The sequence below is a fragment of the Nelumbo nucifera genome, chromosome 3, assembly GCF_055504915.1.
Source record: "Nelumbo nucifera cultivar China Antique chromosome 3, China Antique-T2T, whole genome shotgun sequence".
In the NCBI taxonomy this organism is placed as follows: domain Eukaryota; kingdom Viridiplantae; phylum Streptophyta; class Magnoliopsida; order Proteales; family Nelumbonaceae; genus Nelumbo; species Nelumbo nucifera.
Window position 1 is genome coordinate 103,917,889 of NC_142651.1, and position 142,019 is coordinate 104,059,907.

The 142,019-nt window shown below is 39.8% G+C and overlaps 6 protein-coding genes across 13 annotated transcripts; 5 read left to right on the forward strand and 1 right to left on the reverse strand.

The window, feature by feature from the left end:
- Positions 1-3,336: 3,336 nt before the first annotated feature.
- On the forward strand, positions 3,337-23,926 carry BCE2 (2-oxoacid dehydrogenases acyltransferase family protein). 2 transcript variants are annotated; one of them, XM_088900673.1, is made up of 9 exons: positions 3,513-3,602; positions 3,693-3,728; positions 6,060-6,206; positions 6,936-7,061; positions 15,289-15,695; positions 17,244-17,491; positions 19,843-19,931; positions 21,597-21,824; positions 23,213-23,926. In XM_088900673.1, the coding sequence occupies exons 2-9, from the start codon at positions 3,711-3,713 to the stop codon at positions 23,324-23,326; spliced, it is 1,377 nt and encodes a 458-aa protein (XP_088756799.1). In that variant the 5' UTR covers positions 3,513-3,602; positions 3,693-3,710; the 3' UTR covers positions 23,327-23,926. The 2 variants fall into 2 exon arrangements, with proteins under 2 accessions (XP_010259493.1, XP_088756799.1); XM_010261191.2 differs by lacking the exon at positions 3,693-3,728 and having other exon boundaries at positions 3,337-3,602.
- A 14,535-nt stretch (positions 23,927-38,461) lies between these two features.
- On the forward strand, positions 38,462-41,517 carry LOC104598903 (large ribosomal subunit protein eL18x). Its single transcript, XM_010261190.3, has 5 exons — positions 38,462-38,618; positions 38,692-38,781; positions 38,873-39,001; positions 39,125-39,307; positions 41,149-41,517. Exons 1-5 carry the CDS (start codon positions 38,616-38,618, stop codon positions 41,305-41,307), a joined length of 564 nt encoding a protein of 187 aa, XP_010259492.1. The 5' UTR covers positions 38,462-38,615; the 3' UTR covers positions 41,308-41,517.
- A 3,798-nt stretch (positions 41,518-45,315) lies between these two features.
- Positions 45,316-103,633, forward strand: GEX2 (gamete expressed 2). 5 transcript variants are annotated; one of them, XM_010261184.3, is made up of 17 exons: positions 45,348-45,794; positions 46,047-46,379; positions 47,494-47,832; positions 52,121-52,447; positions 66,382-66,588; positions 66,680-66,774; positions 66,860-67,001; positions 68,015-68,323; positions 96,500-96,624; positions 96,914-97,131; positions 97,478-97,705; positions 97,898-98,118; positions 99,471-99,709; positions 101,515-101,671; positions 102,251-102,414; positions 102,692-102,786; positions 103,338-103,633. In XM_010261184.3, the coding sequence occupies exons 1-17, from the start codon at positions 45,719-45,721 to the stop codon at positions 103,408-103,410; spliced, it is 3,348 nt and encodes a 1,115-aa protein (XP_010259486.1). In that variant the 5' UTR covers positions 45,348-45,718; the 3' UTR covers positions 103,411-103,633. The 5 variants fall into 5 exon arrangements, with proteins under 5 accessions (XP_088756154.1, XP_010259488.1, XP_010259486.1 ...); XM_019198029.2 differs by having other exon boundaries at positions 45,349-45,803; XM_019198030.2 differs by lacking the exon at positions 68,015-68,323 and having other exon boundaries at positions 45,351-45,803.
- Positions 103,634-106,839: 3,206 nt separating this feature from the next.
- Positions 106,840-112,423, forward strand: LOC104598901 (Fumarylacetoacetate (FAA) hydrolase family). 2 transcript variants are annotated; one of them, XM_010261183.2, is made up of 8 exons: positions 106,840-107,024; positions 107,393-107,558; positions 108,923-108,975; positions 109,933-109,995; positions 110,271-110,321; positions 110,435-110,552; positions 111,687-111,809; positions 111,963-112,423. In XM_010261183.2, the coding sequence occupies exons 1-7, from the start codon at positions 106,863-106,865 to the stop codon at positions 111,800-111,802; spliced, it is 729 nt and encodes a 242-aa protein (XP_010259485.1). In that variant the 5' UTR covers positions 106,840-106,862; the 3' UTR covers positions 111,803-111,809; positions 111,963-112,423. The 2 variants fall into 2 exon arrangements, with proteins under 2 accessions (XP_010259485.1, XP_088756157.1); XM_088900031.1 differs by having other exon boundaries at positions 111,687-112,423.
- A 150-nt stretch (positions 112,424-112,573) lies between these two features.
- On the forward strand, positions 112,574-117,945 carry LOC148801798 (uncharacterized). Of its 2 annotated transcripts, none has more exons than XM_088900029.1 (2): positions 112,574-117,223; positions 117,285-117,945. In XM_088900029.1, the coding sequence occupies exons 1-2, from the start codon at positions 116,858-116,860 to the stop codon at positions 117,795-117,797; spliced, it is 879 nt and encodes a 292-aa protein (XP_088756155.1). In that variant the 5' UTR covers positions 112,574-116,857; the 3' UTR covers positions 117,798-117,945. The 2 variants fall into 2 exon arrangements, with proteins under 2 accessions (XP_088756155.1, XP_088756156.1); XM_088900030.1 differs by having other exon boundaries at positions 117,318-117,945.
- Positions 117,946-126,481: 8,536 nt separating this feature from the next.
- LOC104598899 (uncharacterized) lies at positions 126,482-127,657 on the reverse strand. Its single transcript, XM_010261182.3, has 2 exons — positions 127,320-127,657; positions 126,482-127,200 (listed from the first exon to the last, which is right to left on the reverse strand). Exons 1-2 carry the CDS (start codon positions 127,404-127,406, stop codon positions 126,748-126,750), a joined length of 540 nt encoding a protein of 179 aa, XP_010259484.1. The 5' UTR covers positions 127,407-127,657; the 3' UTR covers positions 126,482-126,747.
- Between the last annotated feature and the right edge of the window lie 14,362 nt (positions 127,658-142,019).

Consider the following 142,019-nt stretch of genomic DNA (forward strand, 5'->3'; position numbering starts at 1 on the left):
CAACCATGTATTGGGAACATCTTCCCATGAATAGCAACATACAAGTGGGGGACTTTAAAAAATAGGGCAAATTTCAAAGACTCCCTATATTGTGGGCTGGGTGGCAATTACTCCTCTTGAACTTTCATTTGCGACAAAGACCCCCTAAACTTTCACTATATGACAAATACCCTATGGTCATTAATTCAAACGATGGAATGTATTAAATTACCAAAAATATCTCCATTTTTTCAAAGCAAAACCATCTAAATTAACAATAATCATTTTACTAATATAGAAAAACAAGTTTCCTTATATTTTTGTTTCATTTCAATGACATAAATGTCTCTTTGCATTTTAAAATGTAAAAACTGTCCACTTCTTTATCCAATTAATCACGAAAAAACAAATAAAACCTTAAATTTATATATATCATAAAGAAAACTCTACCGTTTCATATGAATATTGAATCCAGCCAGAAATCTGTAAGGATCTATTGGAGTAGCTAAGAGGACTTCAATATTATATTTAGAAAATTAATCGAATCATAAATCGTTCAAATAAATAAGAAAAAGAATAATTTGGCGATTTAAAATTTTTAAACAACTAAGTGAGAATCTTTTCTAAAGTTAATTGATGAAACTCTAATGGGGCATTGTGTTGCAAAGTGAAAGTTTAGGGGTAATTGTCATTATCCCCATAGTATCGAGGTCTTTGTAATTTACCCAAAAAAACAGTATACATAATCACTTACCCCTATAATTTTTGACAATGGACAAAATTGTTAAATATTACCGGAAAAGATAAAATGACCATGTTTCCCTTCCATTAACTAAAGAGGTAAAGAATATGAAACACACTGAAAAAAAAAACACTAGAGGTGACTATTGCAATCCTAGTGAGATCTTGATGACCATTACAAATCCCAACAACCATAGGTATTGCGAAATCCTCGAGCTGTGCAATTTAACTGGATAGTGTTAGTGTATATGGTAGAAGATGACTAACCTATTCGATCATGGCTTGAATTCCGATTCTATAATTGTGAACTTCGTAATCTGCCAACTCATCTCCCGACTCGAATGAATAGAATTATGAAGCATCCATCGTTCCCCCTATACCCCACCAAAACCTCTCTCTATGTGTGTGTGTTTCATTTCCAAGAGCTAAGAAAAACACTCGTAAGTCCCTGGAGATAAGACGAGATGGAAGCCCCCCAATGAAGGTTCATGGTTTTTTGCAGAGCAATTTGGTTTGGGGAGGCAAATTTAGGGTTCTAGATGCAAAATGAAGGCAGGACGCCTACTTTAACGCTGGTTCTGCTTTTGCTACTCAAGACCTTCATTGAAGCCGAGGTGGAAGGACGAGGTTGTGCACCGAGGAGATTTGAAAACAAGAAAGAGTAAGAGGCCTAGGGATGAGGTCCCCGTGAAGGCACTATGATGCTCAAGTTAGTAATGGGGTGATGGAGTAAGTCAGGCCAAGTTGAGGAGAACAGTAAGTGAGCAATAGAGGTAGAGTGTTTAGAAAGTTGAAAATCATTTACCTTGAAGGGATATGCCTTTAAATAATTGAGTGTTTGATTTGTACTTGGACATACTCCTTGTGGGGTTATTGGGATGAGGCTGCCCATCGAGGTTTTCAAAGAGATCCACCTTCCTCAGCGATGGCGCTTATCCTTGGGAGGTGGTGCTTATCCTTGTCTATACGGGACTTTGCTTCCATCCGAGGCCTTTAGTGACATAACTATCCACACTTGTAGGTAAGCAGTGTGCTGACTTGGTCTGAGAACATTGGCCATGGAGGTGCCCATGTGGCAGCTTTAACCAGTTAGGACACCGCTCGAACAGGAAGCAATGTTCGTATAGGAAGAAGATTGAAGCTTCTTGTTATGCTCTAGTCTTGAAGAATCATCATCTCGAGAAGATCATTTCTTATAAAAATTAATCCGTGAGAGCCAAAATCTCTCAATAGCAAGAATTCGTAAATCGAAACTTCCTTCACTCCTCTCTTTATTCTTGTCACGATACCTCTCTTTCTGTCACTGCTAGAGCTTCCCTCTATATAAATTACAAACTTCCAATCTTCTTCTCCAATGACGAAACTTCACCCGGTCACAATCGTCCTCGAATTATTGATCGACATTTCTTTTTGTTTATTTTTGCTTGATAAATCTACTTGGTTGTGGTCGTCTTCAACTACAGTGAAGATTAACTCTAATCATCTTTCTCTACATGGTTTGTTGCTTACTTGATTTGCCGCAATTTTTTTTATTTACATTTTTCAAGATTAACTCTAGAACAGATTGTAATGAACGAAGGCTCTACTTATTTAATTAGAGCCAATGACTTTTACGACATGTGTCGATTTTATTTTGAAAATTTAAAGAATAATGAAAATTAACCATAAAAAGGTAATTTTGAAATTAATAAAAATTATTTGTAAGCATGCACCAACGATGAGGGAGGATTTTATCCATTGTCAAAAACTATAAGGATACTTTAAATGATTATGCCAACAATAGGATAAGTTCTTGTTTATTTGCTGAACCATTGGAATAATTTAAGTATTTAACCAAAAAAAGTAAAAAGCTTCCAAATAATAAGTCATCATATTCATAGTGTCTGCCCTACCTCATCGGAACTAATATAACGAATTTACATCTGGCCCCCATAGAATGCGCCCAAAAAACGCCCCACATGCACATGTCAGCGTGCATATGTGCCGTGGGACGTATTTGGAGCGCGCTCTGTGGGGACTGATTTGAACTCTGGTATAACCTAGACTCACATCCGATCAACCGTTTCAGAATCATAGTCAATATTCTCCATCTGTTTGTCATGTGCAAGTGCAAATACACGTCCCAGTCAACCAATTCATATACCCACCGGTGCCACGCGAGTCTGGCCTGTTGTATGTTTGTTTGAGATAGTTTCCTGGTCCTTATCTCGCTCGAAATAAAATAATAATAATGATAATTAAAGAATAGTCCTTATCTGATCTCTAATCCAATTATGAAGAATCACCCAAAATAAGATAAATAAAATTATCGTGCCTTTTGAATCCTGCCTCCTAAGCCGGTGAGCCCATGCAAATACGATATCACATGCTCTAAAGGATCTCCCCTGCCACGTGTACGGTAATTACTCTACGAAAGGATTGAGGAATCTGGATCTTACTACATAATATATCTTTCAGACTCATAGATAAGTCCACGTTTTTATAAAAAAAAAAAAAACGAAATAAAGATAACATCCACGTGTCTTTACAAGCTCTCCGTATCGGAGCAGCCTTTCCCGCGAGAAGGAACTTACCGGTTCTCGTTTTTCTCTCTTTTCTTCGTATAATTCGCATGGACTGTTTTAAAAGTACGTGTTACAAGTAGAACTGCAGAAGAGTGTACAGCAAACAGATCTGTCCTGTCCTCGCTGCGAGCGATGACTTGGAGGCGTAGTTGGCAAAACCAGGCATGGAATTATGGCCGACGGGGGTTGCGCGCCTACGGAGCTAGACGTGCGCCACCGCTGCCCTTGGAGCAGAAGACGCCAGCTCTATTGTCTTCTGCTCGAATGATCCTCTCTCGAAACGCCTTTGCCTCGGTTTCTTCAGCTAAGTTCTTCGAGGTGAATCTTTGCTGATTCTTAAATCAAGCTTAATCAACCCATCCTGATTCCTGATAGTTTGTTTTGTTCTCGACTCTGATTGTAACTTAGGGCTTCATGTAGTTCTAGATGGACATGCAGAGTAAGGTTTGGATTTCTTTCCTTTTAAATTTGGAAGATTGATTAGCGGTGAATCGTTAGCTGTTGAATTTTATTATTTGCTTTGTTTTCCTATATGAGTTAGTTAGAATTGTATACTCTTCATCCGTGTTCTAGTATTACGGAAAGTTTGCTTCGCCACTTAACTTACTATGCTGTTCATTTCGAGTCTTCTTGAATAAATTCAGAACTCTTTACTCTGCAGCGTCTATTGGACTGTAGTGTATTCACTGGACACTGGATTCTCTACCTAATGGGATACACTTTCTCCAGCATTGTGCAACTCCCGTGCGGGAAATTCGAATTTCCCAGATGTTACGATCTCACTCAATGCTCAATGGTAGCTAGAAAAATTAAATGAAAGTAGAAAATAGAATGAGGAGTCCACTTCGAGGGGGACCTCCATTAGAGGCTTAGAGCTACAGATCCTACAATTAACTTCTTATTTTCCCCAAAAAATTCATATGGCATCTAAGTTATGTAAGAGAACTAAGATAATCTAAACCTCAACTTGCCTAACATGATAAGATTTTTACTCTAATAAACTTCCTAAAAAATCTCTAGAATATAGTTAATACCTAAAAAGAAACTATAAAATAGAAAGCAAATATTGTTTAGATAGGGAGTATATCATTCCATGTCCCTTCTAAATGTAATCAACCTTGCCCTCAAGGTTGAAACATATTCTTCTTTGGAGGTTGGTCGCCGGCAAACTTCTTATGCCTTGCAAAAATTGATAGTACTGATCACCTTTTATAGCATAATAAGCCTTTTCTTCACAACTTAGACCAAATTGGATTTGCCAAAAGATATCAATAGAATGACCATATAATTGTAGAGAACTCCTTTGGCATGTCACAATGATATGGATCAGTGTAGGAATATGTCAAAATCTTTAAAAACAGAGTCCACGTGACAAATAGTTGTTAGATCCTTTTACTGAACCAAATTTAGAGCTCTTGCATCTTTCTCAACAAAAGTTGGGGCTTTCTCATCTAACACCACCAAAGTTGGGATCCTAAGCTTTTTCTTAGGTTGTTGAAGTCAACCTGGCAAGTGTTAGCTCGGGTTATTTCTTTGGCCTTTTCTGTGTGTACAACAGCCATCCCCACATGATTAGAAACTGTAAGAGAAATGTAGACCTAAAAGGTTTGTCAAAGCATATTTTCAAACATCTTAGCTTGTTAGGCTGCAAAAGCCTGAAAAACAGCTTAAAGGTTTTCTTATAAATCTATTTGAAGTCAAGATATCTGACAAACCATTTTTTATTGAAAGGAATGTAAGTACTCAGATCAAGTAGCCATCTTCATTATGAGTTTGAGGGAGAAGGACCAATTGTTACTCTCAAAGAACCATTCAACCTAAAAGCTTAAGCTGTTAGGTGAGGTCCTTGAATAGGGTTGATATTCTCTAAACGCCCCCTCACACGAAAGCCCATTGGGCTTGAAGCGTGAACAAGTACAGGCCCACCCATACCTTGTGCTGAAACTTATTTAATTATTATGGGGTAGCGAGGATCGAACACTAGAACACTTGGTCAAATTGGCTCTGATACCATCTCAAAGAACCATTCAACCTAAAAGCTTAAGCTGTTAGGGGAGGTCCTTGAATAGGGTTGATATTCTTTAACAGTTACAATCTCACCTTATCATAACTAAAAAATAAATAAAATTAGAAAGAATGGATGAGGAGTCCACTTTGAGGGTAATGGACCTCCTAGTCCTAGCCTAGGTATGTCACTTCAAAGGGGCAAACACCTCCATTAAAGATAAAGCTCTTACACTTTACTTCTTCCTTACTCCCCAAATCCATAGTTCCATACAACATAAATGATATATAAGACACCTAAGATAATCCAAATCCAATGCTTCCTGGACATGGGCCCAGGAATTGGAACCCAACACATCTCCAAGAGTCCGACTTGGCAAGATGAGAAAATATGGACTTGGGCAAACATCCATTGAAAAGTATATAGTGTCAAATAAGCTAGAAGAAGAAAAGGAAATGTTACATAGAAGTGTTCCTCAAGAATTTGTGGAGTGCCAGAACCCGACATGTGTCCACCATGAGCATGTTGTCCATTTAGGAGAGTCCATGGAAAGCTGTTCAAATTGAGTTGACACATACCTGTTGGATGGTTCGTGCTATTGGTTTCGCTTCATCTAGTTTAACAGGAGATGGTTTCTTGTATTTTTGTCTGTTTGTTCAATTCAAGTTGTATTAGGCATGTAAAAAAATCAGTCCTTTTTTTTCTGATGTGAACTTTTTTGTATTGATACCCTGCTCATTTTACTTTTTATTTCTTTCCCTGTTTTCTAGCTGACCAATCCATATTTCACCAAGAAATGTTACTTTTCAAGTGATGCTTGGGTTGACCTTCCAGTTGGTGTGATAGTCGAGGTACCCCTGGCACAGACAGGTGAAGGGATAGCTGAGTGTGAACTTCTCAAATGGTTTGTCCAAGAGGTAAGTAAAATATTTTTATTTTATTTATCCATTTGCAAGGTTCTGATTAATATTGCTGCTTTGTACTACTTTGGGTGGAAATGCCTTGTGTGACCCTTTGGATTGGTGATCGTCATTCTTGAAGTTGTGTATACTTAACTCTAGTTGGTAATAGTGTTTACTCAATAATTTTTAAGTGAAAGGTTGTGTCATTATTTATACTTATGATTTCACTTTGAGATGCTTTACGGTATCAAGTTCTATACATTTTGGTTATTAGTGAACCATTCCGTGTCACAGCTGCTTATATTTTATGTAATAAGAAGAAGTGATGCATATCAATTTTTTAGATCTTTTCCTGATATTGTCATACCATTTCATGTCACAGATATATATGTTTAATTTAATTACAATAAAGGATTCATATCAGTTTTGTGTAAAATGAACAAGAGATCAACTTTATTAATAAACACATACATTAATGTCATGATCAGAATCTTATTCACTTTCTGAGGATATCATTTTTCTAATAAAATATTAAGGAAAATTATTTGAAAAAGTTTGTATTTTGATTCCTTTCTGTTATTGAAAAATCTTTTTTTTTTCCTTTTTAAGTTAGTGACTAAACTAGGGTCTTAAGCTCTATTTGTTAAAATAAGCCAGAGATTACCCTAATGCTCTGCTTATGTAAGAATGTGATCTCTAACTGGATAATGCACTAAATATATGTTTGAATTTCTCTCTTGGAAGGGTGATGAAATTCAAGAATTTCAACCCCTTTGTGAGGTTCAGAGTGACAAAGCAACTATGGAAATAACAAGTCGTTACAATGGAAGAGTTTCTGAGATTCTCCATCATCCAGGAGAAATAGTGAAGGTAAAACAATCTGCCTTAGAAGTGAATGCATATTTACATGCATGCTATTTTACAAATGCTTGTATATACATAAATATGTACTTTTGCTCTGATAATGTAAACTTAACTCATTCATAAAGGAGAGAAGAGAGTAAGAGAAAAAAGGGAAAAAGAATATGTGATTCTTGCTTCTTGGCGAAATTCTAAATCAACCAAAATTGAAGGATTTCCTGATGCAAACAAAAACTTGAAGACATACCACCCTAGGCCTAATGGAACTCACTAAAGACCCATGCCTACATCATTTTGGGAGTTATTGTCTGTAATTTTAATGACAGAATAGTCATAGGTTTTTGGTATTAATATTTAATTGGTAAGGGAGTAAAATAGTCAATTCTTTGGTCTGTTAAAGATTAGCTCAACCAGAAGATTTGTTCTTTAAAATGCATTCAGTAGCAAAGATTTTATTTTCCAATTTTTTTTGGAGCACACATTTTCAAGATTCTTTTGTGGAACCATTCCCTTTGCACTTTTCAATCTACAATTTGGAGGATTTAATAATCTTTTCCAGCATTGATCTGGATGATTTCTTTCTTTTTTCAGTGTCTACATCAATTTTGCATCAATAGTAAGTTAAGGCTTCCATTTTCCCCTTTTTATTTTTCTGATACTGAAACAAGAATATTACAAAGGCTAATTTACCAAATCTTATCCCAACTATAATATAAATCCTATTTTGCCATTCCATCCTATCAAGGGTAATAATATCTTCTGGCAAATTGTAAGCCCTCAAATAATTTCTCACTACCTTAACCCATGTCATTTTTGGTCTTGCCTTAGATCTTTTGGAACCATCTGTTCATATCAAGTCACTTCTTACCAGTGCAATAGGTGGTCTTCTATGCACATATAAATTTCCTTTGTTTTATCATCTGTTGGTGCTACCTGGATTCAAATGAATGTTCTCATTTCTAATCCTCCCTTCTCTAATTCTCTACCCATCTATCTCAACATCCACATCTCCTCTACACTTATTTAATGGATGTACTATTTCTTAATTGCCAAAAACCATGCTAATGTTGCTGGCTTTAGAACCTTATGATATGATATTCCTTTTTAATCTAATTGGTGTTTACATGACACTCCATATGCACCTCTCCATTTTATCCATCCTCTTCTAATAACATCCTCTTCAATATTTACCTTTCTATAGATTTTCAAACCAAGGTGAAGGAAGTGAACACTTTGAGACATCTTTTGGTAACTAATCATGTTGTATCCTCATTTTTATTTTTATAGCTAAAGCAGTCGAGAATAAGAAAAAGAAGGAAGAAGAAAGGTTCTTTCGAAGAACTCAGGTGTGTTAGTTCACACCCTGAAGAGACTTTCTTAGTATTTGAAAAAAAATTACAAATGGGCCCTTGAATAGGTGCCCAAATACAAAAAAAATGAAACAAATCTCTCCACTGGCAACTCTTTCTCTAATGAAATGTCGATCAACCTCTATACGCTTTGTACGGTCATGTTGAACAGGATTGTGGGCTTTGTTTATGGCTGCTTAATTGTCATAATATAATATCATTGGAGTATCAATCCGCACTCCCACTTCTGTCAACAAGTTCTTCAGCCATAACAATTCGGAAACTCCATGAGCCATAGCTTCGTATTTTGCCTCTGCACTAGATCGAACCACCACTGATTGTTTCTTACTTCTTCAAGATACAATATTACCACCCACCAAGGTACAATAGCCAGAAGTAGACCGCCTATCATCAATAGAACCTGCCCAATCAGCATCAGAGTAAGCCTCTACCTTGAGATGCCCATGATTAGAATACAACATCCCTTTTCCTGGACATCATTTTAATTAGGCTAGTATTCTATTCACTGCTTGCATATGAGATGATCTAGGCTCGTGCATATATTGGCTAACCACACTCACAGCATATGATATATCTGGTCTAGTCAAACACAAGTGGAGAAGGCGACCGACAAGTCTTTGATACACAGCTTTGTCAGGAAGAACATCTCCATCATCAACTCCCAACTTATGATTGGGATCAATTGGAGTTTCAGCTGGTTTACAAACCAATTTCCCTACTTCTTGAAGCAGATCAAGGATATATTTCCTCTCAAAAATATAAATGCCCCTCTTTGACCTTGCAGCCTCAATCCCTAGGAAATACCAAAGATTTTCAAGATCTTTAATTTCAAATTTAGTAGCAAGAAAAGACTTTAGTTCAGCAATTCCAGAGATATCATCCCCTGTGATAACAATGTCATCAACATATACTATCAACATAGTCACTTTTCCATTTGCTCTCTTGATAAACAAGGTATGGTCAGCTTGAGATTGAGAAAAGCCAATTTTTAAGATAGCCTTTCTGAATCTGTCAAACCAAGCTCTAGGGGACTGTTTAAGGCCATAAAGGGATTTCTTCAAACGACAAACATTTCTTTCACTCTCAAGGATGTTCACTCCAAGAGGAAGCTCCATGTAAACTTCTTCTTGAAGGTCGCCATTAAGGAATGCATTCTTAACATCCATTTGATACAAGGGCCAAGAATAATGGCAAGCAAGAGGCATGATAACTCGAATTGAGTTCATATTGGCTAATGGAACAAAGGCTTCCTGATAATCAATGTCGTAAGATCGAGTGTACCCTTTTGCCACAAGTCGAGCTTTATACCTTTCAATTGAGCCATCAGCTTTATACTTCACTGTGTAAACCCACTTACATCCAACAGGAACTCTGCCCACTGGAAGAGAAACAATCTCCCATGTTTGATTTTTCTCAAGCGCCTCCATTTCTTGATTTATAGCATCCTTCCAATGAAGGAACTGCACCACCTCAGTAACACTGTGAGGGATAAAAACAGAAGCAATGGAAGAGATATAGGCACAATAAGAGGGAGATAAGGTATTATAAAAGACATAATTTGAGATAGGATATTTAGCACATGTCCTTTTTGCTTTACGAACCGCAGTAGGAAGGTTAAGGTTAGAAACCACACTAAGAGGCTCAATAACAGGTTCACCACAAGTATTAGAAACAAGAAGAGGTTTAGAATCTAGATTACCTAAGTCTGGGAAGTCAGATTGTAATGGACATTCAATCTCTGGAGTCATCCTCTTTTTTTGTCTAACGAACTACTGGTGCCAAGACCGAGGAATAGGAGGAGGCACAGGAGGAGTATTACTACCAACACAAGGAGGAAGAGAAGGAGAAGGATCGACAATACCAGTTACAGCTGAATCGACATACAAAAAGGAGTCCGATCTTCACTAGCATTCTCCCCCTGAAGAGAAGGACAAGAAGAGGAAAAGAAGGGAGTAGACTCAAAGAATGTAACATCTTTAGACACATACCTTTTTCCAGAGTGAGGGTCATAACAACGGTACCCTTTTTGGACTGAAGAATATCCCAAGAAAACACACTTAATAGACTTTGGATCAAATTTCAACCTAGAAGGACTCATGTCATGGACGCAACAGGCGCACCCAAAGACCTTAGGAGGAAGATGGAAGGTATCCTCATCAAGAAAAAGAAGTTGATAAGGAGACTGGAGATGAAGGGTCCGTGAAGGAAGTCTGTTAATAAGATATACAACTGTTTGTACAGCATCCCCCCAAAACTGAGTTGGGACATGCATTTGGAATAACAATCCCCTGGCAACTTCAACCACATGTCCGTTTTTCCTCTCTAATACCCCATTTTGTTGGGGGTATGAGGACATGAACTTTGGTGAATTGCTCCTTTCTCTTCAAGGAAAGTTTGTAAGTGCTTCTCAAAGTATTCATTGGCATTGTCAGATCTAATAATCTTAATCTTCTTTTCAAATTGTGTCTCCACCATATTAAAAAGTCTTTTATAATTGAAGGAACTTCATCTCAGCTCTTCATCAAATACAGCTAGGTATACCGCGAGTAGTCATCAACAAAGAGAATAAAATATATATAACCACCCATACATGGAATAGAATAAGGTCCCCAAACATCAGTATGTATTAAATGGAAAGCAATATTACTTCTCTTGTTACTTGCAAAATATGTGGTTCTACATTGCTTTGATAGTTGACAGACTTCACATTGTAGACCAAAACTAGATAAGGACTCAAACAGACTAGGAAACAAAAGCTTCAATGAACCAAAAGACACATGCCCAAGACGGTGATGCCACAATTCAATTGACTTAGTTTTTCATCACGACAAAACTCAGACTGACGCATTAACCCAAACTTTGGAGACTGATCAAGAAGATAAACTCCATCGGCTTCATGTCCACTGCCAATCATCTTCCCCATAATCAGATCCTGGAAGACACAATAAGTTGGAAAGAATGTTATAGAACAATTATGAGACTTTATAAGAGAGTTAACAGATAAGAGATTTCTATGCAGTTGTGGGACATGGAGAATTGATTTCAGAGAAAGGTTGTTGGTAAGTTTAACTTCACCCAAACCTGAGATTGAGGTCTGAGATCCATCAGCAACAGTAATCTTACCTTTCCCTGAAAAAAGTTTATACGTGGTAAAGTAGGAAGGCATACCAGTCATATGATCACTGGCTCTTGTGTCAATTATCCAAGAGCCAGAGGATGAGGCATGACACGCAAGTGCAGTACGTGATTTTGCAAAGTCACTAGAAGGTGAATGTGAACCAGCAAATGTAGGCAACCCACTCTTTTCAAGATGGATCAAGATGCCTCTCAATTTTTCCATCACATCAGAGGTGTCATGAGTAGATGCCTGAGCAGAAGAATTTCCCTCAAGCATGTGAGTCTGAGAATCATGACTAGCTGTAGCAACATGAGCATTTACCTTCTTTCCGGTTTTAAACTTCTCAGGCTTTAGGTGGGGATTTAGTTTCCAACACCTATCCTTGGTGTGCCTTGGCTTCTTGTAATATTCACAAACTACATCTTCAGGTTTACTAGAACTCTGTTTGGGTTTTGTAGACACAAGAGTAGTGTGCTCATTGACAAGAACTTGCATCATGGCAATCCTCCTACTCTCTTCATTCTGCACCAAAGAGTATGTTGTGGAGAGTGACAAAATATCAGCACTAAGGATGTGTTGCCTAGTGAAATCATAATCGGCATTCAATCCAGCAAGAAAATCAAAGGCTTAGTTTTTCTCAATGCACTTCCTGTATTGTTCAGCATCAATAGGATCCTTCCACTCCAAAGCTTCTAAATGATCCATTTCTTCCCAAACCAATTGTAAGGAAGAGAAATGCATGGCCATCGATTTCTCCCCCTGTCGCATATTACATTCTTCTCTTCACAACTGATAGATTCTAGTCATATTCTTCGCTTGAGAAGAATACATGTTCCATCAAGTTTTACAGTAGTAATCTGCCCTCCAGCACTGTCATTATTTCCCAGGAGGACATAGGTAGGTACGTACACACCCTTGTGTGAGTCCATTGATCACCACCCCTCTAAAAACACTTTTCTCACCAACACCACAATCTCCCAACACTAGCTGAACACCCAAACACCTTTCCTTGAAGGTTAAACACGGGCTACAGCAATAAACTGAAGAAAAGAAGGTGTTGGCAGGAAAATAGGGGAAGAAAAAAAATTCCCAAAAAACGTTTTAGGGCTCCAAAAAATCTGAGACAGCTTCCTGTAATCTCAGAAATTCACCACACTTCAAACACAAGTGGGTTTAACAGCAACCAGCCTACCATGCAAGCATGCAAGCCCTAAACTCCAAATTTGTAATTTTTGCCAATTTTCAAAATCCAAGAAAAATGTAAAAGAGCTTCAAACCTCCATGAAATGTATATCAAAATTCCTCTAAAAATGAGGCGCATCAAGGGGTGTCAACCACAAATGAATGCCGCCGACTGTACGGACTGTTGACGTCAACCGGCGGCATGCTGACATCAGCAGGTTCGCCTGTGAGTCACAACCAGCGGCAGATGCTCTCCTTGATCTTTTGATGCTCTAATACCAAGTTAAAGCAGTCAAGAATAAGAAGAAGAAGAAGAAGAAGAGAAAGAAGAAGAAAGGTTTTGTCGAAGAACTCAGGTGTGTTACTGTTCACACCCTGAAGAGACTTTCTTAATATTTGAAGAAAATTACAAATGGGCTCTTGAATAGGCACCCAAATACAAAAATAATGAAAGGACATAAATGCCCTTAATTCTCAACATTTATTATTACTAAATTTGCACTACACTTATTCTATGTTAGTCTTATTTATCTTAAAATCATTTGATAGTATGTTTTCGTGGCTTCATGATATATGTATTCATGCATGTTCTAGCATGACTATGTGGTCCATGGTTGGGCAGATTTGGGTTAGAGTTGTTTATGTGGGGGTTATACGAGTTGAATACATGTTGGAGTCATTTCGGGAGATGTTAAATAGTTGTTGTCTTGTGGAGTCCAGTCAAGTTGTTAGGTCCAAATAGGAGTGGCAATAGGAGAGTGGAGTAGTTGTGGCAGTTCCATAGGAGGTCCAAATAGGAGTCCAGTCAAGTTGCATGTGCTAGCATGATGTGATCTTAATGTGTAGTATATTATTACGAGACATTATTGCAGTTTTGTACTTGTGTTGCCCCAGTAGCAGAATCATCTCTCTGTTATCTCTTCTTTTTATATTTTGTTTTCTTGTCCTAGCTTGGTTAAAGTGGGGATGAAAGGGAAGTGTGGGCATAGAATGGGTCAGGGTGGTCGAGGTCAAGGTATCCAACATGTACAGACCAGTGTAGTATCAGAAACTATGGCTGAGCCACACACACATTAGCCAGCTGGAGATGGAGGTGAAAAATTTAACCTCTGGTCAAGAGAGGATTCACAAGGAGATAAAAGATTCTTTTCCATCCATAAACAGAAGGGTCGATGAACTCGTGGCAAACAATGACCATGAACAGGGAGAGACTTCTCAGAATCAAAATCTGGGAGGTCATTCCAACCTGTTGGAACCTCCAATATGCTTGTTCTGAAACCTGCCAAACTAGACTTCCCACATTATAATGATATTGAAGACCTCTCCAGCTGGATATGTTGGGTGGAGCAATTTTTTGAATTACAGCAAATGAGAGAGGTGGGAAAGGCATCCTTAGCAGCTTACCACTTGTAGGGAGAGCCCAACTCTGGCACCTACTGCTCAGAGAAGATTAAGAGCAAATAACATGGGAAGTCTTTGAACAGCTTCTCAGCTGATCAGGGAAAATGTTGTCAGCCCATAAATTGATATGTTTTGTGAGTGGTCTGAAGAAGCATATACGAATGAAACCCCAGACTTTGTCCATGGCAGTCAGGCTTGCTTCCCTCTATGAATCCGAACAACAAATCCAGAGACAGATCTCTCTACAGGAGAAGTGTGTTGCCAACTCTATCAGCAGTATTTTCTCCCACATCTGCTCAACTTTCACCTGCAATACCCATCAAATGGCTTACACTGACAGAATTACATGAACGTTGCAACAAAGAATTATGTTTCAACTGCATTGAAAAGGTTCAGCCTTGGATGTCAATGTAAGAAGTTATTCCTAATTGAAGGATTTGACCAGAGGTCGACAAGGAAGAGATAACAGAGAGATGGTTTTGCTACTGGGGAAACAAAAGTGCAATATGTTGCCACCAGCCAGTCCAGCCTCCTAGGAGATTGCCATGAGTATGCCACTCTCCTATTGATACTCCTATTTGGACTCAACAGCTTGACTGGACTTAACTATTTAACATTTCCCAAAATGATTCCAAATCGTTGACTGGTATAACACCCATATATACATCCCTGACCCACATCTGTCTCTGTCCAAGCATGCACCAAATGGTCATGCTAGCACATGCACGTATCACTTTGCATTTTATCCCACTCTACTTTCATAATTAGTGCTATCTTGTCTATAATGTAGTTAACTAAATTTCTACTAGTGCATCCTACTTGCAAACTGGTTTGATCCAAATATATTTGCAAGTTGGTTTTACATAAATTCAGGAAAAAAAAAACAATTAGTTCAAAACCCTAGAGGTTCAATAGGACAAAAGAACTCCTATTATGTTGTAGAAATGGAAAACCCTAAAATATAGGTATCATTAACCAAGTAATTTGTATGAAACCATGCAAGAGGTAATTTGGTAACATATCAATTTTCTGAATTTTCGTCTTTATATTACAAAGAGACAGAAGATTGGCTTTCATGGATGAGAAATACTTTTGCGGAAACTATCCTTTTAAGGTTTTTTTTCTATATCTTGCTAAGATGGTCATATTTGAGCTCAAATTGCAGGTTGGTGAAACTCTTCTCAAGATGGTTGTGGAAGAATCCAGCACTCCTACCATGAGTGCTGATGATAAAGATAATATAACATTTGTAAAATCTGATATATGTGACTCAAGTCATGAAATCTTGTTGTCCAACAAAGATAATATTGGAGGAGCATTGTCTACCCCTGCTGTCCGAAACCTGGCAAAGCAGTACGGAGTAAATATAAACGATATTCATGGAACTGGTAAAGATGGGCGAGTTTTAAAAGAAGATGTCCTAAAATATATTACCACTAAAGGGATATTTAGAGAGCCATCTGCATCTTCACAAGAAACCTTGGTGGAACAGTTACCTATAAAAGAGGAGAAGTCTTCATACACATTCTCTGTAGATGGATGGCATTATGAAGACAGTACTGTGTCCCTGAGGTAATATTCAAGTCACCTTCAACCTGGAAAACTTCCAAACGATGTGACTGAGATATGATCATGTACCATGTGACTCATATTGTTCATGTTGTCAAAATTTGACATTATCATATGATAATATTGAGGTGCCGAAGGCCCAAAGCCACTAGACATGGTTTCTAATATTTGCAAATTGATGATGTTGACCTAAGGAAGATGACAATATTTGTCTTTCCTATGACAGCATGGTCTTGCATGCAATGCTTCCATTTCTTCTGATATATTATTTGTCGTTTCCTTTCTCAGAAAAAAAAAGTTATTTGCCATTGGACCAGGTCACCAGGATATTTTAAGTAGTTGGAATTGAGTAATATCACTACATATGCATATTTACCGAGGTTACAAGTTTTGGTATTCAAGTTCCATTTTATAATACTACTGCTTGTTAAATGGGATGTGCTTTTATGTGGTTCCCTGTTTGTTTGCAGCTGTATGTTCAAGTTAAACTTTGAAATTATGGTTAAATGCACCTAATTGAGTGCTACTATTCTAGAGTAATAAAATCAGGTGAATCTAGAATTGTTGTTCCACAGTTGTCTTACTGGAGTTGAATATAAAAATCATGATATCTTGACCTATATTTCCACTGAATACTTTTATGTGTCTAATAAATCATTGTACACACAATGATATTTTTCATGCACTTACTCCATTTTGAATTACTTTTTTTAGACAAAAGGTAGGGTATTGTATTAATTCACTCAAAAAATATGCATGCCCTGCACAAGGCACTGTGCAAGGGCCAACATCCTTTCTGTACATTTTCTATTCTGTATGCATAGATACAAAAAGGGTATTAAAAACAAAATAAGAACTATACAGCCTGTTCTTGAAATGTTTGTGGGTCCCTACCCACAAATGCAACCTACCCCATAAACCTTTCACTCAGTATATTCCATTTTGAATTACAAGTATCAAAGCAACCAATAGTTTAAGAAACTTCATATTTATTTTGCTTACTTTTGTGGTATATAATCAAATACCGTACTCCTACTGAGCCACCTAGTTGACTGGATTCCGTATAATATCTTATCTTGGAGTTGTCAGATTTCTTATTATGATTCCCCTTGTATAATCTTCCAATATCATCTAATGTTCTGGATCTTATGTAATATTTTATCTCTTGGAGTGGCCTTATTATTTTGTGCCTTTTTTACTCGAATATTCTGCTTGGGAAAACTCCTTTATCACTATGTGATTAATGAAAACTAAGCATGATTATATTCTATTTGTTGAAAAATGCTTCATCATATGGTTAGGGGTGTAGTCACTATCATAAGAAAGGTTAGATTTGTAATTTGCACTGTGATTATAAAAGTTAATGATAGAGGTGTGGGCCTAACTTTAACATCCCTAAAACTTTTCTCCTCTCTCTCCTTTTTTTCTTCTCCTTTTCTCTTTTTTCTCTTTCAATCTTGTTTTTCTTGACCTAGAATCAACTACTTTATTTTTGTTTACCAGCCTTTTTTGAATTTTTATTAGACAGTTACTTTAATCATGCTCTTTCAGGGGATTCCAGCGATCGATGGTTAAATCAATGACCATGGCTGCAAAAGTTCCACATTTTCATTATTTAGAAGAGATAAACTGTGATGCTCTTGTGGAGCTTAAAGCGGCTTTTCAAAGTGAGAATTCGGATCCACAGATTAAGCATACTTACCTGCCGTTCTTAATAAAGTCTCTTTCAATGGCATTAAGTAAACACCCTTCAATGAATAGTTCTTTCAATGAGGAGTCACATGAGGTTATTCTTAAAGGTATGCAGAATTTAATCTGTCTTAAGTAATACTGAATTTGTTATGAGCTTTTCCTGTTGAGGTGTTAATAACATGTATACATTATCATAAGAGATGAAAGGAACTCAACTCATTGGGGAGGGGGGGAGGAGGAGCTGAATACATAGCTGTTAATAGAGTATATACCCACTCAAGTCCTAAAAATAAAATTTTGAACAATATGCACCTGGGGTAAATTACAAAGACCCCCCTGTACTATGGGGTCAGTGACAATTACCCCCTGAACTTTCACTTTGCAACAAATACCCCTGGCCGTTAAGTTATATGACGGAATGTGTTAAATTACCAAAATACCCACCTAACTTTTCTTATTTTATTTTCTCACCCTTTTATCTAATCCCTAATTGACCCAAAAATACCTCCATTTTCTCCAAATGAAACCAGCTAAAATAACAAGAATCATTAAAAACAAGTTTCTTCAAATTCTTGTTTCATTGCACTGACATGAATGTCTATCTTCATCTTAAAATATTAAAATTATCCACTCCTTTCTCTAATAAATCAAGAAAAACCAAACAAAACCTTAAATTTATATCTATCAGAAAGAAACCTCTACCATTTCATCTGAATAATGAATCCAGTCAGAAATTTACAAGGATCTATTGGAGCAAGCAAGAGGACTTCAATATTAGATTTATAAAACTAATTGAATCATAAATATTTCATTTAAATAAGAAAATGGTAGTTTGGGTATTTAAAAAACTAAACATCTGGGTGAGAATCTTTTTCAAAGTTAACTGATGGAACTCTAATGGAGGGGGTGTTTGCCACTAAGTGAAAGTTCAGGGGGGTCTTTGTTGCAAATGAAAGTTCAGGAGGGTAATTGTCACTGACCCCATAGTACAGGGGATCTTTGTAATTTACCCAAAAAAAGACAAATGCAAGACTGACATGCTAACTATTTGATTCAAATATACAGGATACCAGCCAGCCGCATGTTCCAATAAAACTTGACAAGCATTCTCTGCATGTGCTTCATTTGCCAAAATGCTCTACTGATTATAGACATAGCCTCATAAAGTTTTCAAGAAGATTCACAATCAAATTTCCCTGCAGAATGATTGTAGTTATTGCCATTCTCAATAAGTAGGGGTCATTGAATATTAGAATATAATTACTAAAGCACCACTTTTATTGTTTCTTCTACATGCTATTAGGAAGAGTGGCTTCATTTATCTGACTTTGATATTCTAGTTTAAAATTATTTGCTGCTTTGTTCAAGGAATTAACAGTTTATTTAGGTTGTTTAGACCAAAACTTGACTGAGTTCTGGTCTTGTCAACATGCAAAGCATGCAATGTTTTTATCATCTTAGGGTGCCAAGTTTTGTGAAGACACTATTGGATAGGGTGCAACAGATTTCAAGGAAAATCAAGTTGATAAAATGAAATATCAAACATTCTAATTTTACACAAATATCTTTCTTTCTTAGGTTTAAGGATCTTAGTTGATGGTTCTAATATCTCACCAGTACTTCAACTTTCTGGAAGATAAAATCAACATTCTACTCTCAATACGTGCATTTGATAGAAATCTAATAAATGTTGCTTTGAAATTAAGTTTTCCAGCTGGAGAATATTTTGATCCATGTCAAGCTGCACATATTATATTTCATCACCATTTATGAGTTTAAATTTCTCTATTATGTATTAGTTGTCAATGCGATGCCTAGGCAACAAGGAGCCCATGGAAGGTCACCTCACTTAAGTGCCTAGCTATTTTTGTACATGGTACTATAAAATATGTTTATACTCTTTATTTTCTGAGATTATAATAAGAAAATAAACATTATTAAACTAAATTATTCATTTTGTGGATTTATATACTAGTATCTTTTTATTATTTTCTTATTTGTTAGGGCTCAATCAATAGACATGGTGTATGCTATTTTGAACCCTCAAAGACTTCAATGCCCAAACTGATAATTAAGGAAGAACTTAAAATTTTATCCAATCAACACATTCTTCTACTCTTTCTTGTCTTCTTTTTCTAGGACAAAAACAGGGACTTAGCCCCTATCTTTCTGAGTTTTCCTTTTTTTTTTCTCATGAATATGTTTGATTTTCTTTGTTTTAATATGATTTACACTTTTTTTTGAATATTATAGATAACTACTAGTGAAAGATGGTTGTTGGTTGCTATGGAACCCATGGAATTACCCCTTCATGATTTTTATTTAAAAGAAAATCCATCGCCTAGGCAACCGGATGATAAGGCAGACATCTGTCCCCTAGCCTCATCTTGGTGCCTTGAAACTATGTTAATTACATCTTATATGCAACTTATGTCCTTGGTTTATTGATTTATTGTAGGATGCCACAATATTGGTGTTGCCATGGCTACTCCATATGGATTAGTTGTACCAAACATAAAGAAGGTTCAATCATTATCCATCTTGGAGGTTGGTTCTAATCCATTTGTTATATTTATTGACATCTTCAATTAACATTCCATTTTTCAAAATTGGCAGTTAAGATCCGATAGCTTTTCCGTGCTCTTTTTATTTTCCCTAGTAAATTTTGTTATCTTAAAATAAAGAAGAAAACTAAAAAACATTTTTATACATGACAAAATATATGATATCAATAAAGAGAAGAATATAGTAGAAGGGACCAAGTAAAATAAGGTTGGGCAAGTGGTAAGACTACATAAGACACCCATTCCCTTGTACATCAAAACTGTACACCCCAAAATCATTAGTGAGTGAGGGACATAAGAAACAGAAATTCACATTTGGGTTCTTAGCATGTCCTGATACTATTTGCTGATCTCAAAGGGATATTGCCTTGTTTTGAACTTATTAATGGCATTTTCTTGATCAACTTGAACAATAATATCCGATACACCCTTTGACTTAAAGGATCTGAGGCCCTTTGAGGTAAGCCCCAACCCTATTTGCCTGCCCAATACCAATCAGTGTCCAAAAAGCAATGGTAACCTAACCATTTTAATTGTACTACATTCCTCTAATGCCTGGCGTAAATAAGCAAACATATCCATATGAAAACAGTCCCCAACAAATTACTTTTGTATTGACATCATTTTATAACAAAATATGCAACCAAGAAAACTGACCGAATGCCCCTCTGAGAAATGGAAATTACATGTAGATGAGATAGCATGTTCATCAAATGGGAATATGGCTATGTAAATGCCTTGTTTGGACTGAAGAACATTTTGAATTTTAGTTACACAAGCATAAGCATACATGCATTTGTGCTTTTCCCAGAACTGTTGTTAGACTTTATCAGTGAAGCCTCACTGAATATCCTAATATAAGTAAGCTAAAAGAATCATAAAAATCAATATCGTCTAGATCAGGTTCAGGTATCGGCAAAGAATAAACTCAAAGTAAGTTTTAGCTTATCTTATTTATCTTCAATATATTATATTCCTACGTTACATTCCAGACACAATTCAAATTACACTAATGTTAGGAAAGGAGATTTTATAATGTTTGTTATCTCTATGACTATTCTTTGTCTTTCCATAAATTGAAGGTAAGGTGTCAGTGTTTCTGATGTTAGTCTTATAAATAAAGAACAAAGTTTTAGTTGCAATTGTACGTTTCTTTTATCATATGAACATTTAGCAATTATTGTGCAAATTAAGTGTATAGTGATATTGCTATTGCTAGAAACAGAAAGTTGTGGAAATTAGAAGGTTTATAGGAAAAGAAAATTGTAAAATTCTTAAATATGGTTCTCATCTCTAAACAAGTTGTCAGCATAAGGGCTTCAACAAATTAAATGATTGTCTAACTTTGTTACCAAGAGTTTTAGAAAGTCAGGCTCTTCATTTGTGATTTTCTTGAATTTTACCTCAGTTTTTGGTAAGAAGGGCTTGCTATGATTTTACAACAAGCCAGCTAAAAACATGAAAAGAAGACTTGAAATAAGGTCATAAATCATAATTGTCACATTCATATGTTCTGCCCATCCTAAGACTAATGGTTGTATTGTCGATTTTTTTCCTTTGTTCATTGATTAAAAAAAAAAGTATTTTCCTTTACTCTTACTTCGACTAATGCAGAATATTATCCTAAAGCATGTTCATCCCTGGTCAGGTTACTAAGGAACTTTCACGTTTACAACAATTGGCAATAAATAACAAGCTTAGCACTGAAGACATCTCTGGTGGAACGATAACTTTAAGTAACATTGGGGCAATTGGTGGAAAGTTTGGTTCTCCTCTCCTCAACCTGCCTGAAGTTGCCATTATTGCAATGGGCCGAATCCAGAAACTTCCACGCTTTGCAGATGATGGAAATGTGTATCCTGCGTCCATCCTCAATGTAAGCAGCAACTTGTTATTGTGCTTGTTATATATGAATTGTCATTTCCACATGCATTTTCCATTCTCTATGATTCTGCTTTTTAATTTTCTTCTTCTTTTCCTTTCTGCCTTTTTTTTGGCGCGGGGGGTTACATTCCAAGAAGTAAGCCCTGGCTTTCCCAGATTTTGTTCACATTCTTTAAGCATTGTTAAATGACTAAATGACCATTGCATGTAAGTAAGCTTCCTTCCATTACATGGGAAAGGTCATTTGAAGGATCTTGAATTCACTGATAGGTGTAGTTTTAGCACTCTGCCCATGTATATGAATTCGTGTGCGTGCCAGCCCCAGGATTCTATAAAGTTGTGTTTTGAAAGAAGAGGTAGGGAAAGTTCTTTCAAACCAAACACAGCCTAAGGGTCTAACCTTGAGAGGAGGGATTTATATTTTTTAAGGCTCAAATCTAATATTGATGAGGTTTGCCGTAAGATTCATGAAAAATAACTTTTAAATTCATTTTAGCATTTTCTTTCCTTTTAATGATTGGAACCATCTATTTTACCATAGGTTTGTCTTCTACTGCGTTAGTTATGAGAAGTTAATTAAATAAGGCCTTCTTCATGTTATGTCAAATGTCACTTAAATTTCTTCAGTTCTTTCTATGAGTTATAATAGAGTTTATTTACGATCATAATATCTACATACGAAACATGTAGTTGGGATCAGGTGCTAGGTTGATGTTTGGCCTGGTTAATCACTTGGTGCAACGGTTTGGTTGCTCCATTGAGACCTGGGTGACCAAGGTTCAAAACTTGGAAACAGCCACTCTGTATGTACAGGGGTAAGGCTGTGTAGTGTGTACATCTGTCCCTCTCCTGACCCCACATTGGCAGGAGCCTCCTGCACTGGGCTACCCTTTTATGTAAAAGGAACTTGTACACTATGTATAATCACAATTTGAGAGACACTTTTTAAGTTATATTAGATGTTTCTCAACAATCTTTCTTTTATCTTCTTCTTTTCTTTAATGATTTTTTATCTTTTATTTTGTCAAAAAAAACTAACTTAAGAGGGCCTCATGTTGAGGCATGCATACTAAAGTTGATTGTTGACATTGACCTGCTATACTTATGAATTTTGTATTGGGAATTTCCCCAAATTTCTTAAGTCAATACAACCTTACTGGTTTCCCAAGTCAATTCATTGTGTGGGCTGCATATTACATCTGGGAGACCTGTTATATTTGGGATAACGTTGGAAAAAGTTGCAGTAAATGGGTCTAATGGTTTTAAACTTTTAATTTTTCAATTATGAAGTGAAGCCTGTCTGAAACTCAACGTCCATGTCTAGTGGGGTTCAATGGTTACTTTATGAGTCTGAAATTTTCATTTGGTTGTTTGTCTTAGGTTAATATTGGAGCAGATCACAGGGTTGTGGATGGGGCAACTGTTGCCAGATTCTGCAACGAGTGGAAGCTATTAATTGAAAAGCCAGAACTTCTCTTATTGCATATGAGATGATTAGCTTATTAATAGAATCCACGATTTCAAGATAATTTGGAGCAAACATTAAGCAAAATAATGAATTATCAAGAAAAAACGCCTATGCTTCAAAGACCCATTTTTTCACAAAAAAAAATGCTTCTGCCACATAGGCAGTAAGCAACACTATGCTGTTTGGTACGGTGATTTTTATCACCGTTTTTCATGTATGTGCTGATAGGTAAGCACCACATTGGTGGGGTCCTGATTTTTGAGGCATGCCCGATTTTTTAATAATCAGTTGAATCAAACAATGAGATACATGGGCGTTTGTTGAAACGCCTATGTGGATCCGACGTGACACCATTTTTTTGAAAAATGGCTACAGTTACAAACATCCCTTTAGTTTTCACCTAAAAATGCATTTCATCATCTACTAAGCGTTATCCCAACTAATGGGGCCAGCTATGTATACAGTACACCCCGTTTCACCATTCCGTTATGTATGCCGTATCCATTTTTAAAATACTGGCGCTTTGAAAGTTAAAATATTCCTTGTTACTTCGACCCATTTCCTTTTGTCTACCCCTACACCCAAAAATGCATTTATTTTCTATTTTGAGAAATCACCTAAAAATGTATTTAGGCTACATAAATAAAAGCCTTCTGTTAAGGATACAATTCAATTTCAGGCTGCGAGAGAAGGAATTGGGGGCTAACCAAGGACCAGACCAGCAAACACAAGAACCGAATATTTAAAGTTGACCTAAACCGAGATTCAACCTGAGTGCAACCCTTGTCTAAGTATTTGACAAACTTGGTTGGGTAGGGACTAATTGGGGAGCGCAAGGTCTAAGCGATAGGAATGGTCCAAAACATCATCGAGCAAGTATAAACACTAAACAAAACTGATAGTGGTGCAAGCAGTAGATCTTGATTCATAGTGGCGTACGTGTTCGCTCGTGAAGTCGTGATCGGTTACATAGACCTTGATTCATAGTGGTGCAAGCAGTAGATCCCGAGTGTTCTCGCTTCTCATGAAAGCTTCTTTTATTGGCTTTTTCGAAGTAACTCGACCAAAGCTTCAGCCCTCCCCTGGCATCTCCAAAGCGGCTCAACCAAAACTTCAGCCTTCTCAAAATAGGCCCTAAGTGGATATGGAAACCTGTCAAGGATAGCAACCAATGTCTCTCTCTCTTTCTCTCCATTTTTACAAAAGGGGGGATGGAGCAACATGAAAATTTCACTTACTAATGTGTTTGGTTCCATGAGTGTTTATAGATTGATGTTTCTTACACTTTAATTGAAAAGCCTTGCTCTAAACATTTATTATTTTTTTGTTTGGTTGGGCATTTTAAGTACCACCCCATAAAGCCATATGCCACATGAGCTTACAATAAATGTTTTTTTTTTTTTGTTTTTTGTTGTTTGGTTGGGGTGCTTCAAGCAATAGCCCATAAACAATCCAATGTGACATTGTTTAGCTATGTCAAATTGTCAATAAATGCGAACACCTAAGTGGTGCTAATGTGGCCGCATTTTTCTAATAAACGCCCACAGTACCAAACACCCTCTAAAATGATTGAATTTGGTTTGTGATATGGTTACTAATTAAACCTGGAATTCAACTCAATAGTGAATATTGATACATATATTTTATATACTTTCCATATAAAAAATCCACTTACTAAATGATTGAATTTGGTTTGTGATATGGTTACTAATTAAACCTGAAATTCAACTCGATAGTGAATATTGATACATATATTTTATATACTTTCCATATAAAAAATCCACTTACTAAATGATTGAATTTGGTTTGTGAATGAAAACATACAAGTACGGATATGTTTATAATGCACGGCTGCAAAGTATTGTGAGTATGGTGTGAGAACCAGTTTTGTGAGGATGAAACTTGATTTCCCACAATATAGGATGTGGACTCGAATCTTGTTAGATAGCAGCAGTGTTTGGGATCGATGTTGTTTCTTGAGAGACGTTTTCTTAGAAAACGGTGTTACATAAGCATGTTGTTTTCTCATAAAATGTTCTTTCAAGTTTTTTATTTGGTATCATTGTTGTTGCTACCATGTAGGCACTTTCAATGCCACATCAGCACTATTGCTAGCAACAGTAGAAAAAATGGGAAAACACCAAAAAGGGCATTTTCTCTTTCTAGAGCATGGTTTGAAAAAACCTTTTTTTTGGGAAAAAAAACAGCTAACCAAACAGTAGACATTTTCTCATAAAATGGATTTTTGATGTGGCATTATTCTCTGAGGAAATGACATCGATCCCAAACACCTACAACAATAACAAAAATGGTAAAATTCTGAAACCTCCCTTGAAGTTTGGTAATTGCAGTCACCTCCCCTAGGTTGATCATATTGGGCACAAGGGGAGGTGATTACAATTACCAAACTCCAAAAAAAAAAAAATAGCAATCAGGAACAAAAAAAAAATGTTGGGGATGATAGGCAAAGTTACTCTTATCATGGCTTCTAGAAACATGATTCCCCTTTTTGTTATGTGTGCCTTTAATTTAAAGAAGGTTTCTATGGGAGAAGAGTAATACTGTAATAGACATCAGATCCACCTAATAGGATGGAATAGCATTTGTAGAGCAAAGCTAGATGCTGCTTGGCGATGGGGTATAAAGAAAGCTGCTTGGATAAATGCAGCATGCCAGGCAAAGCTAAGATGGAGAATTTTAAATGAACCTTCCAACTTAGGTTAAAGTCATGAAGGCAAAATATCTGAATAATACAAACTTTGGGGAAAGGAAACTCGTGGGCTTGGAAAGGGATTTTGAGCCATCGGGACCACCTAAAGAAAGGTATTCATTGGGTAGTAGGAAATGGTAAATTTATAAATCTCTATAGGGATAACTAAATTGATGGTCATCCCATAATATATATATATATATATATATATATATATATATATATATTAAAGGAAGGTCTTCAGACCATAGCCCCCCACCATTCAAACACATGGCAACCTCAACTTTTTGGAAAAAAGTATCTAGGAAGTTGGTTGTTCACATTTTCAAAAAGAAAACCCACTGACACTCCTCATATACATAAATTGCTTTTAACTACATTTAAATGTTTGAACTCAGACATGTGGCACTCTAAGACAGGTGTCATACATTCAATAATAGTTCTTTAGAAATAAATAAGAAGTGGGAAGCTCCCATTCTCATCCATTCCTAAAAAAAATGTAGGAAATGTAGAAGTGGTTGTCCTACAATCTACAGTCTGCAATGTCAAAAAAACTCAAATAAAATCACTTCAATCTACAGTCTGCAATTTCAATAGTTAGTTTTATTTGAATTTCAAATATAAATATAATTATTAACAAATAGTGAAATTCAAATAAAATCTTCTAAAAAACAACATTACTATAAAAAACAAAAAAAAAAGAGTAAAAACCAAAATGATACATATGTGTGACTGCCCCATAACAGGGTCACATACTAGATAAAGTATGGTAAGTCTTTTAAATCAAATAAATTTCTATCAAAACAACAAATGAAAAACCTAACCTAAATTTTTAATACAAATGATTTAAAAATTGAAAATTTTAAATAATTCATTAGTGGCCCCGTACTGAGTACAGGAGTCATGCCTAGTATCTATACTACTATAAAAAGTACGAATAGCCTCTAAAATTTCTGAAATTTTTCTTGACTAAAATACCCCCTTTTTTGAAATATGGTCCCTTTATTTTGAGGGTAAACAATGTAAATTGAATACTATTATTCAATGCATTCAATTCCCACATTTAAGGTATTAACTCCCATTCACCCTCATTGAATCATATATTTAAAGCATTTTTATTTATTATCATCACTAAATTCCACTAATTAAAAGCCACGGTGCCATACATTATAAATTAATAATTTGAATAAAATAAAAACTTATACTTTTAAAATATACATGGAAAAAATAATGTTATCATCTAGGTGGTGGTAAGAAATTAAACCATTTTGGGTCAAATGGGCCAACTCATGTTGCCACAATTAAATAATAAAAAATTTAAAAATAGATGAAATTCAAAAACAATATAAAAATTAAAGAAAAATTTAGGAACATTTTTAATATCATCTATTTGGCATATCAAACAATAATAATTATGATAAATAAGAAATATTTTTATTAATTATGGAAATGGAATACAAAATTTAAAACCAATTAGAAATAAAACCATTTTCATATTCTCTTCTCTCTCATTAAATCTCATATCTAAGTTATATTCTCTCATTAAATCCTATATTTGAAATACATTATTCTCATCATTAAATTCTACTAATTAAATCAACAACATTAATCTTAATAGTATAAAAATAAATATTTTGAAAAGTAATTTGAAAACAAAACCATTTTCTTTAAGCAATTCAATCATTTGAGGTTAAATGAGTTATTCAACAATGACATAATGTAATAATAATAAATTAAAATAAATAAAATATAAAATATAGAAAAAACAAATATAATTGGGCATATCTCTAATATTACATATTCATTATACTAAACAAAATAAGTATAAAATATAAGAAGTGTTTTTATTAATGATGAAAATGGAATGTCAAATCTAAAATCAACATAGAAATGAAATGATGTCATAGTCAAATAATAAAATTTAAAAAATAGAAAATAAAAAGAATCACAAAAATAAAAAACTAGAGAAAATCTAAAAGCCAAACTATTTTCCTTTTTGGGTCATGGGTTGGGTCAAATGGATTAACCAATGATGGAATAGTTAAATAATAAATCTTTAAAAATTAAAAAAGTACAAATAATCAAAATAATATAAAAATTATAAAAAAAAATTGTACACATCTCTAATATATTATTTATATCAAAAAAAGATTGTGTAATAAATAAAAATTATTTATATAATGTAGATGATATATATAATTAAAATTGATGTAAAAGCAAAGCTATTTTCCTACCTAGATGGTGGGTCAATTATCCAACTTTTCAAATAAACTCATGGTGTCATAATTGAATAATAAATAAATAAATAAAAAGATAAAACACAAAAAATTGTAAAGTATAAAATTTTATCTAAAACATTTGGGAACATTTCTAATGTTATATATTCATCATGTTAAATAACAATAATTGTTAAAATAAAATTTAGTTTTATTTATGATGGAAATAGAATACAAAATTTAATAATAATAATAACAATTCTTATTGTAATTTAAAATTTGCACATAAAGTTAGAATGTTTAGTGTATATTTACATTTATTTTATAAATGCATGCATACTTATATACAAACATACATATAGTATATTTATTTATACTATTAAAAGTACCAATGAGGGTGTAGAACTTTACTAAGCTACCCCTATTTTTGAATTTAGTCCCTCTTTAATTCTAAGAGCTAATAATGTAATATCATTTATAATTTTCATCTTATTTAATTCCCATTCATTATGTCTTATATTTAAGGTATTAACTCACATTCTCTCACATTAAATATTGTATTTGATGTATTTTTTATTTAACAATTCTAATAATTAGATCTTTATCAAATACAAAAATAATTTTTAGCAATCTAAAACCCATGTTTTTAAAGGGTAAAATGCTAAAATGTCCCCTGAAGTTTATAACCATTGCTGAAAACCTCCCCTGAAGTTTGGTAATTGCAATCACCTCTCTTGAACTTTAACACGGTTGCAACTTTAACCTTTCTCTTATAACCCTCTAACAAGAGGCATGAAAATGTTCAAAATAACCATGTAGTTACTTTGACTAAAATGTTTATTTTCCAAGTTTTTCCTTCATATCAATCAATACCCCAAACTAGGGGTGGATTCAAGCTGAATATCCGGCTTTTTGAGCTCAACTCACTCATAAACTATCAAGCTCGAGCTTGAGTTAGATTTGAATTAGAGACTTGAGCTCGAGCTTAGCTCGAGTCAAAAGCTTAGAAGTTTGAGCTCGGCTTGAGCTTGGCTACCTTTGATTGCAAGTCTCTTTAACTGCTGAAGTGTCGAGCTGAGGTCTCCCTAGCATTCGAGGTGCTAAGTCGAGGTCTCCCTCAGCTGCTGAAGTGCTAAATTGAGGCTTCCCTAGTAGCCGAGGTGTCGAGCTGAGGTCTCCCTTAGTTGTCGAGGCACCGAGCTGAGGTCTCTCTCAATTGTCAAGGTGTTGAGCCGAGGTCTCCCTTAGTAGTTGAGGTGACACCCCATGTACACATACTCAATTAGGCTCGTGACCCTCACGAGCTAAGCTTTATTAAGCTCGAGCTCGACTCGATTAGTAAACAAGCCTATATATTAGGCTGGAGCTCAGCTCGTGGCCACCCCCCTACTCCATACCCTTCTAATATTTTCTGAAATTGATTTATTTTATAAATTTTCCTTTGATATGAATCCCTCAAAGGTAAAGTTGCAATTTTAAACTTTTTTTGTTGTTAAAGTTGGTATTGTTTGTTATGCAAAAACTAGCCTCAATAATAACTACATGGTTATTTTGGACATTTGTGTGCCTCTTATTAGAGGATTCTAAGAGAGGGGAGGGGGGGTCTACTTGCAACTGTATTAGAAAATTCAAGGGAGGCGATTGCAATCACCAAACTTTAGGGGAGATTTCAGCAACGGTTAGAAACTTTAGGGGAGGTTTCAATAATTTACCTTTTTTTTCAAATTAACAAAAAAAAAAAAAAAAACGAAACCATTCTTCCATCCGAGTGGTGGGTAAGCCAATTCAACCATCTAGGCCAATTGCGTGAATCCATGATGTCATAGTTAAATAAAAGATGTAGAAAAAATGGGTCATTTCTCTAATATTTTATATTAATCATATTAAAGAAAAAAAGTGACATAAACGAAAATTGTTTTCATTGATAATGCAAATGACATACCAATTTTAAAACCAACAAAAAAAATGAAATTGATTTCCTATTTGGTCCAGGTCAACAGTTCAACTTTTAGGTCAAATGTGTCAATATTTGATGTCATAATTAAATAATAAAAATTCAAAACATGATAAAAATGAAAAAAACATAAATTTTGCAAAAAAGAAAAAATTGGGTGCATCTCTAATATTGTATATTCATCATATTAAACAAAAACAAGTGTCATAAATAAGAATTATTTTTATACAGATGGAAATATAAAAATGTAATTTGAATTTATCCTTTTTTAATTGCAAGGGTAAAAAATATAATTTGAACTATTATTTTTCACTTCATTCAAATTCCTCTCATTAAGTCATATATTTGAGGTACTAACATCCATTCTCTCCCATTAAATGATATATTTAAGATATTTTCTCATCAATAAATTATGTTATTAGATTTATATCAAATACTTTTAACAATATAAATTACATTTTTTTTTTCAAAATTGAACCAAAAAATGAAATTGTCCTTTTGTCTAGGTGGTGGGTAAGGTCAACCATCTAGGTCAAATGGGTCAATCCATGATGTCATAATTAAATAATAAAAATTAAAAAAAAAGATAAGAATGCAAAAAATACAAAATATTTGTAGAAAACATTTGGGACATCTATAATATAGAATTATTTTATACACATAGAAATATATACAAAATTTAAAATAATTTGGATGTATATTACTATTTTCATCATCTAAAATTGCCACGTGCAAAGCACGTGCAAATTTACTAATAAATAATAATGGATAAAGTATGATAATTTTGGGATGGAACTAAGATTCATTGCCTTTTGGGGTTTGCTTATACTTGAAGAAGATAAGGTCAATTGTCATCCCTTCAAAAGAAAATGAGGATACAATGGTTTGGTATTATGAAGATTATAGCAAATGGAACCTCGAACTCTACTACCAATAGTAATGGTATTATGAAGATATGGAATCTGATTTGTCCTCCAAAACTAAAATTTTCCACTTCTCTCTTGATAGTCCATAGATTGCCCTCCAAAAATTTATTGTGAAGGAGAGGAGTAAACGTGAAAGAGAAGTGTAGTGTGTGCAGAGACTGGATGATTGTAATCACATTTTCATAGAGAAGTGTGATTATGCTAAGCGCAAGTTTGGAACCTTTTTGATTGGGTTGATTCGAGACCTGCTCCTGAGAAAGAAAACATAGAGAATTGGTGGGAAAGAATTTTTCATAGCACTTGTATGAATATTAATATGGGCCTTTTATTTCGTGGAGATTGTGGAAGGAATAGAAACGAAAAGATGTTCAAGAATAATCTTCTTCCTCCCATTGCCCTATATGGTAAAGCTGGAGATGATTGGAATGAATCTACTATATATTTTTCCTTGGATGAAAGTGAGAGGAAAGAGAAGAGCATTGCTAAAAATGAAAAAAAGGAGAGATCCTAGCGGTGACATGTAAACAAGTGGGCCAATGCGGGGCTAAGTGTAGTTGTTTTGTTTTTCATCATGTATTTCTATGTAGTTAGCCAAATATGAGGCCGAGGGTAACAAAATAATTTCGTTAGTGTTCAAAGCCAATAGATTTGATCTATAAATAAGAGAAGAGCACACATCAGAAGCCCCAAATGTTATCCCAAGGGTGGAGATTCCGATGGTCATGTTAGCCAAGTGCTTAAGGAGGGGTTAAACCAAGCAAGAGACGAGAGTTCAGAACTTAGTCTATGGAAATCATATGCGAAGATTAGCTTTGAAATGCATTGCTAAAAATGAAAAAAAGGAGAGATCCTAGCGGTGACATGTAAACAAGTGGGCCAATGCGGGGCTAAGTGTAGTTGTTTTGTTTTTCATCATGTATTTCTTTGTTATGTAGTTAGCCAAATATGAGGCCGAGGGTAACAAAATAATTTCGTTAGTGTTCGAAGCCAATAGATTTGATCTGTAAATAAGAGAAGAGCACACATCAGAAGCCCCAAATGTTATCTCAAGGGTGGAGATTCCGATGGTCATGTTAGCCGAGTGCTTAAGGAGGGATTAAACCAAGCAAGAGACGAGAGTTCAGAACTTAGTCTTTAATAGTCAAAAATGGTTCTAAGTTCCCTAAACTTGAGGCCAGTGACCCCTTTGTTAGTGGTGTTAGTGAAGGGGTATTTCGGTCTTTGTACTTGTTGAGAATGTTGATGTGTACTGTTATGTTAGTTCGAGTGCCTCTTACTTAAAGAAGGGCACTTAAGTCTTTTCCAATAAGTTAATAATATAATAACAGGTCTGGCCGAATCTAGGGATAATTTTTTTCTCTAATTCAAACCAACCTTTCTCTCTTTCCTCTCTTTTCTCTCTTCTTCTTTCCTCTCCTACTTCTTGCTGTTTACTTTACAGTCAACGAACAAGACAAAATTCTAGGGCAGGTCAAACTTCAACATGGTATCAGAGTGAGGTTCAACAAATCAGACTTGCTAGAATTCTGTCTTCTGCGCATTCGAATTAGGGTTTTTCTTGGGTTTCTCAGCTGTGAGTTGGAGACTGGGAAAAGGGCTGAAAAGGAGTGATCGCCCTCTTCCCTAGGAGGTTCCTATGCCTCCGATTGTGTCGTTGGTGATTGGTTGCTGTGGTTTCTAAGCCCTAGTTAGGGCTGGTACGTGTGGTGCAGTGGTGTCTCAGCCCTTCGTGTGGTTGGCCTTCAGGCGATGAGGTAAAGTTTTTTTTATGCATATTTTCTGTTATGAAATACATGAGAGGTGTAGTACAGTTCGCATGATGGGTTTTCAGATTGTAGTATGCTAGGGTTTATTCTGGTTTGTGTGTGATTCGAAGGGCAATAGTGTCTACTTAATGGTGAAACTTCCTGTAGCTGTGGATTAGGGTTTGTGGTGTTACAAGTGTGGTTTTCAGCATTTGATATCGCTGAAATCAGTGTGTAGACTTCGGTGAGTAGGGGTTGTGGTGTTGCAGTTTTCAGCATTTAATACTGTTGAAATCAGTGTGCAGATTTCGGTGAGTAGGGTTTGTGGTGTTGCAGTTCTCAGCATTTATTACTGTTGAAATCAGTGTACAGATTTCGGTGAAGTGTCTGTGTGTAGTGTGCAGTGTGTAGTGCTCAGAATTCAGTGATAAGGGAGTTCGGCAATGGCAGATAACAGTGATAGTAAACCTAGTGTCATGATATCTACTGACTACCTGAATGTCCAAATGACCTCCATTAAACTGAATGGAGAGAATTATGTCCCTTGGGCCAAGTCTGTAGAGGTTTTTCTGAAGGCGAAGAAGAAAGTGAAGCATATAAGAGAGGAGAAACCCCCCACTAATTCTCAGGAGTATGAAGACTGGGAACAGGAAGATGCACAGATCATTACATGGTTGTGGAACAGTATGGAACCCAAAATCAGTGTGAACTTCATGTTTCTTGACACAACCAAAGAGGTGTGGGATCATGCTAAGAAACTGTATTCAGGTCAGGATAATACCACTAGGGTATATCAACTGTATAAGGAATACTTCAATCTGCAACAGGGAAATCAGAGCCTTGAAGAGTACTATGCCAGTGTGAGGAATATCCGTAATGAGTTAAATGTCTATCATCCTCTCACTTCTGATGTCAAAGTTCAACAGCAACAGCGAGAGCAGCTTGATGTGACATGGTTTCTGGTGGGGCCGAAGTCTGAGTATGAACCAGTACGAACCCAGATACTAGGGGGATCTGCTCTTCCATCTTTAGAGGAGGTGTTTGCTCGTCTTCGAATCCATTGGATCTATGGATTCTAATGTCTCCGATAAATCAGCATTTGCAGTGTCGAGAGGTCGAGGTGGCAGAAGTGGGGCTCGAGGAGCCCAGCCTGGCAAGAGTGGTAGTGGTGGATCTACACATATCCGTGGTGATGGTCGTACTGGAGGCAGAGATTCAGGGGGAGCTCGTGGTAGAGGACGTGGCTCGGGTCCACGGAAGTGTACTCATTGTGGTTTGGATGGACATACCATTAACTACTGCTATGACTTACATGGTCCTCCCTCGACGTGGGCCAACCATGCCATGACTAGTGACACCAGTTTCAGCTCTAGACAAGAGAACCGGTCAGCTGACCCGATGCCTTCTACTCCCTCAGATGGTCCAGGCAAGGAGATGGTGAGTGTTCCTTGGGATGAGTATGACGGGTTTGTTCAATCCAAGTCGCAGCAGAACACAGCTTCCTTTGCACACTCAAGTATGGCTTGTTTGGCATCCACACCCAACCCCTGGATTATTGACTCTGGAGCCTCCGATCACATGACGGGAACTCCAGGTGTGTTTTCATCTCTCACTCATTGCTCAACATCACAATCCGTTACCCTTGCTAATGGCTCCACATCATCTATCTGTGGTGTTGGTAATGTTGACCTAGACCCTGTATCTCTATCCTCTGTTTTATATGTACCTAAGCTTCCATTTAATCTTATGTCTGTTAGTAAGCTGACCAAGTCCCTTAAGTGCTCCATCACATTTTACCCTTCTATGTGTGTTTTTCAGGATCTCAAGACGGGGATGAAGATTGGTGGAGGGCATGAAGCCGGTGGACTGTATTATCTTGATGGTGGTGGACAAACGTCAACGGCCCTTCAGTCATCCATTTCTTCTCTCTAGTGGCATTGTAGATTTGGTCATCCTTCGCTGGAAGTGTTGCAGTCCTTAGTCCCTTCATTGAGTCAACTTTCTGTTTTAGATTGTGAGTCATGTCAATTTGGGAAACACCATCGTGTTCCCTTTCGTTTTAGGGTCGATAACCGCGTGTCGAGTCTTTTTTCTTTAATTCATTCAGATGTTTGGGGTCCTTATAAAGTGATGTCATATAATGGATACCGATATTTTGTTATTTTTGTTGATGACTGTTCAAGAATGACGTGGCTCTATTTAATGAAAGAAATAAGTGAATTATTTGCCATCTTCCAGAAATTTTATGCTGAGATCCACAATCAATTTGGCGTTTACATCAAAATTTTCCGTTCTGATAATGGTCGTGAATACTTGTCTTCATCTTTTCAAGAATACTTGGACCAACATGGCATTATACACCAAACTTCATGTACCTACACTCCGCAACAAAATGGGGTTGCTGAGAGAAAGAACCGCCATCTTGTAGAAACGACACGCTCCCTCATGCACCACATGAATGTTCCCAAAACCTTTTGGAGCGATGCAATGCTCACCTCTTGTTTCTTAATTAATCGGATGCCCACGTCTATCCTTGACGGTCGTTCTCCTTTTAGTGTCTTATTCCCCAACATGTCTCCGTTTCCGCTTTCTCCTCGGGTATTTGGGTGTGTCTGCTTTGTTCATAATCTGGGTCCCGGGACTGATAAGTTAGATGCACGTTCCCTGAAGTGTATCTTCCTTGGCTATTCCCAAACTCAGAAAGGGTAGAAGTGTTATCATCCCTGTTCTCGTTGTTCCTTGGTATGTGCTGATGTTACATTCTTCGAGTCTACTCCGTTCTTCATGGGGTCCGGTGTTGTTGCTTCCTCCACATCACCACCTCCTCTTCCTCTTCCTGTGGCTGATCCACCTCCTCTGGTTCCAGTCATGCCTACGTCCTTGCCTCCGGTGCCACCGTCGGTTGATCGTCCACCCATCCGTCACGTGTATACACATCACCCGCGTGTACCAGCTGCAGCTCCTCCAACTTCATCACCGTCGACAGATCTAGCTCCAGCTCCGACACCAGCCTCCGACCTAGATCTTCCTATTGCCTTCCGGAAAGGTAAACGTACTTGCACCCTTCACCCTATTTCCAATTTTGTTTCATTTACCCACCTCTCCGCCTCCCATCGCCAGTTCATCTCTTTGTTATCCTCCGTGGTTGTTCCTAAGGATGTCCAGGAAGCCCTTACCTCTCTAGAGTGGTGCCGTGCTATGGAAGAAGAGCTCTCTGCTCTGCATCATAATCACACTTGGGATCTCACCGCTCTTCCTCCTGGGAAGCAGGTTGTCGGTTGTAAGTGGGTGTATAGTGTTAAGTACTTGCCAGATGGTCGTGTTGAGCGCCTGAAGGCGCGACTGGTTGCCAAAGGGTACTCCCAAACCTATGGCATTGAGCCGGTTGCTAAGATAGGGTCAGTTCGTGTCGTCATCTCCCTTGCAGCTATGTATGATTGGCCTCTCCATCAGCTAGATATCAAAAATGTCTTTTTGCATGGTGATTTGCTCGAGGAGGTCTACATGGAGCAACCACCAGGGTTTGTTGCTCAGGGGGAGGACGGTAAGGTATGCATACTTAAGAAGGCTATTTATGGACTTAAACAGTCCCCTCGAGCATGGTTTGGTAGGTTCAGTGAGGTGGTCAAGAAGTTTGGTATGAAACAGTGCCAAGTTGATCACTTTGTCTTCAGTTTTGACTCTTTGGCAGGAAAAATAATATTGGTGGTGTATGTGGATAATATCGTTGTGACTGAGAATGATAAAATGGGCATTGACAGATTGAAGGCATTCCTACAAGAACACTTTCAGACAAAGGACCTTGGCAAGTTGAAATACTTTTTGGGCATAAAGGTAGCAAGATCTAAGCATGGCATTAATTTGTGTCAGAGGAAATATGTGCTTGATTTACTGGAAGAAACAGGGTTGTTGGGTACTAAACCGGCTGAGACACCTATGGAAACAAATACGAGGCTGAGTAGTGATATAGGTGAAGTATTTGAAGACCCTGGCAGATACCGACGACTTGTAGGCAAACTAAACTATCTAACCATTACTCAGCCAGATATTTCATTTGCGGTTAGTGTGGTGAGTCAGTTCATGTAGAAACCTTTGGTCCCACATTGGAATGCAGTGCTAAGGATTGTGAGGTATCTGAAAGGAGATCCTGGTCGTGGTTTGTTGTACAGGAGTGGTGGAAAACTGGTAGTAGAAGGATACATCGATGCTGATTGGGCAGGTTCTATGTCTGATAGACGATCTACCACAGGTTATTGCACCTTTCTGGGGGGTAACCTGGTAACGTGAAAAAGTAAGAAGCAAACAGTTGTGGCAAGAAGTAGTGCAGAAGCAGAATATAGGGCCATGGCACATACTGCTTGTGAATTAGTGTGGCTGAGGAACCTTCTACAGGAGACAGGATATGCCATCAGTACTCCAACGAAGCTCTATTGTGACAATCAGGCAGCGGTTCATATCTCTTCCAATCCGGTGTTTCATGAAAGAACCAAGCACATCGAAGTTGACTGTCATTTTGTGAGAGAGAAAGTGCTGAATGGGGTGATAGAAACTGCATATGTTAGTACGGGAAACCAGTGGGCAGACTTGTTTACAAAAGGTTTGAGTCGGGGGAGAGTGGACTACATATGTAACAAGCTGGGATTATATGATATATACTCACCAGTTTGAGGGGGAGTGTTAGTGGTGTTAGTGAAGGGGTATTTCGGTCTTTGTACTTGTTGAGAATGTTGATGTGTACTGTTATGTTAGTTCGAGTGCCTCTTACTTAAAGAAGGGCACTTAAGTTTTTTCCAATAAGTTAATAATATAATAACAGGTCTGGCCGAATCTAGGGATAACTTTTTTATCTAATTCGAACTAGCCTTTCTCTCTTTCCTCTCTTTTCTCTTCTTCTTTCCTCTCCTACTTCTTGCTGTTTACTTTACAGTCAACGAACAAGACAGAATTCTAGGGCAGGTCAAACTTCAACACCCTTTTATAGCTAACCTTACCTTTAGGAGTGGTTGAAAGTAATTGATGATGTACGACCAAGATTTGATCTGGCTGATGCCACATGGCGCAATTTAAGGCCCGCCAAGTATCCCTGCATCAGTTATTATCGAGGCTATTCTCTACAATAGAAATTTTATGAACAAAAAAAATAAATAAATTTGCATCTTTACCATTGAACAATTGATATGAATGACAAATATGAAAAATAAATTGAATTTGGAAAAGAGACCAAAAGGGCTTGCAAGTGTATTAGAGAGTTCAGGGGAGGTAATGCAATTATCAAACTTCAGGGACGTTTTACCAATGGCCGGAAACTTTAGGGGAGATTTCAATAATTTGTCCCTTGGCTCGAGTTGTGCGTGTTGGTTTAGGCCCAGGACCAACTAAGCCCAACCCACGAGCTAAGTCAGGCCAGATCAAACAAGAATAAGTGCTTAACCCTAACAGCTCAGCCAAGAATAAGAGCTTACCTGCAACCACACCGACCTCTCTTAAAAAAAGCCTAAACCCAAATATAAACCTTATTTATCTCAAAGCATAACCCTACGATTCGAATCAATCCGATTTATTTTTCTCCGAGGTATTGGGGCCTCTATATCAGATAGTTCGTGGTGGTTAGGGTACATAGACCACAATGGACCTCTTCAAATGAGTGAATCACCAAAACCCTAGAAACACTTCTCCCATTTCATTCAAAAGCCTCTCTCGACCATCAGCACTCGCGGCGGCTAAGAAGAAGAGGAGAAGCGGCAGCAGCAGCAGCAGCGCAGCAATGGTATTCTCCCCCTTCTCTGTCTATTTCGATTAGTGCCTCTGTCAATGACGTTTCCCATTTTTATTATGGGCAGGGTATCGACTTAGTTGCAGGAGGCAAAAGCAAGAAGACCAAGCGAACCGCCCCAAAATCTAATGATATTTACCTCAAGCTACTCGTCAAGGTAAGTTCATCCGATTTTTCCTCTCTTATATTCTTTCTTTTTCTCCCTGTGTGCATCTCATCTGAATGTTGTTTGGATTTTCTTTGATCAGCTATATCGGTTTCTCGTAAGGAGGACAGGAAGCAACTTCAATGCGGTGATACTGAAGAGGTTGTTCATGAGCAGGGTCAACAAGGCTCCTATGTCCCTTTCCAGATTGATTAGCTTCATGAAGGGAAAGGTTGGCTATTCCCACCTTTTTTATGTTTTGCATATTATCTTCCCTGAAACCCTTTGTCGGTTCTCCGAAACCATTTATATCTGCTCCCTCTCACTACTATATTTTTCTCTTGGCGATTCTCAGGAGGATAAGATCGCGGTGATTGTTGGAACGGTCACCGACGACACTCGGGTTTATGAGGTACCGGCTTTGAAGGTGACGGCTCTGAGGTTTACAGAGACAGCAAGAGCAAGGATTTTGAAGGCGGGAGGAGAATGCTTGACGTTTGATCAGCTGGCTCTAAGGGCTCCTCTTGGTCAGAACACGGTATGAACTTAAATGCATCCTTGGTTTTCTTCGCCATCATTACTTCTTTTTTTAGTTTTCTTCCTTAGTCGTTGACATTAGATATTTGTTGGGCATATTAGTTTAATTTACATATCGAAAATGTTAGTTCGATGCTGGACAAGATAAGCAGAATGGGTTATAGCGGCTGAGTAATTGGGAATCCAGGAAGGCCAGGAATGGGAGTCATGACCTCCGCAGGCCTATTAAGGGATGGAGATTCCTTCCTTGTGCGTCTGGTTTTTTCCTTCAAGGGGAGCGATTGAGTTTCTTCTTAGGCCTCTCTAGCTTGGAAGTAGGAGACTCCCAAATTATGCTTGGGCGAATGCAGGATAATGGGTAGGTTAGGAGATGGTCCATCAAGCCTTTACGTCGACCAGTTCTCTCGTCCCTAGAATGAATGCTTTGCACTGGGGGTTGCACTTTTTTGGGTAGTCGTCTGTTGATCTCTTTGTATTTTTGGTGGATAGGTCAATTGACTGATACTTTCTTCGCTGAATGGTTTTCTTTTGTACTCTTTATTTTTTATTTTTAACAAGGCTTTTGGGTCTGTTTATAGCTGAGATGCTTTGTGTTTAGTTTAACATTTAGGCGGGTGTGTAGGATTTTGTTTGCTTTGGGAAATTCTAGTGGAAGTTAAGAGTGCTCTACTTGTGTAACTTTGGACAGTTTTTGATGTATCATTGAACTTGAAGGCCTGACTTGTTTAGTGGATCTCGTGATGCAATTATTTTGTTTCCGGAATTCATTTTGCTAGTGTTTGGTGCATAGGTGAATGACGTGAAATAACTCGTAAACATGCATGTTTCATACTGGGACCATAAAAAGTTTCAACTTTCAAGAATATGAAAATTAATTTTCTACAACTTCTGGTGGTGCTAGGCACATTTAATCATACTATTGCCATGACATAGGTTCTGAAAACATATTGTTTGGGCTCAGTTTGTAAGGAGTACAAATACAAACATGTACGGTACAAATACATACAAAATAATACAAAGTGTAAGGTTTTGCACTCTACATATTTGTATTCCTACTCCTTCCAAACTGAGCCTTGGGATCCAAGGCGCTTGTATGTATCCTGTGTTTTAGAGGCTCAGTTCTATGATTTTGCCCTTAATCTAAAGCTATTCAGATTCAAAAGATTTGTGGAAGTAAATGTTAGATGAAGTTCTCACATAAGCACTTTCATGATCCATGGATATATATAATTTCATGAAGCAGCCCTAAGTGTTCATACTCAAAAGTTATCTTAAACTTAACAAATTAAGAGAAATGATAAGGATTCTTTGTCCTTGTGTGTAGATAGAGCACAATGACTATATCTCAGAGAATGTGTTGCTTGGTGCTAGAAGGCTTTAAAAGAGAAAAGGGGAAGATGAAATATAATGGCTCTTTGGTAGAGCACATTGATGGGATTGGATTAATGTAGCTGACCTCAAGTATTTTCAATTAATGCTTTTCAATTACTGTAGTTTTTAATGTGAATAATGTGAAGGGGTGTTTCAGATGATCCATTCTGGGAAAAGTGTCCATTTAACATTTTCTTTCAATTGTTGATTACTTTCAACTCAACTGAGCGAAGCCTTGTGCCAACTCTATGGGGATTACATTATTTCTGTTCTGCCATTTTGCTCTCTTAGGTGTCGTCATTTCCATTATTAAATTACGATACTATTACAACCCATGTCCTTTGTTGCATGTTCCTAGCTATTTTCGATCCGTCACTTGCAACATGTTTAATTGATTAAGAAAAGGAAAATATCTTCCACGGTTACTTTAAGTTGCTTGGTTTTGAGCCTTTTTTTAAATCCATGTTGCAGGTTCTCCTCAGGGGTCCTAAGAATGCTCGTGAAGCAGTTAAGCACTTTGGTAAGGCTCCTGGTGTGCCACACAGCCACACTAAACCATATGTGCGGTCCAAGGGAAGGAAATTTGAGAGGGCCAGAGGGAGAAGGAACAGCAGAGGTTTTAGGGTCTGAGTCATTTATTATGTTCTGTCTTGAGGTAGGGATATTAGTGAGGCAAATATTTACCTTCTGTCGTGGTTCAATTTTTGTTGGTCATTTAGATATCTATTGCTGGTGTTTGTTTCTTTTCTTTCGCCCTTGATAGTTAAACTAGATGAATTGAACTTTGACAAGTTTGAAAATGAATGGCAGTAACACATTCATAGTTTTTTTCCCATAAAATGACTGCTAACTGTATGTTCAGATTTGTTGATGTTGCTTCTATCTGAAGTCTTGTTATTATTAGCTTGTCTGCTACGAGGATGACTGACATGGGCTATGAGTATGTGATTTTATCGATCAAAAAAGAATATGGGATTTATATCTCTGAAACCCCAGTAGATCCATGAAATAATTATTGCATTTGCTGAATCTTGACTCAACACATTCCCGGATGGTCTTTTTGCTTTTGGTGTAAAAAGATATGATTATTTCGGTATTTTCCAACGGGTCATTTGAATAAAGGCTATGTTTGGTTTGAAGGAAAAGGGGTAGGGAAAGACAGGGAAACCTTTAAAAAGAGGCTATGTTTGGTTTCCCTTCCTTTCCCTGCATTTTACTCTAAACCAAACAATTTCTAAGTGTCACAATTTTCGGAGCAAGTTTATTGAGAAAACAGTTGTAAAGGTTTTCAGGTGTTGGCCCAGGACAATTTCTGCTAGATGTACGGGGCATTCTAAAGTCCTGTTTGGAAACAACTTTGGGATTTTAAATGTCGGAACTGTGCAATTTTAAATGTCGGAAATCTGAACGGTTTGCTAATATCCCAGAATCTTAATATGTTGGCCGTAATCTGCATTCTAGAAACCAGAAGTAAATAGTTGACGAGCCGGTCATGATTCATTGATTCTCATTTGGCTAGTTAATATCCCTCTCTGCAACCAACATTCAACAAAGCGGGCTATTGCCCATAGCTGGGTCGCCCACCATATATCCAGTTAATATTAATGGTGTGATCACCGATTTCCTACTTAATTTTGAATATATTATAAATGATCACCGATTCCCAATCTAAATTCTAAACCCCCTATTACCGTGAACCAAATAGGCCCTGAATCAAAGACTTCTAAAATGGCACGTGTCTCGTTTGGGAATTGGGAGGTTCTGTTCTATAAAGGCCACACGTGTAAGATTTGTAATCTACATCTTACGTACCTCACATGGACACGAATTTATACGGTGCTCAAGTGTCACGGTGGTAGTTCTACAGTGCAAAAAACCCACGTGGCATCTGGGTTAAGGTAGGTTAGGACAAGCCTTTGTGTGCTGTAAGGCTAGGAGTTGCCTGATGAGAGGGTTCCACCAAGGTCAGTAGCACTGGATCATGATCTCAAGTCGTATGGTCGGGGCACTTGATTGGTTCTAGCCGGTCCATGGGAGACGCTTCTTACGTGCTAAAGGGGAACGGCCATAATGAGAGGCGACTGTGTGCCGAAGGGGTGGTTGGGCACTGATGTGATGGGTTTCCTGTATGTCGATGATGATGGGCACCTGTGTGCCATGTTGAGAGGCAACCGCTTGAGTCGGAATACACCCGCCCGCTAGGGGCAACGGGATAGCTCATTTAGCTTGGGCAAGGGGCTGGCGTGGTGAAGGGTCATGCTTGAGCCAGGCCCGCATGCCAAGCCTTCCTTGAGTGTCGGTAGCGCAGTGCCGGTCCATGCACTGTCCCCATGAACATGTGTGCGCCTATGTGAAACCCTGGTAGCCATGTTAGCCATTAACCAGGGCCGCTCCACAAAGGAAGTCTAGGAGTGCCAAGGTTAGACACCTAAGGAGGTCGATCACCCTTCCTCAAAGAGTACATTAAGCTTTTGGTGGTCTGCCTGAAGATAACATCAATTCTCCCAAAAATCTTATAGACGAAAATGACAGTGATGTCCTTTAACATAAGCCTGCCAAGTGTAGGCAAGGCTAAGCTTGTGTCAGACCGTAACAGGCTCCCCCACTCAACCCATTGTCGAGGTCCTTCCCGTGAATGGGCGTCTATGTCCCGCGCCATCAACTTCTGTGCCAGTTCTAGGGCTCGCCTGGCCAACCCGGGTCTCGCCTATATTGGTGTCCATTTATGGGGACAGAACCATTTCACCATGCCGGCCTGCCTAGACTTCACCCCCTGTGTTAAGGTTACTCAAACCGCGCAATGGCTATGCCGTTGAAATATGTGAGAAGGGCCCTCGAAGAAATTGAATGTGTCTGCTTCGCGAAGGTCTGCCCCATGAATCATCTTACCTCAAGGCTTGACCGTCTTCTCGATAGCTTTTTGATGGTGCTACCGAACACGCTGTGACAGGTCTACTCCTGCTATAGGCGATGTGTGCTGGGTGTACCCTTTCACCATGCTGGCCTGCGGTCTTCACCTCGCTGTGTGCAAGTTACTCAAACCTAGTCATGGCTTATGCTCTGTCGGCCCTCGAAACTACACTTCACCTCGCCGGTTCGGGCTACATCTTCGCTCCGAAGGGGCCCCAATGTGATGCTGCCTCAAGGAGATCTGACTGCTTTGTGTGCGAGTGGTGGCAACTTTTACCCATGATGTTGCCGAACATGCACTCGCCTTGTGATGAGCTGTCGCTGCTGCAAGTGTTTTGCTTGTGAATGCTGAGCATGTCCTCCAATGCATTGCCGGTGTAGGGCCGCCATGCTTCAACGACCAGTGTACCCACATTCCTATCATTCCAATATCGTGGCTTCAACCGATGACCCAATTTGTGCAGAACTGCCATTTCGGATTGCTATCCCCACCTTAGTAGTGCCTCAGACAAAGCTACGGAACAATGGCTCATCTGTCATGAAACCAAGATGTAGGCGCATTGCCCACAACTCACTAAAATGAACAGCAACTGAAGTCCATGAGGAAGCATGGCACTCCCCCACTCAAACTGCCACAATATGCCTTCCAGAAAAGGCTCACGCGTCTGCCCCCGCATGAGCACAACAACCAATGTGTCTGCCCCCACAAGGGTGCTGTTTTGGGGTCATTGGAATGGGGACACGAATGAATGGCCTCTTACCAGGCCTGATGTGAATGTTGCTTGCTCAAACCCAAGTGGAAGTGCCTAGGGACCGCACCCCACGATGCTGCTTGTTGAGATTACCGCTTCAACTGGCTCTGGGCTAATCTGCTTTGGCAATTGCGATGACAATTGCTAGCTCACTTTGATACCAATTATCACGGGGGTAGTTCTACAACGGAAGAAACCCGTGCAGCGTCCAGGCCAAGGTAGGCCAGGGCAAGCCTTTGTGTGCTGCAAGGCTAGGAGTTGCCCAATGAGATGGCTCCACCAAGGTCAGTAGCATTGGATCATGACCTCAAGTCGCATGGCCGGGGCACTCGGTTGGCTCTAGCCGGTCCATGGGAGGTGCCTTTTATGTGCTAAAGGGGGACGACCATAATGAGAGGCGACTGTGCGCCGAAGGGGTGGCTGGGCACCGATGTGATGGGTCTCCTGTATGCCGATGATGATGGGCACCTGTGTGCCATGTTGAGAAGCAACCGCTTGGGCCGGAACACACCCGTCCGCTAGGGGCAACGAGATAACTCATTCAGCTTGGGCAAGGGGCTGGCGTGGTGAAGGGTCATGCTTTAGCCAAGCCTCCCTTGAGTGTTGGTAGCGTAGTGCCGATCCATGCACTGTCCCCATGAGCATGTGTGCGCCCATGAGGAACCCTGATAGCTATGCTAGCCATTAACCAGGGCCACCCCGCAAAGGAAGTTGGTCTAGGAGTGCCAAGGTTAGGCACCCAAGGAGGTCGACCACCCCTCCTCAAAGAGTACGTTAAGCTTTTGATGGTCTGCCTGAAGATAACATCAATTCTCCCAAAAATCTTACAGGCGAAAATGACAGTGATGTCCCTTAACGTAAGCCTGCCAAGCATAGGCAAGGCTAAGCCTGTGTCAGACCGTAAAACAAGTGCGTCTCGTTGATATTTGATTGTAATGGTCGTAACTCGTAAGACCTCAAACCACAATCCACCAGCATTGCCGCATTGGGCTAGGCCCATTAATTAAACTGGATACGAGGCAACAGGCCAACAGCAGTCTGCAGCTGCAGGCCCATAATCCATCCAGATAGAGATAGGAACAAAGGCGCGACAACAGTGGGCAGCACGCAGCACTACGCCTCCAAATCTCCAACCTCCCACCCAACCGTCAATAACCGCTCAAAAATCAGACGAGGCGGCCTTTTTTTTAAACAACTGTCAAGCCGGTAGGCGGTAGCCTCTGCCTCTCCCTACTGCGGTACTGCCTGCCTGAAAACGGGTTCAAACTTCAAATCCACTCGCTTGTCCCCTTCCCTCCTCCGTCCTCTCTCTGCAACCCCATACATATACTCTATTCTGATATAGTTATTCATAACTCCAATCCCTTTCACTACCCCAAATGCGATTCTGCATAGTCATTCTCGTCTTCGCCGTCTCCCTCTTTACAAGCTTTTGTACCGAGCTTTCGGAGTCAGGTACGTTGGGTAAGTTTTTGTCTTCCTATCTCGCCTAACAAGACACTTAGACCACAGAAGACGATTTCACGAGTTCAGGTGGAAGAGACACAGTAAATTTAATGAATTCTAAAAATCTTGCGTAGGCTAACAAGTTAAGACTATCAAGTTTGGTGGCCTTAAATCTAATGCATTTTCATTTTTTTTTATAGATCTGTAAAGTATGTGCTATTTTTATGATTTTGTGTTTTATCTTTTCCAAATGTATCGCAGTTGAAAGACCCTTGCCTAAATTTGCTTTTAGTTGGTTAGATGATAAGAACACATTCGACGCTGGTGATATAGCAACCATCAAGATCAAAGTGCTTGACTATATTGTCAATGGCGAGAACCTTCTTGACGGATACCCAGTTAATCTTACAATCTCGGTGAATGGGAAAAGCGGAAATAGTTCCTATATATCTGGTGTCTTTTCATCACTTGGTGGGGATTGTACTGATTGGAGTATTTCCTTCATACCAATTACGGTTGGGTTGTTTAATGTGATGATCAACGATGATTATTTTGCAATTTCAGATTCCTCACTTCATTTTCTAGTTTTGCCAGGTACCATTTCAATCCATTTGTAACAGTAACACCCACTCAGGTTTCGTTTTTTTTTTTTTTTTCACTGGCATTATCTATTGAGCAGAAAATTAGATGTGGAACAGTTCAATCTCAATTTGTTTCCATATTTATGGTTTGATTTGAGGTAAGGTTAGCTGAGGTTTTTGTCTGCAAATGGAAAAAAAAAAGGAAAAAAGATATTTATCTGTTTTCAGTTTTCTAATGTTAGCTTATTAATAATAATGCATTACGATTCAGTAAATTTGGCATTGAATCTTATCATCGTTCATGAGTGTATAGCATTCTTGTATGTGTTTTTCAAAGTTTAAACTTATTAATTTTCCCGTTTAAACATTTAAAAATTGACCTGGAAGGTTTTATTTTCTTGTGATCGTCTTTCCCACCATCACCGTTTTATATGTGATTGATATTACTGTCATTCTAATGCAAGGAAAGGCCACTCAATTGATGATTTTCATGCTGTGTCACAAGACTCACAACTTCGAAACTATACTATAATAATTTTGTATGGGGAACATTTATTTTTGCCTTACACATTAATAACTCCTTTAGATTTAAATATATAAAAAATATTTGATTTTTCTATCCTATTTTTATACTTATTCCAATGGCCAATATATCTCTTGTCTGACTTTGACTACATGCTCTTTAATAAGGCTTGATATTGTGTAGCCAAGGAAATGGAAAAGCAAGATTATGGAGTAACTGATGTTTATGATTAGCATACTGAAGCCACTTTGGTTATTCTTATGTTAAAAACTCATGAAATTTCAGAGTATTAATCTATTTCGTTAATGATTGTAATGTCATTTTAGCCTGTGCTCATGAGATGCAATACACATTTAAAGCATGATGGAATCACAGTGACTAATTTTTGAGCATGTGAATATAAACCTATCTGTTCACTTTTTTAACATGAACTTTGCTATTTATGGTTTGCCACCAAATTGGGATAAAAATATTGTAATAGTAAAATGCTAGTTTCTTATTGTAAGCCCCTTTCCAAACTTGATGGTTGATTTTTTTTTTCATTTTAATCATTTTTCCACATTTTAATGATTTTGAATTTTTTTCATGTACGCTCTGATTGAAGGTCGTATGTACCCATCTGTTTGTGTTGCTTCATGGACGGATATTGTGAATGAGTTTGTAGCAGGAACAAAAGCTGCAGTTATGATACTTCCAAAAGATGCATTTGGGAATAATATCTCATCAATAAGTGCAGAACCCTATTCTTATAAATTTATGTTGACTGCATTATATGAAAATGGTTCCCTTGCAAGTTCTCTTAACATCACTCATGTGGATTGGAATGAATTTGGTTATCTTGTGGTCGAATTTGTTGTTACGATAGCAGGGAGCTTCAAATTACATATAGAGGGGGAAAATCAAAGCTTAATTGGCTCACCCTTACCATTAAAGGTGAAATCAGGTGAATCAGTTCAGTTTAGATACATCAGATTTCTATATACTAATTGTTAATGCACTTCAAAAAATCTGCTTTTTGTGTCCATTATTTTCACCGTTGAATTTCAACATTACAGTATTTTGAGTGATTGCAGTAAAAATCAGGATTATTAAGGTTTTAAATTCCCTAACTCTTAAGGGAGGGAGGAGAACCTTGAATATCCTATTCTTAAGAAGCACAAATGATGCTATGTTAGGATTTACTCCTTGAATTCCCTAATTATTTTCTTTCAAGGCTTCCCAAATCTTCTGCTAGCCATGTGAAGGCTTCCCATGCTTGGAGGAAATGGGTTCTCCCAAATTCTTGTATACTAAAATCCACAAGCATCAAAGGAATAAAATCATTGAATCTTCTGAGAAACCTGCTAAGGCAAAGCATACTAAAAAGTAAAAACTGAAAGCATCAAAGGAAACAAGTTGTTGAATCTTTTACTTAAATGCTAAAGCAAAGCACCACAAAACAAGTAAAAAACTAGACAAATAAGTGATATAGGTAGTCCTGAAAATATACCCATACAGAATAACTTTTAATTCAATACTCCCAAAAAGTTATATTTCTATTCCACTAGTTTACAAATTTGTAGAAATAAAGGAATTCCTAAATAAATTTATTCCAAGAAAAATTGTAACAACACAACATAGGTTATGGTTTTGGAAGTTTGTACTTTGTAGTAAAAGATGGAAGAAAAGAGAGGATAAAATAAGTGATCAAGAGTTAGATGATGGATTTTCAAAGTGAAAAAACTAGTACAATTCAGAGACAAGTTAATGGTTGAAAGGAAATGCAGTTCAAATGAAAAGACTATTGATTAAGGTGACTGAATGTATTAAACTAGTAGCAAAGGAGGTTAGGACTATAAAAGGAAAAAAGGGACAAACAGATAATCTGGGGGAGTCTTGTTGGTGGAATGGGGAAACTTAGATGGTCATTACTGTAAAAGGAGCCTACCAGAACACTTGTGAGACTAAAATGGGGAGAAGTTAGAAAAATACAACAAGAAAAACTAATTTTGAATCAGTCTGAATGTCTGATGAATGCCGAAGAGATAGAAGAGATTAGGGGTTATTTGAATGGAGGCAATATGGTTCTTTTAGGATTTTCCAATTGTAAGGGTTTGAAGCAATGTTGTCAAACTTGGATTGGACAAGGCAGTTGGACCAGTTTCTAATCAACCACCTGAGCCAATATATTCATTGTTGTCACAAAAACCATATTGAAGGGATCTGGACCTGCACTTTGAAAGTTAAGATACAAACATTGAATCACATGCAACCTTGTATATACTTTTGTTTATCATAATATTTTTACAATATATATATTTTATGTTAAAATGCAAGTAAGGTAACTATAACGTTGATTGCAAGTATGAAAGTAAATGACAACAGCCACAAGGCTACTATTTTATTTATGTTAACATTATACAATATATAACATTGTTTGAATATGACACATGGGTCACTGGGTCAGCTCAGTGCTTGTATCATCTGATCTGCGATCCAGTAACAAAAACAGTTTAATGTCCGGTCTGAGTCTAGCAACATTGGTCTGGAGAGAAATGAGGTGATTGATTGGGATGAAAAAGGCTAATAAGGAGTTGGCTGGTTAGGGGAAGGATGAATATGAAATGAAAATATAATATTAAATATAAATGATTGATAGTTAGGACAAGAGCAGAACTTTATTGCACAAAAAGAAGGCAGAAAAGGTGCAAGATAGTAACCACACAAAATGGGATACACAATATGGCATACTATCTCCAACAGATGAAGAAAATGAAAGGGTACTGGGTTTATAAAAGATATATTGTTTTTTGGACTCTCTGTTTCTTCTTGTTCTTTTGAATACTTAAACTTCCTACTTCCCACTTATATTAATCAATTATCTACTTTTTCGAAGGGAATAGAGATGAAGGGTAGTCTTTATAAGAGTCACACCATTGGCCACAATGTGTGAGAACATGGGTCATTTCTTGGTGGGATGGTAAAATCTTGGGCTAGCAAGCATGAGAACACAGGTTCAAGTCTAGGAGTGACCACTTTGTGCAAAAAGGTCCATATCCAGTTTACCCCTCCCAAGGCTAGCCAGGGCCACCATTGGATATTGGCCCTTTACACCTTTGGCCACGTCTTATTTTGGGTTAGGGTTTGATGGGGATGCACTGCCAATACATAGAGTCACATCACACTATAAAAGAGATAAATCCCACCTAAATATCATACTCTTGGGAGCATTTCTTGGGCCTAAAATGGCTTTGTGTTCCCTTTCCCTTCTTCAGGTAGGGGCAAGTGTCAAGCCATAAACCTGTCATATAGCCAACCTAATAAAGGGAAAAAGAAAAGAAGAATGTGACCTAACTTTTCCATTTTGTTCTTCTAGGATTTTTTTAACTAGTTGAGTGGAACATGCATTGCACATGTAAAAAGTGGGGGTGGAGTTGGAGACTTGGCATTGGAGAAGAATTAGGAAAGGAGAGATAAAGGGCAGGATGGAAAATTATAAAAATGTAATGACATTAATATTGAAATGTTTGAGAATAAACCAAATGGGAAATGAAACATGTGGTTCACATAATACCACCTTCACCATCAATGCCTACAATGCTCGTTGGATAAGATGCGGTGCAGGCGATAATAGTGGAAGATGATGTTCTCTTCCATTGTTGAAAGGGAAAGAACTCCAATTGGGTTTAAAAGAAGGGGAAATTGATCATTTTAAAAAGTTTTAGGGGCATTTAGGGATTTGGCCAGGCTCTAAAATGTGTTTGACCGTGTTAAGCGACTGGGCCACACCATTTCAGACCTATTTTATCTGATCAGAGTTTATGTATCAGACCTAAACACAAACAGGTCACATGTCTGAAAAGAAAGTTTTTCAGGTGTAGACATTTGGGGAGTGTTATCAAATGCCACCTAAATTAGATTTTACTATGATTCTTCAACTTTGTTGATTAAGGAAAAATTGTTATTTCTCTAGGTCTATAAATCTTGTGTTTCTTCATCTAGAAGTCAATGAAGGCTTTAGGGTTGCTCATATACTTTCTTAAGATTGGCTTATGTGGGACTCAACATTAGACATGTTCATTGGCCGGGCTCAGGCCGGGCTTTTACTCCTCATTAACAGGATTTTTTCAGGCCCGAGCCCGAGCCTGAGCCTGAGCCCAACCAACAGGCCTACAACTTGGGCCCGAGCCCGAAGCCCGACCTAACAATGATTTTTTTTTCACTTTTATTAAAGATTGCATCGTGAGTTCGCCGGAGTTCACTGGTGGCGCGGGTGTTTACTGGTGAGAATGAGTTCGCTGGAGTTCACTGGTGGCGCCGGTGTTCACTGGTGAGAATGAGAACATTGAGAAGATGGAATACACAGAGAGAGAGAGAGAGAGTGCGAACTCACCGTCGCAGTTCACTGGTGGTGCCGGTTCCTGAGAAAGTGAGAATATGTGACAGTGAGTGAGAAACTGAGAATGAGAACCGAGAGAGAGAGAGAGAGAAGACTCACTACCGGAGAGAGAGACGACCGGTGCCTGAGCTTGTGTGTCGCCTCTGAGACTAAGAATGGTGGCTGCCTTTTGGGTTCGCGCCAGTTCTTGAGAGTGAGAGTGAGGAGAGAAGATAGAAGATGAAGATTGAAGAGAGGGAATAGGAAAGGGTTATTTGGCTAGGGTTTAGAATAGGTTACACTTGGCCGGGTCGGGCTTTTGTGGCAAATCCCGAGCCCAGCCCATAAAAGAGTCGGGCTTGGGCTTTTAGGCCCGAGGTCAAGCCCGCGGGCTAATATCTATGCCCAAGCCCATCCGGGGGTCGGGCCGGGCCGGGCCGGGATGGCCCGTCGGGCTACCCGGCCCATGAACAGGTCTACTCAGCATATGGTGACAGTTAGATTCTGTCATTAATCATGGACTTAGGTCACTGAGCTTTTAATTGGGATGTGAAGTCCAGTAATGGCCTTATCACCTTGTTCACTATTCTTTTCTTATTTATTGTGACTATTGGACATTAAAAAACCATTACAGCTCCTAAACGGCCCTTTCTTGTGATCATTCTTCTTCAACATTTTTTACATCTCTATTTTGTAGCTTTCCTGGCATTGTTATTTTGACTAACATGTAATCTTATGAAAGATGAATACCTGTCTTTCTCGCAAAACTATATGCATTATGATTCCCTTATATTTTTCTTGTTATATTTATTTTTAGTGCAACTGTCTAGCTCATGATTCCTCATTGACACGTATTTCCTTTGACTCTCAATAGGATCTCTGGATACAACAAACTGCTTGGCCAAATGGAATTATGGAACAAATGTCTTGCAGATATTCTCTAAGCTGGAAATATTTATACACCAGAAAGATCAGTATGGGAATCTTGTTCCGGGTTTATATGAATTTGACGCTGAAGTTGTAGAGAAGGGAACAAACTTGTCTATCCCAATAGCAGATTTGCAATTTAAAGAAGTGATACCAGGCATTCAGTTATTTTCTTTCAGTGTACTTGAACCAGGGGAATTTGTGCTGACAATTTTTGATATGGAGCAGAACCAGAGCATCTCCAATATGCCCTATGACTACACTGTCTTTGTAGGTATGCTGTTGTTGCTAAAGAAAGTTGAGAAAATATTGTTGGTCTCATTCCTTATTATGTTTCATTTTTTTCTCTTTTTACTACTATATGATCCCATATTGGCAGTATCTCAAGTATTTTCTTTCTACAATATTTTCTATAGTATATATTTTCTTTATGTGGGTCTTTGGGAGTGAGTACTTTACTACTTTACAATCATTTGTTTAGGTTGTATGAATTATTTTGATGCTTAAATACATTATCCAGTTTAACTTGTAGATTCTGTAATATAGGAGAGGAGGCAGAGATTAGAGACCTATTGATTGACCCTTTCTTTGTTACTTATAAATAAGGCTATTATCAAATGATGGTCCAGGCAATGCAGTGTGGACTGTTATATGAGGATCTAACCTCCAGCATTTTTTTGAATAAAGTGGCTGCTCAAGATCTGGTTTGTCATAGTCTTCACAACACTTTCCATGGAATCTTTGCTATTTGTATTCATTCTTCACAAAAAGTAAACCAACAGCCTTTTATTTGATAAAGTGCATGCTCATTTTACTGTGTTTAATCTTATCATGCCATACCAGATTGCACACTATATTTGTGGATGCCTCATGATACATCTATTCTCACTTTTCATACAGTAGATATTCAAGCTTTGATGCCTTCATACATCTAGTTAGATACTTCACTTTCTTCCTTGTACCAAAATAGGTTTTACTGGGCTGAGAAATTCAAGGAAATTGTATCCACTCAATGTGCATATTAGGGCTAACCTTGCAATTTCCTATGGTTAACATAATCGTTGAGGTTCTAGTAGTCTTGTTTGAAGTCTCTGAGTTTCTACTTGCTAACTTTAGACATCCTGAACCGCCAATTATCTTACTTGGACAATAACTAGTATCCTCTTTAGGTTGAGCAATAACACGAGAATCAAGAAAATTATTTGAAGAATACAAATGATAGTCCCAAATCAACTACTTTATTAGTTTGCCAGCCCATTCAAGAGAAAATCTCTCTCTCTCTCTTTCTCTCCCTCTCTCTCTCTCTCTCCCTCTCTCTCTCTCTCTTAGAATAGTTGGCTATCTATGGTCTTAGGAGGGATAGTCATATCATTTACCATTGTATGTCTCTTTAGAGATGTTTGGTAGCATCTTTACTGTATAATAATGTCACTTCCTTGTTTTGGTCATTTTACATGTTTTCTGTGTAGTTTGGTCTTCAAGTTTGATTTTATAGCACAACTTAGTTGTGTTTTTCATGGCAATTAGTTAGGTAGTCTAGGAGTCATTGAATTATCTTATGATAGTGGCAATTCTAAAATTTCAATTTTCCTAGTTTTTTGTAGGATTGGCCACCACTATAGTCCATATGCTTTGTGTTTGGATCCAAAAACGTGGTGAATTTGGAGATTATTTTCTGCTTGTGTGACTTAGTGAGTAATTCCCTAAGTCCTAGAGTGACTCTAGGAACCCTATAAATGATACCTAAGTTTTTCTTCTTTCTCTGTCTTCTCTTTCAAGTTTTCTGAGTTAATCCACCAACATCCATCAAAGACAAGAAATAATCAACAGCTATTATTTAACATCAAATATATGACGTAATTATTCCTATTAATTCTTCCCTCAATTCTTTTCAACTTTCAACTTGCACATTTCTCTAAGAGAGATTTCTCTCTTTAAATCATCAGTACTTGATCTTGGTGAAAACCATGTTTGGTTCATCCATACTCCATATTTTAGTTTCCTTTTCATCTTATTAAAATTATTTTCAAAAACTCCACTAAAACCCTAGTTGTCAAAAGTTTCTAATCTTGAGAAACTTTTGACAGTTAGGGGATCTTTTCTTTGTTCTGTCAGTGATGATAGGGGAGTTTGAGCATGGATTTTGGATCTTCATTTTAATCTTTGGTTTAATTAGGGTGGCATTGTTTTTTATTTCCTCTATCGGGTGACTGCTTGTTACCTTGTATCTTCTTCTTTCTTTTCTCAATAAATTTTATTTTATTACAAAAAATATGTTCCTAATCTTGAAAACTCTCATCTTGTTATGCCAAACCATCACAGAACCTTTCCTAATTAAATCTTCTTAGTAAGCTCACTATCCTAAGCATTCCTTTAAAGCAGCATGAAGAAGTTCTATTCCAATCTCAAGATATTAAATATTCTCTTTTAGAAATTTCTGCACAAATGTGCAGAAATTTTAGCACTAAATATCCTTAGACAAACACTCGTCCACCTTCCGTATATCTGCTTCTAGCCACAAATATACTGTTTCGACTAGTGCTACAGTAGTCCGAACTAGAAAGAGAAGAAGAAGAAGAAGAAGAGAAGAAGAAGAAGAAGGGTCTGTCGAAATCTGATGGATTATCCATACAGTCGACCCCCTTAATCTATATTAGACTCTAATAATCTTTACAAAGACAAAAATGCCCTTACTTAAGTGTGGGGCAGAGTGACTCTAATAACATTACCACATAAGCAAGCTACTTAACAAACATAAGAAGACTAAACTACCCCTATTTGGCACACTTTAACACTCCCCCTCAAGCTGGAGAATATATGCCATATAATCCCAGCTTGTTACATAGATAGTTCACTTTCCCTGAGCTTAGAGCTTTTGTAAACAAATCTGCCCACTGGTCATTCGAGCCCACATGTTCTGTATTTATCTCTCCAGCAAGAACCTTCTCTCTCACAAAGTGGCAATCAACCTCTATGTGCTTTGTTCTCTCATGAAAGACAGGATTGGATGAGATATGGAGTGCAGCTTGGTTGTCACAGTACAATCTCATAGGTTTATCCATGTGAAATCCAATTTCTTGTAGGAGATTCCTCAACCACACTAATTCACAGGTAGTGTGAGCCATGGCCCTATATTCGGCTTCAGCACTGCTTCTGGCCACAACCGTCTGCTTTTTATTCTTCCATGTTACAAGATTTCCTCCAAGAAATGTGCAATAGCCTGTAGTAGATCTTTTGTCATTCACTGAGCCTGCCCAGTCTGCATCTGTGTACCCAACTACTTCAAGTTTTCCCCCTGGTTTATACAATAGCCCACGGCCTAGAGCTCCTTTGAGATACCTCACAGTTCTAAGGATTGCATCCCAGTGAGGTATACGAGGGTTCTGCATGAATTGGCTCACCACATTGACTGCAAAGGAGATGTCGGGTCTCGTGATAGTCAGATAGTTCAGCTTTCCCACTAGTCATCTATACCTTCTAGGTTATTCAAATACTTCTCCTGTATCACTGTTCAACTTAACATTTGGTTTCATAGGGGTCTCAGCCGGTTTTGCACTTAACAGTCCTGTTTCTTCCAATAGATCAATGACATATTTCCTTTGGCACAGATTTACACCTTGTTTTGACCTGACAACTTCTATTCCCAAGAAATACTTTAATGTTCCAAGGTCTTTTGTTTGAAAATGATTTTGCAGAAATACCTTTAGTTTGCCAATCCCCAATTTATCACTACCAGTGATGACAATATCATCCACATAGACCACTAATAAAATCTTCCCAGCTTCTGAGTCACAGCTGAACACTGAGTGATCAACCTGGCATTGCTTCATTCCAAAACTCTTCACCACTTCGCTGAACTTCCCAAACCAAGCACGTGGAGATTGCTTCAACCCATAAATTACCTTCTTCAGTTTGCACACCTTACCAACCTCCCCCTGAGCAACAAACCCAGGTGGTTGCTCCATATATACCTCCTCCACCAGATCACCATGGAGGAAGGCATTCTTTATGTCAAGTTGAAAGAGAGGCCAATCATACATAACTGCCAAGGAAATTAGTACACGAACAAAACCAATTTTAGCCACCGGAGAGAATGTCTCCATGTAGTCCACTCCATACAACTGTGAGTAACCTTTAGCAACAAGTCTGGCCTTCAGACGCTCCACACTACCATCTGGCAAGTATTTCACAGTATACACCCATTTACAGCCCACAGCATGCTTACCAGGTGGGAGAGTAATAAGTTCCCACGTTTGAGTATGTTGAAGAGCAGAAAGTTCCTCCTCCATTGCCCGCCGCCATCCAGGTGAACTAAGAGCTTCTTGAACATTGTTAGGTATGGAAATAGAGGACAAAAGTGAAACAAACTGGCGATGTGAGGTAGAAAGACGAGATAATGAAACAAAATTGGAAATGGGATGGAGGGTAGAACTGCGTTTACCTTTCTGTAAGGCAATGGGTAGGTCAAGGTCTGAAGATTCAGCAATAGGAGCCATGAGAGGATCCGCAGATGAGGTATGAAGAAAACTGAAGAGAGGAGAGCTTGAGAGTTCAGCAATGAGGATCTGAGAATGAGAGTTTCGAACCTACTCTCTCTCAGCACCCTAACATTCTTTTATTAAGATATATTTGAATAATTACAAGGAGGCCCTTAGGTGGGCAAGAATTTACAAAGAACTTAATATAGACAGGATGGGCCCAGAATAAGGCCCATTACAGAAAAGAAACATAAATAACAAGAAAGAATAAACAACCTATGGGCCATTCGGCCCATCTTCTCTACACTCCCCCTCAAGCTGAGCATAGATGTCAATCATGCCAAGCTTGCTGGTATCATGTTGAAGTTTTGCCTTGGGAATGCCTTTGGTGAGAAAATCTGCCAACTGTCCTTCAGATGTGATGAAAGGAAGACACACTTCACCCGAAGAGATCCTTTCCCTAATGAAGTGTCGATCAACTTCAATATGCTTGGTTCTATCATGTTGCACTGGGTTGTGAGCAATGTTGATGGCAGCCTGATTATCACAGTACAACATCATTGGCTTGTCATATTCAACTCCAAGTTCTTCCATCAATGATTTTAGCCATAATAATTCAGAAACTCCATGTGCCATGGCCCTGTATTCTGCTTCAGCAGAGGACCGAGCAACAACCGATTGTTTCTTGCTTCTCCAAGAAACAACATTACCAGCCACCAAGCTGCAATACCCAGAAGTAGATCTTCTGTCATCAATGTTTCCGGCCCAGTCAGCATCGGTGTAGGCTTCAAGTTTCATATGACCATGCTTGGCAAACAGAATACCTTTTCCTGGGGAGCCCTTCAAATAACATAGGATTCTCTCTGCTGCTGCCAGATGAGTGTCTCGGGGAGCATGCATGAATTGGCTAATGCAACTGACTGCATATGCAATATCTGGCCGAGTCATGCATAGATACAAAAGTTTCCCAAGAAGTCTCTGAAAGATTCCTTTGTCTTCTAACAATGTCCCTTCTGAGGCTGAGAGTTTATGACTCATATCAATAGGAGTAGCAACTGGTCTAGCACCCATCTTTCCAGTCTCGGAGAGCAAGTCAAGAACATACTTCCTTTGGGAGATAAGAATTCCATCCTTGGATCGAGCCACTTCTATACCAAGAAAGTATCTTAAGTCCCCCAAATCTTTAATCTCAAACTCTGTATGGAGAAAAGATTTTAGATCATGAATTCCTGAAACATCATTACCAGTCACTACAATATCATCTACATACACAATGAGGTATACTACCAGAGGTCCACTCCTCTTCACAAAAGGAGTATGATCGGACTGTGTCTGCACATAACCAAAGTTAACAAGTGCTGTTCTAAATTTCTCAAACCATGCTCTAGGGGACTGTTTTAGTCCATAAAGAGATTTCTTCAGCCTGCATACCTTCCCTTTCATATCAGTTCCATACATCCCTGGAGGAAGAGACATATAAACCTCCTCATGTAATTCACCATTCAGAAATGCATTCTTCACATCCAATTGATAAAGGGGCCAGTTAAAGTGAGCAGCTAAAGATAGAAGAACCCTCATAGATGTCATCTTGGCAACAGGTGCAAAGGTCTCTAAATAATCAATCCCATATGTCTGTGTATAGCCTTTTGCAACCAACCTGGCCTTGTACCTTTCAATAGTGCCATCAGCTTGGTATTTGATAGTAAAGACCCACTTGCAACCGACTGGATCCTTCCCTTCAGGCAAATCCACCACTTCCCATGTGTCATTCTTGTATAGGGCATCGATTTCAGATCTCATAGCATCCCTCCACTCTGGAATCTTAAGAGCTTCTGACATAGACCTGGGAATAGGATGAGAAGCAACAGAAGAGAGATAGGTAAAGTATGGAGGTGAAAGCAAACTGTAAGAAAGGTGCTTGGAAATGCAGTGTGCAGTGCACTTCCGTTTTCCTTTCCTAACAGCAATGGGAATATCAAGGTCAGGGAAGGATGAATCCAAAGATGCTGAAACAGTACCTGTTGTCTCTTCTGTGACTGGAAGTGTATGAGGCCCATGTGTTGTAGGAGAAACAACCTGCACATTTCTGGATCTTTGCCTTTGATACACCTTGGGATTGAGGATAGGATGAGGAGGTAGAGTACTAGGACAAGGGGAAAGGAACGACTGATCCACCCTTGATGCATTTGAAGGAGAAGCAGACACATCAAGAGACTCAACAGGGACAGGAAGAGCAAGAGCAAACACTTGTGACAAATCCTCCCCCTGTGGACAATGTCCTTCTGGAGAGGAACCATAAAAGGGGGAAAGCTCATCAAAGGTGACATCCATTGAGACATACCGATTGCCAGACTTTGGATCAAAACAACAATAACCCTTCTGTGTGGGGGAATAACCAAGGAAGATACACTTTTGAGCTTTGGGTTCGAATTTATGCCTTTGGACACTTGGAACATGTACATAACAGGTGCAGCCAAAGACACGAATAGGGACAGGAAAAAGGTCCTTGTCTGGATGAAGAAGATTGAAGGGAGACTTAAACCCCAAAACCCTGGATGGCATACGGTTTATAAGATAGGTAGCAGTAAGAACAGCATCACCCCAAAACCTGGTAGGAACATGTGAGGCAAATAAGATACTTCTTGCAACTTCAACAATATGCCTATTTTTCCTCTCAGCAACCCCATTCTGTTCTGGGGTCCTAGCACATGAGCTTTGATGAATAACCCCCATGTCAGAGAGATAGCAGGATAGGTTTTTCTCAAAGTATTCTTTTGCATTGTCAGATCTGAAGATTTTAATCCTGGTATCAAATTGGGTTAAAACAAATTAATGGAATTGTCTTACAAGTCTTGGAACTTCATCACGGGATTTCATCAGGAATATCCAAGTGAACCGAGAAAAATCATCAATAAACAGGATAAAATATCTATAGCCACCCATGGAAGGTAAGTGGTAAGGCCCCCACACATCAGAGTGCACAATATTAAAAGGAAAAGATCTTTTATTACTCAAAGGATAATTGTTTCTACAATGCTTTGACAATTCACAAGACTCACAATGAAGACTAGACAAACTAATTCCCTTAAACAGTTCAGGGAAAAGATGACTCAAGGCAGAAAAAGACAGATGACCAAAACGATGATGACACAACATAATCCGACTAACAGACTCTGAAGAAACAGATCCAAGAGCAGCATTCCCAAGATGATCAGTGCATTGTTCCGGGGTATCAAGCAGGTATATTCCGTTTGCCTCATGGCTACTCCCAATCACCTTCTGAGACTCCAGATCTTGAAAAACACAGTCGGAAGGAAAGAAGGTTACACAACAGTTTAGTGATTTGGTTAAACTGCTTACAAACAACAAATTTGTATTTAGTTTAGGTACATGAAGGGCAGAAGGTAGGAACAAGGAATCCGTAGCCTTGATGGTTCCCTTACCAGAGATAGGGGCAAGTGAACCATCAGCTAAAGTGATTTTATCACGTCCAGGGAGCAAGTCATATGAAACAAATAGCATAGAAAGATTAGTCATATGGTCAGAAGCACCTGAGTCAATAATCCAAGGGATCTTGAGATTACCTGAAGTGGTAGCATGATTGGCAGAAGCCCTTATACCTGAATGAGCAAATGCTGAAGCAGCAGAAGAATTGCCTGAAGGGTTGGAAGAAGATGTCACATCACTCAGCTGACTGATCATCTTCCCAAACTTTTCATATTCTGCTCTCATGGCTGCCAACTGTGCAGAAGCAGACATTTCTTCACTAACTGGCCCGGCAGCTACATTTGCACTTCCTGATCTTTTACTATCATACTTTTTCTGAAACCGACTGGGAACAAGATTAGGATGTAATTTCCAGCACTTATCATTGGTGTGCTTTGACTTCTTGCAGTACTCACATATAACTTCTTTCTTTCCTATGCCACCAGAAGTTCCAGCATTCCCTTTGGTGTTAATCTCCATATTGGCAAAGTGATCATTCATATCAGCCCCTTGAACCTGAACAGCCCTTCTGCTCTCTTCACTACTCACCAATGCATAAGCTTGTGACAAAGAGACACACTCCTTGGAAAGAATATTCTGTTTTGTGATATCATATTCTGGGTTTAGTCCAGTTAAGAACTCAAATACCCTGTTCCTTTCAACCAATTTTCTGTAGGTCTCTGCATCATTGGTGGTGTCCCAAGGTACAACTTCTATTAGGTCAATCTCTTGCCATAAGGACTTCAGGGTTGAGAAATATACAGCAAGAGGTTTCTCCCCTTGTCTTAAATTCTTTACATCACTTCTCAATTTATATGCCCGGGCCACATTGAGTTTTTGTGAATAGGTTTCCGCAACACTGTCCCAAATTTCTTTTGCTGAATTCATCCATAGGTAGTGTTGGCTGATTTGCGGCTGCATTGAGTTCACAAGCCACCCAATGACAGTGTAATTTTCTTGCATCCACTTCTCGTAGGATGGATCATCTTCTGGGGGAGCCTTCTTACTCCCGGAAATGAATCCCCACTTTCCTCTACTACAAACATGAATCTTTACTGATTGTGACCATGCCAGATAATTAGTTCCATCTAGTTTAATTGTGGTCACAGTCAATAAGGAATCATTTGGAGTTCCCTGAACCAGTCCATATTCGGCACCACTTTTGTTTTCAAACTCTGAGGAGTACATCATGTAAACACTCTAAACAGAGTTCAGCCGACCACAAGAAGACAATATACTGAGTTCAGCCTTCAAGAAGTAATCAGAAACTCCTAGGCACTGTGCAATCAGCCGAAGTACCTTTTCAAAGTTGTGCACTCAGCCAAGAAGAGTAAATACCAATCGGTATTGCTGAACAGGCCTTTTCACAAACACAGTGTGGGCAATAGAGACAGCCCCACTGTCAAGGAAGAGAAAAGACCCCAAAAACAGTTCGTACAGCCCCTTAAAACAACCAAAATATGAGTAACAATACACAGCCTTGTTACAAGGATGTTTCGGCAGGTTTTAACAGTCCAAGAAGAAGAGAAAAAACATTCCAGAAATTTCTGGGTTAAACCAGATTTAATGCAGTCGAAGGTAGTACAGAACAGCTAGGGTTTTCGGACACTTCAACAGTCCAAACACAGTCGAAGATAATACAGAACAACCAGAAACTGAGCACAACTTACAGTTCGAGCTTCAACAGTCCAAACACAGTCGAGCTTCAAAAACAGAACAACCAGTCCAAACACAGTCGAGCTTCAATAGTCCAAACACAGTCGAACTTCAGAGCAGAAAACTGAGCACAACTTACAGTTCGAGCTTCAACAGTCCAAACACAGTCGAGCTTCAATAGTCCAAACACAGTCGAACTTCAGAGCAGAAAACTGAGCACAACTTACAGTTCGAGCTTCAACAGTCCAAACACAGTCGAGCTTCAAAAACAGAACCGAGCTGTTCCCCTTCTCCTTCCCTTTTTTTTTTCCTCTGATTCTTCTTGGCCACCGAACCCCTTCCTCAAGAGATTCTAGTCTTGGGCTCGTCCATTGACCTCCAAGAATCAGGCAGTATGTGACTAAGCTTCTAGCCCTATGATATTCAGGTTCAAATATGCTCTGATACCATGAAGAAAACTGAAGAGAGGAGAGCTTGAGAGTTCAGCAATGAGGGTCTGAGAATGAGAGTTTCGAACCTACTCTCTCTCAGCACCCTAACATTCTTTTATTAAGATATATTTGAATAATTACAAGGAGGCCCTTAGGTGGGCAAGAATTTACAAAGAACTTAATATAGACAGGACGGGCCCAGAATAAGGCCCATTACAGAAAAGAAACATAAATAACAAGAAAGAATAAACAACCTATGGGCCATTCGGCCCATCTTCTCTACAAGGTAGAAGCCGGAGGAGGGGCAGGTGTCGTTCGACGTGTATACACTTGTCGGATCGGTGGTCGTTCAGTGGTGACCTGCATTGGATGAGGTGATGAGTCTACTCCAACAACAGGCCCTGGAACTGGATCACTGATAGGAAGAGGAAGAGGAGGTAAGGGTGAAGACAAGGGTGCTTCATGACTGGAGAAGGGTAGAGACTCAAAAAAGGTGACATCAGGGCAGACATAGCACTTTCGGGTAATGGGATTATAACACTTGTACCCTTTTTGAGTCCGAGAGTAGCCAAGGAAGACACATTTAATTGAGCGTGCATCTAGCTTGTGGACAAAGTGGGAAACAAGATAGAGAAGGGGGACCGACCATGAAGAATAAAAGAGGGCATCCGATTAATGAGAAAACATGCAGTGAGTACAGCATCACTCCAAAACCGTTTAGGAACATTCATGTGGTGAAGCATAGGCCGAGCAGTTTCAAGAAGCTGACGATTCTTCCGTTCAGCCACCCCATTTTGTTGAGGGGTGAAAGCACATGAGGTCTGATGAATAATGCCATGCTGTTCTAAATATTGTTGAAATGAAGTAAGAAAGTATTCACAACCATTATCTGAACGAAGAACTTTGATTGGAACACCAAATTGTGTGCGTATTTTAGCATGGAATTTTTGAAAAATGGAAAATAATTCACTTCTTTCTTTCATTAAGTAAATCCATGTCATTCTTGAACAATCATCAATAAAGGAGACAAAATACTTGTACTCACTATAAGACTCTATTTTGATTGGACCCCAAACATCTGAATGAACCAAAGAAAAATGACTCAACATATGACTCTCAACTCTTGGACTGAAGGACACACGATGGTGTTTACCAAACTGACATGACTCACATTGTAAAACTGACAACTGACTCAATGATGGAACCAACATCTTGAGAACCTTGAGAGATGGATGTCCCAGTCGGCAATGCCATTGTAGAGGAGTAAGGGAAGTCTGAAGTGCAATTGAAGATCCACCACCGTCAAGGTAATACAATCCACCAGTTTCATGCCCCCCACCAATCTTCTTCCCCGTCTTGAGATCCTGAAAAACACAAGTGGAAGGAAAGAAGGTAACAAAACAATTAAGAGCTTTGGTTATTTTACTAACAGACATAAGATTGAATGGAAACTTAGGTACATATAAAACAGAAGATAAGGGGACAGAAGCCATGTCAATATTACCAACACCACAGATGGGAGATGAGGACCCATTGGCAAGTGTAACAGTTTGTGATGTGGATGTTTCAGAAAGAGATGAGAACACACCTGGAGTCCCGGTCATAAGATCTGAGGCTCCAGAGTCAATAATCCAGGAAGGAGTTTTAGATGACATGCAAGCAATACCTGATTGGGCAAGTGTGGCAGTGGTATGTTGTGAAGTAGTTTGAAGGAACCGTTCATACTCATCACGCGGTACACTCACCATCTCCCTCCGAGAAGTAGATGTAGATGTGGGAGGAGTTCGGCTTGCCAGTTTACTGTCACTGATATCAACCTCGCTTGCTACAGCATGATTAGCCCATTTAGAGGGAGGGCCATGTAGGTCATAACAGAAATTCACTGTGTGTCCTTCCCTACCACAATGAGTACACTTCCTTGTAGAGTTATTTTTTCCTCTGCCACGGCCTCCCCCTGAGTCACGGCCACCCCGACCAATCATGGAATTGCCACGGCCTCCTCTAGGAGCATGACCACCCCCTCTTGTACTATGTCCACCTCCTCTAGTTGTCACAAGTGCTGATCTATCAGACTGTGTGGGGTTCTCAGTCTATCCCAAAGAAATTCTACGAAGCCTTGAGAATACTTCCTCAAGTGTAGGAAGAGTAGAGCCCCCCAGTATTTGGGCTCTAACTGGTTCATATTCCGACTTCAGCCCCACTAAAAATCTTGTAACATCTAGTTGTTCCCTTTGTTGTTGCTGAACTTTAATATCTGGAGTGAGGGGATGATAGACATTGAGTTCATTCCTTATATTCTTCATGTAGGCATAGTACTCTTCTAGTGTTTTGGTTCCTTGTTGTACATCAAAGTACTCCTGATAAAGCTGATATACTCTTGTTGTGTTATCTTGTCCAGAATATAGTTTCTTAGCATGCTCCCATATATCCTTAGCCGTATCAAGGAACATGAAGTTGACACTAATTTTGGGCTCCATACTATTCCACAGCCAAGTCATGATTTGAGCATCTTCTTGTTCCCAATCATCAAACCCTGGAGAGTCAACCGGTGGCTTCTCATCTCTTACATGCTTTACTTTCTTCTTTGCCTTGAGAAAAACTTCCACTGATTTAGCCCATGGAACATAGTTCTCCCCATTCAGCTTTATTGAGGTCATTTGTACCCCTAGGTAGTTGGGGGAAATAACCACACTAGGTTTCTGATCATTGTACCCATCTCCTATTGCTGCCATTGTACTCTTTCACAGTTGCCTCTAACCTTACTTCTCAGCTACAAGCTGATTGATGTTGTTCACAGTTTGATACTTCAGCACCTATTGCAGCCCCTAAACACAACAGTGGGAGCACACACTTGTTCTTATTCACACTACTGCTGACTTCACACACCTACGACCCACATAAGCATCAATTTACCACTCACTAATAACAAATAGGCCCTCTTACAACCACTCAATAAAAAAAAATTGTGCATCACAAGCACCATAACACAATCAAATCTGCTACACCCAGTTCAGACTTGTTTAACACACTTAAGAGGGCATTACACAACCACAAAGAGCTCGGCAAGGTCACTACATTCCACCTTACACCACTCGGCCACTTACAGCAGCCCTAACACTACTCAACAACTCACAGCAGCCCTACACCATTCAACAACTCACAGCAGCCCTACACCATTTGGCTACTGCACACACAGCCCTTTCTAGGGCAACAATGAACCTAGTTCTCTAGGTTCCAATCAATACTAACAGCTTCTTGTAGGGTTTCTACCTAGAAATATCAGTAACACTAGAAGAAGAGATAACCGACCTTCCTTTGAGAATATCAACCAACCATTCACTGCTGAAGTCACTTTCCTTGCTGAAGAAGGTTATGCGCAGCAGAGAGAGACGAGCTGTGATGTTTCTGACTTAGGGCGAACCAGTTCTCTCCATTGACTGACCAGAAACGAAGGAGAAGAGTCACGAACACTGCTGAGGTGCTTTACCAACTGAAGTAGGTCAGGAGCATGGCTCTGATACCATGTTTCGACTGGTGCTACAGTAGTCCGAACCAGAAAGAGAAGAAGAAGAAGAAGGGTCTGTCGAAATCTGATGGATTACCCATACAGTCGACCCCCTTAATCTATATTAGACTCTAATAATCTTTACAAAGACAAAAGTGCCCTTACTTAAGTGTGGGGCAGAGTGACTCTAATAATACTGCCACATAAGCAAGCTACTTAACAAACATAAGAAGACTAAACTACCCCTATTCGGCACACTTTAACATATACAATCCATTTACTTAATCCTCAAAAATATTATTTTACTTTTCAGTTTTCCCCTATATTTGTTACAAGTTCACCCTTAGAATAAGTTGTCATACATAACTTTTTATAGCTGATTTGAGTTATTTAAGTCTTATCAATAGCAATATTTGGCATAAGGTTGAGGCTTACTGTCCCTAAACTATGATATATTTAGTAAAAGCATGTTTTCATTAATTGACTGAACTGTTTGAGCTTATCAGATACTTCTTGTTTTTTTCTATTTTTTAATATTCTATTTTTTCAACCTTATAGCGCACTTACATGAATATGTATGCTCAAATAAACCATTTATGTTGACAAATTTTCACCCAATTATTTTTCCTTTTGATTTTTTTTTTGAAAATAGGTTATTGTGATGAACTGAATAGCGTCATCAATGGATCTGGTTTAGCTGGTTCTATTGCTGGGAAAAGTTCAAACTTTTCAGTTTATCTGAATGATATGTATCATTATCCCTCTCCAGTAGATACAGCAACGCTTTGGGTGAAAATCATGAGCAAAGTTGATTCAAGTGATGTGTTGGCTAACATATATCCTGTGCAAATTGCTGATGGTAAAATAGCTTCAACTGCTACTTAAATGTTTCAATTCATTGAATATTTTCAATTGATATTTAGACCAAGAGGCATGCATCTATGTAACAGGTGATAGGCCTATGTTCACTGGAGAATATAGCTATGGTGCTGAAAATGTTATAGCAAGTAATCCTGCACTGTTTCTTGAGCCAAATAATAATAATGTAAGAAACAAATTTATATGATTATGTGTGTATTTGTTTGTGTAGCACTTTTTGGTGTACTGACAACAGTTCTATTTGAAGTCAGTCTACTGTAAGTGTAAAATTTCAGACTAGCATCTTTGATGTCATTTATACTCCTGAAAGATCTGGGACCTATGAGATTCAAGTGTTCTGTGGGAATATCCCACTCAATGGTGGTCATTCTTTTTTAATGGAAGTAAAAGCAGGTATCCCATTCATATGTTTCTTTTGTTGATATTCTCTTTTAAATTTGTATTCATCAGAAAAGGATTGATCAGGATGTACAAAAAAACGTCACTTCTATAGAGAAAGCATGCTTCCCATGAGAAATAGACTGAGGGATATCCCTGAATTCTTTCTTCACTAATAACCATGAGAGAACAGTTGATGTTTTTTGGTTGAAGGTCAATAATATGATTCCTTTTGCATTTTCATTTAAAGAACAAGCGGATAAGAATTTTTATTGTTTTTGCAAAGTTTACGAGCCAAGTTCTTGTTCTCTTTTAATTTTGGGCAACAAGTTACTTTCTATTCTTACTGATTCTATGCAAATGTATCTTCAGTTTTTACTTCAAATTTCTTGTCACTTGTTATTTTGTCTTCTTCATTAGTTATTCCTAGAGATTAAGGATGATTCTCGGTTTTTGTCATTCTCTCTTCAATTTTCTATTGATCTTTGAAACTGCAGTCGGTGTTTTTTTGCTAGTTCTCTTGTTTGTTGAAAAGAATTCTGATTTTAACTGAATAAGATCCTGCATCAGCAGAGTCCTTCTCTCTAGTTTTTTTTTTTTTTTTTTTTTTTACTTAATTGCTGTTTTAACTTGGGGCAATGCTAAAATTGCTCCACCTAAGAACCCTAGAGAACTTCAAGAGAAAACACTTAAAACATCCACTTGGCCATTTACATTTGGACAGATTCTAAACTTAGTTCTGCCTATTTTCTTCTCACTGTTCACAGTCCTAATTAGTCCAACCTTTCTTTTTCCTACCTTTCCCTAGTTCCCCTAACCAGTCTCTCATTAGGAAAGTTTTACCAATCTACTCTTGTATATGGGTACACCATTCAGCCCTCGTGTGTGACAAATTGTTAAGGGAATATCATTCAGCTTCAAGACCAATTTTTCAGATCCACGGTCAACTTCTAATTTAGTAATGATCGCTGCATGTAATGATTCTTCTAACTCTTCTTTTCTGATGATTGTTTTGTGCATGTCTGCAGGTGAGGTTGATATAACACTTTCACGCGTTGTTAAGTTTTCACCCAATGTACAAAATCTCATTAAAAATGAAGTAGTGGTTCAACTCATGGATTCATTTTCTAATCCTGTGCTTTCGCAACAATCGAAGCTGAGCCTTGTGATTGCTTCCATTAACAATTCTGAATCCCTCAGTTGGATGTTTTCTGATAACAAGGATGGATCATACGTTAGTTACTATCTAGCTAAGGATGTTGGAACCTATGAGATTTGCGTTTCATTTGAGGGAAAGTATTTGTATCCTTGTCCCTTTGGGGCTTACGTGTATAGCAGTAAGTTACAGTAGCTATCTTCTGTATTATGTAGCACTCCCTTATAATAATGTTATGGGGCATGAAATTTGTATTATGACATGGTGGCACATATATCAGATGATTTTGATTTTTTTCTTCTTTCAATGGCATTGGTATATACTTAAGATCATTGCTAGGATGGGAGATACTGGTTTGTCTATGCCTTGAAATCTATGGGTGTTGATATAAAAGATTTGGGTTCAAAACTTCTATCCAGAAATTAGTATTTCCTGAAATTCATTGTCTATCAGAAAGAAAAAGGCAATTAGGAATATTTCTATACACTTAACGCATCTAAAGAATCCTTTCTTGCAATTGTGCTCCATCAAGCAGCAATGGGAGGATTCGTGGAGATAGGCCGCTGGAGAAAAACATTGAAGATTGAAGCTAAGGAGCTTCTTTTCGAAGAACTGACACTAGGGAAGAAAGGAGAGGGATGGTGCTGGTAGAAGGTATGGGGGTGATTGAAGGGTTTAAGGAATTTTTGGAAGGTGCAAGTAACAAGGGTAAACACATCAGCTGTAAGGAGTTTCTTTCAGAAGCAGGAAGAAGATATGTAGTAGAGTGCAAGAGAAACTCTAAAGGGTCTTTCATAACCATGACGGAATACTTTGGCAAGGGTAGGAAGCAAACTGTTTTCTTCCCAGAGGGAAGGAAAGGTCAGGGTTGGAAGGAAGTTCTTGGGGTATTAAGTGAACTGCTGCAATGGTTGGGTGCTAAAAGAGAAGAAAACTCAACAGTAAAGGGAAGTCAAATAGTACTAGTAACCAGGTTGAGGATAACAAGCAAGGGGCTCTAATAGTGACAACTGGGGCAGGAAAACACATATTGGGAGCAAATCTAAAGGGAGAAGACTGGGGAAACAAACTGATAGTAAAAACATCAACCTATGTTGAAGACTGGAGGAAAGTTGCAGAGTTGTTAACAACAAGATTGAAGTTGCAGAAAATGTTCATCTTTAACTCCCTTTGGAAAAGGAAAGGCACTGCTGGATTTGCTTGAGAACAAAGTAGAAGGTGAGGCCTTAAACATTCAAGCTAAACTTGGGAATTTTACAATCTCAAGATGGTGTCCAGGGTCAAATGCCAGAGGCTTCTTTGTTGAAGATGGGGTGTTGGTGCGAATGCTAGGCCTGCCTTCTCATCTGTGGAAGCAAGAAACTGCTGAAGCCATTGCATTGATGTGTGGAGGATCACTTGGTGGAGTATTCTGGAGAGACCTCTACTCGGCTGCTATTCTACTAAATGGAGTAAAGCCAGAGGAGATACCACAGAAGATAGAGGTGAGAGTGGAAGGGCAGTTCTATGCAGTTTGGTTGGCTTCATCCGTTGAATCTCTGCTCTGAAAAGAGGCTCGCAGGGAGGGAGATGAGAAGATTGAAGAAGAAGAGCTGCGTGGAAGTAAGGGATTGGCTGGTTCAAACAAGAATATCACTTGCACTAAAATAGAAAAACACCTTTTGGAGAGAAGAAGAAAACAGTCTGCAGGGAGGTCAGACTTTTGCACAGGCCAATATTGAAGTTTTAAACAAGGAGAAGGTGTCGGTTCAGGGAAGAACCGAACCCAGGTCTAGTGACTCTGAACCGGACGAAGGATTGAAAGCGTGTGACTCTCCAAAAAGTCACGTGCCATCGCAAGTTGTTATTTATGGGCCAGGTAATCAGCAAAAGCCCATTAAGATGTTTGGGTCGACAATCAAAGGCTTAAAAGGGGCCTAGCCTAGGACAGCCCGTTTGAAAAAGAGTTAGGGGGACCACGTGAGTCACTTAAAACTCACGTGGTCGAACAGGGGGGGCTCTTCTAGACGGGACGATGTGTCTATCATCGTCCTCCTCGCGAGTCGCGACCTTCTACTGGTTGCCGCTCAGGAACGAAATCGACTGGACAAAGCTCGCTACAATGGATTCCTGTGAATAAACAAAGGAATATTTCGCCTGAAAGACGAAATCCTAGGTGCGCAAAAAGGAAGGATCTGACTTTCTTAGAAGATGGGGACTGGTCAAACGAGGAATACAGTGAAGATTCAAACACGAAGGACGCAGATAGTATAGGTAGTGTTGAGTTGCAGGTTAAAGGGGATTTCCTGGAGGAAAGCAGTTTCAATACGGAGATTCTGTTCCTAGAGGGAGATTCAACTGTTGGGGGTGAGATCGAGACAGGTAGGAAGGTTGAAACGTTGGCTATTGATGTTGTGCCAGCTACACCCTCCTTAATCGAGGGAGAAAATCAAAGAGAGTAGTACAGTATGGGGTTTGGCACAGAGAGACAGGACTCCCCTGGGTTATGTGAAAGTAGACCAGGAAGGGAGATACAGAGGCAGGGTCTGCTTTGAACGGGACCGGAAGAGGCTGCTAATTTAACCCAAACTACTTCACCGCAATGTCTGACTAGGGGGAAATCCATGGCTTCAGCTGTGAAGTCCCATTCCAAAGGCCTTTTTAGCCCTGCCTTGGGTTGTTTTCAGCCAGGTATGTGTGTCCCTTCGGTTTTTGGTATTGACCTGTGTGTTGAGCCTTTTGCAAATACCCCAACGTCTGCTCGAGAAGGAGATAGTGATAAGCTAGAGGGTGGAAAGGTAGATCCTGGAAAGAAAAACAAAGAAAAGGCTGATTGTGATGGGAGAGAAGGTAGGGAGGAGGAGATAGAAATAATTTGGGGATGGATTTGTTCAGATTTTGAGGAATGCAGAATTAGAGAGGGTTATGTGGAAGTGAGTTCAGGAAAGAAGGGGGCCCCGAAGGATGCAGGGACTGAAGGTGTAAAAGAGGGTAAAGGGATAGAGTTGCTTCAGATGGGAGATGGGGGCTTGAAAGGGGAAGATCTTAATGAGGGGAAGGAAAAGATGAAGAAATATAATAGGAAAAATGAAAAAAGGGAGGAAAATGTTGAGCAAGAGAAGAGAGGAGGAAGAGAGGAAGAGAGAAGAGAAGAGAGGATAGGCGAGAGGACTGAATGCCTCAAAAGAATGCATCAAGCGAGTGAAGCAGTTGTTATTTATACTATACTGGTTGTACAACATAAGGTATGGAAAAATTACAGAAATACCCCTGCGGTACTAAACTTGTGTACAACATCTGTCAACACTCCCCCTCATGTTGGGCCATAGATATCAATCATGCCCAACTTGTCACAGAGATCATGATGTCTAGAATAGTTTAGCCCTTTTGTGAAGATGCCTGCCAGTTGGTTTTCAGAGCTGAAATAGGGAGTACATACTTCACCTGTGATGACTTTCTCTCTGATAAAATGCTTGTCAACTTCGATGTGCTTTGTTCTGTCATGTAGTACCGGGTTAGCAGCAATACTTATAGCTGCTTTGTTATCACAGAATAGAGTTATGGGTTTATCCACTGGGAAACCCAACTCACTCAACAAAATCTTTATCCACATACCTTCAGCTACTCCGTGGGCCATTGCACGGTATTCGGCTTCAGCACTGGATCTAGCCACCACGGTTTTCTTTTTACTCCTCCAAGTAACAAGGTTCCCTCCTACAAATGTGCAGTAACCACTAGTAGACTTTCTGTCACTTTGAGATCCAACCCAATCCGCATCTGTATAAACTTCAACTCTCAAATGCCCGTGCCTTTGAAATAACAAGCCAGCACCAGGAAACTTCTTAAGATATTGTAGTATCCTCTATGCTACTTCAAGATGAGTAGACCTAGGTGCATGCATGAACTGACTGAGGACACCAACAACATAAGCGATGTCTGGACGGGTCATAGAGAGATATAACAATCTCCCTACAAGCCTCTGAAATTGTTTCACATCTTTAAGAGGTTCACCCTGGCTATCACTTAATTTATGGTTGGGGTCAATGGGAGAGTCAGCTGGCTTAACCCCCATCTTTCCAGTGTCCTGAAGCAAATCTAGGACATATTTCCTTTGGGAGATAAATATACATTTTTTTGATTGAGCAACTTCAATTCCAAGGAAGTATTTGGCAGGTCCTAGATCTTTCACTTCAAACTGAGTGGCAAGGAAACCCTTCAAACTTTGAATTTCATCATTCCAATCACCAGTAACAATTATGTCATCCACATATACTATTAAGGCAGCCATTTTACCTTCTCCCCTTTTCACAAACAGTGTGTGATCTGATTGACATTGCTTGTATCCCTTTTGCTGAACCGCAGCATGGAATCTGTTGAACCAAGCTCTTGGTGATTGCTTCAGCCCATATAAAGACTTCTTTAAATTGCACACTTTTTGTTCATTGCCTTGAGCCAGAAAACCGGGGGGTTGAACCATATAAACTTCCTTTTCAAGGTCACCATTCAAGAAAGCATTCTTGATGTCAAGCTGATGTAGATCCCAATTCAGATTAGCATCAAGAGAGAAAAAAACTCTAACAGAGTTCATCTTGACAACAGGGGCAAAAGTTTCTGCATAATCAAGTCCATATACTTGAGTAAACCCCTTTGCCACTAAACGAGTTTTATACCTCTCCACGGTTCCATCAGCCCCATGCTTGACCGTGAACACCCATTTACATCCAACTGGATCCTTTCCCTTAGGAAGATCAACAAGTTTCCACGTGCCATTTTTATGAAGGGCATTAATTTCTTCCTTCATGGCATTTGTCCATTCTGGTACTAAAAGAACTTCTGCCACATTCTTGGGAATAGGGACACTGTCAATGGAGGTAAGGAAGGCACGAAATGAGGGTGAAATGTTCTCATAGGAAACAAAGTTGGAAATGGGATGTTTAGTGGTGCACAACCTAACACCTTTCCTGTGGGCAATAGGAAGGTCAAGATCATTAGCAACAGAGGAGTCAGGAACATCATTGGGAGTCAAGTTACCTGAGTGGTTGGCACTTGAGGTGCCCCCAATGAGTTTGATGACACTTGAGGTACAGCTTCTGGATTCTCCACAGCTCTTGAATTTGGTTGGCCTTTGCGACGACGAGAAAAGACACGGAAAGGTGGAGGATCGGGAAGAGAAGGAGGCTGAACCAATGGCGAAGGATTAGGAAGAGAAGGAAACTGAACCGGTTTCTCCTCATGCCTATACTCCCCCTGAGGAGAAACAGGAAAAAAAGGCTCATCTTCAAAGAAAGTAACATCCATGGAGACATAGAATTTCCGAGAAACAGGATCAAAGCAACGATACCCCTTTTGAGTGAAAGAGTAACCAAGAAATATGCACGGGATAGCACGAGAATCCAAGTTCCCACGGGTGGGAGACAGATTTTGGACAAAGCACCGACAACCAAATACACAAGGAAGGATAGAAAGAAGAGGGGTCTTAGGGAAGAGAAGCTGATGCAGGGCTTTGTACTCTAACCAACGAGAGGACATTCGGTTAATGAGGTATGTTGAACAAAGGACAACCTCAAATCAAAATCGTTTGGGGACATTCATATGAAGTAGTAAACCCCGAGCCACTTCAAGGAGGTGTCGGTTCTTCCATTTAGCCACACCATTTTGTTGTGGTGTGCGGGCACAAGAGCTATGATGAAGTGAGTCATGTGAAGCAAAGAACTCCGTGAGATCACTATGAAAAAACTCTTTTGCATTGTTTGACTCGAAAATTTGTATCTCAGTCTGAAATTGGGTGAAGACCATCCGCTGAAAGTCTTGGATAATTTTTGGTACTTCCTCTCGGGTTCGCATTGGATATACCCAAGCATATCTAGAATAATCATCAATGAAGGTAATGAAGTACCTATAGCCACTCTCAGAAGGTAAAGTAATAGGGCCCCATACATCAGAATGAACAATGTGAAAAGGAAACTCAGATTTACTATTTTTCTGAAGAAAATGAGTTCTACAATGCTTGCTTAACTGACACGTTTGACAAGAGAAATCAGAAACAAACATTGACTTACACAGTTCTGGGAATACAACTTTCAAGGACTAAAAAGACAAATGACCAAGACGACAATGCCATAAATACACTTTTACTCTTTCTGAACTGACTCGTAAACTCTATAACATGAAGACCAGCCGTATTCTCCAGCATGTAGAGTCCATCAACCATACGTCCCCTACCAATCGTCCTCCCCGAGGCCAGATCCTGAATCACACAATAAGAAGGAAAAAATGTCACATAACAGTTTAAGGAATTAGTAACACTACTAACTGAGAACAAATTCATGGGAAATTTTGGAATATGAAGAACATTAGGAAGTGTAAGACCAAGAGGAAGAGAGAGAGTTCATTGACCAGCTATGGAAGTGTATGATCCATCAGCTAGTTTCACCTTGTCTCTTCCAGAAAGAGGGTGGTAGGTTTGAAAGTAAGAGGACATACCAATCATGTGTTTTGACGCTCCAGAATGAATGATCCATGGAGAGTCAAGGTTGTGAGAAGCAATATGGAAAGCTGTGGCAGGGTTACCTGACGTTGATGCAAATGAGGTTGTGGGAGGAGCATCCGTCTGACGAATTGCTCTACCATAGAGCTGTAGATGGTCACAAAAGGAGTTTACAATATCTTCCCTTGGGTCAGATCCAGAGAGATGTGTTTAAGTCACAGTAGGAATGGGGGGCTGATTCTCCCAAGTAACCATGTTGGCCATGTGGTATTTCTTTGTACCTTGCTGCCCGAACCTTTTATTCACATCTGAACCTTGCTTCTTAGTCAGATTTTGAGCCCATTTTGGTTTCCCATGGAGATCCCAACAGGTATCTTTGGTGTGTCGGGGTTTCTGACAATTAGTGCACCACAATTTTTCCTTATCTTTTGTTTTTTTCTAGAGATCCCCTCTCCTGGAAGAAGATCCCACACTAGTAGAGACACCCCCTTTTGCTGCCAACACAATTGCATCCCCACCAGTGCTGTTCATCAAGTTCCTTCTACTCTCTTCAGATTGAACAAGAGCATAGACTTCCTGAATTGATGGAAGATCCTTAGAACTGAGAATTTGTACTCTGATGGACTCATACATAGGATTTAGACCATGCAAGAAGGCAAACACTCTTTGCTGTGAGACAAGTTTCTTGTACAGTTCGGCATCCTCATTACACTTCCAATCAACATTCTGGTAATGGTCCAATTCCTACTAGACAAAGGTCAAGTCAGAGTAATATATTGAAACTTCTCTCCCCCTGTTGACAAGTAGATGATGCTGCCTGTAGTTGATAGATCTTGGCATAGTGTCGTAGTTATGAATATGTGGTTTTTACTTGTTCTTAGATCTCATTTGCAGTTTCAGCCCACATGAAGTTCTTTCTTATTTGTGGTTGCATGGACACCAAGAGCCAAGACATTACCATACTGTTCTCTTGATCCCATCTATCATATTCAGCATTCCCAGAGGGTGGTTCTTTGATTCTTCCATTAATATAGCCTGTTTTCCCCCTTGCAGTGATGTATAACTTGATCCCTCTTGACCATTCTAGGTAATTTAATCCATCAAGAGGAACAACAGCCATAGGGAAGGATAGGTCACTACCCCCACTCATTCCATTCAGCATTGTGGAGATTCCAGATGTGGCTGAATCTTCACTATTCATGATTTCAGGTTTAAGAACACACAACACCCAAGGCACACTGCCTCACAGAGCTGCTATAGAAAAGGGATCTTATGTCCTTCAGTCTACAAAAGAAGAAGCACTTGCTATTTCAGCATACAACTAGGTACTTCTGACCTATGGTTTCACAGAGAGCCAAGCACAAACACTGTTGCTGCAACACTTGGACTAGTCTTTATGACCTACAATTTTTGTAGGAATCCAAAGAACAAACATACAAACACTGCAATGCAGTACATAACCAGGTCTGTATGACCTACGGTTTTACAGTTTTCATACAACTCCTTAGTAGAAAGAAAGACACAAGGTGATAGTTCACCACACACCTAATCGGTTGACACCAACTTTAGGGTAGCCGAACAGTCACTGAGATCAACAATGTAGCCGAACAGCAAGAACAGTCAAGGAAAAAAAAAACTTCAGTCCATCAACAATGTAGCCGAATAGTAGTGATACACAAGAGGCGAACACCACATTCGGATTTTTAGGGCATCAACAGTCCATTGAAGGGTGCAAGAAGAAAAACAACAAAAAACAGCTTCAGTTGAATACCAGGGCACCCGAATAGTAGATGGACAGTACCTTCTTGAACGCCAGCCTCTCTGCAAACCAGAACCTCCTCTTCGTACATCAGGTGACAGCCTCTCTACAGCCGAGCAATCAAGGAAAACAACGTCTGCGCTGGAATATGAAAAGACTCTGTACCAGAACTCTTTTCTGCGCTAGGAAGCTGAACAGTCAGGTCGACACCTTCTTCCTTCTTGAAGTTGAGCATCAGGGATACAACTTCTAGGAGATGAAGAGGCAACCTACTCGGCATTGGAGAATGACCTCAACTAATTTGTTTTCAGGCCTGGATGAACTTGCTCTGATACCATGTTGAGCAAGAGAAGAGAGGAGGAAGAGAGGAAGAGAGAAGAGAAGAGAGCATAGGCGAGAGGACTGAATGCCTCAAAAGAATGCATTAGGCGAGTGAAGCAGTTGTTATTTATACTATACTGGTTGTACGACATAAAGTATGGAAAAATTACAGAAATACCCCTGCGGTACTAAACCTGTGTACAACATCTGTCAACAAAAAACAAAAAGAAAAAATTGTAGAGGAGATGGGCCGAATGGCCTATAGGCTGTCATTCTATGTTATGTTTTGTTTATGTTTTTCTCTGTAATGGGCCTTATTCTGGACCCATACTCCTATATACTTTGTTTTGTAATTTCTTGCCCATCCAAGGGCCTCTCTGTAATATTTCAAAGATTAACTTAATAAAATGATTTAGAGTGTTAGAGGGAGGTTATGCTCGAACCTCTCTTCTCTAACTCTCTCATTGCCGCCAGCTCTCTCTCTCTCTCTCAACTTCTTAATCTTCTCTTGTTCATTTTTCTGGTTTTGCATCTAATCTCAAGCAGTTCTATACTTCAAGATGACTGTTTTCAACTTGGTATCAGAGCAGGCTAGAGCTTGGCATGACCCTCATGTGGTTCTAGTCCAGCCAACTGCATGAGGATGTTCTAGGGTTGGAAGTTTAAAGTCATTTCACCTGGTTCTTGGAGGTCATTGGAGGGTGCCCAAGTCTCTACACACTTGGAGAATAGTCCGGTGACCAGGAAGAATCAGAGAGCAAGGTGTTCGGCTTGGTTTGAAGTTCAAATCAGAGATTCACTTACTGTAAGTTATCTCAATTATTTCTGGGTTATTTTCGTTGCTTGGGAGGGCTGTTAAAGTATTCGAAACCCTCCTCCATTCTTCCCTACTGTTCGGCTGTTGCTGGACTGATTCAACTCAGAGATTTCTGGGTTGTTTTGGAGTGCAATTCGGTTGTTGTTGGACTGTCAAGTTGCTGAAACTGATTTGGACTCAGTGGTACTAGTCTAAAATTCTGTCCAACCTTGTTTTTGGATCTATACAAAACATTATTGAAGTGGTTCCTACTAATTAACAGTAGGGTGTTAACTACTGCACACAAAGTGTTTGTCAAAAGGCCTCTTAAGGACTGTGGACTGTTATTTCTTCTCTTTGGGACAACAGTTGTTGGGGACCTGAAATACTTTGTGTTTGGAGGTCTGCTGGTTGTCCCTTGAAGGCTGAAATAGTATTTTTTTTACTCTAGAAAGTGTTGCCACCGAGCTGGACTGTTTTTTGTGAGCTGGTTGTTGTTGCCGATTCAGTTCAAACTAAGTTCATCAAGATTCTTTGTACCTTGGAAAACTTATTGAAACCCTAATTGGAGCCTTTGCATGATGGATTCCTCGGACCTTGAAAGCAAGAGTGCTGCTGAATATGGACAGACTTTGGAAATCCCATCCGATTCTATGTTGGCTGCAACTACAATTAAACTTGATGGGACCAACTACTTGGCATCGTCACAATCAGTGAAAATCCATATTTGTAGCAGAGGAAAATGGGGGTGATTGGGTGGCTTGTGAATTCAATGCAGCCACAAATTAGTGATTGGGTGGCTTGTGAATTCAATGCAGCCACAAATTAGTCAACACTATCTTTGGATGAACTCGGCTAAGGAAATCTGGGATAGTGTTGCAGAAACCTACTCCCAAAAATTGAATGTTGCCAGAGCCTATAAACTGAGGAGTGATGTGAAGAATCTAAGGCAGGGGGAGAAATCACTTGCAGCATACTTCTCAACCCTGAAATCTCTATGGCAAGAGATTGATTTGATAGAGGCTGTGACATGGGATACCCCCAATGATGCTGAAACATACATGAAATTAGTTGAAAGGAACAGGGTCTTTGAGTTCCTAACAGGGCTGAATCTTGAATATGACATCACAAAGCAGAACATTTTGTCCAAGGAAAGTGTTTCATTGTCACAAGCATATGCTTTGGTCAGCAGTGAAGAGAGTAGAAGGCAAGTACAGGTTCAAGGAGTCAGCACCAATGATCATTTTGCAAATATGGGGGTTAAACCCAAAGGGGTTATAGGAGCTCCCAGTGGCATAGGAAAGAAGGTGGTCTGTGAATATTACAAGAAGCCGAAACACACCAAGGACAAGTGCTGGAAATTGCATCCCAGTCTTATCCCTATCCGATTCCAGAAGAAAATGATAGTACAAAGACAGGAAGTGCACATGCAGCCACAGGTACAGATACAGAGGTTGAGTATGTCTGTGCACAGTTGACAGCCATGAAAGCTGAGTATGAGAAGTTTGGAAAGATGATAAACCAGCTTGAAGGTGTAACTTCATCATCCAACCCTTCTGGAAGTTCAGCCACCACCGCATTTGCTCACTCAGGTATAAGAGCTTCTGCTAACCATGCATCTACCTCAAGTAATCCCAAGACCCCTTGGATCATAGACTCAGGTGCTTCTGATCACATGACCAACCTTTCCACTCTGTTTGTTTCGTATGATTTGCTTCCTGGTCGTGACAAAATCACCTTAGCTGATGGTTCTCTTGCCTCTATTTCTAGCAAGGGAATTGTCAAGCCTACAGACTCCTTACTCTTATCTTCCACTCTTCATGTACCTAAATTGAATTCCAATTTATTATCTTTAAGTAGCTTGACCAAGTCATTAAATTGTTGTGTAACCTTTTTTCCTTTTCACTGTGTGTTTCAGGATCTGGAATCTCAGAAGGTGATTGGGAGTGGCCATGAAGCGAATGGAATATACTTGCTCGACACTCCTGGCCAATGCCTTGATCATCCCAAGAATGCTGCCTTTGGTTTTACTTCTTCAGAGTCTGTCAGTCGAATTATGTTGAGTCATTGTCGTTTTGGTCATTTACCTTTTTTTGCTTTGAGTCATTTACTTCCCGAATTGTTTAAGGGAATCAGTGTGTCCAGTTTCAATTATGAGTCATGTCATTTGTCAAAGCATTGTAGAAACAATTACCCTGTAAGAAATTAAAGATCTTCTTTTCCTTTTCATATTGTGCACTCTGATGTGTGGGGGGGGCCTTACCACTTATCTTCTATGGGGGGCTATAGATATTTCATCTTGTTTATTGATGATTTTCTAGATTCACTTGGATATACCTAATAAAATCCCGTGATGAAGTCCCAAGACTTGTGAGGCAATTTCATGAGCTTGTTTAACCCAATTTGATACCAGAATTAAGGTTTTCAGATCTGACAATGCAAAAGAGTACTTTGAGAAGAGCTTATCCTTGTATCTCTCTGACATGGGGGTTATTCATCAAAGCTCTTGTGTTAGAACCCTTGAACAAAATGGAGTTGTTGAAAGGAAAAATAGACATATTGTTGAAGTTGCAAGAAGCCTTTTGTTTGCCTCACATGTTCCTACAAGATTTTGGGGTGATGTTGTTCTTACTGCTACCTATCTTATAAACCGTATGTCATCCAGGGTTTTAGGGTTTAAATCCCCCCTTCAGTCTTCTTCATCCAGATAGGGATCTTTTTCTTATTCCTCTTCGTGCGTTTGGCTGTACTTGTTATGTTCACATTCCAAGTGCCCAGAGGCATAAGTTTGAACCAAAAGCCCACAAGTGCATCTTCCTTGGTTATTTCCCCACACAAAAGGGTTATTGTTGTTTTGATCCAAAGACTGGCACTCGACATGTCCCTATGGATGTTACCTTTGATGAGCTTTCTCCTTTTTATGGTTCCTCTCAGGAAGGACATTGTCAACAGGGGGAGAGTTTGTCACAAGTATTTGCTCTTCCTCTTCCTGTCCCAGTTGAGTCACTTGACAAGCTTGTATCCTCACAAAATGAATCAAAGGAGGATCAGCCACTTCAGTCATCTTGCCCTAGTGCTCCTATTTCTTTACCTCATCGTCCTACCCATAATCCCAAAGTGTATCAAAGGCAAAGATCCAGGAATGAGCAAGTTGTTTCCCTTACAACAGATGAGGCTCATACATTCCCAATCACAGATGAGATAACAGGTACTGTTTCAGCCCCTTTGGAACCATCATTCTCAGATCTTGATGTCCCCATTGCTGTTAGGAAAGGAAAGCGGAAGTCCACTGCACATTGCATTTCCAAACACCTTTCTTATGATCTACTTTCTCCTTCATACTTTGCTTACCTCTCTTCAGTTGCTTCTAACCCTATTCCTAGGTTTGTGTCAGAAGCTCTTGGGATTCTAGAATGGAGAGATGCCATGAAGTCTGAAATGGATGCTCTACACAAAAATGATACTTGAGAAGTGGTGGATTTGCCTGAAGGGAAGGATCCGATTGGATGCAAGTTGGTTTTTACCATTAAATACCGGGCCGATGGGACTATTGAGAGGTACAAGGCCAGACTGGTTGCAAAAGGCTACACACAGACATATGGGATTGACTACCTGGAGACCTTTGCCCCTGTTGCCAAGATGACATCTGTGGGGGTTCTCCTATCTTTGGCATCTCACTTTGATTGGCCTCTTTATCAGTTAGATGTAAAGAATGCATTTCTGAATGGTGATTTACATGAGGAGGTCTATATGTCTCTCCCTCCAGGAATGTATGGGAAAGATATGCAAGGAAATGTATGCAAGTTGAAGAAATCACTTTATGGCCTCAAACAGTCTCCTAGAACCTGGTTTGAGAAATTTAGAGTTGCACTTGTTAAATTCGGCTATGTTCAGACACAGTCAGACCATACTCTCTTTGTGAAGAAAAGTGGATCTTTAGCAGTGTATCTCATTGTGTATGTTGATGACATTATAGTGACTGGTGATGATGCCTCAGGCATTCGGGCCCTGAAGTCTTTCCTTCGCACAGAATTTGAGATTAAGGATCTGGGAGAGTTGAGATACTTCCTTGGCATAGAAGTTGCTAGATCTAAGGATGGGATTCTTATCTCCTAGAGGAAATATGAGTCACAAACTTTCAGCTTCGGATGGAACATTGTTGGAAGACAAAGGAGTCTTTCAGAGACTTCTTGGGAAGCTCCTGTACCTGTGCATGACTCGGCCAGATATTGCATATGCTGTCAGTTGTATTAGCCAGTTCATGCATGCTCCCAAAGATACTCATATGGCAGCTGTAGAACGAATTTTGTGTTATCTGAAAGGCACTCCAGGAAAAGGAATTCTATTTACCAAGCATGGTCATCTGAAGCTTGAAGCATATACTGATGCTGATTGGGTTGGAAATATTGATGACAGAAGATCTACTTCAGGGTATTGCAGTCTGGTGGCTGGTAATGTTGTCTCTTGGAGGAGTAAGAAACAATCCGTTGTGGCCCGATCATCCGCAGAAGCAGAGTATAGAGCCATGGCACATGGAGTCTCTGAATTGTTGTGGCTAAGGTCCTTAATGGAGGAGCTTGGGATTGATCATGACAAACCAATGATGTTGTACTGTGATAATCAGGCTGCCATCAACATTGCTCACAACCCCGTACAACATGATCGAACCAAACATATTGAGGTTGATAGACACTTTATTCGAGAAAGAGTCTCTTCCGGTGAAGTGTGTCTTCCATTCATTGCTTCTGAAGGACAATTGGCAGATTTCCTCACCAAGGGTATTTCCAGAGCAAGGCTTCAACATGACACTGGCAAGCTGGGCATGATTAACATTTATGCTCAGCTTGAGGGGGAGTGTAGAGGAGATGGGCCGAATGGCCCATAGGCTGTCATTCTATGTTATGTTTTGTTTATGTTTTTCTCTGTAATGGGCCTTATTCTGGGCCCATACTCCTATATACTCTATTTTGTAATTTCTTGCCCATTCAAGGGCCTCTCTGTAATATTTCAAAGATTAACTTAATAAAATGATTTAGAGTGTTAGAGGGAGGCTATGTTCGAACCTCTCTTCTCTAACTCTCTCATTGCTGCCAGCTCTCTCTCTCTCTCAACTTCTTAATCTTCTCTTGTTCATTTTTCAACTAAAATGAACCGAGGTGGAAAGATTACTTTCAGATATTGAGGGGGATTTAGAGTTTAGTGGAAGGGGAGATAGGAGGAAGAAATCTGGGTAAGGAGAGGAGGTTGGTGAAAGAAGGGTTTTGGAAAAAAGTTTTCTGGTGAAAATAGTAAGTTGGAATGTGAAAGGCCTGGGAAACGCAAAGAAGAGGAGTATTAAAGGATCTTCTTAGGAGGGAAAATCCTGATGTTGTGTTCCTACAAGAGACATAATTGGCTGAGATAGATGCAAGATGGATCAAAAGCTTTTGGAGATCTAGGGGAGTGAGCTGGTCATCAGCTCCATCCTGTGGAGCCTCAGGGGGAATTGTGACAGTTTGGAAGGATGAGACAATGGAACCTTTGGAGGAACTGATAGGGAGATTCTCTATTTCTACCAAATATAGGAATGTGAAGGATGGATTCACGTGGGTAGCAACCAATGTGTATGGTCCTAATTCCTAAAGAGAGCGGAATGAAATGTGGGAGGAGTTGTTTCCAATAAAAGGATTATGGGATGGCCCATGGTGTGTGGGAGGGGACTTTAATGTAGTAAGATTCTCGGATGAAACCAATAACCCTTGTTTGTTAATCACAACAAGTATGAGAAAATTTAATGAATTTATAGAGGAGTGTGAACTAAAGGAGATCCCACTATTGCAACACAAGTTCACTTGGTCTAACCTCCAAGAAAACCCTTTGAGTTCAAAATTGGATAGGTTCCTCTTCAACCTAGATTGAGAAAACTATTGGGGTAATTTAGTCTTTGGAGCTTTGCCTAGAGTCACTTCTGACCATTGGCCAATTAAGATAAGTGTTGAATCCTTTAACAATGGCCCTAGACCCTTCAGATTTGAAAATATGTGGTTAATGTTGGAAAACGTGGGGTTACTGGTTCAGATCTGAAAATAGAATTGTATATATTCTTAGGATTGTGGAAGGATTGATTTAGAAAGTTTTTTCTTTCTATTTCTTTCTTTCTATTTTTGAACTTTCTATTTTCTCTTCTTTCTATTTTCTTTTCTTTCTATTTTTCTTTCTTTTTATTTATTGCAGCAACTTACTGTATAAATATGCCCATTGGCAATAGAATGAAACATATCAGTATTCTACCATTCCAAAACATGGTATCAGAGCTCTAGGTTTGTCAACCTTGAGATTTTTTCGGCCTTCATTGCCAGTTTTTTGTGTTTTTCTCTTTTGGCCTTCAGTGTTGATCTGTAACCAGAAGTGTTCCTTTATTCTCCTTTCCTGCTGGCCTTATTTTTCCTCCATTAACAATGTCCGACATGACTGCAACAAGTGCTCCCGTCCAAACCGATGAAGGAGCAACAAATTCTCATCCTCACACTGGTGATTTGCAGAATATTCAGGCAACATATAGACTGAATGGACAGAATTACTTGAAGTGGTCACAACTAGTGCGTACCTATTTGAAGGGAAAAGGAAAAATTAGTCACCTCCTTGGGACAGGACCAAGGTTGGGTGAGCCAAATTTTGATGCTTGGGACGAAGAGGACTCCATGATTATGTCATGGTTGTGGAGTTCAATGACACCCGAGATCAGTGATACTTGTATGTTTCTTCCCTCTGCAAAGGCTATTTGGGATGCTGTCCAACAAACCTATCCCAAAGCCCATGACGCTGCTCGTGTCTATGAGGTCAAAGTGAAGACTGTGGTGGCCAAACAAGGGAGCAGGAGTGTTACAGAGTATGCAAATCTGCTGCAAAATTTATGGCATGAGCTTGATCATTATCAGGTTCTTGAGACAAAGTGCGCAGATGATGCTGTGATCTTGAAGAATTTTATTGAAAGAGATAGGGTGTATGATTTTTTGGTCGGACTGAATGTTGAATTTGATCAGGTCCAAATACAAATTCTTGGCAAAGAAGAAGTGCCTCCATTGAATGAAGTCATAGCCCTTGTTAGAGCTGAGGAAAGCCGCCGTGGAATCATGCTTGAGCCTAAAGATCCCGAAGGCTTAGCCATGGTGGCAAGTGGAGGAAGTTACAGTGGTTCAAAGGGTGAGAACAATCATAACTTGGCTCGTGACACAACCACCCGTGACTCTAACGATAACCTCTGGTGCACCTATTGCAAGAAGCCCAGACACACGAAAGATCGGTGCTGGAAACTTCATGGTAAACCTCCCACATCCAGCAAGGAATGGGGAAATCGAGGAGTTTCAAAAGGAGTTCAACAGGCCCATAATGTCTCCACAACCCCGCAGCAAGAACACTCAAGTCAGGGACCATTTAATGATGAAGAAATTGAAAGGCTAAGGTGCTTCCTGAAATCCTTGAAACCAGGAAGTGGTTCTACCTCTCTTGCTCTCTCAGGTGAGTCTTTATCTCTAGGATTACATGCCTCGGCTAGTGTTTTTCCATGGATTCTTGATTCTGGAGCTACTGACCACATGACACCCTCTTCACTACATTTTCTCACCTATACACCCTGTCCTAGTAATAGAAAAATTTCTGTTGCTGATGGTTCTTTCACCACAGTGGCAGGAATTGAGAATATTCAAATTACTCCATCCCTATTACTTAAAAATGTTCTTCATGTTCCTAAGTTATCCACTAGCCTTATCTCTATACATAAACTCACCCAGGATGTGAACTGCAATGTTGTGTTCTTCCCTTCTTACCGTGTATTTCAGGACCAGGTTTCGGGGAAGAAGATTGGACTTGCTAAGGAAAGAAATGGACTCTACTACCTTGAAGCAACCAGCAAATCATCTCACACTGTTATGCATGTCACACACGAGTCATTCTTATCTACCTCCAATAAAGATTTAATTTGGCGTCATCATTTCCGTTTTGGTCATCCTTCATTTCCTATTTTAAAAACAATGCTTCCTTCCTTGTTTAAAGGAATTGATGTTGAAACCTTTCATTGTGATGTTTGTGAACTTGCTAAGCACAAAAGGGTTTCTTTCCCAATCAGCAATAAAAGATCTTCTACTCCTTTTTATTTGATTCATTTGGATATATGGGGCCCTTCTCAAATTCCCAACATTATTGGTTTCAGATGGTTCGTCACCTTTATTGATGATTGCACTAGGGTCACATGGATTTTTCTTCTTAAGTCTAAATCTGATGTGGGTACGATTCTTCCCAACTTTCATAACATGGTCCAAATTCAGTTTGGTGTGAGAATTAAAAGGTTTTGATCTGATAATGCTACAGATTATTTTAATCAGAATTTGTCCCCATTTTTTCAGAGAGAAGGCATTGTGCATGAATCCTCCTGTGTTAACACTCCCCAACAGAATGGGGTAGCTGAGAGAAAAAATGGCCATCTTTTGCAAACCACCCGAGCCTTTCTCTTTCAAAATCAGGTGCCAAAACAATATTGGGGGGAAGCTGTCCTTACTGCTGCCTACACCATAAATAGACTACCATCTAAAGTTCTTGACAACCGAAGCCCAATACAAGTCCTTTCTCAATTTTACCCTGATATTCGAGCCTCAAATAATCTCACACCAAGAATTTTTGGCTGCACTGCCTTTGTTCATGTCCATAATAAGGGAAAATTAGACCCACGAGCAATCAGGTGTGTCTTCTTGGAATATTCCCCAACTCAGAAAGGTTATAAATGTTATCATCCAGCCACCAGAAAATTCTACACCTCCATCGATGTCACATTTGAGGAAGGAAAATCTTTTTTCACTCAACCTTATCTTCAGGGGGAGCCCTCATTAATGGAAGATAAGGCCTTGGATCTACTCTCCCTAGATGTTTTACCCTCCTCACAGACATTCAATCGTCAAGAATCACATCCCTCTGAGCCCCACATTCCCAAGTCTCAACAAGAGTCAAACAACCCGACCATTGAACCAAATTCAGACACTGTTAACCCCACGAATGATGTGCATGATAATGTGAGATATATGCAGGATTACTCTAGGAGGAAAAATCCAGATCCTCAACCTGTGCAAGTCCAAGATTCAACTCCTAATCCTAGAACTGAGGGATGCTTAGATCCTGAACCTACACCTTCACAGTCTGAGTATGAGTATGACCTACCTATTGCACTGAGAAAAGGAACCAGAGAATGTACCAAACGCCCATTGTACCCTTTAGCCAAATATGTATCATTCCAAAGATTCTCTAAATCCCATAAAAGTTTTCTAGCCAGCCTTAACACCATTCCAATTCCTAATACTCTAGCTGAGGCACTTTCTAATAAGGAGTGGAGAAAAGCCATGAGAGTGGAAATGGAAGCATTAGAAAAAAACAACACATGGGAAGTTGTGGATCTACCAAGAAACAAGAAGACGGTAGGTTGTAAATGGGTGTTCACAATTAAGTACAAATCTGATGGGTCATTAGAAAGGTACAAAGCATGCCTGGTAGCCAAGGGATATACACAGACTTATGGGGTAGATTATCAGGAGACTTTTGCCCCAGTAGCTAAAATGAATACAGTAAGGGTGTTACTGTCATTGGCTGCTAACTATAATTGGGATTTGCAACAGTTTGATGTAAAAAATGCGTTTCTCCATGGTGATCTAGAAGATGAGATATACATGGACATTCCACCGGGTTTTGGAGAAGGCATTAAAGGGAACAAAGTTTGTCAGTTGAAGAAAGCGTTATACGGTCTCAAACAATCTCCGAGAGCATGGTTTGGAAGGTTTACGAAGGTAATGCTGAGTACAGGTTACAAGCAAAGTCAAGGTGACCACACATTGTTTATCAAGCACACAGCCTCAGGGGGAGTTACTGCACTATTAGTCTATGTGGATGATATAATCGTTACTGGGAATGATAAAAAGGAGAATGAAGCATTGAAAAACTGCCTTGCCAGAGAATTTGAGATAAAAGACTTGGGGAGACTAAAGTATTTTCTCGGAATTGAAATTGCACATTCTAAACAAGGCATCTTTATCTCTCAACAAAAGTATGTTGTTGATCTTTTGAGAGAAACAGGAAATATGGCATGTAAACCAGCTTCCACACCTATAGATCCCAATCATAAACTTGGAGAAGCCCACGAGAATGCAAGTGTAGACAAGGAGATGTTCCAAAGACTAGTTGGAAAACTCATTTATCTTGCACATACACGACCGGATATTGCATATGCTGTAAGTGTAATAAGTTAGTTTATGCATAATCCTAAAGAAGTTCATCCGCAGGTTGCTCATCGAATTCTGCACTATTTGAAAGCCAATCCAGGAAAAGGAATTTTATTCAGAAGAAATGGAGGACTGACTCTTGAAGCATATACAGATGCTGATTATGCAGGATCTCCAGTAGATAGACGGTCCACTTCTGGTTACTGTACCTTCTTAGGAGGAAACTTAGTCACTTGGAGGAGTAAGAAGCAAAATGTAGTGGCTCGGTCAAGTGCAGAGGCAGAATTCAGGGCTATGGCACAAGGAGTGTGTGAATCTCTGGTTGAAGATAATTTTAGAAGACCTGAAGATTCCACGAGAAGAGCCTATGAAACTATATTGTGACAACAAGTCAGCCATCAATATTGTTCACAATCCTGTTCAACATGACAGGATGAAGCACATTGAAATTGACCGACACTTTATAAAAGAGAAACTGGACAACAAGTTGATTTGCACTCCCTATGTGTCTACAAAAGGACAACTGGCCGATGTACTTATTAAAGGGCTCAATAGTACAGACTTTCGGAGAATTATAGCCAAGCTGGGAATGGAGGATCTCTATTCACCAGCTTGAGGGGGAGTGTTGGAAAACGTGGGGTTATTGGTTCAGATCTGGAAATAGAATTGTATATATTCCTAGGATTGTGGAAGGATTGATTTAGAAAGTTTTTTCTTTCTATTTCTTTCTTTCTATTTTTGTACTTTCTATTTTCTCTTCTTTCTATTTTTTCTTCTTTCTATTATCTTTTCTTTCTATTTTTCTTTCTTTCTATTTATTGCAACAGCTTACTGTATAAATATGCCCATTGGCAATAGAATGAAACATATCAGTATTCTACCATTCCAAAACAGTTAACACATCCAAAGTTTAAGGCAAAAGTGAAGGAATGGTGGGATGAAGAGCTAAGCAGGGTAAGGTGGAAGGGAGTGAGATTCCATAAGAAATTGCAAAGGTTAAGATTCAAATTGAAAGAGTGGAATAGAGATCACAACAAAAGTTGAACATTATCACTCAAGTTGAGGCCTTAGATGAAAAGGAGTCCCAAGGGACTTTGATTGAACATGATAGAGAGAAGAGAAGACAATTGAAGGACTTAGAAGATGTGTTGCTTAGGGAAGAGATTTGTTGGCAATAGAAATCAAGGCATCAATGGATTAAGGAAGGAGATGGAAACACCAGATTTTTCCATGATTTGGCAAGTGGACATCGAAAGAGAAATTTTATAGCCAATTTAGAAGTAGAAGGGAAGGTAATTTCAAACCAAGAGGAAATAGCTAGAACCTTTGTCAATCACTTCAAAAATCTGTATGGAAGACCCTTGGCTAAGAGGCTACCCTTGGAAGGATTGGATTGGCCAAGTCTGGGCAATGAAAAAGCTTGCTGGTTGGAAAGAAGTTTTGAAGAATATGAGATTAGAAGGGCAGTGTTTTTGATGGATAGGTCTAAGGCGCCAGGCCCTAATGGTGAAGGGATGAGAGATCCATCGTATGGACGCCCAGATCTTGCGGAATAAGGGGGCGAATTTCAAAAATTTTTCTCCCTTCAACTGGGAATCGCATTCCCTATTTAGAAAAACATATTTTTTAAGGATCAATCTTGAACCATGAACCAAACCAGATCTGAACCAAAAGGAGTAGGAGGGAGGATGTACCTGATACGGAGAAACAGTATCTCCCAATGGAGGTGTTCACGCCCAAGGAAGGATCCAAAATCTGCTCCCACTGAAGATGGCGCAGTGCAGGATGGAGCAAAATCAACAATGTTCTTCCAAAAGAACTTAACCCTTCGCAAAAATCAACTGGATGGCTTGTGAGTACAGCTCCAATCAATCTTTTCCCAAAAGATTGGTATCAAGATCAGATCTTGATTTCTCCCAAGAACTGGAGATCGAACTGAAGGTAATGGCGGCGGCAGTAAGGAGGCAACAAGAGAGTATTCGCAGGGTGCAGAATTCTCTCTTCTTGTGATTTCAGCACTCAAGAGGATCTCAATCTGTGTCTGCTTAAAGCTGCCGCCCCCTTCTTTCTTTTGTTAACCTAAAAAGATCAGCTCCTAATCCAATTAGGAGCTGCTTATCCAAATCATATTTGGATCAGCCTTCTCTTTAGGTGATAAGGATAAACCCTTATCTTATCTGAAGATTAGATCAGCTTTCTCCTAATCTCATTAGGAGGTTTCTAGATCTGAATCACATTCATATCTGGACTCTCTGAGTGGATAGGGTCAAGACCCTATCCTATCTGCTAATCCATCTCAGAATTCGCCCCATAATTGACTAATTAAATAGCCCAGTTCAAAATGGGCTTTAAGCCCATTAAGCTTATGTGCTCACTTAACCTTCCTAACTGCTGCCCAGTTGGGCTTCCTTGTATGGCATGGGACCCAAACATTGATCTACACATTAGCCACATGGGTTCAGCCCAGCCTTTGTTACAAGGCTTGGCCGAATACACTGTTATGGACAGTGCACCCCCTGAAACCCATTTTATGGGCTCTATGGGCCCAACACTTACCGTAAGTGGTCCCTAGGCCAAGCCACCCTGTAACACCCAGGGATTGTGGGCAGATGCAAGATTAGCCCATCAGGTATTATCCTCAATGGTCTTACACTTAACCTCTCAGCCCATAATGATCATACACTACCCGACAAGAGAGGACCTCTCCCTCGGCTGCAAGGAACAGTGTTGCACTTTCTACTTATATGGATCCCGGGAATTAAAACCTTCTTGCAAACATTTTAGAAACCATAATATATATACTTTTATATCTCATATAAAATATATTTTGCAAAACAAATCTCAACGGTTGAAATCGGCTGCCGACAGTCTTGGTTTCCATTAGTGAGAGTGCATCCCCGATCATTACCTTTGTCCGACAAAGGGGCTGATCCTGTCACTATGATCACTCACTCAGATGAATTCTCAGACTGTCCCAACATACCCAGGTTTTGACCCCCACTAAGGATCTCACTGATTGGTACACCAAAGACAGCCCAATCCGACACCTAGTGCAGTATCATAATCGAGTCTAGGGGTCGGGTGTAACTTTCCAGTTTTGCCCATCAATCTCCAAGGTCCAGGGCAATACTGGAAATCTGGTCCAGTTCATAGATTCAATTAATCCTACACTGTATGTGGCTAGGGTCTCACCCTGGCAGCTGAGACAGGCCACCCCAACCGACTTGGTGGCACCACAGTGTCAGCCTTGTCAGGATAGGTCTCCCCAGACCGACCCACTGGCTGTGAACATTCTAAACTAATACGAGTCTCATTAAGTGTCCAGTTTAAGGGTATTGCACAGAAACAAACCAAGGGAACATGAATCAAATATGCACTTTTATTCATTTACAATAAACTCATAAAGTACATCATTTTGATTGAAGCTAAGGGCATACAAAACTGTCTAACAAATGGGTGTACAATGACCTTTATCAAGATTGTTGAGAGATTTTGAAAGATCTTTGTGAGGTGTTTAAAGAGTTTGCAGACAACCATATAGTAAGCCCAGGAGTCAATGCTACTTTCTTGGCCTTAGTTCCTAAGAAGATTGATGCTATCCTCCCAAAGGATTTTAGACCAATAAGCCTGGTGACTAGTATCTACAAAATCATAGCTAAGGTGTTGTCATTGAGGATTAAAGAGGTTCTTCCTTCCCTAATCAGCAAATACCAAGGGGCTTTTGTACAAGGGAGGCAAATTATAGACTAAATCTTAGTAGCTAATGAATGCCTGGGAGAAATGAGAAGATCCAAAAAGAAGGGTTTTGTTTGTAAGCTTGATTTGGAAAAGGCCTATGATTTGGTGGATTGGCAATTCCTTTAAAAAGTCTTGAGGAAGTGTGGTTTTGGAGAAAGGTGGCGTTAGTGGATTTTTGGCTGTGTGAGCTCTAGCCACTTCTCCATCTGGATTAATGGAGTGCTAAAGGATTTTTTTCCCAGTATGTAGGGGACTAAGGCAAGGAGACCCTCTATCGCCCTTCCTTTTCACCTTGTTAGCTGATGTGCTAAGTAGAATGATCTCAAAAGCTGATAGGGAGAATTTAATAAATGGTTGGAAAGTAGGCAGGTCTGGAATGTCAGTTACCCATCTTCAATTTGCATATGATATTTTAGTCTTTGCTGAAGGAGGGTATCTGGAGAAGTTAAGGAATCTAAAGTTGTTGGTGCAAAGGTTTGAAAGTATGTCCAGTTTGAGAGTCAACCTTGAAAAGAGCAGTGTGGCAGGGATAAATTTGGATTATGGAGAGGTGGAGGTGATGGCAGGGTGTTTAGAGTTGTTAGTGTGAACTGTATAGGGGTAATTTAGTCTTTCTATTTATGTTTAAAGCTGATGTGTAATGCTTATGTTAAGTGATGTGCCCCATACTTAAGATAGGACATAATAGTCTTTTGTTTATTGAATAGAAACATATAAATATAACCTGGCCAACTAGAGAGGGCGATTAAGCTCTCTAGTTCGAACCAGATTTTCCTTCTCTTCTCTTTTCTCTTCTTCTCTTCTTCTTCTCCTATTCTCTCTAGTATCCCTTCTAATATCTCTCTAATACTAATACTAACAGAATTCTAGTGCAGATCAGAACTTTATCATGGTACCAGAGCGACTATGACAACAGATCTGCCCAGAATTCTGTTTTTATCGCCATTCAGCCTAGGGTTTTTCAATTTTTCTTCATCATCTGTTGGAGATAGGGAAAGGGGCTGAAAAGGAGTGATCTCCCTTTCCTCTTGGAGGTTTTCATGCCTTCAGTTAGTAGGTTGGTGGGTGTTTGCAGTGGTTTGTAGGAAGCCCCCCCTAATCGATGGTGATAAGAGGGCTGTTTCAGGTGGGGCAGTGGACAGTCGAGTGCAGGTTGGTTTTTTTTTGGTGATTAAACAGGTGGGTTATGTGGGTATTTCAGTGTGGATCGAGTGGTTGGTGAATTGCTAGTGTTATGGTGTGTATTCAGGTAGTTGTATGGTAGCTTTGTGGTGTAGAGAGTGAAGAAATCAGTGATAGGTATTGCTGAAATTGTGACTGTAGGTGGTTTTACTAGTGTGTAGTGTGGTGAAAAGTGAATTAGAAAGAAAAAAAAATTCAGATATGGGAGACAATAGTGAAAACAAATCTAGTGTAGGACCTAGGGATGTCTATAACCTTGAGCAACCAAGAGGGCTTATACCTGTCTAGGATACCATTTGATTTGAGTTTAACTGAATAGACCCAACAACTACCAATGATGGAGGCATCTAGAGGAGGGGAAACAAGTTCCTAGGTATCATTCTATAATGGGGCGTGGATTTTTGAATACATGGCATCTTTCCAATGATTAACTACTACGACTTAGTGTAGGACCTAGGGATGTCTATAGAGGACAAAACCACAGAAAAGGAGAAATGGCTAGAGAAGAAACCATAGCAGTCAAGAGGACGAGAAATGCATGAAGATTGACATAAAGGAATAGATGAAGGCAAGGTAACAGGATGAGAGGAGGGACTTGCAATAGTAGTGAGTGGAGAAGGATGATCAGTCGCTAGTGCTGGAGGTGGAGGCATAAACGTTGAGTGAACTAGATGCTTCCTGGAATAGACCTGTAGCTATTGAGGACTAAGAGGAGGAGGATCACTTATAGAAACAAAAAGATGTAGAAGAGAAAAGGATGGTGCATGCAATTTAATAATGTACTCAAAGAAGGAAAGATTCTCAAGAAATATGACATTATGGGATATGTGCAGCTGACGGAGGGAGATGGACAAAGAGGAGGAGGATCCCTTGTGTTCCATACTATATCCCATGAATGTATACATATCTAATTGAGCAATTAGCTTTGTGCATTCATGAGGAGGGAGATGGACAAAGTAGACACAACCAAAGACATGAAGCATGGACAGGTCAGGTGGGCGATGAAACAATGACTGAAATGGAGAAGAGTTTCCAAGAATAGAGGAGGGAAGGATATTAATAAGGTATACAATAGTGTTGGTCACCTCCACCTAGAAGTTAATGGGAACATGGGAGTCTTGTAAGAGTGATCTCACCTTAGTGGCAATATGATGGTTCTTGTGCTCAGATACCCTATTTTGTTGAGGTGCACCTGGACAAGACATCTAGGACCAAATACCATATTGCTTGAGATAAGATTGGAACTCACCATCCTCACCATTAAAGTACTCTCCCCTTGAATCAGACCTTAAGATGCTTATAGTACTCTTAAATTGGGTCATAACCATGGCATGAAAATTCTTAAATGAAGATGGAAAAGGCATGCTCAGTAGAGGCATGCTTAGTAGAAGATGGAAAATTCTTAAATTGGATCATCACTATGAATAAGGTAAAAAGGTGTAGAGGCATGCTCAGTAGAAGATGGAAAAGGCAAAACATGACTTTTACTATAGCAACAAGTCAAGCAAAATTTATCAACATTCTTAAATGAAGAAACAGTTGTAGGTAAACAACTAGAAGAAAACAAATAATCCAAGCTTTTAGAATGAGTGTGGCCCAACATCTATGCCATAAGCATGCCATACATTATTACAAAAAGAAGTATATAGACTAGAAGTGGTAGATAAAAAACAAGAATCTGATGAAGGTCTCTTATCCTCAAGTTCCAAAGCAAACAACCTCCTAAACCTACACCCCTTCCCCTTTAGCTCCCTAGTGCATTGGTCCTGGATAAAACAACCATCACGAGAAAACAAGACATTATTGCCATTATCAACTAGTTTTCCAACAAAATTAGATTAGTAGTTAGCTTAGGCACAAAAAATGTTTTGGGAAGATGTAAGGGTGTAGGCTGAGAAGTGGGCAGAAATAGGTCATCACAACCACATATAGGAAGAGGTTCACCATTTGCTGTGACAATGTGATTTTCAGAGGTGTAAGGATTAGGAGACTGACCAAAGGAAGCCCCAATCATGTGATTTGAGGCTCCAAAGTCAATAATCCACATATGAGATGGGGAAGAACACAAGTAGGCTTACCAGCTAGACCAATAGTAGAAAAAGTAGAGGAAATAGTCGAAGACATAAATTGACAAATCTTATCTTTAGTCAAAATGCCTTGAGAATCAGTTTGTGAGATAATGAGGAAGAAGTATTAGTCAGTTCAGCCGAAGCCTGATAAGCCTTATGTTGTCCTTTCTTAGGGGGCCTAGTCAGGCATTCCACAATAATATGTCCTTGTTGTTTGCAGTAAGTGCAAAAATTCTTCCTGTTGCAGTAAGATGTTACATTCCCAAATTTCTTGCACTCATAGTACTGAATCTTCGAAAACTCCTTCCCTTTTTGTTTGGTAGCCAAAAATACTGCATCTATTCCATGTTCTTTCTTCTAATCAAGAAAGGATTGAGTAAGAAACCGAGTTTCCTCTCTTAATAATTCTCCAAGGATCATACCTAGGTCAGGTACAGTCTCTCTACTGAGTATGTTTGACCGTACTGTCTCGTAATCAGATCTGAGGTGCATAAAAATGCATAACTTTCCCCTTATCAAAGTGTTAATTCATAGACTTTATACAGAAATCTATAGATAAATCTCCAAGGTGAACCAATTCATATTCAGTCCATAGATTCATGAAACCAGCATAGTACTCCTGAATCCATTTCTCTCACTGAGCATAAGAAAATATATCGAACTCAATATGATATTGCCCAGACATGTTTGATTGCTGATACACCTTTTCAAGGTATTCAAACATGTCATGTACAGTTTTGAGCCCCCTCATCGGGATAGCAACATCCACAGTAACAGATCCAAGGATCCAAGACACAACTTGTGCATTCTTTGTTTTCTATTGTTTTGGGCCCTTGACATCACTAGCATTGGGCATGGCTGTAGGACCATCAATATAGCTCCACAATCCTTTTCCTTGAACAAAATATTGGAAGTAAACTTCCAAAGTGCATAGTTGCTTCCATCGAATTTTACCGAGATTTTTTCACTCTTCTTGAGTCCCATTGTGAACATAATATAGAAGAAACAGCAGAAACAAGCAGTACAATCACAAGAACCAATTCAAAAAAGTTGAAAGAGGAGGGTTAAAACCTCTTGCAGACGAAGGAAGATGTCCAAAAGACAAAGAGACTGAGATCTGAAATCACAGTCCAGAAAAGGAAAGTAGGCCTGCTGCTGCTCAAATGAGATGAATAGAACTCCTTCAGCACTTGTCTGAAGCTGATGAAACTTTCAGAATATGAAGAATAGGGCCAGGCAACACTTCTTTTGAAGTTTAATCACAAACCCATGTCTTTCAAGAGAGATCTAATATGATTTCTCTTGCTGGTTGCGTAGAATAGAGAAAACTGGTTCTCAAATTGATCAAAACAGTCCAGACCCATCACCAGTGTAAAGAAAGGGCAATCAATCTAATTGTATTGAAAACAAGAGAGAGAGACAAACAAGAGACAAGCAAGAAAACTCCAAGGCTGTTAGGGTTGATCTAAAACTCGATCCAATCCATAAAAGATATATTTATATTAAAGGATGAACAGACAAGATTGTCCTTACAAAAGAAATAAAAGAACAAGGCTGTACACTAATATACACACCTGATAATGTATATACAAAGAAGGTAAAAGTACAAAACTACCCCTTCTCTTCTCTACACATTAATCTCTTCCATACATGATTGTTGTAGAAAATCCCTCTCATCATGAACTACAGTGTAATCTTCAGTTTCCTGTACAAGGTATTAATACCTATAACTTTATCCTTTCCCCCTATTCTACCCAAAGATTGATTGTTTTTCTAAATGTCTTGAAGGTGAATATTTTCCAAGAGTTTACAATGATACCCTATCTGTCTGGGAGGATGAGTCAATTGCTTTTGATGTGCTGGAGAATGATTATTTTGCTGGTGACAATGCGAGTATTGTTGAATCATCAATGGTAGGATTCGAAGTTTCAGAAGACTATTGCTAAAACTTAAATCAAGTGATCTGACCATGTTTCTGGGCTTGGTGGAGCCATGTAGAAAATTACGATTATTTCTTAAATCAATGATGGATACCCATTTTCCTGAAGAAAATTTCTAGATTAAAGATATAAAATCATTATGTTACATTTCCTCACTCTTTTTGGTCAATTTTCAGATGCAAATTTAAACCTTTACCACTGCATTGTCTGTATTATAGGGTTTCTTCAAAGATCATAATGTTTTGTTATTTTATCTTGGCAGCCACGCCATGGATCACTTTTGAAGTATGGACGGCTATTTAGATACACCCCTCATAAGGGTTATTTTGGGAATGACTCCTTTACCTACACAATATCTGATATAAATGGTAACATTGTTTCTGCCATGGTAATTATTTCTGTCCTCGGCATCCCACCACAGTTTGTTTCATCACCTATTCAATTGAAAGCAACTGAAGACATGATAAGTCCCAGATTTGGGTAAGGTTCTACCCATTCTAAAATCAATTTAAATTTAGGAAGCAAGGCATGGGTGCAGGTTTTTCTCTATGATGTGGATCTATTATTAGGATCGTGAATTCAACGTAAACCTGTGTTTTACAATTATATCATCCCTCTCCCTCCCTCCCTCTCTCTCTCTCCCCCCCCCCTGCTATATGGTATGTGTGGGAGACTGTTTAATATTACATCTTAACTCAATAATCATTTTTTGGTTCCTAATCATATGCAACAAAAATAATAGTATGTGTCATGTAATGTGGTAAGATTTTGTACTAGTTATTTAAATACTCATTTTGGTACTGAAACATATCCTGACCTTTTTCAGAGGATTCCCTGGATTTGAGATAGCGTATTCAGATCTGATGGAGAATATTTCTGTCACTCTCAGTTCACAATCTGGCACTATCTTTCTTTCTCCTATGCTAATGCAGTTTCAGGATTTAGCATGGAGTGGACTTTCTGTTAACAAAGGTGGAAAAGAAGGGAAGGGTTTGACATTAGTAGGTGTTGTTGAAGTAATTAATCATGCCCTTCAGTCAATCCAATATCTTGGGTATTATGCAGTGCGCTACATTGTCTTTGTCTAAATTGAACACTAATCCTAGTTTTATGGGGTTTTTGTTATTCTTGTCTTGGACAATTGACTTGTCCTATTAAGCCTCTTTAGATCTATCTTTCCCAAATCATGTTTGCAATGACTATGCTCCTTCTATTTTTGTTTAACCTTTTGATTTCTTTGTAGCAGAAATGAGAACTTCTTTGGAGAAGATGCTATCCATGTCTCCAGCATGAACAAAAATGGAGCAAATGATGCCCAGGTTGTAGTTTCTGTGGAACCTATAAATGATCCTCCATTTATTCATGCCCCTGAATTTATAATGCTGGAGGAGGACAACAATGATGGTTTACTGAAAAGAGACCAATTTGATTTCTTGATAGGGGATCCAGATCTTCAACACTTTCCTGGTATGCTAATTGAACCAGAAAGAAAGAGAGGTTTCTGTTCTTTTTTAATGGATAACGTAGTGATGGGAGACTTTATATCCTGTTGTTCTATAGGTTCCATTTGTCAGGACTGCATTCCTGTAGGTAACCCCAAAATAGTTATGATTAAGGCTGATATATATATACACCTGGAAATGGATGTGGTATAATGAAAAAAAGAGGTATTGTAATAGGTGATAATTAGATCAATAACTCAGTATGGATTAAGGAAGTAAAGTGGTCAGTTGACCATTTTGGGCTATGCCACACCTGATAGATGGTTATCCCTGATATATGAATTAGTGAACCACATCTTTGTATGGATATGACATGTCAAAGGATTCATATAGCCGACCCCATATGGTTGGGATAAGGCTTAGATGATGATAACCCCAAAATAGTTATGATTAAGGCTGAGTTTTATATATATACATACCTGGAAATGGATGTGTTATAACGAAAAAAAAAAGAGGTATTGTCAAAAGCAGATGTTTCCTAATAGGTGATAATTAAATCAATATATATATATATATATATATATATACATACACACCTGGAAATGGATTTAGTATAACAAAAAAAAAGAGGTATTGTCAAAAGCCAGATGTTTCCTAATAGGTGATAATTAGATCAATAACTCAGTATGGACCAAGGAAGTAAAGTGGTCAGTTGATCATTTTGGGCTATGCCACACTTGATAGATGGTTATCCCTGATATATGAAATAGTGAACCACATCTTTGTATGGATATGACATGTCAAAGGATTCATTTAGCCGATCCCATATGGTTGGGATAAGGCTTAGATGATGATTGCGATGATCTTTGTATGGGTAACCTTCTCTGAGCATGTTGGACTGGAGGCCCACAACAAGGTTTTGATTGCAAACAGAATTGATTCAACAAAAAAGGGTCTTGCTGTCAGGACTTTGCCCTTCTAGATGGTTATATCTTTGTTGTCTGCAAATACTTTAGGATAGGATGTCTGCCTTCACTCTGAATCTAGCAGCCTCTCAAAAGTCCCACCTAGGCCATTGTTTTCTGAACACAGGTGAAGCATCTTTGGGAAAGGTGCTCTTTATCCTCTTCCAAAGGAGTTTGCAACCATGCGCCTACCTTTCTTTTTTTTTTCAAGTTTCTTTGGCCACCACCTAGAAAATCTTTTTCAATTCTTCAATTGCCACAATAGCACAATCAGATTGTGCTCCATGTTTCTATTTATGACTAGATCACCTTACCTTTTTCCAAGAATGTTTCATTTATAGAGTGAATATGAAGGTTCCTTCACTCTACTGATCTTGAGGTTTTGCCAAAATTTTTTGTCATTGTTTTGCAGGTAATGAGTCTTATTTTTTGGTCACACTTTCCTTGGAAGTCAATGTTGGTATTCTTGTCACAAGTCTACCAGTTCATCTTATTAATACAACTGAATTGAAGATAAAGGATAGCCATCAATGGCAACCCCTCCAGAACTTTGTTACTATTTCTAAACATTTTCTCATCAAGGGGAAAGGGATTAGATTCAGGGGAACAATTATGGATTGCAACAATGTCATACAACAATTGCAATACCAAGTGAGCAAACTGTTCTCATTCAACATGGAATAACATTTAATTTGTCTTCATTTACTTTATAATGTCTTTGTTTAATTTTAGTTTCTTTTTATTTCCTTACTATTGTTTAAGTGAAGTTGATACAAAGAAGAAAATAGACTAGTTTACTGTTCTTCCTTCCAATATGAAACATAGAATTACACTCTCTTACAGTATGGAGTGAACTTTGACGATTGACTTAGAGATTTTCATGAATATCCTTCTTCCTTGATTTGGCAGAATAACAAGGTCAGTCATACTGTCAGGAATGAAAATGTAGGTAACATAATTGGGTACCAGTGAACTTGGTAAATGAGAAACAAAAGTATTACTAAGAAAAATTCTTTCAACAGAAATATAGGCTATCATAATTACCCATGTAAAAAAGCAAATGCACTCCACCCTCACTGGCACCTAGATAATTCCATGCTAATTGAATTGAATGGGAAAACTTTACATGCATATCACTATCCTTTAGATGTTTAGATGTTCTGTGTCTGACTTTCAGATTCAAGCTAAATTTGATGATATGAGATATATCTTCTATGTAGCTAAGTGGTTGGTAATCAAGAAAAATTCCCATAGGATGAACATAGTTGAGGTGAATGAGTGGCAAGGCTAGAAGCATAAATGAAGGTATATGAATCCCAGAGTTGTTCTGAACTTCTAATAGGTGATTAGGCTATCGATTAAGGTAAAGGTGGTTGTTTTTCCACAGGAGTGGGTGAACAGTGTTCTGTGGTCTCGAACATGGGAACCAGAACCTGATGCATCTCCTGGAGTTTGACTCAGCAAGAAGAAAAAACAAGAATTTGCAGTCATGTGCATAGAAAAATATAAACTATTAAAACAGTCCATATTTGTTCAAATTCTAACATTATATACTGATAATAAAAGGTCTTGAACTTTATCTTTGTTACTTAAGCATATTAGCTATTTCATTTATGTTAAATAAGTAATAGATAAAAGAAAATGTTATGTTGAAGTGTTGATAAAAAATCCATCAAGTGTTGGAATCTGATACGTGTCTAACATAGACACTTCATCCACTTGGGAGAGTCCATGCAACATTGGTGATGCATGATTTTCCATGATTTTGGGTTTAGTCATTGTTGAACCATAAAGAAAACATTTTCCTTGGAGTTAAGAAAAACATGGAAAACAACTTCCTAAATGTTTAAAAATGTATTTTTTTTTTGCAAAATGCAGAAGTGGGTAGGACTTGGGGATCAACCTCAAAACCTCCACTTTCCCCCCTCTCTCTATCAATGGGATATTTTGAATGGTGAGATTGGGATAGGTATTCGCCACATAAAAGTGAGCGGAATATTTTACTAAGATTCTCTGTTATGTTCATTTTCTTTCTTGTCAATCCAAAATTCCTATTTTTTCTAATTTTTTCCCCAACAACAAGAAAATATATTTCTATAAAATATTATTCTAGTAAAATATTTTCTAAAACAAAAACTTCCCATAAAAAATGGAGCCTAATTTTTTGCTTGCGGATGAGCAAGCTTCCATAAAATGATCTGGCATCATGTTTGGTTAGAAGATTGCAAGCAAAACTGTGTTATTTAGCCAAGCTTTGGGCTCAGATTAAATAAGGAGTAAGATGCACATTTAATCCTTTTTACATAATCGGTCATATTTTTCTCCATATAATGTCAAATTATACCTCAGTTTAGGAATATGAGATCTATTTTTGCTTATGGAAAGAGCAAAGGGATTCTTATCTAGTTCAGTGATGAAGTTATCAATAAGACTGAAAGAAAAAGTTTATGGTACAGGGTGGAGAACCAGGTGCTGTTCTAACTGTCACTGTCAATGATATGGGAAACTATGGATGTTGTCCGGATTGTGCTGAAGGAATGTCACTGCCACTTTTTTCTGAGGCTACTGTAAATCTAATAAGGAGGCGGCCAATGAGTTCAATGGTAGCTCATAGTAAGGTTTATTGTAGATCTTTTTTTTTTTGTGAAAGCTGTTCCTCTAGCTTCTGTCTAAATGCCAAGTTTGCCCTTTCAGGTTCAAAAATTCTGATGTCTGTTGAAATCCAATTACCTGCAAATGTAATTTAGTTGTAGTACTTAATTTTTTTTCCCTAAGTGGTCTTCTTATGCGATTGATTTGTAACTTGGCTTTCTTTTTATTTAGTGCTCTCTCTTTCTCTCTTTCTAACAGCACATGCACACAGCCACAGAGATCCCTAGCCCATAATGGGGGCCTATTAGCTTGATGTGCCACCTCGATTTTGTAGCACATGCTTTTTTTTTTTCTCCTGACTTCTGAATGTCACTCTATTTGGATGGATGTCTTTCTGGAAACTGATACTGTGAACCTTGTTTGACACATTGACCTTTCTAAGTAAGCAATTTGGTAACCTAACAGATATAGTTTCTTCTTCCATGCTTGTGTGGGTTTTAATATAATTCTCTTTCACTCTATGATGGTATTATTTAGGATATAATCTATTGATGGTACATTATTATGGGTATGAACTAACTTTTACTTTGCTACATGCAGCCATGGGAGAAATAATCGTGGTTGGATTTGTTGTAATGTTTTCACTTGGAGTGGTACTTCTCATTTTCATATGTAAATGTGCAATTGCTCTTGTGAAAGAAAGAAAAAGATGCAATGCTAGAAAAACTGAACTCTTGAAAATGGAACATTTCCAGAACCATACTGTAAGTGTGCTTTATATATTCTGGCTATTTTGGTTGATGGTCATTCTACTATGGTCAATAAACAGTTATTACGAAAAAGATATATTTGTTCTATTGTTTTCATCCCTTTAACTTCAATATTTACTTTCGTCGCTTACAAGATTTACCACATGTTTATCTGTATAGTTTCTTCTGAAACATCTGAACATAAATCATGTTTTCAGTAGTCAATTGACTAATCTCAGAAGACTTGGAACCAAAATTTTCTTATTACATGCTTTTGTTTATATGTATGCAGTCAAATGCAACATCATTGGATGATGCAACTTACTTCACAGCCTGTTGTTCAAGCCCTTTCTTGCTTAGGAGCCAGAATTCCAACTTCCGCCAGCGGTAAGGACTTTTATTCATTTCAATTTGAAAATTGTTCTTAGAATTGATGGGGATTGAAAAGGAAATAGGTTATTATACTCAAAAAATAAAAAGAAAAAGACAAAATGGTACACAGAGGACTGCCCTCTAGACTGCATACTGGTTAATGGTTCTATATTATTTGACTAAAAGAATGTTTAAAATATAGATACTGGAAAATCTATGACCTGTTGAGAAATGTATGGGTGTTGTCTTTTGACATAGACACAAGGTACACCATTTATTCAATGGTTCTGTGAACCACTCAAGCCATATATCAGATTAGATTCGGCATCTCTGTGTGCTAATCCCTTGAAATTGCATCTTACTTTCTCATTGTTTTTTGTTTAGGCTGTGTTTGGCTTAAAAGAAAATATACGGGAAGGAAGAGAAAAGTAGGGAAACCTATACAAGGTTTATATGGGTTTCCCTACCTTTCCCTTCCTTTGCTTACATTTTCTTTCAAACCAAACACTGCCTTAATGTGATACCATTTTACACTTTTTTATGATAATTCTTTGTGCATCCTTCAGGTCATGCCGTCAATCTGGAACTCAAGGATCTTGCAGTAATGAATATTGCTCATCTCAGTCCTCTGGCGATTAGTATCAGCAAACCTCTGATACCACTTAACTGCCTCTTGCCACTGAAAAGAGACAGGAACTGCTTGAGTCCTTACAATGAGGAAAAAGCTGTAGTTTTAACATTTGTCCCTGTGATAGGAAATCTTGATTGAACTTGGGTTGGCTAGATTTAGTCACTAGCAATGTGCTTATCCATAATCACATTTCATCAAAGGGTTTTTGGAGTTATTATTGTTGGTGATTTACCTCTACGCTGCAGTGGTAAAGTTGAAACCTCAGACAGTCGAACCCACTTGGCCAGCTGTCCAAGTTAAAAACAGGATAGAAATTATGAAATGTCAAATAAAAGTCATAATAAATTAAAGAGGAATTAGGGGTGAAACTTGGGTGGGCCCGAGCCTAGATCGACCCAGCCCACAATTTTGCACGGATTGGACTTGCATCAAATTTGGTGAAGGCTAAGCTCTTGGACAAATGACTGAATGAGGCTTAGCTTAGACTCAGGCTTTAAGCACAATTCTTAAGATTGGGCTCGGGTTGAGCTTAAATCCGGCCCAGACTTTCCAACTTGCATACTAATCCTACTTTCATTTCATAAGTAGAATTTGGAGATCTACTCTCACTATTGCTTCACGTGGCCTCATTTAACCAAAAGTTAGGATCTTCTCACCACAACACATAAAACATCGGTTGTATTGTAATCAACGATATTCTCAACGTGCGACTGGATGAGCGTGGCCATCAATTTGTTGTGGTCAGATCCAAACTCGTTAATCAATCGGATTGTCACGGGGGTAGATCTATAGCGGAAGAAACCCGTGCAGTGTCCAGGCCAAGGCAGGCTACAAGCCTTTTATATGCTTAGGGCTAGGAGTTGCCTGATAAGATGGTTCCACCAAGTTCAGTAGCACTGGATCATGACCTCAATTCGTATGGTCGGAGTTTTCTGTTGGCTCTGGCCGATCCATGGGAGGCGCCTCTTACGTACTAAGGGGGACAGCCATGATGAGAGGCGACTAAGCGCCGATGAGAGGAACTCCTATATGTCGATGATGTAGGCACCTGATGTGCCGATGATGATAGGCAACCGCTAGGCCAGAACACACCCGTGCGCTATGGGCAACGGGATAGCTCATTTGGCTTAGGCAAGGGGCTGGCGTGGTGAAGAGTCATGCTTAGGCCATGTTCGCATGCCAAGCCTCCCTTGAGTGTTGGTGGCGTAGTGCCGGTCCATGCATTGTCTCCATGAGCATGTGTGTGCTCATGAGGAACCCTGGTAGCCATGCTAGCCATTAACTAGGGCCACCCCGCAAGGGATATTGGTCTAGGAGTGCCAAGGTCAGGCACCCAAGGAGGTTGACCACCCCTCAAAGAGTACGTTAAGCTTTTGGTGGTCTGCCTAAAGATGACATGAGATTTTTCAATAATCTTTCTAGCAAAAATGACAGTGATGTCCCTTAACGTAAGCCCACCAAGCGTAGGCAAGGCTAAGCCTATGTCAGACCGTGACAGGCTCCCCCACTCAATCCATTGTTGTCCTCGACAATGGCTCCTTTGTGAAGCTTGTGTTTTATGCCATCCACTTGTGTGTCAGTTTCTGGGCTCGCCTGGCCAACCCAGGTCTCGTCTATGTTGGTGTCCATTTATGGGGATGTAACCATTTCATCATGCTGGCCTGCCTAGACTTCACCCCCAATGTTGAGGTTACTCAAACCGCGCAATGGCTATGCCGTTGAACAGTGTGTGAGAAGGGCCCTCGAAGAAATTGGATGTGTGTGCTTCGCGGAGATCCGCCCCATGTATCTCTTTACCTTAAGGCTCAACCGTCTTCTTGGTAGCTTTTCGGTGGTGCTACCGAACACGATGTGATAAGTCTACTCTTGCTGTTGGTGATGTGTCCTGGGTACCCTTTCACCATGCTGGCCTGTAGACTTCACCTTGCCGTGTACGGGTTACTCAAACCTAGTCCATGGCTTATACTCTTTTGTCCCTCGAAACTACACTTCACCTCACTGACTTGGGCTACCTCTTCGCTTCGAGGGGGCTCCAATGTGCTATTGCCTCAAAGAGATCTGACTGCAATATGCGCGAGTGTGGCAACTTTTCCCCATGATGTTGTCGAAGTGCCTATGATGTGTGATTGTTGTTGCAAGTGTTCCGCCTTGTTGAATGCTGAGCATGTCCTTTGATGCATTGCTGGTGTAGGGCCACCATGCTCCAACGGCCAGTGTACCCACATTCCTAACATTCCAATATTGTGGCTTCAACTGAGGACCCATTTGTGCTAAACTGCCACTTTAGTGATATTCCTTGACCAACTGTCGACACCAACCAATTTTGGACCGCTGTCCCCGCCTTAGTAGTGCCTCTGACAAGTTACGGAACAATGGCTCATCCTTCATGAAACCAAGATGTAGGCACACCGCCCATAACTCACTAAAATTAATAGCAACTGATGTCCGTGAGGAAGCATGGCACTCCCCCGCTCAAACCACCACAATATGCCTTTCATGAAATGACCTATGTGTCTGACCCCGCATGAGCACAACACCCAATGTGTTTGCCCCCACAAGGGCATTGCTTTTGGGGGTCATTGGAATGGGGACATGAATGAATGGCCTCTTGCCAGGCTTGATGAGAGTTGCTTGCTTGAACCCAAGTGGAAGTGCCAAGGGACCGCACCCCACAATGTGCTGCTTGTCGAGATTACTGCTTCAACTGGCTCTGTGTGCTTTTGCTCTGATGCCAATTGTCACGGGGGTAGATCTACAGCGGAAGAAACCAATGCGGCGTCCAAGCCAAGGCAGGCCAAGACAAGCCTTTTGTATGCTTAGGGCTAGGAGTTTCCCGATAAGATGGCTCCACCAAGTTCAGTAGCACTGGATCATGACCTCAATTCGCATGGTCGGGGCTCTTTGCTGGCTCTGGCCGGTCCATGGGAGGCGTCTCTTACGTGCTAAAGGGGGACGACTATGATGAGAGGCAGTTAGGTGCCGATGAGAGGGACTCCTATATGCCAATGATGTAGGCACCTGATGTGCCGATGATGATAGGCAACCATTGGGCCAGAACACACCCGTGTGCTATGGGCAACGGGATAGTTCATTCGGCTTAAGCAAGGGGCTGGCATGGTGAAGGGTCATGCTTAGGCCAACCTGCATGCCAAGCCTCCCTTGAGTGTCAGTGGCCGGTGATGTCCCTTAACGTAATCCCACCGAGCATATGCCTCTATCAAACCGTGACAGAGTAGCGGCGTGGCTCAGTTGGTAGCATCTCTACTTTGTTGTAGCGGCCTAGCGGGGACCTGGGAATTGGGATGATGGGATCTCTGCTCAGTTGGTGATGATTGAGCCAGCCTGGTCCGGTCGAGTTTTACGTCATGCTCCGGGCTCCGGTTCATCGGGCTTGATCCGGTGTTCTCTTATAATAAAATGTAAATAATTTAAATAAAAAAAATGGGCTCCTCCGTCGTCAATGATCAGCTGTCCTCCTTCGCCCTGTGGACGCTTCGGAACTGTATCCATGGCAACTCCCTCTTCCGCTTATCAGAAGCTTCTGAGCATGGGCACTAAGATCGTCGCCGTCGGTAGAAACTACGTTGCTCACGCCAAAGAACTCGGCAACGCCGTCCCAAAGGTGTCTTTCTCTCTCAGTCTTTATTTCACACAAATCTATGCTTGCTCTTCTGTCCTCCTCCAAATATCGGCTTACCGACGCAATGTTAGGTTGGAAACTTGAAATATGTTTTCTCTGGAAAATGATAAATCTGTTTATGTTTGGATATGTTTTGAGGAAATTAAGTTGTTAAGAGCCTCTTTTAGGTTGAAACCCACCTTAATTTCAGCATAATCGTTTACCTCTTCGAAGACTTCAGCTTGATCTAGGTTGAATGAACTATGATGAACACGCCGCTTTTTTTTCCTAAAATGAAAAAGTGAGCTCGTCGGTCTTGTATCGTTATCACCCAATCACGAGATGGCTCATGGAAAAATTTTCTACTCCAGGAGCCAGTATTATTCTTGAAGCCCACCTCTTCTTATCTACAAAATGGGGGTACTATCGAAATTCCCCATCCATTGGTGTCCCTGGATCATGAAGTGGAGCTAGCGGTCGTCATCGGCCAGAAAGCTCGTGATGTTTCTGAGGCAACTGCCATGGATTATGTTGGAGGTATGTATATCAGAACTCATGACTTCTTTCCAGAAAAGGGTTATCTAAATCTAAGTGTACTTCTAATTATCCACTGGTGTGCGTTCTGGGGAACATCACTTGGGAAGGCATTTTATAAACCTTGAAATTTTTTTTCTCTACCTATTTGTCAGTTTTAGGGGATCATCGCCTATATCTACGATTTTGTTTTTTTAAACAAAAACAATTGCCACAATTTTACTGATGGGACAATTGTTTTCTGCCTTAAAAAAATAAATTCATACATATTGGTGAAGAGCCCTTTAGTGGAAGCAAATTAGTTTATCTTATCTATCAACAGTACAACTCTACACAACTAAGCCTTGTCCCAACTATACGGATTACATGAATCCTGTTGCATCATTCCTCTTTGTTCAGTGCTATGTTTTTTGTCAAGTTATGGAACCTTGAATCATTTCTTACCTCTTCAACCCATGTCATTTTTTTATTCTACCTATATATCTTCTGAAGTCTTCAACTTATAACAGATCACTTCTTCTTATTAGTGATGTAGATGGTCTCATCCATATATGACCAAACCATCTTTGGGGCTGTTTGATAACAGCTGAGGTAGTTGAACTGAATGGCTTATCACTTTGTCTTTTAGTGAATAAGCTGTTAAGGAGGTTGTGAGCTCCTTAATGACTGAAACTGAAGTCATTCAGTTCAACCACTTCGGTAATGGCCAAAGGTTAAGTCTGCATCCAGTCCAGTCCTCCCAAGATCCCATATAACTGGGACCAATATTGTGCAATGGCCATTTACCTATTTGGGGACTCAAAAGCAGTGTAATTTATACACTGCATTAACATGATACAAGTGGAGAATATACTTGATTCTGTATAACTTCCATTACTAAGTTGGCTTTATTGGCAACTATCATAATATATGTTACTTCATCAGTGCATCTCAATCCTAAAATCATTCTCAATTTAACAGTTTTGAATTGAGCCCAGAATAGCTACACTTGACAGCTGTGTAATCAATAATAATGCCCCACATAAGCCATGCATGTGAAGTGATAGAATGAGTGGTTATGAGACATATACACTTTATGGCTGATGTGGGCATTATTATTGGTTGCATAGCCTCTAACACAGCTATCATGTGAAGCTAGTCCGGACTCATTTGAATCACATACCATGTTCACCATATGGACAAGCATGCATTTTATGAATATATAAGCTCACTATCATTCTTTTCCATTCAGCCACATATTCTTTTTTTTTCTTATGTATGGTCATCCACATTGTTTGGAAATTGCTGTTAAAATTTTTGTTTCCATTTTTTTCCAGAGCATATTATGTATGAAATTGATCCCCCTTCCCCATTTTTAAATCCTCTAGGTTATGCGCTTGGTTTGGATATGACTGCAAGGGAAATCCAATCTTCTGCCAAGGTATATCTTTGGATATGTTTCCCATTAGTAAAAGGTTAGATAGTCCTACTTCTGTTATCCTCAGTAGTTCTCTCAATCAAGTTTGGTTGTGTGTTCTCATAAAGTTAAAAAAATCTATATTCTATCATGCTGAATCTTGGCCAAAGGAGGGATATTTACATTTTTATGGATATTATTTGATGTCAAGTTGTATTTTATATCACCATGAATGGGAACTTTTATTTCTCAGACTTGTGATACTCATTCTGTATGATTATTTTGTAATAGTTGTTTATTAAATATTAATCATGTATATTTTAAAAACTTTAAATCTTTTAATTCCACAAGAAAAAAAAATCCATTTCCCTTAATACATCCTTCAAACCTGAAAATTTTATACTGTTGCAAATTCCCTCTGAAATTCCTCATAGAATTTTTAGTTTTGAAGGATTGAAATTTCCCTCGAAACTAATATTGAACCTTAATTACACGCATAGATGCATTTATGGAAAATATAAATATGCAGGGTAGCAGATGTTCTTTGCTTGAGATGCAACATATAACACTATAAGTTGATAAAGAGTTAAACAAGAACTATATGATTAAATGTTGTTGTCTTTAAATTGTTGACCAGGATAAACTTTTGCTTTATATTTATCTCTTATTTTGATTTTTGATTAATTAAGTAGGGGCCATTACTTGGTGTAATGGTAAAACCTTGGGCTGTCAAGCATGAGAATGCAGGTTTGAGTCTGAGTGGCCACTTTGTGCAAAGAAATGCCAAAGGTTAGGACCGTATCCAGTCCACCCCACTCAAGATCCCCAGATGGCTGGGACCAACATTGGGTAATGGCCTTTAGTGGCCTTTTTATTAATTGTGTTATTCTACTATAGAGATCACTATCTTTTTATTTTATTTTATTTTGTTTTGTTTACTTTATTAATGTTCTTTTTTTGTATTATTATGTTATGTATCAGTCTGCAGGTCTGCCCTGGACGGTGGCTAAAGGGCAGGACACCTTCACTCCAATCAGTTCAGTTGTACGAAGCCAAACTCAGATCTTGTCCTTAAGTCTTTTAACCAAATATCAGATTGAGATCAGAATGAGACAATAAGGACCAAGCTTTTTGTTTGTCATCCTATTTATGTGAAGGAATTAATGAGCTTTAGAATTCTAGTCTCACATTTCTTTATTCTCTCAAATCATACAATCTCTATATTAAATGTCTAAGGATTCTAGACATAGTTTCATACAATCAAATAGATGGTGTAATATAACATTTTGACAGGCTCATACTTTATGAATTCTTTGCAGCTGCCCAAGTCAATGGTGCCAAACCCTGACAACTTGGAGTTATGGCTAAAGGTTCTAAAAGTCCATTTTTGCTCCATTTTCTTTTATTTGCATCTTGTGAATGTCTTATTTTCTTTTGGTTATCAGAGAGATGTTAGAGAACTCAGTGATTCATTTCGCTTCAGGTGGATGGAGAAATCAGGCAGAAGGGATGCACCAAGGATATGATGTTTAAGATCCCATTTCTCATTAGCCACATAAGCTCTATCATGACACTTCTAGAAGGAGATGTCATACTGACAGGTACTATGTGAGCTTCAGTCAATATATCCTATAACATCGATACTCCCTCTGCAGGGCTGCTGCATGATACACTAATAAAATGTTGTTCTGACAAGCATGAGAATGAGTGGTCACTTTGTGCATCCTCCTCCTAATCATCATCATAAACAACAACAACAATAACAATAATAATAATAATAATAATAATAATAATAATAATAATAATAATAATAATAACAACATCATTGGGTCTGTATCCAGTCTATCCCTCTCAACAATAATAACAGTAATAGTCCTTTTACCTATCGGTCCTATCCCACAAAAAATAAAATAAAATATACACTTTAACATTAAGGTGTTTTCTTAAATTATGGTATCAATCATGACTCTTTGCTTTATCAGTTTTTCTGACCTAAAAAAGCAAATATAACTTTTTGTAGGGCGTTACCCAATTGCTTAGGAAATTGTGATTCTTATGGTATATAACATATTGAAGAAGTATCCCACCATAACATGAACACTAAGGGGTCATGCTAAGTTGGTGCCTAGGACCATGGTAAACACCAATGCTCATGATTTCATCCTGATTGAAAGTCAATACATATTGAGAAATAAGTATATGATATAAATGCTTGCTATTCCCCATGGTCTTAAAAACCAATTACATTTTTCCTTATTCTCTTGGTGGCAGAAATGTGACTGCTAAGATGGATGAGTAGAAAAACTAGAAAAGATAGAATTAGGAATGAGGTTATCTGTAGGAACTTAGGAGTAGCTTCAATATGTGATAAAATGAGAGAGAGTAGACTAAGATGATTTGGGCATGTGCATAGAAGGCCACCAACTGCTGAAGTTAGAAGTGGTTTGTTACACATTGAAGGGGATATGACTTTAAAGAGAATGGATTGGCGAAACAGGATTCATGTAGCCGACCCCATATAGTTGGGATAAGGCATGGATGATGATGATGGTCGCCCTTTAAGATGCTACAAATTTTTCTCTTCTAATTTTCTAACCAATGGTGCAGAATAGCAGAAGGTGTATGTGAGATGCACGTGCTGATTTTTCTGACCCTTTTTATGAGGATAAACCACAATCCTGGTGTCTATTATTAATTTTAATTGCTTAGTTGTGCAACTATTTCTATCTATGCAGGGACTCCTGAAGGTGTTGGCCCTGTGAAAGCAGGCCAGAAGATTACTGCTGGGATAACAGGCCTTGTAGATGTTCAATTTGATGTTAAGAAGCGTCAAAAGCCAGGAAATTGCTAAGATCAAAGTAAGATGAGAATCTTTTACATTAAGACTTAATGATCCCTTTGAGCTAAAGTACTATGAAGGAAACGAGAAGCAAATAAGTTGTGTCTAGAGGTTGAAAGCTCACCAGTAAGTCAACGGATTCCTCATAAGAGCTTTACTCTATGATTTTCAGGTGAAAAGAAAACGTAGAACTTACAAATGCCATTCCATTTAATCTCGTACAAGCTTTCCAATTTGCTAGGTGAGATCTGGGTTCTTTGCAAAATTGTCAGGTTAGGAGGCATGTTTTCAAGCATATGGGTTCATGGGTGATACAGACACCGGCATTATAGTTAATGAAGATTTTACCACACCTGCTGGTGACATGTTTCTGTGAATCCGTATTGCTAGAACTGTTCTATTTATCAGTAGGCGTTCTTTAAAATCAAATTTACAAAGAACCATACGTGGTCGATCATACACTGCTACTCTGGGTAATTCTGTAGGGACGCCTATTGGTTTCATGGATAGTAGGTTGGTGGTCAGAAAGGTAAAATGAATAGTTTGATTAACTATTTGCAGAGAGAATGTTTTTGTTAACTGTTATAATAACACTTCTCAAGACTATTATAGTATTAGTCCTTGTGGTTACAAGTCTAGTGTTGCACTGCGGACATCTTCCTGAAAATGTTATTTGTTTTAAGGTAACGACGGAATATCAAGGATCTTACGCATGGTTACCTGGGTAAACTTTGGCCATAGCAGTTGGGAACGTTCTTTGATATGATTCGGGGTGCAACTTGGGTGGGCCAACCTGATTAAAAGTATCTTATATATATATCCGAGCCCAATTCGAGTTGTATTGGATTAAGCTCAAGTTAAGCTTAGGCTTGACCTTAGGTTGGGTCAGGCCCAAGCCTGAGTCACCTTTAGAGTTGGGCCTGGGTTGACCTTCACCCAACCCAACCCGCCTGAGTTACCCATAGAAGTGTAGGGTAAGAGTAATTGTCTATTAGTGACCCAACGAATCACGTTACTGTGAATTTGTATTGTTAGAAGTGGTAACCAATCCGCTGGTATTCATCAAAATTCACGGGGTTTTTTATTGGTCAAAGTTTGATTATAGAAATTGTATGTATGTGTATGGTTGGGTCTATCACAGAACCTAAGCCCAAGCCCATAATTTTATGGGTTAGCCAAGTTGGAAATGATCACCCTACCTCGAACCAATATAGGATGATTACACTTCATTTAAAAGTCTAGCCAACGACAAGTAAAAGGATATCAAGGACGACAGGGTCACCAACGAGATCTTAAGGACGATGTAGCTGTTGGCAGGAGGATCGGTATCAGCAGCCCCCTACACCAGGAGTCACAGCTCTCTTGATATTCAATGCCTGTTTGGGAGAGTTGAAATGCAGTAGCTTCTGGCTTTCCAAGGTGGGTCTCACATTGACAGCCTATAAGTCATGTTTGGCGAAAAAATCCCAAGAGCCCAAATCATTTGAAAGGTTGTTTGCTTCAGCCTCTTTGAATAGCATATTTGGAATAAACAATGACGATATTAGTTGAAATAAAGTGCTAGGGTTACTTTTGGAATAAACAATGATGAGTCTGTGCCCTTAAACATTTTCCACTTGGTTTAGGTGGTCATATAACAATTTTCAATTCATAACCGATCAGTATATATCGTATTTACCAAAAATATCAATTGATGTCATAGAAATGAGGGTGTGAATTTAGTAATTAACTGGTAATCTGACATGGCTAAATGTATGGTTACGTGGCAGATCAGAACCATTGATATAAAAGTATGTTCTCCGTGTAGGGATGTGGGGATTGGCACTTAGGAGGGTTTCTGCCAAAAGTACAGCGGAATGGCTCCCATGTGAATGGTCGGAGGTAGCAGACAAAGGGGATCTGAGGAAAGGGAAGTGTGCATAGAGTTCCTCTTAGAGAGGCAGGAACAATTTCAACTTCTTAGAGATTCATGGAGTATGTGTATTCTGTATTTCTGTTAGGTCTCCTCTTTGGTAGATCCTCCTATTTATAGCTTTCCTGAAGGCCTTTTCCTTACAGAAAATTCCTTTTGGTTCTTCTATAAGATTACTCCTGAAGGGTTGGGATTGGTCTGATTTGTACCATCTAGACTAGTTGGAAAGTTGCCACGTGTCCTTGTGAGCTTCTGTACAAGGGCACTCACCCTTTTCTGATGCACACGCATGAAGACACTAGTTATAGCGTTCATGGTTGGAAAGTTGCCACATGTCCCATTGTGAGTGGTCAAAGGCAGTAGAGAAAGGGGATCTAAGGAGGAAAGGGAAGCTGGAAGAGGGTTCTTGGAGGTGGGAATATTGCATCTGCTCAGGGACTCATGAGGGAAGTGTGTATTCTATTAGGTCTCCTCTTTGCAAAGGCATTTTTTCGGTAGGGGTGCAAATGGATTGGATCAGATCCGATCCAAGGTCTAATCCTATTTGGTTGAATTCAGATCACTTTGTTTGGATCTTCAGATCAGATTGGATAATAGGATCCAATCAGAAATCGAATCGGATTGGGATCACCCCCTATCCAATCCAATATATGTATATAATGAAAATAATTAAGAAGTACTTGTATTTTTTGTTTTTATTTTATTTAAATTAGTATATTTTAATTTTCTTTCAATAATTTATTAATTTGTAAAGAAAACAAGTTGGATCGGATCAGATCCAACTTACTGATAGAATTCGAATTCAAATCGAATCCTATCAGATCCAATCGGATCGAATCCAACATTAATAGTGTTGGATCGGATTCAAATATACCCTTATTCGAATCTGATCCGATCTGTTTGCATCCCTATTTTTTGATACAGAAAGTTCCTGATGATGCGCAATCTGGTCGGTCCTAGCTGCCGGTTACCTCTCCTCTGACGAGATTGGAGGTGCCTGAAACAAGGAAGAAAATGGAGACTTCCGGGGAGGAACCCGGTTGGAACACTCCGAAGCTCAAGTTAGTGCTCTTGAGAAGGCAAGGGAAATGAGGAACTTTAAGACCAGAAAGCGCAAGAATCACATACCTCCTTCCTTGGGAGATGGGGTCTTTTATAATCACCCTGTACACTTACTTCCATACCTCTGCCAGTTCGGGTATCATTACCTCCGTCAGATCGGGTGTCATTTCCTCTGCCAAATCGGGTGTCATTTCCTCTACCAGATCGGGTGTCATAACTTCTGCCAGTTGCCAGTTGCCAGTTCGGGTGTCATAACCTCCACTGTTCCTTGTCAGGGCCGTCTTTGCCACGTCTGAGATGGCGGTGGTAGGTGGCCGTTGGTGGGCGGCTGTCATGTGTCGGACCCCTAATCAGTCAGGTGCGTCGTCTCCGTGTACGAGCCTCCTGGGCGTTAGGTATGGTTGTTCAGTCAGGCGACTTGGAGCCGAAGTGGTGTGCGAGGTGGTCTTGAATTCGGATAGAAGTGTGGCCCGAACTGCCCCTAGGTGGGTAGTCCGGGTTTTTTGCATTTTGTGCTCCTTGTAAGGCTCAAGACCTCGAAGGGAGAGCTCGGGTTCCTCCTTGGGGAGTTCGGGACTCCTTAGCTCGGAGCTCGGGTTGTAGGTTCCTCCTTTGGGGGAGCTCGGGTTGTGGGCCCACTGCCGTGCCGAGCTGGCGCTTCTGCCAGGTCACTCTCAGTTGCCTCCACGTATCACATGGCCGAGGGGTCGGGTCAAATCTCCCTCCAGCAATTGCCCCCCACTTCCCATGCACGGGGTCCTGACCCGGTGTGGGGAGTTCACAGGATGACTGGTGGATTTGCCTCGGGACACTTTGGCCTTGGGTTGGAACTTCTCCGGTTTGACCTGCTTGTGTTCTTGGCTCAACCAGGGTCGGCTTGGTTCGGCCAGGGGTCAATCCCGGGCTACGTGTAGCTCACGCGCGTAAATGATTTCAAATTTTTGAACATCAAAAATACGCGCCAAACTAACTTTTCCTCGGGGGGTGCGTAGCCGGTTTCGCGGGGAGCCATTGGATGGTTTCGATCTTGGCTGTTGATGCGCAAGTACAGTGGCTATAAATAGTGGGGGGCCCCTGGTCATTTTCCTTTGCCATCCTTCAACATTTGTTTCTTGAGCTCGCGTCCAAGGCTGTCAGCTCGCGTCACTTTTTCGTAGTCCGGTAGCTTTTCCTGGTGAGTCCTCAGCCTTCTCTTTGTTTCGATGTCTAGCTCGAGTAGTTCAGATAGTCCTCTGGGGGATGCTGGTTCTACGAACCGAGCTGCTGTCCCTGACAGCTTTAGTGAGTCCGAGGCGGGGTCCAAGGTAGAGCTCGAGTTCGAGCCCGTAGGTCGAGTCACTTCGGGTAGCTTGGCATCCACCTCCCGTCGAGGTCGGGTGCCAGATAAGTTCGGGCCTTCCACTATGACGCCCGAGAGGCTTTCGTCCCTTATCGCTCAGTACAACCTGCCCGGGGAATATACTTATATTTTACCCTCAGGCGATTTTCCTTGGGAGCACGGTCCGAATGAGATCGTGATATTCTGGGAGCAGCTTGTTGTCGGGCTGCGCCTTTCCTTCCATCCCCTTATCGTCGAGGTCATGAACCACTTCGGCGTCATTGTAGGTCAGCTTCACCCGAACTCCATCCGTAACCTTGTCGGGACCATCTCCCTGTGCTACGAACACTGCCTTCCCTTTGACCTAGAAGTTTTTTCTTCTATTCTCATGCTTAAGAAACAAGTGGGTCCCCTGCCCGGGCGTAGGAGGGCGTACTACTTGTCGCCTCGTTCGAGCTTCAAGCTCTTACACGATCTCCCCAATAAGGTCCCGGCATGGAAGCGGGACTACTTCGTGGTTCGAAGTGCTACGGGGTGGCCGTTTCCTACTAAGTGGGGGTTGGTCGTCCCTGACCCCAGTGTCGCTTTAGACGAAGATACGGTGAAGGGCCTCTAGGACTGGGCCCGGCTTGGGCTCAAATGCGAAGTCTACCTGACGGAGGACAAGCTTATTCAGGCCGGTCTGAGTTCGGATAGGTTTCTTGCTCAGATAAAGATACTTTTGCTTTTGTTTTTATTCTCGCCTTTTGACGCCGAGCTCCTTTTTGCAGGTGTTATGGAGGCAGAGAAGACTCGAGGTGCGAGTATGTTCAATGGCATGAAAAGGAGGAAGCGAGTTACTAAGCGGGTCCGCGCCGATCCTTCCCGGGTTGCGGAGCCCGAGGCACCGAGAATGGAGCCTCCTTGGGAGCCCGAGGTGGCCCCTCCAATTCAGGAAGTGACAGGGGCTCCCTATGCCGACACTTCCTATACCCAGACTGTGCCTTCAGGCTTGGGAAGTCACGATGAGGTTGGGAGCGTGTTGACGCCGAGCTATGCTCTCCGAAAAAGTAAGAAGGCTACTTGCCCTGAGGAGGTCGCGGCGTGGGCCGATCTTCCTACGAATCTCATAGGCGTTCGTGCTGCATCTCACGCCATGGTGGTAAGTCGGAGTAGTGGTTGTTTTTTTTTTTTACCAAGCTGATTTTTTCTCGTTCTGGTAGGTGAACTCCTTTATCTACACTTTGGCAATCCAGGCGGAGAGGGGCTTGAAGCGAGCGCAAGCTACCGAAGCGGATTCCCATGCTGCGCAAGCCGAGCTAACGAGGTCTCGGAGGGACAAAGAGGCCTTAAGAATGGTGGTGAGACACATGGCGGACCTGAAGTTGGATCTGAAGCATCAGGTCGAGTACCTTCAGGAAGATATTAGGGAGAAGACTCAGATCTTCTCTCAGGTCGTCAAAGAGGCGAAGGTGAAAGCCGTCAAGGATTACATCGCTTCGCCACGTTTTGATGACATGATGGTGGGCTCGTACAAAAGGGGTTTCAATGTGAGCCGATGGATGATAAGGAACACGTACCTCGAGCTCGACATTAGCGCCATAATCACTTCGCGCATCACTCAGGAGATGGCTGCCGCAACTGATGATGACGTGGATTCCGAAGATGAAGCGGGACCTTCGGGTATTATCGAAGTCCCTTCTGAAGGCGAGGAAGATGTACCTCCGGGCTTGTGAGCCCGTTTGTGTTTTTGTTTTTTTTTTTGGATGAAGTGTAAACAAGTTCATTTTGCAATGAATACTTCCCCTTTTTTGGCAAAAGTGTTGGGCAGTTATTTTCTTTTTTCGCCGAGCTGACTATGTTGCCGAACTGCTAGACTTAGGCCCCGAGGCGAGTTAACATAGTAAGGTTATGTGCCCGATCTGTTCTCCGCCCGAGTTAGTTAACATAGGCTGAATTGGGCCCTGGGCTATGCACCTCGGGGTCCATACTTGTGTAGATTGCTTTCGTTGATGAGGTGCTAAGGTCATCTTTAGCTCGGTATTCTGGCCCTTATGGTGCCGATGTCCTTGTTAGCTCGACATTCTGGGCCTTAGGGTGCCGAGGTCTTTGTTAGCTCGGCATTCTGGCCCTTTGGCTCTAGTAGTGGCTCATGGCCTGCTTACGGTGCCGAGGTCATCTTTAGCTCGGCATTCTGGGCCTTAGGGTGTCGAGGTCTTTGTTAGCTCGACATTCTGGCCCTTAGGCTTTGGTAGTGGCTCATGGCCTGCTTAGTTTGACAATTTATAGGTAAAATCGTCTTAAGTTGACGATGTTCCATGCCTGGGGTATCTGTTTACCCTCCAGGGTCTCGAGCTCGTATGCTCCCCCGAGTACTCTCTTTACCTGGTAGGGTCCTTCCCAGTTCGGCCCGAGTTTGCCAACGCCGAGCTTAGGTACCATGATCTTGCGGAGGACCAGGTTGCCGACGCGAAAGTTTCGTTTCTTAACTCTGACGTTGTAGTACCGAGCTACCCTTTGCTGGTACGCTGCGGTTCTGATGTATGCGAGGTCCCTCACCTCGTCAAGTAGGTCGAGGATGGTTCGTAGCTCGTCGTTATTAGTATTGTCGTTGTATGCTTCCAACCGAAATGAGGGGATTTTGATTTCGGCTGGGGTGACTACCTCCGTGCCATAGGTGAGGTTGAAGGGAGTTTCTCTAGTGGCAGTCTTCTCTGTAGTTCGGTATGCCCATAGGACGTTGGGCAGCTCGTCTCCCCATAACCCTTTAGCTCGGTCTAGCCTGGCTTTTAGTCCGTGAAGGATAGCTCTGTTCGTGACTTTTGCCTGACCGTTTGCTTGTGGGTGCGCAACCGACGTGAAGTTTTGCCGGATCCCCATGCCTTGGCACCACTCTTGGAATTTGATGTCCTCGAACTGCTTGCCATTGTCGGAGATCAGCACCCGAGGTAACCCGAAGCGGCACACTATGTTCTTTCAGAAGAAATTCTGGACGTTTTTGTGATGGTTACGAGAGTTTCAGCTTCAATCCACTTGGTGAAGTAGTCTACTGCCACTACTAGGAACTTCCTTCCTCCTGTTCCTGGCGGGAATGGCCCGAGTAGGTCGATACCCCATTGTGCGAAGGGCCATGGGCTGGTGAGGTACTTGAGGTCGGTGGCGGGCTGATGGTGAATATTGGCGTGCTTTTGGCACTTCTCGCACTTCCTGATTAGCCCGATGGCGTCTGCTTTCATTGTTGGCCAATAATACCCCTGTCGTAGTGCCTTCTGAGCGACGGCCCTGTCCCTCAGGTGTCCACCACATAGGCCTTCATGAATGTTGCGGAGTACGAGCTTGGCTTCGGGAGGTCGCAAGCAGCGCAGGTAGGGGAGCGTGTAGGATCTTAGGTACAGCCGTCCATCTATCATGACGTACTTGGCTGCCTGGCGCTCTACCCTCCTGGCGACGTTGCGTTCTACGGGGAGGGTTCCATGTAGTAGGAAGCTCGCGAGTGGATCAATACAGCTCGGTTCTGCTTGGGCGACAGGAGCGACCTCCTCTGCCCCCCGGAGAATGCTAGGCCGAGGTAACTCCTCTATGTACACAGTTCTCATGGTGTTGTCACTGGTGCTGGCTATCCGGGACAGGGCGTCGGCCTCAGTGTTCTCTGACCTCGGGATTTGCTTGATGAAGTGTGACTAGAAGCTAAGTAGTACCTCTTTTACCTTTGCCAAGTAGGCGATCATAGCTGGCTTGCGGGCTTCGTATTCCCTTGTAACTTGGTTGACCACGAGCTGGGAATCGCTGTAGATAACTATGTGTTTTGCCTTTACCTCTTGCATCAGGGCTAGCCCGGCTATCAACGCCTCGTATTCTGCCTCATTGTTGGATGCCGCGTACTCCAGTTTCATGCCACTCGGACCTCAAAGAACTACACCGGCTCCGCTGTCCTGCTGATTTGAGGAGCCATCTACGTGAAGGATCCATGGCTCCTCATCCCAGTGCGCGCTCGGCCTAAGCAGGAGAGATACCAAACTGGGTGCGACCTCACGGGGCTCAGACTCAACCGTCCTGGGAACACCGAGCTCACCCGAACTGGGGGTCTCGTGCTCAACTGGGCTGAGGACCTCGGAGCTAAACGTGCATTCAGCAACAAAATCTGCCAAGGCTTGAGCTTTGATAGCGGTTCGTGGCTTGTACTGGAGGTCGTACTCACTGAGTTCGATGGCCCACTTCGTCAATCGACCGGAGACCTCGGGCATGAGTAATACTTGCCTCAAGGGTTTGTCGGTGAGGACGATGATGGTATGGGCTTGGAAATACGGACGGAGTTTGCGGGCCGCAATGACCAGCGCATAGGCTAGCTTTTCTATCTCCGGATACCTCATTTATGCTCCCTACAATATTTTACTAACATAGTAGATGGGTCGTTGGACCCGATCTGCTTCCTTTATCAGTACCGAACTGACCACTTCGTCGCTTATCGAGAGGTACAGTTCTAAAACATCACCCTCTTCGGGTCGGGTCAACACTGGGATACTGGCGAGGTATTTTTTGAGCTCGTCGAATGCGAGCTGGCATTTCGGGTTCCACTCGAACCCTTTGCCTTTTATTGTCTTGAAGAAGGGCAGGCAACGGTCTGTTGACTTAGACATGAAACGACACAGAGCGACTATTTTACCGTTCAGCCTCTGAACCTCTTTCACTTTTCGGGGTGGTCTCATATCTAGGATGTCTTTTATCTTGTCCGGGTTGGTGTAGTCGACGCACATGCGCCACTTTCCGTTTGCCTTTTTTACTAGAACGGGGTTGGCTACCCAACTCGGGTAATGAACTTCCCTTATTTAGTCTACTGCGAGGAGCTTCTCGACCTCCTCATCGACCGCCCTCCAACGTTCTGGGGCTAAGTTGCGTTTCTTCTGTCTAATGGGTCTGACTACAGGGTCAGTATTGAGTTTGTGAGTTATGAGCACAGGGGCTATGCTGGGCATTTCTGCCGCGGACCAAGCGAAAACATCTAAGTTACTGAGTAAGAAGCGTACCAGTTCGGATCGCAAGGGTTCTTCCAGGGATGCTCCGACCTGAAGTAATCTGGCGGGGTCTTCTGCCGAGACAGAGATGGGAACAGTTTCCTCCATGGGTGCAGCTCGCTCCTCATTCTGTTCCACCGGTCGCTCCAGTTCGAGGTCTCCGGTTACCTTTGCCTTTCCCTTGAGGGCGGCAACGTAGCACTTACGGGACTCGAGCTGGTCGCCCAGCACTACCCCGATGCTGAAGTCCGTTGGGAACTTCATGGCCAAATAGTAAGTGGATACCACGGCTTTTAAAGCGTGGGTGATCGGCCGACCTAGTATGGCATTGTAGGGGGAGGGGGTCGTGACCACCAAGAAATCGTGACTGAGTCTTACCGTGCTAGGCCACGTGCCGACTTCCACAAGTACTGTGACCTTTCCCAGGGGTCTGACTTCTTCTCCGCTGAAGCCGACCAGCGGGGTGTTCGCGGACTTCAAGTCACTCTCTCGGAATTGGAGCTTGTTGAAGGCCGCTTTAAAAAGGATGTTTGTCGAACTGCCGAAGTCAATGAGTACCCGCCGGACTTCAAAGTCGTTGATCTTCATCTTTATGACAAGTGCGTCATCATGGGGGTAGTGGACCCCGTGCGCATCGTCTTCGGTGAAGAATATGGAGTCTTTTGTCCTAGGCCGCTTTGGGGGATTTTGTTCTTCTTCGGCAGCCTCCCGGGTTGATGCCCGAGCTGCTGCCGAGGTGCATCTTGCTACGATTGATCCTCCAACGATCACGTGGATTGTTCCCCAAACTGGTCTTTCCTCCGGGGGCTGCTTCTACAGTTCGGCTGGCCGGCTGCTTGACTCGGGAGCATCTCTGCTATGCTCTCCCTGCCGACCTGTCTTATTACTATTATTATTATTATGCTGTACAAAATTTCGTAGGTACCCGTGACGAATAAGTTCCTCTATCTCGTCACGGAGATTATTACAATGTTCAGTACTATGACCGTGGTTCCTATGGAAGCTGCAGTACAAGTTTTTATTCCTCTTGTTCGGGTTTCCCTTTAGACGAGGTGACCACTTCACATACGGGGCGTCTTTGATCATCATTAAGATCTCGGCCCGCTTTGCGTTCAAGGGCGTGTAGTCCGTCCGACCTGCTAAGGGAGCTCGGAACGGCGGGCTTGGCTTCGTCCCCCGAGCTGGGTCTTTCTTTCTCTTGTCATCTGGGTTGGAGGGTTCGCCTTCCCTCTTCCTTTTTTCGATCCCGCTTTCAGTCCTTTGGTTGATCTCCTCATCTGTTCTTATAAATTTGTCCGCGAACTTGAGAAATTCAGCTACGGTCGCGGGCTGGTTGACTACTATGTGCCACTTGAACTCCTTGTGTGTCACTCCCCTCTTGGCTGCCACGAGTTGTACCGCGGGGTGTAGGCGCGGTATCTGCAAGCACGCGTCATTGAACCGTTTGACATAGCCCCGGATGGACTCTCCTTCCCTCTGGACTATTCCGAGGAGGCTCTCCTCGGTTCGGGGGCACCGCTTGCTAGTAACGAAGTGCGCGGTGAAGACCTGCACGAACTAGGTCCAGCTTCTTATCGACCCGGGGGCTAGGTTCCTGTACCAGGTGCGGGCTACTCCCCTGAAGGTTGTAGTGAACGCCACACACATACAAGACTCACTGGCCCTTGCTAGGTGCATTTGGGACTGGAAAGCATCGACATGGTCATTGGGGTCAAAAGACCCGTCATACTTTTTTAGAGGAGGGAGTTTGAAATCCTTGGGCATGGGGAATGCAAGGAGTTCTGATGACAGGGGGGAAGGGATTGAAAGAATAAGGGCAACTTTTACCTCGGAGCTCGGGCAGGATGCGGGTGGTAGTTCGACGACTTCGTTGGCGTCTTCACTGCTGCTTAGAGGGCTTGGTGTTGGCGCTACTTGCCTGGTGTTGGCGCTACTTGCCTCGGTGTTGCCAAGGTTGATCGGCCCGGACTGCTGGTAGTCCGCTGCCAGGACGCCGAACTGGTTCTCTGTGAGTGGGGGCTCGAACTTAGATTGCCGAGGTGCTGACTTGATTGGCAAGGAGATTCCCGATCCGCCAGCGAGCTGCGAGGCGGGGGTGATTAGTCTTTCCCTCCTACCCAGGGATGAGGCCTGGCTCTTGGAGGGGTCCTGGAGTTGGGAGGCTCCTCCTTGGTGAAGGCGTCCACCCTGAGGGTAGGGCTTGACCAGCTTCGGAGCAGGGTGCCGAGGTGGGAGCTGTGGTTGGTTCAGAGGCAGTTGGGGGAACTGTTGTTGATAGTGATACTAAGAAATGTGGTGCAGTACTTGCTGCTAATGGAGCTGATGTTGCTGGAATTGCTGCATTTGGGCTTGCATTACCCGCATGCATTGCATCAAGTCATTGAACTGGTTTTGGCTAATCGCCAGAGGGACAACAGTAGGTTCGGCGAAAGTTGTCTCGATAGGGAGGGGAAGGGGAACATTCACAGGTGCCACCATGCTTGGTGCATTGAGGCTAGGGATTCCGTCCGTCGAGAGGGGGACGGTGAATTGTCCGATGCATACAGTGGCGGGCTGAGGGTGTTCCCCTACAGCATTCAAGTCGGCATTGTGCCTGTTGCTACTGGAGGAAGCCATGGAAGCTAAGGTTTCTTTGAGAGAGAGGGTTAAAGGATAGGGTAGGCTTTTTGAAAGTTTCCCACAGACGGCACCAAATGATGGTGCGCAATCTGTTGGTCCTAGCTGTTGGTTACCTCACCTCTGACGAGAATGGAGGTGCCTGAAACAAGGAAGAAAATGGAGACTTCTGGGGAGGAACCCGGTTGGAACACTCCGAAGCTCAAGTTAGTGCTCTTGAGAAGGCAAGGGAAATGAGGAACTTTAAGACCAAAAAACGCAAGAATCACATACCTCATTCCTTGGGAGATGGGGGTCTTTTATAATCACCCTGTACACTTACTTCCATACCTCTGCCAGTTCGGGTATCATTACCTCCGCCAGATCGGGTGTCATTTCCTCTGCCAAATCGGGTGTCATTTCCTCTGCCAGATCAGGTGTCATAACCTCTGCCAGTTGCCAGTTCCCAGTTCGGGTGTCATAACCTCCACTGCCAGTTGCTAGTTCAGGTGTCATAACCTCCACTGTTCCTTGTCAGGGCCGTCTCTGCCACGTCTGAGATGGCGGTGGCAGGTGCCGTTGGCGGGCGGCTGTCATGTGTCGGACCCCTAATCAGTCAGGTGCGCCGTCTCCATGTATGGGCCTCCTGGGCGTCAGGTACGGTTGTTCAGTCAGGCGACTTGGAGCCGAAGTTGTGTGCGAGGTGGTCTTGAGTTCGGATAGAAGTGTGGCCCGAACTGCCCCTGGGTGGGTAGTCCGGGTTTTTTGCCTTTTGTGCTCCTTGTAAGGCTCAAGACCTCGAAGGGAGAGCTCGGGTTCCTCCTTGGGGAGCTTAGGACTCCTTAGCTCGGAGCTCGGGTTGTAGGTTCTTCCTTTGGGGGAGCTCGGGACTCCTTAGCTCGGAGCTCGGGTTGTAGGTTCCTCCTTTGGAGGAGCTTGGGATTCTTTTTTCTCGGAGCTCGGGTTGTGGGCCCGTTGTCGTGCCGAGCTGACGCTTCTACCAGATCACTCTCGGTTACCTCCACGTGTCGCATGGCCAAAGAGTCGGGTCAAATCTCCCTCCATCAGTTCCTTTTGACCAATTGTTAGTCTTGAGACTTGCGGTTAGATATTTGGTAAACACTTTGATATAGAGTTAAGTATGGTGTTGCAATATGACACACCTGGCTAGGGGTGGAGCCGAACCAAACTTGGACATGTCTTAGCTTGTTCAACTAAAATACTACGAGTTCTATAATTCTATTTGGAGTTTAAGTTCAATTCAAATTTTATTTTTCAGTTTCGAGTTTTGCTCTATTAAATATTCATTGAGCTTGAGCTCAACTCAAAAGCTCGTAAATGAATATATTTTTAATATGATATATACAATACATTAAAATATAAAAGATATTTTTACAATTTATAAATCAAGCAAGACTTGCGAACTTTTGAGACAGACTTTTTATTGATAAATATAAAATTCAAATAATTAATCAAATTTACCTTAATTAGAATCGAACTCTAACAGAACCTAATTGACATTCAGGCCGAATTCTTCCATTAAAGCTCGATTTGAATTGCAGTCCTCCACATGAATTGCAGCATTATTGTCCTGAATCACACTCTTAGTACGATTGCTAGCCCATGCGGCCATGCTGTTACACGGCCAAAAAACATTTTAGCCCAGATTCAATGGACAATTATTGTAGACCATGTCAGATGTGAGACCACCACTCCACTCAAGACGGGTGGATTCTGTCGTGATTGGAGTTTGGAGGCAAGTGATCCAAATCCAACGATTTGGATTCGCCACGAGACCACCCTTTGAGTTTGGGACTTTGAGGTGTGAGAGAGAGAGAATCCACTTTGGTGAGAACGAAGATTTGGGCCCACCATGTACATGTGTACACGGTGGGAACTCGGAAACAAATAGAATTTAGGTTTCGACTTTGGTGGCAGGAACCGCAGCGACTCCTCCTGTCCTCTGTCACGATTAGTCCATCCATCTGCATCCTTCCAACTTCCAACCCTGCCCAAGTCTCCGAAATGACATTCGGATTCTCTCTCGCCCTCTCTCTCTCTCGCCCAACGGATATTTTGATTTACGAGGCAAACCCTAAATTTTAAAAGAGTGGGGCTGGGTAAACGGTCGAAATCTTGATTGCGCGTTAAAGCTGAACCGCCGAACGTTATTTTGGAATTATATACCCAAACAAAAACGTTATTTTGGAGTTTAGCATAAAATGGACTTTGCCTTTCATACCCTTGGACCTATCCACCCATTGAATTAAGTTTTCTCTTAACACTTGTTTTAAATAGGGATAATATAGGTATTTTCAAGTAGGTCAAAAAAGAGATAAAGGCTTATTAAATAGGTGCTTATTGAATAGGCTCAGTCATATACAAGTTCGAATTTTGGACTTATGTAATAAATACTCATTACCCAAAATAAGTAGTTAAGCACTCCCGAACTTTGCCCTAGTCTCCTCCCCACTACGTAGTAGCCTCTCCTCCAATATTGAACCTACCCAAAGCGCTAGCTCTTAAGGGGGGTGGGGGGCTTTGGATTCATCTAGTGTTAAGGGTTTAGTTGGACCCACCCATACCCAGTTCGCAGCATCTCGTGCCAATAATGAATAAACAAGGACCATGTGATTCTGATTATTCATTATTGTTTAGATATGTAGGTTTTATTTTGGGCCGTGCTTCTCGACCATCGGATTAACTCGGATGGTGTGGTCCCTTTTCCGACTTGTGGCGCATCAAAATATCGGGAATTGGAATCCATACACGACAAGAATGATAGATAATGAAAGACCAAAGCATCCCCCATCCCTGAAAGATGTGTCTCTCTTTCGTTCAGATTAGAGAAAGTTTGCATAGTTTGCATAACTCAAGTCTTGTATCAATCAAACCTTTTTTATATTTCCAGGCTCCAGCATTAATTTGCTGTCTAAGTGCCTACGACTACCACGAAACAAAAAAGGACAAGTGAACCAAGTCAAACCAGGAGTTCAGTTGCTACAGTAACCCAAAATGAAACACCCCCCTCCCTCCCGGGCCCCAACGCCCAACCAGTAGTCAGTATTCGGTTAAGAGGCTAAGTGACCAAGTAGATAGGCATGGCCGACGTTGAGAACCGATGGTGTGGTTGCTGCTGCTCTATATTGAGCTCTCTCAGGCTGAGATAAGGTATCTCCACCTCCCCCTTACGTGTCGGAGTCAACGTGCCGGCGAGCGGTCCCGACGTCGGATGACAGCTCGTCCGGCATGGCGTGGTCGACCCGCTTATGCTCTCTGTTATGTACAGTGGCCCAGATACTGCTCCCCTGCAAACCCGGTTCCTGCGGTAGACACCGTCCTGGCCGTCACTGGGCCTTGCATCGTCGGTCCACTTCCATTTCCAGAAAAGGAGAGCATTTCTCCACCACCTCTTCTTCTTCTTCTTGCTCTTCTTCGAGTCCTCTTTCGAGATGGGCTTCTGTAGTTTGAAATGCAGAGCATCCACGGATCTGAAACTGTCCCGCTTGTGGTTCCGGGCTTCTTCTAAGATCTTCTTTTTTCGGAAAACAAAGAGAAAACAAATACATTAAGTATCGTAGGAAGATCTGAAATGGAAGATTTAAAAAAAAAAAGGAACAACGATAAAAACAAACAGAAACAGAGTATGACCTGAAAATAATCGATTTGGGGGTCGAAGCCGTAGTCGCTGAAATGTTGAGGCTCCGGCATCGGAAATATCGGAGACTTGTTCGACATTTTCCCTCTCCCTGTCTCAGCTACATGTATTGCTTCACCTTCCGAGTTCCCACTCGGGATCTCTTTGCGTTCTTTTTATCAACCCTTTCGCTGTTGCAGCAACGAAGTGCCGAACAGAAAGAGGAGGAAACTGAGAAAAAGAAGAAGTAAGAGGGAGGGAGGGAACCGGGAACGAGGAGAGTCAGAAAGTAACCGTAAAAGGTAGTATTTGGGGCTCAAGAGTCAAGACTCAACACTCCCCTACTAAATGCTTAATGCTTTCTTCTTTTTTTCCGTATCCCAAAGATGCCCCTATCCCCCTTTTATTTATTTATTTTTAAATAGAATAAAATAAAAGAATAAATGATGGCGTTGTTGGGATCCATGCCCTTTAGCAGACTCAAAAGATGGTATGCTATAACAGAAGTGGGACGGGAGGGACCCAATATTGCAACGGTCTCACCCACAACCTGTGGACCACTTGATGCGATGACCAACCAATTAAGATGAAACTACTGATTTTGTTTAGTCGTCAAGGATCCATTCAAGTGAAGTGGAGCCCACATGTTATTTGGGTTTGATGTTTAGTGAGTGATCACCATCCACCACGTGAATGCCATCAACGTTGGTATCAAGATCCGGAGTAACCGAGTAAGTAACCTCCGACATTTTTAATACAGCGTTACAGCGTGCGTGTACGGTGTACCCGGCCCGGCGCAACCTGACTGAGAGGGATCCGAATGAGAATGCCCCAGATTGGCCTGAGGAACGTGACTCGTGACTCGTGACTCGTGAGTGTCATAAGAACACGACGGACGGTTAATTGCACCATGAAGGCATGAATGAAACGGATGGGTTATGGATCGACGGGTACGCTCCATGTCTTTAATGGCATGGGTTCTACAGATAGACTAAAAAGTAGAGAGGTTTGATTTAAGGATTAGGGTTTAGATAAAGAATGAAGATGGGGCTGGGTGAATCCGGAATCCAGAATCAAAATCCACTTGAGTACAAGTAATGCCCCACGTGAAGAGCAAAATGGTTTGGCTACTTGTATTGAGGATTGAGCCCTCAAAAGCCAAAGGCGTGAAAAGGTGGGTTCAGTGGTTCAGGGATTAGGCCTTACACTTCACACACACGTTGAAAAGTCATGAAACAGAAGAGGGCACGCCTGACTCACGAGCTCACCTGCTTTTCTCTCTCTCTCTCTTTCTCTCCAACTGCTCCCCCTCTTGCTGCTTTGGAATTTGGATGCCTCACATGTTGAGATTTGAGAATCTCTCTCTCTTAAATTGGATTGGATCGAATTGGATGTGTGGTGCCTAAATCTATATTTTTTTTTCGTATCAAATTGGGATAATTTAATATCAGTTAAATAAAAATAATAAAATCATGAATATGTTATGGGATCGGAATATTAGTACGGATCCATATAAGATTCCATTGTGAAGAGATAGAATTCAGATGGGATTTCAATTAAGTTATGATCTTTTATTGGCGTTTGAGCCTTGAGGAATAAATATGGTTCTTAAAATTAATTACTGTAGTACAATTTTAATTTTTTTTAAGAAATATTTAACACGAGGGGTATCTCTATGTATTGACTTTTCTAATTACCTCGTATAAAAAAAAATGCAGCAAAAGTCAATTAGATTAGTTGTATAGTGCCTTTTCAATTCAGGGACAAATTTGCATTTTGAATCATTTAATTGAGTATTAAAACAATTGATTGATCTCATTATTTTGTTCCTATTTTGAACTCCATTATATATATATATATATATATGTATTTATTTATATAATAGAGTATATATATCAAGCTCATTCTCAAATATGGTGCTCACAGCCCTTTTCAGCTATGCATCTGAAACATTTTCCATAAATAACAAGATATAAATATAGAAATATTTCTAATGTATGGCTGAAAAGGGCTATGAGAATTAGGGCTGTTTACGGGTCGGGTTGGGTCGCTTTATTAAAGTTTTTCCAACCGACCTGACCTGGTTGGGTTATTTGAGATGGAAATCGAAACCGACCTAGTGTTAAGCAAAACCAACCTGGTCAGTTTGAATCGGGTTGGGTCGGTTTAGGTCGGTTTCGGCTCTAAGTTCATTCATGCCCCTCATAGCCACCTAGTTTTCTGGAAATATATTTAAAACTGAAATATGTATACAAAAATATACATACATATATATTGGAATATATATTTTCTGGAAATATATATCAAACATATTTCATAATATATATTTTTTAGATATAGATATTGGAATATATATTTTCAGATATTTCAGTTTTTAGTTAAGTAGGAACTAAGTCGGTTTGGTTCGGATCGGTTTTGATTTTCACACAAGAAAACCAAAACCGACCCGAACCATTGGTTTATGAATTTGTACAACCCAAAACCGACCGATACTGATGAAAACCCGGCCGACTCAGATTGGGTTGGGCCGGGTTGGTCGATTTGCTCGGGTTGAGCCTTCTTATGAACAGCCCTACTGAGAACGGTATGCGTAAAATTTTGTAAGGACTGAATCTGCCCTCACAAGAAAACCAAAACCGACCCGAACCATTGGTTTATGAATTTGTACAACCCAAAACCAACCGATACTGATGAAAACCCGGCCGATTCAGATTGGGTTGGGCCGGGTTGGTCGATTTGCTCGGGTTGAGCCTTCTTATGAACAGCCCTACTGGGAACAGTATGCGTAAAATTTTGTAAGGACTGAATCTGCCCTCTATATCCTCATCAGTGTATGTGGTTCAGACTTGAGACAATAACATGGATTCCTGGTCATAGTTATTGACAAGATGTCCCTCTTCTCTGTATACATCCTGTTATCGATGAGATCCATGAATTAATTTGCTTCATAAGTGGCAATGGTTTGTATTTACAAAAAAATATAAATACAAATATGTACAGTATAAATACATACAAAATAAAAGATTTTACACTCTACAGATTTGCAAAATACAAATATGTGCAAACTGCCAAGAATCAAACCATGATGACCAGATCATATTTTTCATATATTCTTTGATCAGTTCATGTTTTTTCTATATATATTTGTACCCATGGCTCAGTTTAGGAAGAGTACAAATATAAATATGTCCAGCATAAAACTTTGCATACTAAACCTTTAATTTTCATACATATTTGTGTTTATATTCTTCCCAAACTGATCTGTGGCATTTCGGAAGGGTTAACATTTCGGTTTTGGTTTCTGTTTTCAGAATAAAAAATTCAGTTAGTCAAATTAAACGAAATTTGTTGCATAATATGTAACTTATTATATAACATAGAATATATATGACACCAAAAAGACTTGGTATCGGAAGAATTTTGACTAATCAAACCACCCTGAATTTTTATGAATACTCCCTGATTGGTCTAAATTTTTTCAGTATCATGTTTTTCCGGTATCATAGTTGAACCCATAATATATAATAAAATATAATATATTATTATTAAAAATTGGTTTTAATTGAAATAATCAAAAATTGAAGAAAAAAATTTGTTTCAATTTAGTTTTCATTTGTTAATTTCAGTTTATTTGATTCGTTTTTTTATTGAATAAAATGAATCAGGAGTCATTTGGTTGCACCTCCAAATCACTCCTCCGAATGCCAAAAAAACCTATGAATAAAGTAGAGCTACCCTCGAGCGTGTTCATAGGTAGTAGACAAAACTACCTTCCAACCGTGCCCTCCTCTCTTGTTTGAAAACATTGTGACCAACTCCATTTTTAGGGGTGCAACTTGGGTGAGTTTAGTCCGAGCTTGAACCGATTCAGCCTGAAATTATATGGATTGGGTTCAGGCCCAAGAAAGGGGTTCTTTTATTTTTTTGGGTTGGAATGGGTCTAGTTCTTAGGTAGCCCAAATCTTGCCCGAATTTGAGCCCAATCCTAGTCTATCAAATTACAGTGTAAGCTGGACTTGTATTGGGAAAATCGACCTTGACCTTGAACTCAGTCCAAGATCAGGCCTTAAACCCAAATTTTAAGATTGAGCCTAGATTGATCATAAAACTCAGCCCAACCCATCAGACTTGCACCCCTAATCTTCATTACACCCGTTGGCACATGACACACATGGGTACCTAGTACTGCACAGTAGTCACTAGAGTTGTGTGTTGCATTAGGTAAACAACTTGGTTACGTAAATTTTTGTGCATATTGTGTTTTATTCGTTAACACTCCTGTTGGAGAGTCTTAACATTAGGGTGTCAATTGGATCGCATTTGGTCCAATATGAGTCCATTAGAGATGGACCATGTCATTCGATGGACTATTTTGTACTAGTCAATTCAATGACTGGACCGTTCAATCTGTTCAAATTAGATTTAATTTAAATTGGTTTGAATCCAAACCTGAGCTATTGACACCTGCATTTTTGTCTTCTATCAATGAACTGGATATTAGTTCAGTCCAATCCAATCTAATATATATTTAAGTCTGGATTGGTTCAATTCATTATGTCTTATTGGTCAACCGAATCTGTTCAAATTAATTTTGATATGGATGGGTCCAACCTACCCAAAAGTCCGAAACCGGTCCGTTGACACCCCTATCTAACAGCACTCCCCCCTTGGCACATATGGTTGTATGTTATTGACTGCATCAACCTTCCCCTCTCTTTTACTTCAATCTCAATTTGTTATATTTGTCGAAATAGAAACTGAGCAACCCATTAGTTTTCTTCTCCAACAGATCTCAGTAAGCTGGCCTTGAATGCTTGATTAGATTAACCCTCCTGATTAATTTTCTTCTCTTGATTCACAGCCCATGCAATCTGTTGTAAACTGAGATCTGTTTGGTGCAAAGGTATTGGCCTATGGGCCTCACTCAAATAATAATAATAAAGAAAGAAAGAAAGAATACTCCTGTGATATTCTCCATATTATAAGCGCCACATGGGAATAAGAATCCCTTCCAGACTCAAGAAATGTTAAGTGATATTTTTTTAAAAATATGGGAATGCAAATTCTAATTTATTTGTTTTTTTTTCCAACTTTTGACTTATCTCGTTTGTTTGGATCGCAGATGAATGAAATAAAACCCAAAAGAAAACTAAAAGCCAAAGCAAAAGTGCATCAGAATTTACACTCTCATGCATTACAAATGAAGTTGTACTTATAAAAAAAAGAGTATTATGTGCGAGACCCAATACAAAATGGGGTGTGTTGTCATTTCAAGTCGAATCTATTCCACCAAACACATTTTTTGAATGCTAAAGTTGAAAAATTTGCCTTTACCTGTGGTAGTGGTCATGTGACAGTGTTTGTGTTTCAACCTGAAATGGAAGTATGGAACACCACTAAACAAGCTTTATATTAATTAATTATTAAACAAACACATGAATGTTTAAATTTAAACTTTTTTCCATAAAAAAATAAATAAAACTTTAAACATTAAAGCCTGTGTGCTGATAAAGTTGCATATTGCAGCAGTTATGCCTATGCGCAGTGTGCAGGGAGATGGTTACTAGTTACTACTTACTACGCCTGGTCAAAGCCTCAAAGCTGCTATGTGCATCACTATTTTGTTCACGTGATATGATATGTATACAAAATTTACAGATACGGAAAAAAAAAAGATACAAGGCCTTTAATATGTTGTATTAAAGATAGTTGGCAGATTGTGGCTTGAAAACTTGTGCCAATTACTGCTTTTGTTTAGCTTTTGGGTTTTGGATACATACCCATCCAGCACTCGAATCAGTGCCCAACTGCCCATAAAATCACCCGGCCCATTTTGCTTAAAATATCACAATTCACAATTCCTATCCAAATGTGAATCATAAAAGAAAGATCCATCAACAAAAATTTAAGGCTCTGTTTGGTTCGCGGGAACAGGGGTCTGGAATCGGAATTGGAATGGGTTATTCCGATTTCAATAGTTGGGAAGAATCGGAATCCTATTCCTATTTCTGCTGGAATGGCATTCTTCCATTTGAAGGAATGGTCATTCCCTGCCTTTCCCTTGGGAATAAAATCTCATTCCTACTGATTTTATTTTCCATTTCCATTCTTATATGAACCAAACAGATTATGAGAAATGGACCATTCCGATTCCGATTCCAACTGCGGACCAAACAGACCCTAAATATGCCACAGGCATTGGTTTGCCTACTTAAATCAACCGGGTTGTATCAATCTCTCTTTACTACTTCAACCTAGTAGGTGTTTGGTATTGTAGTGTTGTGTGTCTGTTATGATTCTGTTTCAGTGATGTATTAATGTTACATAGGTAATTATGTTTGAACCTTGGTTGATAGGTTCATTGTGTACAAATGCTTCCTCTGTTTCATTTTCATTTTGCTTATATAGCATTTAATGGCACCGATTTAAATTATTGCATGACACTTCTAGGGGGCAAATGAGGGTATATCTGAATCCGATTCAACAGTATACATAGTAGATCCGATCTCACCAAATCTTATAAATACCGATTTGAATTCGAATCCGTTAATAATGTTGAATATCCGAATATGGTTCGATCCGATTTAACTTCTGAAATTTTAAAAAAGTATAATAGAAAAATAAAAAATATTCAAGTATTTTCTTCAACTACTTTTGTTAAATATACATATGCTTTTATAAAATAATAAATAGTATAATAAATTACAAAAAAAATCTATATGAATGTATTTATAAATAAATAAATAATATATGTCAGATCGGATCTTTTCAAATCAAATAGGGATAATTTGAATTCGATCCAATTTTTATTCAGATCTTATTATCCAATCTGATGTGATCCAAAAATCTTTCAGGAATATATCCAAATCCAACAAAATAAGATCGGATTGAATCATGATTTAATACATTTGCACCCTTACACTTTATGCCCATAACGTGTAACCGGCATGCAACACCCAAATACCAAAACATCACACTAGACTTGCGGTGGTCCAAGTGCTTTGTAGGAAGAAAGTTGCTTGTTCTATCCAGCATCCACTTTTTTGGAGGAATTCGGCTTTAGTCGGGGCAAAGTCTATTCAAACAGCCTTTACTACCTTATATTGAAAATATCTCTTTACTGATGTACTTTATTTCATGAGAAGATATTCCCAATACAAGGTTGGAAAAGATTGTTAGATCGGTGTGGGCACAGGTTTGCGCTGATAGAAGCCGATCTCTTTTTGAAGACGGTTTGACCTTATTACCAAGAGCTTGATTTCTTTCTCCCTATTTTACTTCGAGGCTTCATTGATTGGTTTTTGTACCCATTAATCAGATTGAATTTGAAACCCAGAATGTGCGCGCATAACGTGCAAAATGAGTCTTAACCTTGATATGGTAGGAATTTCCATTTGACTATTGAATTGCAGCCCATCAGAATTATTCAACAACTTTGAAATTCTGACCTGGATAGCAACTTTTCATTAACGAAGTAGGAAATTTAGGGCCCATTTTTTTATACAAGACAGGCCCAAGACTCACATCCATGTGTGCATCTTTAATTTTAGGTCCCGATGGGCACAAGCTTGTTTTCACATAGTAGGGCTGTTCATAAGAATGCCCAACCCGACTAAACCGACTAATCCGGACCGACCTAACCCGAGTCGGCCGGGTTTTCATTCGTTCTGGTCGGTTTCAGGTTGGGCACATACATAAATCGAAATCTCAGGTTGGTTTCGGTTTTCTTGCGTGAAAACCGAAACCAACCTGACCCGAACCGAACTAGTATTCTACTAGTTTGGTAGTTCCTACTTCCTAGTTTGAGTAATTTCCTAATTCCTAATAGTCTTCTACTTTTAGACTTCTACTAGAACTAGAACTCTAGAAGGCCCATTAGGCAATTACAATTAGAATTCAATTAGGTGTCCTTTTTTAGTTTTTTACCTATATTAGAATTTAGAAGGTTTCTAAATTTTTATTTTATTGATTTACCTACCTAGATTTACCTAGTTTTTTACTCTAGAAGGCCCATTATTGACACTTGTTTTTACATGAAGAATTTATTGATTTTATTCTTTACCTGAATTAAATTTAGATTTATCTTGGACTCTTGAATATCAAATTATCAACTAATTCAGATTTTATTTGGCTTTGTACAGGAGCAAAACCGAAACCGACCCAAACCGACCCAACCCGATTCAAACCGACCAGGTCGGTTTGGCCTGTCAATGGGTCGGTTTCGGTTCCCACCTTAGCTAACCCGACCAGGTCGGGTCGGTTGGGAAAATCCCAAGAAACCGACCCAACCCGACCCGTGAACACACCCCTATCACATAGGTTATGTTTGGTTTGATACAGAATATGAGAGAAAGAGAAGTAGAAAGTTGAGGGTTTATTTCTCTTTTATTTTCCTTCAAACCAAACACAAATTAAAAGAAAAATTTTTAAAAGATTTTATTTTACATTCTTTAATTATAAGAGAAATTTTGTTTGAAGAAAATTATAAGTGAAAGTTTAAAGTACTCATATCAAAACCAGGAATTCTTGGGCCCTGTTTGGTTTATGGGAATAGGGGTCTGGAATTGGAATCGGAATGGACAATTCTAATTCCAACTGTTTGGTTGGATGGAATTGGAATCTCATTCCCATTCCTACTGGAATGGTATTTCCCAATTTGAGGGAATGGTCATTCCTTGCCCCTCCCTTGGGAATTAAATCCCATTCCTGCTGATTTTAATTCCCATTCCCATTCCTGTCTGAACCAAACAGATTATGGGAAGGGACCATTCCGATTCTTGAGGATTTCGATTCTGATTCCGATTCCAACTGCGAACCAAACGAAACCTTAATGGTGTATAAAGAATGCCAATAAATAAGTGAAAATTTGTAGGAATTCTTAATCACATTCTTAATGGTATAGTTAATGGAACTTTTGTTTGACTAAAATACCCCATTGAATTTGGTTGCTCTTTAATTGTAAGGACAAAAATGTAATTTGAGCAACTACTGTTTTCCTCTTTCAAGTCCCTCTCATTAAGTCTTATATTTAAGGTATTAAATCACGTTAACATTCACTAGATCCTACTTTTGAATTTGATCCCTCTATAATTATGAGGGCACAAAGTGTAATTTGAACTACTACTACATTTTTTCTCATTTAATTCTCTCTCGTTAAGTCTTATATTTAGGGCATTAACTTGTTCTTTCATTGAATCCTATATTAATTAACTATATTAAAGGAAAATAAGTGTGACCAAAATAATTGTTTTTATTGATTATAAAAATAAAATACAAATTTATAGCTAACACAAAATGGAATTGTTTTCTTGTTTGGTGGGAGTCAACAATTCAATGCTTTTGGGTAAATAATAATAATAATAATAATAATAATAATAATAATAATAATAATAATAATAATAATATTATTATTATTATTATTATTATTATTATTATTATTATTATTATTATTATTATTATTAATTAAAAAAGATAAAAACACACAAAAGTATACAAAATATAAAAGTTGTAGAAAATTTTAGAAATATATTATTTAATATCAACATTATCATCCTCATAAAAAATTGACATGTGTAAAGAATATGCACACTTGCTAGTATGTACAAAAAATGGTGTGTTAAGACTATCACCATGATAACCTAGGCCTACTGTTCACAAAATAATTAGACTATAATAATCCAATTCTGTTATTAATTAAAGGTATATGGTAAAATCCAAATCCAATCTAATTATGTAAATGGCATTGCCACTTTATGGGTATTTAAGTTTGGAGTTTGGGAGATCAAAGTAGAGATATCTTGTGCTTGGTTAGAGTTACTGCAGAACAGTAGGGTTATCACTTTTCTCCTCGGGTTCAAGGGCAGCAAGGTTGCAATTCATTTTTTACTTTTTTAGTCGTTCTAGGTTTTCACTGTTTCACAAAGCCGAACTGCTAGATTTTTAACAAGATTATATATTAGAATCTTTTGGCTGCCTTTGGTTGCAATATAAATTTCATTTGCACCGGTGTAAATGCATGGAAGTGCAAAAGGGCTGATATAACTTCTGGTTTAGTTTTGCTTTAGGTTTGATTTTCCTATTTGTTTGTGATAAGTAAAATAGGAACTTAAAGCTTAGTTTGGAAAGAATGTAAATACAAATTTATAGAGTGCAAAACCTTATATTTTGTATTATTTTTTATGTATTTACACTGTACATATTTGTATTTGTACTCTTTCCAAACTGAGCCTAAATGAAGAATGAAGTGACCGAAAGAGAATGGAGGTAGGAAGAGTGTTCTCTGTATAAGAATAAGGTCAAATGCAAGATGATGTAGACTCCACTTCATATGAGAAAGAATTGAAGTGGTGCAAAATTTGTATCAGTTTATGGGGTGAAAATTTTCCACCTCAAAAACTAAACCAAATGAAGCCTTAAGCACTAATTTCGAGGTGTACAAGAGCCTGGCCAATTGGAGGCAAACAACTATTGCTGAAGTAGCTCTGTCCATCCTGATCATCCAAGTTTATGGGCTGTGGTCGGACAATTAAGAACATCCCCGGCAAGCCCATTGATGTGAAAAGCTGGACAAGTGGACAACCCACGTTGATGGTGTCAAGCGCATAGCCCATGATTCGTGGTTTTCTCTTGGCATCGAGCCACTTGTCCACTACTTGATGTAGCGATTCCCAGAGACAAGCTCAAGTGGGGAGATGTTTTGCACTACACTTTTTCCACAGTGCGTGCGCCTCTCTATGTCTCCCGTCTTGACTCCACTCCCCTCTTCGCCTTGGTTTCACATTTCACTGGTCGGTGTATATATACATATAGTATCTATTAGTCCAAAACTAAGGATTAAAATATAGAGATCATATTATATATAATTTCTCTAACACCAGGCATTTAGAGACTACTTAAGTAGTTATTAATTATCATGCCTCTTGCTTAAAAGATACTTGTCTCTTTGCTCATGAGTCATGAACCAGAAAGATAAAAAAAATGGTTAAACACTTGTTTATATGGGCTATTACTTCAATGCGCAGTCTGTTGGTCAAGGAATCTAAGTTTATATCAGATGACTCCAAGTCTCCAACCATTCAACTAATAATGAGGAGTGTGGAATAGTTAATTTAGTTTTTCACTATACACTATTTTAATTTGGATCAATAGGGATATTTATCCCTTGGATGTATTAAAATATTATATTTTCTATAAAGGATACATGGAATAATAAAACTGGACCGAACTTTTTATTTTTATTTATTTATTTTATTTTTGGTTTTATGGGGTTAGGAGTGTCACTTGACCTGGTTTGAGTTGGACATTGATCAAACCAAAATTAATTTGAATGGGTTGGACAGTTCATATTCCAATAAGACTTGGATTGGATTTGGTTCATCTGCAATGAATTCTTATTGGACTGGGTCAGGTTGGACCAGTATCCAGTCCATTGACAATCCTATATAAGTTAGGACACAATAGGGTCTAGCCTCATCCCAAACACCCCACCAACCCTGATGGAGACTGGAATTCAATCCCAAGCCTCGCTACAACCAGTCAAAAACCTTACCAACTAGCCAGTTGGCACATTACAACCGGACCAAATTCTTATAAGCGAAAATGTTGGCTAATGGCTAGCCAAAATTATTGAGCAACAGATAATGTTTTACAAGTCTGTAACTGGATGGATATCAGTGAGAACCCACCTCAAAAAACCTAAATCAAAAACAGAATTTCTGATTCATGCATTATCTTCGGAGCTTTTGAAGAGTTTAAATAGGGTAATTAGGTATTTTGATGGCCCATCCAAATAATTTCCCCTTTAAAACAGGCATTTTTTTTATGAGAATAATTTCAGGTGATCTTTGGCCCAGCGAATCTCCAAAGCAGGACCCTGAGAAATAATTTGAGGTCCTTGTCAGAGTAATTCAAGGACAGATGACAAATTAGGGGGCCCCAGACTGGTTACGGTAATATGGTTCCCTTGTCCCGGTCGCAAGTTCTGCCTCTGGAAGATTGGACTGGAGAGTCTGGCAGCCGAGCCGAGATGAATTTTGGCATCTCTTGGCTCCACTCCATTAAAATAATATAAGGTTTGTGTTCTAGTTTCAGTTCAACTCAAACTATATTTTTTTGTTTGAAAGCTTAAAAATAAATATTTAATGAGTTCGAGTTCGGCTTGAAAGCTTAAAAATAAATATATTTATATATTTTATATGTATGATATTTTTTATAATATATTGTATATTCTTATATTATATAAAATATATTTTATAATATAATATGTATGATATTTTTTATAATTTATAATATATATTTTTATGTACGTATGTATGTATTAATCGAGCCAAGTTTGCGATCTTTCGAGTCAAACCTTTTATTGGTCAAGTTTGAGCTCGAATAACTAATCAAGCTAACTCCAAGGATCGAACTCGATTCAAGCTTGATTAAAATCGACCTCGAATTGAGCCTAATCGAATTCGAGCCCAAATTGTTCGATTAGAGATCGATTCGATTGCAGCCCTAACACCCAATTCATCAATCAGGTTCGTCCAAATGCTCAACCCAAGTGGATTGAAATCCAGGTTGCCAAAGAATAGGGAACAAGTGAACAACACCCACCGAAAATCCCACATGCCAAAGCCATCATGAATTCATGATCTTAGAACCAATTTAGGGTCTATTTGATTTGTGGGAATCGAAATGGGAAGGGGTCATTACAATTTCAATTGTTTGGTTGGACAGAATTATAATCCTATTTCCATTCTTAGTACATAGAATGGCATTCTCCCATTTGAGAGAATGACCATTCTCTCTCCCTCTTTTAGGAATGAAATTCCATTTCAGTTAATTTCAATTCCTATTCCGATTACTGTGGGAATGAAATAGACTATAAAAATAGATCCTTCTGGTTTCAATTCCAATAGATTTTAATTCCTACTGTAAACCAAACAGATCCTTGTTTATTTTACGTTTTTATTTATTTATTTATTTATTTTACTTGTGTTATACGTCCAATTGTTGGTTTCAATAGCATTGAGTGGACCGGACCGGATGACCTATGAAATTTTGGTGAGGTTGAATTAGCAATGCTTGGTAGAAAGGTTTCTAATGTTGTAAGAACAAAATAGCAACCATTTTCCCCCCCAAAACCAAATTGGTCCTAGGTATTGATCTGGTCCCATAATTCTTGATGAATGCCCTATTAATTAATTGCAAAGTTTGGATTTTGGATTTTGCTAAATAATTGATCAGGCATTTTTTGGGCTGATGCAATGCACTACAATCATCCTTCTGGAGTCCAGACATGGAAGGACAAATTTGCATTGACAGATGTGACGCCATCTTAGGTTTTGTTTGGGATAACGTCAAAATGCAATGTGGCACCATCTCTCAACTTGCAGGGTTTAAACATATCCTTTTTCTCTCTCAGGCTTCTCCTCTTCTTCCTCCTCATCCTCTATTTTTAAGTTTAGATATATCTATCTTACAGGACAATAAACCAGATCGTCTCACCTGATTCAAATGCATCGAATCCACATCTCTATTCCACAAAACCCAAAAGGGAAAATTATTTACATCAATAAAATAAAATAAAATCATTATCATCATGTAAGTCTTATCCCAGCTATGTGGCCATCTTAATCTATTTTCTCTTTTTAAATCACCTATTTCGGATTCTATCCTTTCTAGCTTTTTTACTTGTCCATCTCAACATAAGATTGGCATCGCTCATTTTCTGAATGTCATTTCAAAATTAAAATAAATAAAATATAGGAATATTTTAGCTACCTTTATCAAAAGTGGGATGCAAGTGAAGCCAATAAGTGATACAAGTAATGCAAATTTTCTCCTAATCCTCTATGGTTTTCAAAATGATTAGGGATGACTTTACCTACTCCCTAACCCAACCCTCCAACGCCTCCACTCAAACCTGATTTGACCAGACTTAATAACATGCAATTGTTGAACTTGCCCTGATATTTAGGGTTCAACCTAATACTAACTTGACTTGATACAAAGTCTTTCACTTATATTTTTTATGAAAAAATATGAACAGATTCAATGCAAATTTCTGATTTCCACTGCAGAACTATAAACATTCAAATTATCAATAATCCACATTTTATGCATTAATGCCTGTCTATGAATTGATATCAATTCCAAGCTGATACCTACCATAACAGCACTTTAGACCTACAAATTCTAACCCTGGGCTGAACCCTATTTTTTATAAAACATATATATTTTGAAAACCTAAGACCCAAAACAAATATGAAAAGGGATCCTACACCTTTTTAAGACTACGAGGTTAAAAGTTATACCAAATTAGAAAACAACCTCTACTACTGTACTACATAATCAGGGGTATCATGATCTGGTGGGCCGGGACAGCGAAGCCTGAATCCGGGCTCAAGGTCGAAGCATCAAAGTTCAAAACCCTAACCCGAACTTATACCAGAATAATCCTGATCTTAACTCGCCTTTATAATATTAAAGTTAATAGATTTGCCGTTGTAACCCAATCCTTTGACCATTTGGCATCCCACGAAGAATGCGTACCTGGTAATAACACATCACGTGATGTTGATTTTTTTGGGTCCATATAACCGAAGCAGATGCAGTGCATCATTCTGGGACTGGCCCACTCAAATGCGGGTCGCCATGGCAACTGGTCCCACCAGGGTCCAGGTGTAAACTCGCAACTAAAATGTCACTTGAGTTTTTAGGGGATA

What these genes read in the sequence shown, in the direction of transcription:
- LOC104598899 (XM_010261182.3), bottom strand. Translation starts at nt 127,406, where the DNA reads ATGTCGAACAAGTCTCCGATATTTCCGATGCCGGAGCCTCAACATTTC. An exon ending in CCCAAATCGATTATTTTCAG is followed by an intron (nt 127,201 to 127,319) that starts GTCATACTCTGT and finishes CGAAAAAAGAAG; the next exon opens with ATCTTAGAAGAAGCCCGGAA.
- LOC104598903 (XM_010261190.3), top strand. An exon ending in ACCTCAAGCTACTCGTCAAG is followed by an intron (nt 38,782 to 38,872) that starts GTAAGTTCATCC and finishes TTCTTTGATCAG; the next exon opens with CTATATCGGTTTCTCGTAAG. An exon ending in CTCCTCTTGGTCAGAACACG is followed by an intron (nt 39,308 to 41,148) that starts GTATGAACTTAA and finishes TCCATGTTGCAG; the next exon opens with GTTCTCCTCAGGGGTCCTAA.
- LOC148801798 (XM_088900029.1), top strand. Translation starts at nt 116,858, where the DNA reads ATGGAGGCAGAGAAGACTCGAGGTGCGAGTATGTTCAATGGCATGAAA. An exon ending in CTGCATCTCACGCCATGGTG is followed by an intron (nt 117,224 to 117,284) that starts GTAAGTCGGAGT and finishes TCGTTCTGGTAG; the next exon opens with GTGAACTCCTTTATCTACAC.
- BCE2 (XM_010261191.2), top strand. Translation starts at nt 3,417, where the DNA reads ATGACTTGGAGGCGTAGTTGGCAAAACCAGGCATGGAATTATGGCCGA. An exon ending in TCAAATGGTTTGTCCAAGAG is followed by an intron (nt 6,207 to 6,935) that starts GTAAGTAAAATA and finishes CTCTCTTGGAAG; the next exon opens with GGTGATGAAATTCAAGAATT. An exon ending in ATCCTGCGTCCATCCTCAAT is followed by an intron (nt 21,825 to 23,212) that starts GTAAGCAGCAAC and finishes TGTTTGTCTTAG; the next exon opens with GTTAATATTGGAGCAGATCA.
- GEX2 (XM_019198029.2), top strand. Translation starts at nt 45,719, where the DNA reads ATGCGATTCTGCATAGTCATTCTCGTCTTCGCCGTCTCCCTCTTTACA. An exon ending in TGGGGCTTACGTGTATAGCA is followed by an intron (nt 68,324 to 96,499) that starts GTAAGTTACAGT and finishes AATGTCTTGAAG; the next exon opens with GTGAATATTTTCCAAGAGTT. An exon ending in ATGATAAGTCCCAGATTTGG is followed by an intron (nt 97,132 to 97,477) that starts GTAAGGTTCTAC and finishes GACCTTTTTCAG; the next exon opens with AGGATTCCCTGGATTTGAGA.
- LOC104598901 (XM_088900031.1), top strand. Translation starts at nt 106,863, where the DNA reads ATGATCAGCTGTCCTCCTTCGCCCTGTGGACGCTTCGGAACTGTATCC. An exon ending in TCGGCAACGCCGTCCCAAAG is followed by an intron (nt 107,025 to 107,392) that starts GTGTCTTTCTCT and finishes TTTCTACTCCAG; the next exon opens with GAGCCAGTATTATTCTTGAA. An exon ending in ACTTGGAGTTATGGCTAAAG is followed by an intron (nt 110,322 to 110,434) that starts GTTCTAAAAGTC and finishes ATTTCGCTTCAG; the next exon opens with GTGGATGGAGAAATCAGGCA.